This window comes from Vigna angularis, chromosome 2 (assembly GCF_016808095.1).
Source record: "Vigna angularis cultivar LongXiaoDou No.4 chromosome 2, ASM1680809v1, whole genome shotgun sequence".
Classification (NCBI taxonomy): Eukaryota; Viridiplantae; Streptophyta; class Magnoliopsida; order Fabales; family Fabaceae; genus Vigna; species Vigna angularis.
Genome location: NC_068971.1, coordinates 41,339,877 through 41,484,055, shown reverse-complemented (window position 1 = coordinate 41,484,055; position 144,179 = coordinate 41,339,877). Strand labels below are relative to the sequence as shown.

Sequence of the window (144,179 nt, the reverse complement as noted above, 5' to 3'; positions counted from 1 at the left end):
AAAGAAGGAAAAGTTAGTAGTTATTTTTCCATGTTGGTCATGTTTACTATTGTATCACATTTCAACTTGATTCCATTTTTTTTGCCTTTTCAAATCAATGACTTTTATCTGCCTGATTATAAAAATGGAATGGTGTTGGTAATGGTGATTATCGTTGTATGTTGTTCGTTACTTTTAGTACCGTATTAAGTTTACTACTGCAAAGAGATATGAATCTGAGAGCTATTCTTGACTGCCAAATGAATATTTTCTAAGATGTTTGTGTCAAGGTGGCTTTCATACCGTATATTACAGCCGGTGATCCTGACCTTTCAACCACAGCAGAAGCACTGAAAGTGCTTGATTCATGCGGGTCTGACATAATTGAGCTAGGTGTTCCATATTCTGATCCCTTGGCAGATGGTCCTGTTATCCAGGTTTGATGCTTTCCATTTTATTTTGTTCTTGTGATACTAATACCACGTGACTCTCAAACTGAAGCATCTCTTCAGGCTGCTGCTACAAGATCTCTTGCAAAGGGGACCAATTTCAATGCAATCATTTCTATGTTGAAGGAGGTAATTGTGCAACTCCTTGCCATTAATTAGCTATCACTGTCAACAGCTAATGATTTAGCAATTAATTTCATTCCTTCAGTTGACAAGTTAGTTAGCAGTACAAATAACCAATGTTGGTAGATTGTTGTGTAATTTGAACAAGTGAGGCCTATCCATCCTATATCCCTTTTCTTACTTTAAACCAGAGCAGAAGAATAAACTTGAATGACTTGTACTGATTCAATTCACTGAAGCAATACTTTATTGTACCTTGATATATAGATACTGGATGTAACAGGAAATAGGAAATAATATCCCTAAATCTAGGATATATGATACATATAGCTAATTTCCTATGATACACTAAAGTTCCAAAAATTTGAACCTTTGGAGAGAGATCTTTTTTGTCCATTGTTCCCTTGTTAAAACAATTATTCCTTTTTGTAAGGATTCAGAAACCATTTCTTATTGCTTTGTCATGTGTAGCTTCTCTTGGCTCCCTGAACTGATGGTTTTTAGCAATGATTGATTTGGCAGGTTGTTCCGGAATTGTCATGTCCAATTGCACTGTTCACATATTACAATCCAATACTGAAGCGTGGTACTGATAAATTTATGTCTATTGTAAGAGAAACTGGCGTACATGGTACGAGTCAACACAAGTAATGATTTTCCAAAGTTTTACATTATGCCATGCTTCACTTGGGTCTAATTTCTGTATTAGTTCTATGATAATTCAATATTGTAAAATGCATAGACAAAAAGAGGGAGCAGTTCCAGTTACATACACCATGTACTATTTAAAGTTAGATTTTTGGGTTTCGTTAATTTACATATTTATCATTAAGAAAATGTATCTTCACTCTCCCCACCTGCCTAGACCTTGTTAGTGCTATCAAAATGGGTTGTAACCTGCGAGCCAACCTGGCTCACCACGGGTTTGAGCCAGGTTGAATTTGAAAAAAATGTATTTCTTTTATGTTGGTTAGTTTTCAACCTGACTCACTTAGAACCCAGCTCATCTGGGTTGAACCCGTGGTGAGCCGGGTTGGCTCACTAACCCACCTGATTTAATTTAATTATTTATTATTTTGTGTTTCAATATTATTAGTTGGCATTTCTATTATTATATTGTAGATGGGGATAAAGAAAAGATGTTTCAAGAGAGAAAAAGATTATAGATTTATCGATCCAAGACTCTAATATTATAAATGGACAAATGATACAAAAATTATCAATATTAAAAACTTATTTGTTCGCCTTTTGTGTTTGTTTTTTTATTACGCTTGAATTGTATGATATTTTTTTTTAATTGTCTTTGGAGTTTAAGATCATTTTAGATTTTAACATCATTATTTAGTTAGATTTTAAAGTGAGCCAGTGAGCCTACTTGTTTAACCCACCAACCCATAGTGGGTTGGGCCGGGTTTGAATTCTTTTAGCTCACTAATAAATGAGTCGGGTTGGTTGGCTCACTAAATGACCAACCCGTGGTGGGCTGAGTCAGGTTACCCGTTTTGACAGGTCTACACTGGTTACGGCTTGTCAGCTTCTTCGTTCAAATTGTAAATTTTGAAACAAGATCTTATTTGTATTTTGTCTCTTCTTCCTGTGGTATGGTAGTTAGAATGATATTCTTTTCTTTGCCGTGTGAATGCTATGCAGGGCTCGTGGTCCCAGATGTCCCTCTGGAGGAGACGGAGACTTTAAGGGTGGAGGCTAAGAAAAATGGAATTGAACTGGTTTGCTTACCGTTAAATGATCTCTTGCATTATTTTGGATTTCAGATTAATATTCTTATACAATTGATCCCAATGATTGAAAACTAGTGCTGAATCCTTTTTGTACTATAAGTATGAAATCCAGTTGTTAGCCACACCAAAGGAGACATGGTGGTTATTGTGGAGATATGAACTTTTCTTGTGATTAACGGCATTCCATTCTATTATATATTTTGCAATATTATATTAATATGTTAGTATATATTGGTTAACATTTTATAGTGTATTTCCTTTTAAATTGTTTGGATAAATTAATCTGTGTGTGTTTATATATCTAATTGATTTGGTATATTTACTGCTAAGGTACTCCTCACAACACCCACCACTCCAAAAAACCGCATGAAGGCCATTGTTGATGCAGCAGAAGGATTTGTGTACCTTGTATGAACTTCTTTCAACCTTATTTATTAACTTCTGTTTTTGGGCTACACTTCTTAGTCTTTGTATAACTCAATTATCTGCGTATTTGTGTTCTATATATTTTTCCAAACATTTTATTCATAGACTGGATAAGAAGTTAGCCATTCACCAACTGGTTGCCTTCTTTAATATTAGAACGCAAATTTTGATCCTGCTTTAAGCCAGTGAAATCGGAATAAGTTTTAATTTTTCTTTTTATGTTGTTTGCATGCATTTGGCATATTCCAAAAACTCGTGAACTATTATTGTTTCCTCGTCTTCAAAGAAACCAGTGTCTAGTGCAAAGTGCCAATGGTTTTATTTATTCCTCTGTTTATTAACTTTCTCTTTGACCTTCTCTTTGCACTTCATGTAGACAAAACTATTGTTTGTAGTTGGTACAATTGCCTTTTGACCTTCTGTGTTTGAAGGTAGCTTTTTGAAGTATTTACTAGGCTGGATGGGGACATTCTTTTTACAGTAGCCGGCTGGAAATTGACAATGATTAATTTTTAACCTTATTTTACGAAAGTTTAGTGTTATCTTGTGTTCATGCTTGTTTTTTGTAATTAATTTTTGCTCATATTACTGCATGTTGACGATTCCAAACATTTGATTTTGATATATTTTGTGCCTAGGACTTGGTAAAGTCACCTTGATCCCAAAGTTTAGGAAATTGGATAGAAATATACTGTGATTGTGAAAACAGAAGATATCCTGCCTAAGTACCTCAGTTCATCATTTGCTGGCAAATGTCATTGACCATTTGTTGATTTAATTTAGGTGAGTGCGGTGGGGGTCACTGGAGCCCGATCATCCGTTAGTGGTAATGTTCAGTCTCTTCTGCAGGAAATTAAAGAGGTTTGTCTTTTTAATCTTTTTCTCAACTCTATTTACATGTTGTATGATGTGGTGGTTGTCTTCTGATCACTTCATAAAAGTTCAATTCTCTTTCCCTCCCTTTTTAACCCCACTCTGGTCCTGCCACTTTATCAGATCGATTATGATAAACACAATAGTCTACCATTCAACTTGGTCAATCTCAATATTTATACTTGTTTAATCCTTTTTTTTAATTGCAATTCAGGCAACAACTAAACCTGTGGCTGTTGGTTTTGGAATATCAAAGCCCGAGCATGTTAAACAGGTTATTTCTCAGTCCAAATGTATATATGTTTCTACCTCAGGCAATTTGGTTAATAATCAATTATATACTTTGATACAGGTAGCAGGATGGGGAGCTGATGGTGTGATTGTTGGCAGTGCTATGGTGAAGGTGCTTGGAGAAGCCAAATCTCCTCAAGAGGGATTGAAAGAGCTGGAAGCTTTTGCCCGCTCCTTAAAGGAGGCACTTCCTTAAAAATAAGCTTTAAGAGCTCAAAATTCTAGTAGTTATCGTCATTATATATATTGGATTTGAATAAAAATGTGGTTCAATTTTATTTTTTCTGATCATGATGTAGGGTATCAGCAAATTTTGTTCCTTTTCAATTATGATGAGATTTCGTAGTTACTGAAATAAATGTCCATATATAAATTTTGTCTCCTCGCTCTCTATTGTGCTGTGCCAAAACTTTCACTAGTAACTTGCGTCACACTTACTTAAAAGTTAAGGGACCGAGTTGATTATGAGCATTGCTTACCATCATGAAACTGCACTGAAATGTATTCAGTGTTGTGTCCATGACAAACCCTGTCTTTGGCTTCAATATGGGCTAAGTTTTAGTATAACATGGCTTATCAAACAATTGTTGATGTGACTCCTTTCCTGTTTGTTTATGGTCGCCAGGCTCCACCATTGCTGTGGGATTTCCTTCGTGATGCAACAATGTGACATTGTCTTATTCACACTAAAAGCCAATCTTAACTTAGCACAAGTTTGAATGAAGCAATTGGCTGATAGGAAACATGTTGGTGATGATGAGTTTCAAATTGTCAATATGCTCTTCAATAAACTTCAGTGCCTTCTTGACTCCTTGTTAAAAAGAGAATTCTAAGTTTAATCCAATTTTATAAAATTAGTTTGTATACTGAGATTTGAATCCACTTTTATATTTTAATTCAATATTATTTCTAGTTTAAGGAGAGTTTTCATAGATTCGTCACTCACAATATGGTACTTTGGCATCTTAAAGTGGAGGGTATTGATAGAAGAAGAGCATCATCGTCTATTTAAGCGCAAGAAGAGGATGGAACCAGCCACATGGCACAAGGACTATTGATGTGGTAACAAAACTTATGCGTAGCAAATGAAAGGGAAAAAGCATATAAGGAATAGGAAAATGTGATTGGATTGTTGTTGATTTTCGGCTTATTCCCTTTCCCATTGTTTTTGTGCTCTCTCCGTGATCAAACGTTATTCATTGGTTTTGGGATTGCTCCTCTCTTTATGTACCTTTTATGGAACTATATGATGTACTTGTTGAAAATTTTGTCATTTTTATTATTTTGATTCAGATGGAATAACTTTTACTAAGAAATATTTCTGATTGTTCTCTGTCAAAAAAAGTAATAATCTTAAACTTGTAATTGAATAAATTCATTTGAAAGTACTCTTCTACAGCTAAACAAAAATTAGCGTGTTTGGCAAGTGATTTGACGAAGAAAGCGGGAGAAATTAGAAACGAAAATATATTTAATGGTAATACTGATTTAAGTACACTTAAATTATATTCGGAACCCAGATGTCTTAACAAATGAAATTCATTTCTGATAGCAGAAAATGTGTAATTAAAACTCACCACTGCTCACTTTCTAGATATTTTTAATCTTTAAAAATGGTCAAATACGGACCATTTTTTTGCAATCGTGGCACTTAATCACCACAATTTTTATTTTTTAAATATAATCTATCATGCGCATTTTAAAAACATAAAGTAAAATTGATTTAGTCATTAAAAGTTGTCAGTTTTTTCCTTTCATATTTCATTTTAATTCTCCTAAACCGAAAGCTCATACTTTCACTTTATCTATCACTTATTTTTCTTTTCTTTTTTATAAATCAATTTCTTGTCCCCTTTTTCCTCTATCAAACCCACCATTTAACAAATAAATATAACTAGAAAAACAAACTTGCATCGTGTCAAATGTTGATGCATTGTAATAATACAAACATATTGCTATGAATTAAATAAAAATTTTAGATACTAAGAATATTTACATCAGAACATTCGGATCAGGTACCAGAATCTATTTTTCTAACAGTTACAACATTGGCTAGAATAACTATGAAACAACAAATTTGTTGGGACTGTGAGAAAAATTAACCTTAGTCATAAACAAAATACTTCGGATGGAGTTTATTGAAGAGCCCAACGGTCTCCATTGAAATGCCTACTGAATTTTTTAGCCAGACTGAAGACCCGCTTGTACTTTGCTTTGAAAGTGGGATTCTAACCTGCATTGAAAATCATAAATGTAAGAAACATCACAGGAAAAGGGTAAAGTAGGAGGTGGAAGTGCGAGCACATGCCTTGTAGCACATTTGTAATAAATGGTTTCTGGAGAATTATAGGTGCGCGCATTTGCAAACATTCTTCTGACATCGGCAACAAACATCTCAAATGTTACATAATATAGCTCTGACTCCACCCTTTTAGACATTGTCTTCAAATCTGCAATCAAAGAACGATTATATTAGACATAGACAATAAGACTTTCCAAGGTTGTGCATTCACATATTTTGAATTGGACCAAACTAGTTCTGAACTTACTGCAATGAAAAAAACTAAACTTTTTAACAAAATTAAACTGATCTGTTTAAAAAAATTAAACCAAAGTATTCTTCTACTTTAGCTTTTAAAATCTGAACTATCCTTAACTGAAGTGTAATTCGTGAGATTAACTAAGAATAATTCAAACAATTTCAATAGTTCAAACAGTTCAAAAACAATTCAAAATAGTTCAAAGCACTTCAGTTCACCTAAATTGTTACGTAGTTCAGTTTATTGAACAATATAGTTCAATTTAGTCAAACCTCTTTTACATGTAGAACACACACACATGTGCGGGCAGGCATGCCCGCGGAAAAGTGCCAAAGATAAAGCTAGCTCCAAATAAAAAATAGCTGATGAGAGGAAATCATAAGAATGTGATTAATAAAAGTAGCTGGCAGTCAATATGAAGTATTTAATATACTTACCCATTGGATCTTTGATGATGTCATAATAATCAGGAACATCCCGTGCATCAACAGGCTCCTTGAATGGCCATGCGTCGGCGTGTTCAAGCATAGACTGCTCAAAAAGATAAATCCAATTATAAGAATTAATTTCTCAATCATGTAAGGATCATGCATGTTTTTTATTTGAATAAGGATCTATTCATCAATGCTCTTGTGGAATTTTGCAGAGTTTCCAACGAAAATTAAATTATAACGAGTTAAATGAATGGAAATTAAAGCAAATGTAAAGAATATATAACCAGCTTGCCTTTAGAAGTGATCGCATAAAACCAGACAAATGCTTTTGATTAGTAGTATTGTCAGTAGAGACATTTAGACTTCTGAATCGAGAATGACCCCACTGATCAGGAGTCCATCCAGCCTCTCCTGTCATTGCATTCAGTGAAACATTATTCAGGAAATTATCAAAGTACACAAAAATAAATCATCTCACTCAAGCATATTATCGATCAATTTTTTCCCAACACCCCGCTAGACAAACTAATCTATTAAGCCATGTCTGGACATTTGATAAGGAGGCACAATAAGAACTCACTCAAACCGGGGATGTCATCAATAATTTTTTTAGGAATGCCCGCTTCTTTCTGCACATCACATCAACCACGAGCAACACTAGTTAATATTCCATCAATAAATGATTTTACAAATACAAGAGAAGAAAAATGTGTAACTTCAGCCAAGAAATGGACGATCCTCTCTATAACACAAAGTATAAAACGTGTTTGTACCTTCTGAAAATCAATTCCAGTATAGACTATGTGACAGTTTGACAGCTCTCTGATTTTTTCATCAATAGCCTACAATTATAACCAACAATGACTAAACACATCATGAATTGAGAACATAAAACTAAATGAGAAAAGAATAGGCAGACAGTCTCTACACAAGATAGAAACAAGGATAATGCATGCAATTACAAATAAGGTCTCATATCTCTCAGCTGTAATGTTTTTTGAAAGCCCCCTCCACACTTTTGGCAGTGGGTGTGTGTTCCGTACCTGAGTACGTAAACTAGCCAAATACGACCTCTGACAGACAATGAACAATGATAAATAGCTGAATAAACCTCTTTATTGAATTGAAATAACTGTGTCAAAGAAAATAAACAATAACTAGGAGCAGAATCTCCGTCAGTTATCTGAGAGCATAACCTCTCTTACAAAACTCAAATATTCAAAAACATGCCTTTTACCCTAGGCTTCCCCTTTATTTATACAAATTAATTCCCTCCCCAAAAAGTACTGAATATTAGAAAATAATCCTAGTTCCTATAATTATCTGATACGAATACCTATTTACTATAATTATCTGATACGAATACCTATTTACTATAATTATCTGATACGAATATATTTAGCCTTATTTACTCTATTTAACTTATACTGATTGATATACTAAGACATTGTTTTGTTACTCTAATTATCCTTTGTTGAATATCTTCTCAGAATATCTCTCTTATTACTCTAATTAATTTCCCACTCATCCTAACTGTTGTGGTAGTTAGTATGTTTCCTCGCTGCTTCCACTCTTCGACCTAGACGTTCCCCCTCGACTACCGCTTGTCCTGGTCGCTCCCCCTCAACTAGCGCTCGTCCCGGTAGCTCCCCCTCAACTACCGCTCGTCTTGGTCGCTCCCCCTCTTCTACCGCTCGTCCTGGTCGCTCCCCCTCAACTACCGCTCGTCCTGGTCGCTCCCCCTCTTCTACCGCTCGTCCTGGTCGCTCCCCCTCAACTACCGCTTGTCCTGGTCTCTCCCCCTCTTCTACCGCTCGTCTTGGTCACTCCCCCTCAACTACCGCTCGTCCTGGTCGCTCCCCCTCTTCTACCGCTCGTCCTGGTCACTCCCCCTCTCCTACCGCTCGTCTTGGTCGCTCCCCCTTATCTAGCGCTCGTCCTGGTAGCTCCCCCTCATCTACCGCTCGTCCTGGACGCTCTCCCTCGTTTGGTGCTCGGCCTACTCCTTCTCTCTCTCCTATACCTCCTTCTCTCGTATACTTGCCAGCCCCTAACAGTGTGCGAATGTGATAAAGAGAAAAAAGCCTATTACAAAAGCTGTAAAACAGAGGTCTGTTTTACCATAAAGAAAAACTAATTTCAAATGAAACAAGCACAAACTTGTACATTTAATTGAGAAATAATTAGAAGTTTTAATAAAAACTTCCACTAGTACATCTTATAACATAGCTCTCAGCTGTAACTTTTTCTGACAGCCCCTCCACTGCACATACTTTAGCAGTGAGTGTGTGAATGTAGTAGAGAAAAGTCTATAACAAAAGCTGTAAAACAGAGGTCTGTTTTACCAAAAAGAAAAACTAATTTCAAGTGAAACAAGCACAAAACGTACATTTAATTGAGAAATATTCAGAAGTTTTAACAAAAACTTACACTAGTATATCTTATAACATGCTAATCGGAAACAGCATCTCAAATAGTGTAACGAAAAACTAATAAAAGTAGCAAATAGAAATTATCTTACCTGCCTTTGACGACGGATCATAGTTGACAAATCAGTGTAAGGGAGCTTTGGATCTATCTTGCATTCCATCAGAATTCCTCCATCATAATCCTTTATATAACTGAAATGACAATTGCATAAAATGAATTATTATAGATAGTATACAGCATATAAAAATAATGAATGATGAAATCATTATCTAATGAGATATGAAAAAATAGAATGTAAATAAAATCTTAAAATGAATGACCTTTTCCACACAAGAATATCAAGTACAATCATACCCTTGCCATCGATCTTTCTCCAAGTGAATCTCTTTTGTAAATCCCTGAAAACAGAATCAAACATCCTCAAGATATCCAAAACAGAATCCAGTTAATTCAACACAGTCATTTAACAAACTTCCCCTCCTCATGCACAAAAATACCTTCAAGAGTATTAAAACATGAAACCCAAAAAACAAGATCCAGATTTCTATCACTGCTATAGAGCTACTACTACATTTGAGAATTTACTTCTATGTCTATCAGATTTTAGACAAACTTAACAAGAAATAAACATCATCATGAAAGTTTCTTGAAGGAAAACTGAACCCAATGACCTCCTATTTACGAAAAAACTCAGTTTACAGACTGGCTCAACAATCATTTTCTACATTTGGGAGAAATAATCTAAAACTCAGACAATTATAGATGCTAGGTTGGTGGGTTAGTAGTTCAACTAGTGGGTCACAGGTTAAAGAGCATGAATAGACAGGATGGATGCACACAAAGAATGATCCTTCGATTACAAAATGAACACTGATGTGTGAGGAGCTGTGCACATGTGCATGAGACTTGAAAACTGCTGCAGTAGTATGAAGGCACAAATTTGAACATCCTCAGTTCGCTCAGACTGGACTATACTGGCTCAATCCAATTTTACACCAGTTTATCATCAACAAGTCAGAGCCAGGTTTTAAAATGTTGCTTGGGAGGGGGAAAAGACTTCAAAAATGAATTTGTTGACCTAGTTGTATATGTTCTATCGTAAATGCGAGGTTGGCTTCACATGAAGGGAACTTATAAAATACAGTATAGTTCCAGCTGGTGATGTCTCGGATACATGATGTATGTTTTTCTTCCTTAACTAAACCAACTATGACTATCTATAAAATCTCCCTTGTCAGACAGTAAGATCTTTTAACCCAAATTAGGCATTTTTTAATTGATACAAATTCCCAAAATGTGCTCCCCTAGCCATGACAAACTTTTTTCTGTATTACAAATGGCTGCACAATCCCTATTGTGCACAATCCAAGTGGGATTCAGTGCACGGATGGCACAATCCACATTGCACCTACACATTAGAAATATGTATAGTACTTCATTTTAATATGACTTGAAATGATTTAGAAAGTAAAATATTTCTCAGATTCTTGCTATGGGCTATGACTTAATACATAAAAGGAATAAACATCAACCCAGATAGCAAGGATCGTAAATATAAATAATCAAACCTGTTTGATAAAATAGCCAACAGCATTGTTGTCAGCATATGTGAGAAAATGTGTCAGCCCGTCCACATCACGTGCATACTGTTTTAAGTGATTCATCAATCTGGTACCATAACCCTTTACTTGCTCATCAGCTGTAATTGCACAAAAGGCTATTTCACCAAACTTCTGGCTGTCAATCATAATGCACAATAGTATTAACAAATAAAACCATAGATTAGCTGGGCAAGGAAGAGCTCCAGAACGAGAAAGACTTGAATAGCAGATGGGAAAGAGAGCAAAATATAACAAGGCAAAACAATTAAATTATAATCATATCTATGAAAAGGAAAAATAGGAAAAATAACAGGAAATGTCATAACAATTAAACAGTTCTCAGACATTTAAACAGGAAAAATAACAAAATAATGTCATAATAATATGAAAAGGATTAACCTGAATGAAAGAAAAGATTATTATTGAATTGATTCTTCGACACAGTATATCAGCCTCTATAAATCAAGAACCCTAATCCTAAAGTAATGAATACAAAGAGATTTCTAGAATCTTCTAACAACGAACTTGTAATTAATTACAATGTCCTATTGTAGTTTATCACCTATATTTTCTCCGGAATCAACATAATATATAAATTTGAGACAAAAAATAGAGATTTGCATAAAGAAAAAGTAACGAAGAAAAATTGTTACCTAGCATATGGGCGATATGTAATGCCTCCAACAACGTGATTACGCCTTATGACCATTACAGACTTGTGGCTCCTACAAATTTATAATAAAGGATTTATGATTTTAAAGAAAAGAGGAAAGAAAAGTCAGTTAAGAAAAAACTGAACATATCTGCAATCTAAAAATGGACAATTTGTATAAGAAATATCACAATATATGCCAAACAATAGATTGATAACATTACCTGTCCATGACAAGTCGAACAATATACTCCTTGGGCATATTGGGAAGTTGTCTAGCAAATATATTCTTCAATCCAATCAACCTAAGGAACAAATAACAAAAGCAAGAATGGAACTCATTATCATTAATGATCAATTGATAATCTAGGTAAAATTAAAATTTGCCGAGGTTTTAATCCAAATAAAATTGCCAACTCAATCTCGTTAAGCCAGTTCCAATGGCAGGGTATAATGTATGTGCCGAGTAGATGTAACCGGAAGAGACTGGGGAGAGGTGTCAGGCATAATATGTTTTCAATTTTACATATTAAACATATGGCATAGGAGTTAATCTTATTCTTGAAAAAGCTAAAGTAATCTTTATATTATATATATGTTAATGATTATTTTGTCTACTAACTCCATAAACACAAATAAACAATTTTTATCGAAAGAAATACACCAAGGTCTATTTCCCCAACTTAGACGAGTTGCATTTTAATATACCTTAACTTTTACAGTAAACATTCATTTAGATTTTTTATCCTTAAGCGTGGTTATTTGGTTTTCCGTTTGAGATGGTTCCAAACATCAGTTCATACTTTCCCAAACACACAATGGAAAAGGAACAACACTGGTGGATTGAAAATAAATGTTGTTGCATTCAACTGAGCTGTAACCAAAGACGCTGTAAGATATAAACATGGAATCACATCTGTCTTCTATTTATTAATTAGAATAAAATTACCCCTCAATGTCAGCGAAGAATGTCAACGTAGTCCTTATATTTTACATTATTTTATTTTAAATTATTTGCCATCACAAAAATAAAAAATGTTAATTTTTTAGTTATATTTTTATTAAATAAAATTACATGCTTGATAGTATAATCGTACGAGTGGATAATATATGCTAATAATGATAGTAGAGACATAGTCACGGCGACAAAATGTTAAAGGGAAACGAAAAACGCATACCAAACCATATGCTCATCAACACCATCGTTTGAATGGCATACGAATTTAAGCCTTCCCGCTTCCTCCTGACAAATTTTCAATAAAGTTGGTCACAACCATGAATACCTATCATCTCAAATAATTTTTTTAACAATTTATTCATCAAGATATAAACCAACGAAAATGCCCCAAATGTAGAAGACCATCACATTACATTGAACGATATAATTATAACCATTGACAAGCGAGTAAATATTCATATACATCAGGCATAGGGGCCAAAGGAACCAAACGAATAATTGAACCTAAAAAATATTTAATCATTTTTTGGCTTAAATACACTTCTACTCCCTCATAATTTCATCAACGGACAACTTAGATCCCTACAAAAATTTAATAATACATTTGGTTATCCACTTTTCCAAAATTAAGCAATTTTTGTTCAACATTACTGTATCATCATCTAATTGCAAAAAAAAATCATGAGTTTTAAGAGACAACATAGGTTAAAAATTAGTTATTAAACATTGCTATTAATACGATACATGAATAATTAAAATTGCAAACGCACACTGACACCTCCAAATTTCTATATTTTCCGTCAGAAATTGGATATCATGGGAATTGCTTAATTTTGACAAACTAGAATCAAATGTACAGTTAATTTTGAAATGAACTGAAATTTTACATTAACAAAAAGTATAGAATCGAACTAGATTTAAGATGAACCAGACAAAGGGGTATACCTCTTTCTTGAGACTCTCTTCCCGAGCTGTATAAGCCCCACTCGTTTGCAAATTATCTGTAAAAATCTTAGTCGGGTCCTCCTTAACCACAATGCTAGGGACAGGTCCAATCTCCATGGCACCAGCTCCGGCATTTGCGGCGTCTTTTGCGCCGTCGGAGTTCTCAATTTTTACAGCTGAGTTATCAGTCTTGAGCTTGGTATTACGGGGAGCAGAGGGAGGGTTACCGAGTCTGGAGGCGGTGAAGGTGCGCATGGAGGAGTCGTTGTCGTAGTCCTCTTCGTCATCATCGACGACGGCGTCCTCGGAGTCGTCGTCTGAATCGGAGTCGGCACCACGGGCGGAAATGCTCTCCAGGTCGTCATTGGAGGTGAGGGCGCCGTCGCGAGTGTCAGCGGAGAAGGAGGAGGGCGGGAAGGGAGGCGCGTGGTCTTCGGATGCACGCTTGCGCTTGTGGATTGACGATGTGGCGGAGGCTGAGGCGGAGTGGGAAGGAGAAGGGGACTGGGAACTGCGGGAACGAAGGGGGCCTCCGCCGTGCGACTCCATGTTAGGGTTTGCTCTTTTGCTCGTTTGTATGAAGGGATCGATCAACTTCCTCTGCTCTGCAGTGCCAACGTTGCTACTTAGTTTCTGCCACGTGGGTTTTGTTGTCATTTATTTTATATGTATGATTTTTGTATTTATTTATAATAATATAAGATATACAGAATGGTTTCTGTTCCAGTTTTGTTAATGAAAGGAAAATTTATTTAAAATTTAAATTTAAATTTAAATATATTTATTTGAATAATTTAATAACTTGAACCTTAGTTTGACCAAACTAAATTCTCATGTCTCTTTTATCTACAAATCATTATCTACTGATCTCATCAATTTGTCAATTATTCAACAAATTTTTTAAGCATCTACTCGAAAATCTTTTTATTTCTGTCTCCCCTTTACTTTTTTACAGACTACTTCTATCTCTATCTCTTTATCTTTTGACATTTTTTATTTTAATTAAAACAAAATTCAAATGTTTATATTTCAATTTTAAATTAATACGAAAAATTGCTTAAAATAAGTATGGTAGAGTTACAAATTCAATTTTATTAAAAACGGGCTTTGTGTATTTATAGAATAAAGTTAACAATGGCATCTTTAATAGTAAAAACAAACAATTCCAACTATTGAGTACCAGTAAAAATACATGGGTTGTGTTGGTCTTTTTATACATAAAAAATGAAATAAAATTATAATTATAATTATAATAAAGAAATATAAATAATTTTTAAAAATTTATTTTAAATAATTATTTTAATTAAAAAATTATCAAATTTAAGAAAAGATAAAAATAAAAATATCAATTTTAAAAAACGATGACTTATAGATAAAATTGACAAAATAATTATTTTGATTTAAAAAAATAATTATTATTTAACATATAAAAATAAAAAATAGATGTGTACATCAAAATAAAAAATCTTCTTTCATATAATAATACAGATAAACGAATGTATTAATAATAAAATAATAGGCATCTTTTTGGAAAACAATTATTTATAGCTTGAAGGATACGTTGAATCTTATCACCTAAAATACTCAAGCAGTTTGCAGTATTTTACTGAACAGCCTAATAGTTTCAGAGCCATTTCTTCCTGCACCTTCATTTGTTTTCTTTGTGAACCTTCACATTTTCAATTTCCATTTCTATTCTTCTAAAATATTATTAAAAAATAATTAAATTTTTATTTTATTTTTCTCCTTCCTTCCGCAGAGTTGTCGTCCCTCAGCTCTGAACTTCATTTCTTATTCCTTTTTCTTTTTTCTCTTTGTTCTTTCCTCACTTCTAGAAGGAAAGTTACTTTATCCAATAATTTCTTCAAGTTGAGAAAAGGTATGTGTTTATTTTATGATTTTCGTAGTTATCCGGTTGTGCCGTCTCTGGTGGTTGCATCGATGTTTTAGTTTTTCAATTGAATTCCAGAATAGGTAATTCAGAATGAAAGCATCGGAGTATAGTTGTAACCATTCCGAAATAAATAATCCGATATACACTACCAAATTCGAAAATACATTTCAGAATCAATTCAGTAAACACTTTTGAATTTAGGAATGTCAATCTGGAATAGAGTACCGAATCCAGAGATGTATTCTGGGAACTCAGAGCCTCGTGTTATCTTCTTCCTCACTGATTAGTTGCATGGTAGTTGCTGTTGAGGGTTTTGCTCTGTTTAAATTCCAGATGAAGAAGATCATAAAAAGCTTGATGACAGAAGAATAACGAGAGAGAGAGTTTAACTGTCTTCTTATTTTTTCTAAATGCTAAACAATACAATATTTAAATATAAAGGAAACTTGACTAACACTCTCCACTAACCACGTCTAACAATCCTACGTTAGTGGTGTTAAAAAATAACTTAAAAACAGAAACTCAAAATTGCTCCTAACAACTAGCCGAAAAACCAGCAACAGTGACGAAGTCTTCCAACACAGTAAGCTAATTTTCTCTGATATTTATTCAGCTACTTACGTGCACATATGAGCTTGAATTATGTTGCAACACCTCCCCTTAATTCAAACTCATACATACCAATTTTCTCCATAAAGAACTGATGTTTGGCTTGAGCTAAAGCCTTGGTAAACAGATCTGCATTTTGGACGTTTGTGCTGCAGAATCTTAGAGCGATTGTTTCCTCTGACGTAAGCTTCCTTATGAAGTGATGTTGTACTTCAATATGCTTGGTTCTTGCGTGAAACGCTGGGTTTCTTGTCATAGCAATTGCAGACCTGTTATCACACCATATCTCAGTTGCTCCTTCCTGCTCACAACATAAATCTTTTAACAACTTTCTAAGCCAAACAGCTTGTCTTGCTGCTGCACCAGCAGCTACATATTCTGCTTCAGATGATGACAAAGCCACAGTATCCTGCTTCTTTGAGCTCCAAGTAATAGCTCCTGAGCCAAAACTGAAAACTGACCCAGATGTACTTTTCCTGTCATCCAAACTGCCTGCCCAGTCACTATCTGTGTAGCCAACTAACTTGAACTCACTGACATGTTCATACAAGATTCCATAACAAGTTGATCCTGCAACATACTTCAGAATCCTTTTTGTTGCACCTAATTGTTGCTTTGTTGGAGAATGCATGTATCTTGATACCACACTTACACTTTGAGCAATGTCAGGACGTGTGTGAGTGAGATAATTCAGACCTCCTACAAGACTTCTGAACAGCTTTTCATCGGCTTTTCCTGTGCCATCCTCCTTTTGCAGCTTCTCATTAGAATTCATAGGAGTTTTGACAGTTTCACATTTTTCCATTGAAAATTTCTTTAGCAAATCCTCTGCATACTTCCTCTGACATAGAAATATTCCATCTTCTCCTTGCTTTACTTCTAGTCCCAAGAAATACTGAAGCAGTCCCAAGTCTGTCATCTCAAATTGCTTCATCATTGATGCTTTAAACTCATTTAGCAGCTTCTGAGAGGAGCTAAAGTAGATGATGTCGTCCACATAAAGACAGACAACAATGAATCCATTCAAGCCTTCCTTTTTTACATAGAGAGTTGGCTCATTCTCACTTCTCTCAAACTGATTTTGACGAAAGAATGAGTCAATCTTGGTGTACCAGGCTCTTGGAGCCTGTTTCAGTCCATATATTGCCTTTTGCAGCTTGTAAACCTTGCCTTCTTCACCATCTTTGACAAAGCCGAGTGGTTGCTCAACAAAAACTTCTTCTTGTAAGTCTCCATTGAGAAATGCAGATTTTACATCCAGCTGAAACACATCCAATTTCCATTGGGCAGCCAAAGCTAATACCACTCTTATAGTTTCAAATCTTGCCACTGGTGAAAATGTCTCCTCAAAATCAATTCCTTCTTGTTGTGCATACCCTTTTGCCACCAACCTGGCTTTGTGCTTCTGAATACTCCCATCTGAATTTAACTTAGTTCTGAATACCCATTTAAGTCCAATAACATTCTTCTCTTCAGGAAGATCAACCAATTTCCAAGTCTCATTCTTTTGAATGGACTTGATTTCCTCCTTCATTGCATCTTGCCATTCAACATCATCTTTAGCTTCATCAAAACTGGTTGGATCTGCTGCCATCAGTGCAAAGTCGCAGTTTTCATACAAGTCAACAATAGTCTTGTATCGTCTTGGTGTAGAATTATTCGATGAACTTGATGATGAAGAACTTGAAGAAGATGATGAGCTGTGATTTGAAGATGATGGTGTTGTAGGAGGACTTGGAGACTGCTGATCATTTGTCGGCACAATTAAGTCCACCCCTGAACCATCAGTCCCTACTGTTTTCTGCTGAGTACTGTCACAACTTTCTCTTTGCTCCCAATTCCAGCCTGCATTCTCATTAAACACAACGTTCCTACTGACCATAACCTTACTAGTAAGAGGGTTATACAGTCTATATGCTTTGGATTGAGTAGAATAGCCAATGAATACACATTTTAGAGATTTATCATCTAGTTTAGATCTCAAATCAACCAAAGCATAAGCTGTACAACCGAAAACCTTTAAATGACTTACAAATGGTTTTTTTCCTCTCCATGCTTCAAATGGTGTCATATTCATGACTGCCTTTGTAGGAGAGATATTGAGGATGTACACTGCAGTAGCTACAGCTTCACACCACAAGTTGTTTGGTACACCTTTAGCTTTGAGCATGCTTCTTGCCATCTCTACTACTGTCCTGTTCTTTCTCTCAGCTACTCCATTTTGCTCTGGAGTATATGGTGCAGTCAATTCTCTTCTTATTCCTTGCTCCTCACAAAATGTGATGAATTCATTTGACAAAAATTCACCACCACGATCTGTTCTTAAGGCTTTCACACATAAACCAGATTGTTTCTCAACCATAGCCTTAAAAATTTTAAATTTTTCAAAGGCTTCAGACTTAGCCTTTAGAAAGTAGACCCAACTCATTCTACTGTAGTCATCAGTTATAAGCAAGAAATACTTACTTCCACCAAGAGAAACTGTCTGCATTGGTCCACAGAGATCAGCATGCAGTAGCTCCAAATTTTCACTTGCTCTCCAAGCTCTGCCACTAGGAAATGATCCTTTTGACTGCTTTCCATATAAGCATCCTTCACACAACTCAAGCTCACCAATTTTAGGCAGTCCTTGCACCATGTCTTTGGAACTCAGAAGCTTCAGTCCTTGCACATTCAAATGACCATACCTCAAATGCCACAGCTTGGCATCATTATCTTCTTTAACTGTCAATGCTTTGCTCACATTTCCAGATAAATCAAGAGGAAACATTCTATTTCTCCCCATAATAATTTTTACTACAACTTCTTTGGATTTCTTATCACAGATCAAACAGAAATCATTATCAAACAGTACTGAATGTCCAGAATTGAGTAATTGACCCACACTCAGCAAATTGTGAGCCAAATTTGGCACATACTGCACATCATATAAGAGCTTAGTGTTTCCTTGCTCAGTTTTGATTTCAATCGTGCCTTTTCCTTCCACTTCAAGTTGTTTTCCATCTCCAAGCCTCACCTTGCTCTTTAAAGATTCATTCAGCTCTCTGAACATAGACTTGGCACTTGACATATGGTTGGAGCACCCACTGTCAACATACCACACGCCACCTCCTGCATCATTTCCAGCTGCACTTTGTGCTAAGAACAACTTTTGCTCATTCTCCACAAAATTAGATTTTTGATCACCCTTTTGTTCCTTTTGTTCATCCTCCTCCTTCTTCCAACAGCTAGCTTCTTTGTGGCCTGGCTTCTTGCAATAGTAACATTTAAGTGGACCCTTATATGATTGCTCTTTTCCTTCCTTATTCTGTCCTCTTCCACGGCCCCTTCCTCTTGAGCCAACTCTTCCTCTACCTCTTCCACTGAATTGCCCTATTTTTTCCTTGTTTGAGGATTCTCCTTTCACATGGAATGCCTTCTCTTCCTTCTTCTCACCATTTCTATTGAGCCTCTCCTCATGAGCTTGCAAGGATCCCATGAGTTCATCAAAGGTGTAATCAGCCATGTCCTTTGACTCTTCAATAGCCGCTACAACATGATCATATTTGCTTGTAAGACTTCTTAGAACTTTTCCAACCACATGCTCATTGGTCATTGTTTCTCCATATGACCGCATTTTTTGTACCACAGTGGATACACGTGACAAGTATTCTTGGACAGATTCTTTGTCCGTCATTAGAGCTGTTTCAAACTCTCTCCTTAGTGATTGCAGCCTCACTGTAATCACCTTCTTATCACCTAGATATTCTTGCTTTAGAGTATCCCACGCCATCTTAGATGTGGTTGCTGAGGCAATTCTGGGAAAGATTTCATCATCCAAGGCCTGTTGTATCATAAACAATGCCTTGGAATCTTTCTTTCTCTTCTCTCTCAACTGCTGATCAGGTTCTGGAGGTTGAGCATCTTCAAATCCTTCTTCAACTAAACCCCACAGTTCTTGAGACTTGAATAATGTTTTCATTTTCAAGCTCCAAAACTGATAATTTATGCCTTTAAAAATAGGCAATTGTGAACTGGCGATTCCTGATCCGTTGTTCTGCATTATGAACAACCTTTTCACTCTCTAACCCGTGTTTACCCTTGAGTGCTCTCTCCTCTCACCCAACAATTCCCTGGATATGAACCCGGATATAGTAGCTCTGATACCAAATGTTTAAATTCCAGATGAAGAAGATCACAAAAAGCTTGATGACAGAATAATGAGAGAGAGAGAGTTTAACTGTCTTCTTATTTTTTCTAAATGCTAAACAATACAATATTTAAATATAAAGGAAACTTGACTAACACTCTCCACTAACCACGTCTAACAATCCTACGTTAGTGGTGTTAAAAAATAACTTAAAAACAGAAACTCAAAATTGCTCCTAACAACTAGCCGAAAAACCAGCAACAGTGACGAAGTCTTCCAACACAGTAAGCTAATTTTCTCTTATATTTATTCAGCTACTTACGTGCACATATGAGCTTGAATTATGTTGCAACATGCTCCCCACGACAAAGGTGCAAGTACCTCCCACAACCCAATGACACCTGAGATGCCATTTTCTGCTTCTCCGGCATCAATATCAAACGGAGAACTGAAGCGCAGCGCCACCTGCATCTTCTTGCAAGCGTCAGCGGTAGTTTTCTCGAACGCATCAAGGTATCTTTCTTGGTGGAGGGCTTGCTCGTCAGAGGGGTGCAAGGCGAGCCATATGGACGTTGTTGCACTGGCCATTGGATTAAATGTGTGTTCCCACACCACTCATCTCATATTCTGCTCCGGTCGAGTCCTCGCGGCAGCCTGCAGTGGAGTCCTCGACAACCTCCGGTATGTAGGGATTGTGGTCAGAGTGTACTGCATTATACTATAAAAATTTATAATTAATCATAAAATAGTTTTTCTCAATTAAACTGAATTAAAAAATAGTTCATAGAAATTGAACTGAATTATTTTTTAGTTTATTTATAGTATAGTTGAATGAATTTTTTTAGGGTAGTTTAATAAATTGGTTCAATTTCTTTCTAAAACCAAATTATTGTACCAAACTTCAAGATCAAACTTCTGTGAAAAAGATAGGCAGTACATAAAGAAAAAATACAACAAATCTAATGAATTGGTTTTATTAGGTGCAGAGAGATGATTAATGCATTACAAAGAGGTAATTATAAAGCATAAACAAAAATGTTGTCCTCTGCAATATAAATTCTTGATCTTGTTTCATAGGAAAAAAAATCAAGTCTTAGATTTTATACTTTTTATAACATATTCATTGCTTAATTAATATCAGAGATATAAGCATCAACACGAAATTAATATCAATGCTGTCAAAATGGATCGTAATTCGTAAGTCAATCCGGTTTATCACAGGTTTAAATCGGATTGGGTTTGAAAAAAATATAATTTTTTTATGCGGGTTTGTTTTTTATCCGGTTTACTTAGAACCCAGCTCACCGAGTTGAACATGTGGTGAGCCGGATCGGCTCACCAACCCACCTAATTTAATTTAATTATTTATTATTTTGTGTTTCAATATTATTAGTTAGCATTTTTTTATTATATCGTAGATGGTGATAAAGAAGAAGATGTTTCGAGAGAGAGAAATATTATAGATTTATCTATTCAATACTTTAATATTATAAATGGACAAGTGATACAAAAATTATAAATATTAAAAACTTATTTGTTCGTCTTTTGTACATGTTTTTTTATTATGCTTGAATTGTATGATACTTTTTTTTTATTTTGAGTTGTCTTTGAAGTTTAATATCATTTTAGTGTGACGTTTATTTAAATTTGAATTAAAAAAATTGTAATTTTTTTATCTAAAAATAAACCTTATAATTAAATGAGTCAGTGAGCCAACCTGTTTAACCCATCAACCCGTGGTAGGTCGGGTCGGGTTCAAATTTTTTCAGTTCGCTAATAAGTGAGCCGGGTTGGGTTAGCTCACTAAGTAACCAATACGTGGTGAACCGGACTGGGTCGAGCCAAGTTACCCGTTTTGACAACTCTAATATCAATAGCAGAAACCTTGTGCAAATAATGATATAATATCATAAATGTTTATAATATAAAACACCCTCAAATAAACAATATTTACACTATTTCATGTGACCCTATTATAGATTCTATCATTCAGAATTAGAACATCTGAACTCATTGAGTCAAAAAGCATACAAAATGCTTATGATCAAGAAATTGTAGATTTAAAAGACAAATTTAAGATAGAAAATTATAAAGTGTGATGCATTTTAAGAAAAAATAGATAAGTTTTCTTTAAAAGTGATTGAAAGAAATATAAAAAAAGAAATAGTTCATAAGTTAACTGGATTCAAACTATAAAAAGTTCAGTTTTTCTAAACTAAACTATAAAATAGTGTACTTAGTTTTTAGTAAAAAACAGTTTAGTTTTTTTAAGTGTAATATAGTATAGATAAGTTTAGTACAATTTGTTGTATTATGCCCAGCCCTACCGGTAGGTCGTCATCACCTAGGCTTGGGTAGAACCTCCCATCAGGCCCAATGGTTGCTTGTGTAATTTTTTTTTTGTTAGTTTGAGGATGCATGGGCTCACGAACATAACATCTTAAACTTCTGATGATACCAAGGTGGTCATTGATAATGAGGTGGTTCCGAAATTTGTCAAACTGTTTAGTTCGTCCCGTGATGATGTGCAGGACCAGCAATATTGAGCATCATTACGGGCAGGGGTTCCAAGAATTCCCGCGAGTCTTAGGGCAAAGGTTCATGACAATGTGGCTTGTAAGTGTGTGAGGATGAGAGGGTAGGTTTAACCGGATTACATGTTTTGATGCAGCGGTTATATGCATACCTTATCTATGCATCTAAAATATTTGACAAATATAGAAATCTTAAGCATTTATCGTCTCTTCATGAAGAGAGAGAGGGGTAAGTATTGAAACTCAGTGTATATACAGCTCATAAAGAAATAACATAGAATCGATTTTTTATTTGATAATGAAAAATGGCTTATATATAAACCTTACAATGAAACTAAAAATTTAAAGTGTGTATACTGGTTAGCAGAAAAATAGGAGTAGTAACCAACACTCCTAATAACTAGATATCAAAGACCATTCCACAGTAAAGTAGGAAACTTTTACTAACACGTAAAAACAGCAAAATTAAACTTAATACTAACATTCCCTCCCATAACCTATAGTAGTTATATTTAGCTTATTTTAATGACTTCTATGACCCTAGGCGTGTGTTGGATTCTTTCAAATTGATCTAGTTTTAATGTGTTAGTCATTATGTCTGCTACTTGCTTATCAGAGGAGCAATAGATCAAGTAAACTATGTGGTCATGTACTAAATCTTTAAGAAAGTGAAATCTCATTGCAATATGCTCACTTCTTCCATAAAAGACAAGATTCTTAGATAATTGAATGATGAAATTGTTGTCACATAGGATTTTTGTTGCTTATTTTTCTTCTGACCCAAGATGCTATTAAGATTCGTCGAATCTATATGCATTGACAAGTGTAAAATGTTGCACCAATGTATTCAGCCTCAGTGGTAGATAAACTTACCACATGGTGTTTTTTTATGCACATGAGACAACTCCATTTCCGATAAAAAAAATACTAAGCCAAAAGTACTTCTTTTATCATCTAAGTCTCTAGCATAGTTATTGTCACTATAAGTTGTCAGACCACTCTTCGTTCCTTTTTTTATAAAATATGCCATATTCAATAGTACCTTTGACATATCTTAGGAACCTTTTTACTCATCCCAATGTGACTCTTTTTGGTTTGCCATGTAACGATTGATTAAGCTTACTCCAAACATTAAGTCTGGTCAAGTAACTGTTATATACATGAGGCTTCCAATTGCTTATTCAAATTTTGTAGCATCCACTACAGTACCTTGATCATCTTTGAACAGTATTGTACCTGATACGATGGGTTTCGTAAAGGGTTACTTTTAGTCATGTTGAATCGTTCTAGCACATCACAAGCATATTGTCTTTGACAGATAAAAATTCTTGTATTATTTTGTATAACTTTAATGCCAGGAAAATATCTCATTTTACCCAAATCAGTCATATCAAACTCACTCTTCATTGTGCTTTTGAATTCATCACACAAACATTTATTATTTCCAGTGAAGATCAAATCGTCAACATAGAGACTAATAATGAGAATAGTACCTTTAATTCTTTTTGTGAAGATGGTGTGTTCACTAGAGCATCTTTAAATTTTCTCTTTTGCAAAATAAGTTTCAATCTTGCTATACCAAGTTCTTGGAGTCTGTTTGAGGTCATATAGTGCTTTTTTTAGTATGTAGATTTGATTTTCACTACCTTTTTGGATGAAACTTGCGGGTTGTTGGACAAAAACTTTTTCATGAAGTTCTCCATGGAAGAATGCACTTTTTACATCAAGATGAAACACATCACATGTATTTTGAGCAACCAAAGCTAGTAGTAATCTCATAGTGTCAAGTCTAGCAATTGGAGCAAATATTTCTGTATAATCAACTCCACACCTTTAAGCATAATCTTTAGCCACTAGTATGACCTTGTACTTCTTTACGTGACCATTTTCATTGAATTTGGTTTTGAAAATCCATTTAACACAAATAGGTGTGATCCTTCTGGAGAATCTACCAGTTTCCTAATATGATTCTTTTCAATTGCTTTCATTTCTACATTTATAATTTCCCTCCATTGTAAACTTGTACAAATCTCTTCATAAGATTGATGATCTTTATAGTCTGTAATCATCGTTGCTAGTAAATTTTTAAAATAAAATCTAAATAAAATTACAAAAAAAATATAATATAAATTAAAATTTATTTTTAATTAAATTTAACCCAATAAAATATAAATTAATTTTAATTTTAGTTAAATTTAACTTAATAAAATATAAATTAAATTTTAATTTTTTTTAATAATGAATACTTACGGATAAAGTTAGTATAATATTGTATTCAATTTGTTTATAAATAAATATTAAAATATCTCGTACTTGCAGATAATAAATTTTTGCAGATATCAACTATTCATCCTGAATTTTATTTATAAATACTTATATATAAATATTTTCGTCATCCAGAGGAAAGAAAAATTAAAATTGACTTTGAAGATTAAAATTTTGTGTAACTTAAGAGAAGGAGGCAAAAAAAAAAAAAAGAAATCATAATCTTCATAAGAGAGTGAAGAGAATAGTATCATTTTAGATGAAGATTGTATTCATATATTAAATTGGTTACCTATTTAGCTGTACATATTAAATGAATTCCATATACAATCAATTTAATATAATCAGTTTCTTTGATAAAAATCTAATTTTCTTTTTAAATATTTATTAAATTATAACCACATTTTAAATTAAATCAATTCCACTTCAATCGATCTTTTATCCTTTTTAATATCACCATTTTCGTGTACCCTTCATCATTCCCACTGATAATATAACTCAATATCACTTAATGGTAGAAAACGGAATGAAATATATATACACGATGATTAAAAAAGTAATGTTTTGTCGATAAAACTTTTTTTTTTCTACAAAGAGGATAAGTGCATTTAACGAAAGTGGAGAACCCTTATATTTTTATATTACAGACTATTGAACAGCAATGGGTCAAATTGGGCGCCCACCTTTTTGACCAAAATAAAATAATACTATAAAAATATTCTAATTAGCATAGTTTTTAATTAGTTAATAAATATATAATTCTTGTATTCTCGTAGCTTTTGTTAAAGACTCGAAATTCCAACTTTTACAAGTAATATTTCTCAATTGAGACTTCTCTTTTAATAACCATCATAATCTGTTGAGTTATTTATTCTGATTTGTAATGTCATTAAAACATGTATTCCATTTTTTATTGCGACTTCAATTTTTACAAACAAATATTGAATTCAAATAAACATACGCAATGCATCATCATCTGCAATGTGTTTTTAGAATCATTCTTTAATCAACTATGAACTTCTTCAAACAATTCTCTGCCATTAAAATATCTTACTAATATCTACAATATTATATATTGTATCTGATTAATTTTTCTTTACGTTTTTGCATTCAAACATACAAAAAGTCCACCATTCCACGCCCGAATTTCTAATGCATTCTTAATCTTAGAAGCTTATTAATCCAAATAATATATATATAAAAAGCAACATGTTTCCAAATTATTAAAATAAACTCCCTTACAAAACAATTCCTTTTTAAATAAATCTAAAATTATAATATTCGTCTTTTCCTTGCACACTTAACCAAAAAGTATATAATGTATATTTGGAAATTTTAAAAATACAAGTATGATTAAATATTTCTTAGAGGACTACTCTACTTTTTAGAGTCGATTATTGTCCTAAAAATTTAAGACGTTGAAGCTATTATTATTATTTTTACATATAACAATAGGAATCATAACACAATTTTGAATTTTCTAATGTATGCCTCTAAAGAATCTGCCAACACATTATTAAAAGGTTAATGAAGGAAATCTTTGTAGCTTGGCACATGCACAGATTATTAATTATATGGTTGGTTTAGTTAGATTTATTGAATTTTAAATTTATAAAGCTATTCCCCTACTCAATTTTAATTACATTCGATAAATAAAATTCAACATGAATATTAAGTCAACCCAAAAGAAAATATGATTTCTGTATAATCTAGATATTTAAGCCTCCTACTGGTAGTATTTGTTCAAAAAAATTCATTGACTTTGCGTATTTAAATTATGGTATTTTTTTTTTACGTTTTTATCCATTACGCTATTCATTAATGATAAATGGCAATAAAATAATTAAAGCAATAAATTACTGAAAGCTGAGTCCAATCCGTAGCACTAGGTGTATCTTCAGAACTAAGCAAGTGCCTCAAAACGACAAAGTAGGGTTGAATCAGCAAATACTTTGATTAAAAATGAAGAAACCAAGGGCATATTTGAAGGGGTGAAAATTTCGCCAATGCTTTGTTTGACTTGATGATAATGGAGAGAGAAAAAAAGGAAATAGAAAAGAAATTTTTTAAAAAAGATATATCTTCTCACGTATTTGAGAATGATGATACATTTACATTTAAAATCCTTTTAGGACTGTAATGTTTTAATTAAAAAGTTGGTATAAGAGTATCTCCTCATTTTTATAATTTATTATTATATACTTTTATTATTACAAAATTATCTCTCACTGTGTATAGTCGTACCATTTTTACACTTCACATCGAGCTTCTGCTCCTCAGCAACGTCATTCACGGTAAGTTATTGTGCAACTTCTATAAGAAGTTACAAATTTCAGAATTTAAATGGATTGACCAATTTAACCTATTCATTAATAATGAATGGATCCACCTTAACTCAGGGTTCTAATTATAAGACTGACTTTCCTATACTCTGTTAATTACCAAAAATAAAATATTACTGTACTCTTTGAATAATATATTATTTTAACAGCAACTGTAGTTATTTTAATAAAATAAATCCAATCATTTAGTCATCAAATAAATATTTATTATTTATATTTATCTATTCTAGGGAAATAAAAATTCAAAAATATATAATCCTATAACTAATATTATTTAATCGTTATATGTTATTTGTCCAGATAATAATAATAATAATAATTAATATTAATAGTAGTAATAAGTCCTAGTTTCCATGGCTAGTTGGAGGACTGAATATGGTGTTTTTACCAAAAGAAAAGAAAAAGGGTGCAGTGTTGGACAGAAGGGAGCTATAACTGGTTTCTAGATACCGACAACATTATCTGTAAAACCAAGTCACCCTACTGCACAATTCCCGGGGATAGAATGAATGGCATTTTCTGATATCATCCCCTCCCTCCAAGGTAACTCAATTGTTTACGAATATTTGCTATGTGAAAAAGAAATCCTGGCGTTTTTGCAGAAAGTGACGATGATGAATATGTGGAAGCATCCCGTCCCGTGTCACAGACTTACAAATTTTCTAAAAGTAAAACAGAAGAGACAGAGAGAGAGAAAGAGAGTATCTTCCAGGTATAACCCGTTTTCCACTCTTGCATTTTTTGGGGGGGGTGTACAGTTTTATGATTTTAAAGATTGCATTACAAAATACTTTTTGATCTTCACATATTCTAGTGTGTTTGAAGGCATCTACAGTGCCAGCAGATTTGTTTGTCAAGTCCATCACTTCCTCTTCAAGGAAAGAATCAGAATCAAGCTTCAAACAAAGGAGTAACTTACAAATGTTCTATCATTCATCTACACTCCAAATCCCTTCCTACACACCGAATCAAATTCAAAAAATTTGTGGGAATAGAAGATAATTCAAGCCAAGCAAACAAAAAAGAGAAAGCAATCCACTAAAATTATCAAATAAGTAAAGAATCATCTTCTCACAATCTCTCCAATAGCTGACAATATAATTTTTTAACCTTTACTTCTTATTCCTGTCACTAAAAATCCATCCCTTACAATAAAAAGCAGAAGGGCACAGAGTTATCATAGAAAAACTACTTACACAGCCTTTTAGAATCTCACTCTGAAAACTTTATATAAACAAAAAGCCAAAAAAGTAAACAAAAAAATTACGGCTTTTCATGGAACACAGCTGCCAAACCGGACTGTGAGCTCTTGGGTTTCATCTCCAGTGGCTTCTTAGACACCAACTTTGACTTTGATTTTTCATAATCTTCACGGGAAGTATCGCATTCAGCAGCAGCAGTTAACAACAACGCTTCCACAAGGTGCTTTTTCTCTTCGGTCTCCTCTTTGACTCCACGCGAGCACGTGTAGGGGGAGAACCATTTGGCTCTGACGTATTCTACTTTTCTCCACGGCGGAACATGCATGCACCTTTTCTTCAGACTCAGTTTCGCCGCCTCCGAAGCGATTGCCACGATGCTCTGCAACCGGTCGCACGTGCCAACGAACACGTAAGGAAGAGTATGGAGGATCGCTTTGTATGTCTTGGTGGGTCGAGCAATCTCGAACTCTGATCTAAAGTCAACGTCAACCACCACCCGCTCCTTTCCTATTATCACATCAATGTATTCATATTCACCTGCACAAATCAAATAATTTATCAACAAGACCCTAAATTAGGATTTCGTGTTTGTTTGAACAATTAATTCCGTAAGCCAGATTTTCCAAACAGAGACAGAGACAGAGAGAGAGTGTGTACCGGCAGGGCAGAAAGTTGATTTTTCCCAGCGAGATTTGCATACAGAAGCGTCGTATCCGACAGCCAACAACCCTTCAGTGATGATCTTTCTGCAACAATCGTCCTTGCGTTTGCACGTTGCCTTGTTCTTCTCAATGATCTTTGTAGTGTCCGCTAGCAAATTCCTCTCATAAACACTCGTACATGCCACCAAACCCTACCAAATAACACAAAAAACAACATAAGGAAAACGTATTGCGCAGTGGAACAATAAATTACAGAGCAATTCATTTAAAATACCTTGAGGATTTCCTGCGTTTCAGCAGAGGAAGAAAAACTCGAGTCGCTGAAACTACTAAACACTAGCGTTTCCGCGTCAGAGCTATCCTCGAAGCTACTGTAGCGGTTACGGGCGCCTTTTACGGCACCGGAATGCTTCTCGTGATTCCCCTCCATGAAACTCTGCACCATCTTCGCCAGACACACTGAACTCGGTTCGAGATCAGAAAAACCATCTTTGCCGGAACGCGGCAGCTCCTCGGCCACGATCTTCTCCGCCGCCGAATTGCGGAGGACACCAGAGAACTGGCGCTCCAAGAGTCGCTTCAGCCGCGACTTCATCATCGGCTTCACCGGCTCAACCCGAAGGGCCTCTTCATGACCGGGCGAATCAATTGGCTGAATCTTCATTGTGAAAGGCATGATGACGATATATGACCGTGTGTCGGAACACAACTAGTTTCTCTCAAGTTTCAATTCTCCCTCTGGTTCATTTCCGAAGCACGAGGCTTGATTTTAATTTGGGAGTCAGAACAGAGAAAAATACCAATCTATAATATATTTGAAAGCTAATTAAATCTTTGAAACTGAAACTCTGCAGAAACTGGACCGCTTTTTTGGATTTCAATGTGCACAAACAACTTTGCAGTAAGTTAAGTAGAAACTGCAGATTTAGCTAAATGAGAGATGCAACAATTATGATATGCAATAAATGCTTTTCTGGCAGAGCACTCTTCCTTTTAATTTGTTTGAGTTATTTCAAAAGGGATGATATAGAATAACTAATGAACTCTTGGCAAGTTAAATCGCTTTTGCTTAGGGTTTCTACCAGATAAGAAGATTGGGGCTCCCAAACAAGCGATGGCTGTTGTTCTTTAGGAAATCGAGATCAGCAGCCGGAGCATCCATAATCTCCGGTGAGTGGCTCAAAATTTCCGATGTTAGTGATGCCGGCCGGCGACAGCGGAGAGTGGAGAGAGAGTGTTGATTGAACTTTTGTTTTTTTGTTTGGCAGTGGAGCGGTGAGGAAGAACAGGATAAGGAGCGGATGAGAAGGGATGGGGGTACTTAAAGAAAACGAGGAGAGAAGGGTAAAGATGCCACGTGTACGACTTCCACGTGGCGGATTATGATTCTGAATTCCAGAAATACCCTTCTCGCTTCCGATTGGTTCGCGGTCACGACGGTGGCATGATACGAGACACAAACTGCGTATTGAAATCTTCATTCTTTCGGGGCTTTTTGGGTATGGGCGCTGAAGCGCGTGACTCTGATATGACAAGAATACCCTTACTATATTGCGAAAGGATAAGTTTATTTAGCATAGAATCAGGTCCAGGAGAAAAAGAAGTGAAAGGGTGATTTTGTCATGTGAATTATTCCTCTTCAAAGACCATGTCGTCACTAGTTTGGTTGGTTTAATGTCAATTTCAAGATTATGAATTTTTTTTTCAGTTATACAGAAAATGTCATAAAGAGTGTCTTGTCCCGAGGTCACTTACATGATAAAATAATTTAAAACAATATTCTCATTTATTATGAAATAAAATAAATATCAGCTAGTTGGTACAATAGTTTCGGTGATATTATTTAAATGTTACATCAAACAATAGAGAATTATTAGGTTAATCTTTAACTTGCTTAACCTGCATTATTTGTCTATTTACATCTAAATTAGTTCCTTCAAGACTAATCTAAATAAATTATTATTTTTGTCTCAATTCTTTTAACAGTAACAGCTAGCAATAGAAATGAATGTTTGAAATAAAAATAAATAAACGAGTTTATACAATTAAGTGTTTATTTTTCGGTGAGTTAATGCTATTTAAAAGTGAAAAATATATGAAAATTTAAAAAGTACTATTATGTCTTTTTATGATGATTAAATGCTTATTTGTCCGTGAGTTTCAACGTCATTAAAGAACGAAAGTATGTGCAAAAAATTGAAAAGAAAAATAAAGTATTCTTCTCCTTTATCATTTTACAAGATACATCAAATTGTATTCTTAAGGACTTAATTTATTCCTTGTTCGTATACAACACGTATCTTTAATGGTCGCATCACTAGTTTGAAAAACACTTCAGGTATCATTACAAAGTCTCAATAAGATATTCCATTTTTAAAGAAAAAATAATATAATAACAATACGTGGTAAATATGGTTTTTAGAATAAAAAACTGAATTAAAAACAATCAAATTTTCATTTTTGTGTGATTTTTTTTTTATAGAAATGAGTATGAAAGTAATTTCATACCTTTTTCTATGTTTTTTCAACATTTAATTTTCAATCAACCATTTGCATATTTCTCGCACTTTCTCTCCTTTGATGTCTCCATCTCTTTTCCTTTTTCTGATTTCTATTTGAGATTTACCAAACTCTATCATCAGTTCGAAGGTCTTCCTCTAAACTAACTCAACATTGTTTTATTTCTTTTTACCAGACTTTGCTTTATTTTGTCGGTGACATCTAAATCTCCAAGGATTTTACGACAGACTATTTTAATTTTAAATAGAAGTCTTACATAAAAAAACTTCATTACGAATTCTATTCAATACCTTTTATTTTTTAAATATGAAAATAACAATAAGAAGGTTTAAATATACTTTTTAATTCTTTGAATTTAATTTTTATGAAAGACGTTTTACTTTTATTTCTTTCAAAATTAAAAATGGTTATTTCCTTTTATCAAAATTATCTGACACTTGTTAAGAGCTGACGTGTCCTGAAAAAAATTCTAAGTTGATAATTTAATTTATATAAAAAATTTATCTTTTAGTTGAATAATTTTATTCATTAACAAATAATTTTTTTTATTTTTTGTTTACTAACCCAAATAACTCCACCGTTTTTCTTTATTCTTAGATAATTACATATTTTTTAAATAATGGTGCATAAATTTCTTAATATTATTTTAAAAAAATTATTTATTTAATAGAATATATAAATAATTTATTTTATTTTGGAATAATTAAATAATTTATCTTTTAAAAAGAGTGGTTGATTATTCTGTTAATACTATTTTTACAAATTATATATGTATTTTAAACTGTATTATATTTCTATTTTTAATTAAATATTCAAAAAATTAATAAAATTATATATTTTTAAGTAATAAAGTGTAATATAATGTCTGTATGTAGTATATTAAAAAACTGTTTAATTATATTTTTATTTATTTATCTTAATTTAGTTGTACTGTTAATAAAAGTATCAACTAAATTCCTAATTTGTATTGGTCGTAAATAGACACGTAATTGTGTTTTAAATAATTGAGGGACTTAATTCAATCTTAAAAGAAATTTACATTATTACATTTTTTTAAAATGAATGACTTGATTGAAATTTCTGTTAATAAAGGAACAAAAATGGATTAAAACAAGTAAATAATAGGGAAAAAAAGTAATCAAGTAAGATAAATAATTTTTATTAAATATATGTTATTATCTATTCTAAAACTGATGCCACAACTAAAATAAGTTATTTAAAATTTGGAAAACAAAAAACAAAAAAAAATTAATAGAGATCAAATTGAAATTCATATATTTTACAAGAACCAATAATAAAAAATTCAAACTTAATAAACAAATTATAGAAATAAAAATACTAACTCATTTTATAAATAATACAAATATATATATTTAAGTTAAAAACAATTATTGCTTAAAATAAAAAAAAGTTTGAAAAATATTTAACTCAAAATAAAAGATCAATAAGTGAGATAAATTTGATATAAAATATAATTCTACTAATCATATATACTAAACTAAAGTCAGACATTACTCTGTTCAAAGGGTTTAGTTTTAATCTATATAGGTTGAAGTCAATCGAATCAAAAGGTCTACATTAGAAAGAAAACTTATAAGACCTAAATAATAATACACGTCCCACATACTAGCAATTTTTGGTTTGATATGTGTTGTGGATATTGACAAGTATACCAAATCGTAGTAATCAAATGGATAAGTCGAGATATCATTTTTATACATAATTTAGTGTTGTTTAGAAAAAAATTATGCTTATTTACTAGTTTATGCAGTGAAAATAATTAATTTTTATGAGAATAATGTCAATATCTAGAATCCAATTAAATTTATGAAAATACTTATGAGTAAAGATTTCATTAGGATTAGATTTCATGCACCAAATCAATATAAAAATACTAAACAATACACCTCTAATTCCAATTCTAGCATTCATATTACTATTTAGCAAGTTCTAATGTTTTAGAGACAAATCTAAACTATTTAATAAAAACCATAATTTCTTATATATACTTTTTATCAAAAGTTCACATTAAGGATTAAGTTAAGATGTTTTGAATGACTAAGGATTAAGTTTTATGTCTAAATGCAAAATCAATTAGTTGTTCTCTCCTAATTTCAGTTCCAACATCATGTCCAATAAATAGATACTTATAAATATGCAATAAATGAATTCATGCAATTAAACATGAGAATAAACCACAAGATTAATGGAAAAGAAATATATTAAATTGAAGAGATCATAAAAAGTTAAGATATGTCCAACCCCACTAAACAAGACACTTAGTTACTCTTATGCATTCACAACACTAAAAAAAGAATAATGATGAATGTTCTAACCTCTAGAATAAGTCTCCACTCAAAAATGAATTTTAACTATGTAAAGTCTTCTATTTGTAGATTTTCATAAACGCATTCTCCTTAGATTGAACCTAAAATTTTTTATTTGATTTTTGTATTTAAGTAACCAATTATGTTAATAACTTATTATTTTTATATATATATTCTTTAATTTTCAGTGAATTCTACTGCAAAATTATAATCCAAATACTTATATTTTCTAATTTATTAAAATAAAAAATAATTATGTAATAAAAGATAAAATATAATAAAAGATAAAATATGTATCTTCTCTAAAAGCCTTAATTACTTATGTAGTCTTCACTCTCGGTGACAAATATAAGGTTGGTTTCCACTTTAAAAAAAATTAATTGCGTCGTAACTTTTGAAAAAGTGTTTCATTTAAATACTTTTTTGAAAAAAAATTACTAACAGCGTAACGACATACACATATCAATCCATGTTTTTTTTTTAAATTTTTTAAAACCTTTTACTAAAAATAAATTGTAATTTATTTTGTTACCATGTGTGAAGGTCTTATTGTGACACGTGCAATGTAAGTGCAACATGACAAAGTACTAATAGGTGTTAGTGTTAGCGCCAGTTATCATTATCTTTGTTCAAATGTAATTTTTATATATGTCTCTTTGATTCAATTTAGTTTTATTTTTTTTAATGAAACCATATTCTTTCTCTTCAAATTAAAACAAAAAAGTATTATTTGTATAAATATTATACTAATATTTTTATTAAAAATGATTTTTTAACATATTATATTATTGTATATTATTAACCATTTTTTTAATAACGACTTTAACCACTAAATTTTAATTAAGCCTAAATTTTATAACATTTATATAAATAATAAATTTGACACGGGTCCACAAAAAATAATATATTATAAATAATATATTAGTTTTAAATCCTTGTTTTTTTAAAACATTCATACTTAATTAGTTTTAATCTTATAAAAAACATGAATTAACACATGAATTAATAATATATAATAGTATAATAGGTTAAAAAATATTTTTAAATTGACTTAAACAGTGTTAAGCCCACCTTGACGTGACTATAAAATCTGACTTTTTTTTTTTCTCTCTCATATGTTCTGTGCAACTCTTTCTTCACTTTGCACCAACATCACACTAACCTCACTCACTCAAACTCTTCTTCACTACTCCACACTCTCTTTCTCTTCTTCCTCACATCAAATTCAACACCAGTTTCATTACTTTTTTTGTTACTTATCATTAATAAAATAATTATTTACTTGTCATTAATAAAATAATTATTTATTTTATTATTTGTTGGATATTTGTAAAATAATATTTGTAAATTTTTATTCGTTAGACATTCATAAATATCTACCTGATAAATATTCACAAGTATTATATATATATATATATATATATATATATATTATTTAAAACCAAATCTTTAAAATATAAATTCAAATAAAAAAGTTATTTTTCAACTAAATGCAAATAAAATTACATCTTAAAATATTAATGCAATTAAATGTGATATTTGTGAAAAAGAAATGTATAACGATTTACATCAAAATATAAGTTTAAAAAATAAGTTTTTAGGGAACTTTAATTTCATTTAATTAATAAAAACAAATATATAAAATCTAAACTTAAACAATAATATTTCTTTCATTAATAATAATTTATTTTTTAAATATTCATATATAATTTATTAATAATTAATAAGTAACCACAAGTTGGATAGCATGGTCCATTAATTAGAATACTCGTATGGCAGCTTCTTCATGCAGCTCCGTAAAGTTAAAAATTCCAAATTTATCTTATATTTTAGGATTTTCATTTGTAGTTTTGGATTGTTTAATTTGAAGATGTTTCATATTGCATTCTGAACTGTACAGTGCAATCCAGAATATTAAATAATGTTGACTATCGAGCTTAAACAAGCTTGGCCTTTTTGTCATTCTAATCTTTCCTGGTATAAGTTTTATGTACATAATGCGCGTAAAAGAAAAATAAATCTAATTACTGATATTAACAAAAAGGAATAGATCCAGGTTGTTTAACAAGATTAGGTAAAAATTAGGCGTACTTCTTTTTTCTTATGTATGAAAAACGCAGTGGTATGAAAGAAAGGAGAGAAAGATGGAGCAATACCCTTTCAATGGAAGACTTGGTGGCTCGAACGAACCTAACGAGGGGGTTGACGTTGGGGTTGGCGATGGCGTAGTTGAAGGTGGGGTCAAGGGGCCTAGACTCAACGAAAGAAGTGGAGGAAGAAGGAGCAGTGGCGGCGAAAGTTCCAAAAGAAGCATTGTGTTGTGCTTTAGATTAGTGAGAGGAAGAGCTTAAGGAAGCTTTGGCACACAAAAATTGACGAGGAAGATGTGAGGGACGATGCAGAAGAGATGGAGAGAAGAAGGAGTTACAGAAATGAATGATTGTAAATAGAATAAAGAGAAAAGGATGAAACATTGTAGTAAGAACAGATGAAAGAGAAGAAAAAAAGTCAGATTTTTAGGAGAAGTTAACTCCGTTTAAGCCAATTTAACAGAGGGGACTTCATTTATACAATTTTTACAACTTTGGAACTCAGTAGATACATTTTTAAAACTGGGTACTAAACAGAAATTCACCCCTTAACATGGAGACGAAATAAGTATTTAAGCCTTATTATAATAAGTATACAAATAATAAATTTTGCTTCAATTTGGAAGAGATAATATTGTTCCATTTAGAGAAACATTAGAAATAAATTAAATCAAAGAAACTTATATAGGGATCAAATTGAAATAAAGACAATGACACTAACACATAATAGTACCTTGCCATGTTACATTAACAATGTCACGTGTCACACTAAAGACTTGATGCATGACATCAAAATTTTTAACAAAAACAAGTTAATTTTTATTTAAATTAAAAAAAATCACATGTTGACATGTGACATGTCAAACCAGCTTCACACATGTTCACTAAAGTGGGAACCATTTCACTAATTAAATCTTTCTAAAATTATTTAATTAAATCTTAATTATCTAATAAAATCTTAATTGTGTAATAAAAGACAAAGTATTTATCTTTTCTAAAATTATCTAATAAAATCTTAATTATCTAATAAAAGATAAAATACTTATATTTTTTAAAATTATTTTGATAAACCCTTAACTATTTTAAAAGATAATAATAAAAAATACCAATAAAAAAATAAAAATAATGAAAAAGAAAAACATGGTAATGATAATTATGAATACTGCAAGTCGATTTTAGGTTGAGATATACAAAATTGGACTAAGACAAAGTTAAGTAGATCTTTCAAGTTAGGTCTTGTCAGATTACGTTTAGGTCAAGCCAATGATGATAAAGTTTGAGTCGAGTTAAATCCATCTCATGTCTAAGTTGAGTCGGCCTTGGCTGCAAGTTAGGACAAATAGTCTTGGGTTGAAGAATTGAGACGAGTCGAAGGTTGAGGCAAACTAAACTGAGCTAAAGGTGAAAGCAAGTTGGCCTGAACCTAAGATCGATGTAGGTCGAAGGGTAAAGTTTAGTGATCACAAATTAAAGGCTAGAACCAAAACGGCTTGACTTTCGAACCAAGCCAAGTCAACTTTTAATGTCATACCCCTTAACCATGACCAAACACTTTCAAGGAGAGTTGAAGTTATTTGTAAAAAATAGGTATAGACTCTCTCTCTCTTGGGTCATATTGAGTTATCATGAAGCTTCTAGAGTAGGAATAATTTGTAGGTCTTGTATTTTAGGTCGAATTTATTGGGCTTTGTATTATGGGTCAAGTACGTTTTATTTTGGGCTTTGTATTATGGATTATTTAATGTATGAGTTTTAGACGAGGGTTACTCCATATACCACCCTACATTCCTTCCTGCACCACCACATTTTTTCAAAATTCCTAAATTATCCTTTATATTTTAAAAAATCATACACCTCACTTATTTTCTTCAACAAATTTCAAAATTTATTGAGGTTTTCGAAAAATTCTTTTATGGATATCGAAATTCGTTGAAGAAATTTTCCTTCAACGGATGTCGAAATCCATTAAGGAATTTTTCGAAAACGGATTCCGAAATCTGTTTAAGAAATTTTCAAAATTTTTAACGAATTTCAAAATTTGTTTTCAAAATTTGTTGAAGAAAAATATTTTTTGTATGTGATGGTTCAAGGAAGAATGTAATGACATAGCGAGTAGACCATTTAAATCAACAAATGCCAAAGCTCAATTTCGTGTATAATAAATTTACACTATTATTTTTGTTATCCTTTATCGAACATGATTGTTTCTTGTTCACTTTATACCTCTCTTGGATGTGTATCAAATTTCAAAATATTTTATTCATAAAGCAGTTATCATGTATTAAAAAAATCGATTAGCACGTGTTGGTGGTGCGTGTGGTACATGTTTGCCTTTTCAAAATAAAAGTATGTATTCAAACTTTATGAATAAAAAACATATTAAAAATAAAAACCGATAACAGTTTTTATCAACAAAATGAAAAAATATTTTATATTAAATGACTTAAAAATATATGGACCTTTCTTTCATGAATTGACAGTCACTTTGATTTGTACTAATTTTCTTGCTTTAATAAATGATCTTGCTTTAGTCGTTGCCTTTGGCAAAATATAGAACATTTTTTTCCCTCTTTCCCTGTGGAGAGCAACAAAAGCAAAACTTTGGACCTGTATTTTTTTCTACTTTATTGACATTAGAGTCAATATATTTTCATCTTGAAATCATGCCAATGTTAGGAATTTAGTCTAATGGGATAATAATTCATGTGACCAACCCAAAAGCAATATCAAAAAAGCAATCAGAGATGGTGAAACTTTACTATGTTATCATTCTTGCTCGCTAAAATCTAAAATCAGTATGACATGATATAATGACAGAATAGAATTTGCATTTGAATTTGAAAAAGTTATGCTATTTTTATTTATCATGTAGGATAATTATATAATCAAAGAATTAAAAGGACATGGTATTTTTAATATCTTTTAATTACTGTTTGATCGATGTGATAGGTATATTAATTTTTATAAACAAAATTTGATGGCAACATAACAACTTTTACACCAACAGTGTATCTTATTAAAATTATAATTAAAATGTTTATGTTTTAGTTTAATTTTATATTCTTTTGCTTATTAAATTACTATAATATATGATAATTTATAATAAAGAAACACTTTTAGTATTTATATTTTCTTAATTAAACAAATTAATCTTTTAAGTCTTAATAATATTGGAGTTTAGTTTTTGTTTGCATGTTTAAAGTTTTTAATCGACGAATTTTGATTGTCGTAAAATTGAATGATAAATTAAATTCACTTTTTTTTTATGGATAAAAGACTAATTTCCTTTGAAAGTACGTGAAATAGAAGTTAAAATGCCATTCACTTTTTCATTTATAATTAAATATCAGCCTATATCTGCCAATACATCTGATCAAATTCTATTTCAGGCTTCATTTTTTTATACTATTTAGAAGAAAAATGATATTGTGAATTAGAAAAAAAAAGATTGTAATGTAAACAAAGAATAAGGACCTTTTAAATTCCTTTTAATTTTAAATTACTTTATTAATAAAATGTCCTTTGGAACACTCATCTAAATTTTTCATTTTTTATTTTTATACATTATAATATATTGTATGATATGTTGACAGAAAAAAAATCCTAATCGCTATCGTTTGGGTTGATTTTTTAATGTGCACTCTTGTTTTAAATTTGGGTTAAACCAAAATATACGCAAAATCATAAATTAGAAAACAATCAACCAATTAATCTCCATTAAGTAGTAGAAAATAAATTTATTCACAATTTAAAATTATCCATTATTGTAAAACTCAAACAACTATTATGAATCTGTTATAATTTGAAGTTAAATGATTTAGAGTTAAACAACTTTATACATGTACAAGTTCAATGTATAATAACTTTACATTAATATAATAATCATAAATAGTTCATTTACTAATGAATTGATAAGAAATATTAAATTATATAATCTCAACATTTTCTAATTCTAATTATGACATGTACAATAGTTTTCATCCACTATATAACAGTTATATTCTTAACTTTTAGTTAATTTATTATACTATAGTTCAATATTAATACAATTACTTAATATATAAAGCATTAACGTAATGCATGTTTAATGTAATTAAATTCCTCGAGGTGCATTTGTTTCAATTAAACAATATATATGACTCACACAGATTCCTTAAGTTGCATAAAATAATGTATATTTAATGTAATTAAGTATGCGCCCACGTTATTTTTTGTTATTTTTTTACCACTCTACTCTTTAATATATTACATCTCACGTATACACTAATGACAAAAAAACATTAATTAAAGTATAACTATATAAGGACATGGTCTTTCACAAATGCTAGGGTGTTGAATATGTCATGACAAAAAAGGTAAGCATAACAAGATTATGATAAAATCTACCTTAAAAAGGAAAGAATTTGTTTCGAAGAGAGAATGATAAATATGATAAAAATTAGTGAAACAATAAGAAAAAAACCATAACAATGTGACATTAATGACAGAATGAGAACCACATAAATGCGATAAAGTTGTAAGGAAATGAGAAAAATAATTAAGTGGTGCGAAGAAAAAGTGAAAAGAACAACACAATAAACAAAATTATAATGACCACTATAAAAATAACTGCCGTTTGAATTGAATACCATGACCATTTCTTATAAAACTATCATCCAAATATTTTAATTAGGAATGGTAAGGGATTGACACGAGTTTTGTTATTTTATATCTGAAAAAAAAAATATTTTCATCTTCATATCTAAATTTAGTATGAATTTTTTTGTCATATTTTCATTCCAATCCGTAACCGGTTATAGGTGTTCATAACCATACTTTTTTTTTTAATTTTATAATCAATTAATTAATATTTATAAAAATCCTTAAAAAAAATATAATATTATTAAATATTTTATATTAAAAGAACTTATTATTATTTCTTCAATATCACATATTTAGGATGAAGTTATAATTATAATTATTTCAAATTAGAGTATTAACTAAAATTTTATAAAAACTAAAATATTTAATACATTTACAAACAAATGAAACAAAGTCGATAAAATTTTAAAATATTACAAAAAGAAAATATTCAAATTTAAAAATATTTTAAATATCTTTTTAATCTCATTCTTTAAATTCTAATGAAATATATTTTTTATACATTAAAAAGTATAATGCACTACTTGAAATCATATGGAACAAAAATTAAATTAATAATAATTAAAATTGAACAACAAATTTTTCATCCTGAGACTTTTGAGAAAAAAACACTATAGATAAATAGCATAACATTATTTTCAACTTAAAATTAAAAGACTATATGTAACATCCCAAAATACAGTAATAACTATAATTCATAATTAATTACAATTAACAGTTAACCATGCAGTCTTACACTAAACAGGGTTCAAAGGTCGAACGATTTTAATATACAGAGCCAAGGTACGGAACGACAGAAAAAAAAAACATTAGAAGAGTCGAGGACGAACGGTTTTACAAAACCAAATAACCGATCGTTCACTATTCATAAGAACAAAACTAAACAAACGAGCGCGCTAGGGCTCGACCTTGACCTCCACATCTATGAGGCTCGCATCTTCTAAAACTTCTTCTTCCAGCAGCTCACTTCCATCTGCTCCCATCCACACGGATGATCATCGCATAGACAAGACGGACGTACAAAGACAATCGACAACGCAAAGAAAAGAACACAGGGTAAGCTTATGTAATTTAATTCATACAATAGCACATCAATTCAATTAAGTCAAACATACCAGAATAATTCAACATAAATAAGTATCCAACAACTATTTCTAGACGGACCGTCCGGACTGTATGAATCTGTGTAGCTACAGGCGTCCTTGCACCCGAGTGATGTAGTAACTGTATTATACTCGACAGCTGCCACTCGAGGTTAGTCCGTTTCTTACGTCGCCCATGTTAACTTATGGACTAAGGACCTCCTGCCATTCCCACACATGAACTACTCTCCTCTACATGAAGATGAGTATCACGGAATATCAGGATGGACCAAGCCAGCACTAGCATGCCCACAGTCATACCTTACAAAATTCCATATTCAACCATGAGTCGTTCCTCCCTGGAACGCTCGTCCAAAATTCACAATCGTAGTTCACCTCATATAATGTTCATCATTTAAAATCTTTCACTTTTATTTTCATTTTTGTCGTTCTGTCCAAGTACATAAAATCACGACCTCTTTATAACGAGAACGAATGTGAGGAATGAGACCGAAGAACTTGCCCCATTCCAAAATAAAGTAATACCGGCTTCAAGATAAATGGACGACCTATTTTACAAGGTGGCTCGACAAGGTCGGTCGACCCGGATGGACGACCTACATCAAGAAGGGTGCTCGACACAGATGGACAACATGTATTACGAAGGTTGCTCGACACAGTCGGTCTGCACAATTGAATGATCTGTATTAACAAGGGTACTCGACACTGTCGGTCGACACAGATGAATGATCTGTATTCTCAAGAGTACTCGACACTGTCGGTCGACACAGATGGATGACCTATATTAAGAAGGGTGCTCGACACTGTCGGTCGACACAGATGAATGATCTGTATTCTCAAGGGTACTCGACACTGTCGGTCGACACAGATGGATGACCTATATTAAGAAGGGTGCTCGACACTGTCGGTCGACACAGATGAATGATCTGTATTCTCAAGGGTGCTCGACACTGTCGGTCAACACAGATGGATGACCTATATTAAGAAGGGTGCTCGACACTGCTCATTATGAGCTCTAAGTAAAAGACATACATAGCTCATGCTCGACCAGAATCCTTCCCAATGAAAGTATTCCAATTCAAAGAAATTTACTGGAACACCAAACGGTCGAGAACCGTTTAATGTCGGACATACGTTATCATAGGGAAGTTGATATTCAAGTTTCACTTATGTTCACTGCTTCTAAGCATGTATATTTCATGTACACACATATCACCCATATCATACATTTCAACCAACATATATCATGTTCATGCAGTACAACAACGTTCGATCATGCATACTCAACCAATATACCCCTCATACTTATGATCGTATACCAACAATCAAATAACACAGTTCATACTTCATGCGACACACGTAAGGTTCATACAGTACAAGACAACATACAAATTAAATTTAATAAGCTTCCCTTACCTGGATCAGAAGTGAACGTCCTAACTCAGGGTGTTTGGTTCGTACGCTAACAGTTCTCTACTCTCACAGGATCACTTAACTCTTCCAACCCGATCTAACCATAAAAACCAAGAAATATTAAGAACTTAACCCTTCATGCAACCAGAACCTGGCTTTGCATGCGACAGAAAACGCTCGACAGGAAGAGAGACTTACCAGTATCAGAACGTTGAGGTGATCGGTTCAAAACGAAGCTCACGACACCAGGAATGGTTCTACGGTTTCTGAAACGTGAACGGAGAAGAGAAAGAAGAAGTTTCAGAGAGAGAAGGTAGAGGTTTCTAGAGAGAAGTTGGAGAAAACGAAAAGTTAAAATCTGAGGAAGAAGAAGAGTGCATGCAAAGAGTGATGCGGACTTCAGAAAAGTCATTTTTGTTTAAAATCAACGTCCGTTCTCTTGCTGCCACTTGTCTTCCACTATTGATTTAAGAACATTCCACCACGACACCTGGCAGGGAGGCAGTGAGTCCAGAAGTGTGTTTTTAATGCACACAGAAGGGGTTTTTTTTTTTAGAGCACTTAATAAGGATGGGACAGGGAATTAATGGTGCTCGTTTTTCTAGGGTCTTACACTATACAACATTATTTTGAATGGATTAAGTCATCAATAAAATAAATATAATTATGGTAATATCATGAATTTGTTTTTAAGAAAAGATATTATATAAATGTGAACAAATTTATATAATAGATCTAAGAGTTTTCTTACTTATATATTATTTATCATACTTTTAGGCCTCAAATAATCTTAAATTACTTAAAAGAAAGCATAAGTATGTATTTTACTGTGCTCGCTATCCTACTATAATTTACATATAAAGTGTATTCTCGCCCATTGGAAGATTTTTCTTTTATTGTACTTTATTTTTTATTTGCAACGAGGAACAATATTTGTGAGGAACAATATTTGTAAGTAACAGTTTAAAATTATAGATGTATTGTGAGCAAATGAAAAAACTGTCTGGTCTGTGACTGAAACAGCACTGACATTGTTTAAGTATATAGACTGCAAAGAAAGGCGTTCCTGGTTAAAAGTTGTACTAATGGTTACACCTTAACGACTGAATTAATTGTACAGAATGATATAGTGTGGCATTTTGAAGCAGTACAGCAGATTGGATTTAAACGAGAGTAATGGAAAGTGTTGAAGACGGAGGAAGTGGCGAACAAAGAAGTTTAAGGAAAATAGGGGGTGAAAGATGATTCACCCATCCCATCGTAAAGAGCATCAGTTTAAAGTGAGAGGCGTTTGAAATGTTAGTGAAATGCAGCATTACCGTTGCGTTAATTTTAACTCAACTTCAAAAAGTAATCAGTATATTTTGTTTGATAATAATTTGATAAAAAGTAAAATATTAATACTCAAAAAACAAAAAATATCATTACAATATATTTTAAGCTAATTCTAAAACTTTGTTAAAAAATAAATTTAAAAATAATTTAACTTTGTAAAATCAATTTATAAAATAAAATTTATATTTCATTTATATATTATAAATTATTTTTAATTGTAATTAGGAAGAGAACAAAATCGTTAGATACGTGCACCTACACTATTCCTTTCATTTTTATCAACCCACCCTCGTCAAAACCGCGTTCTCTCTTCCCGCTGTTTCCCTTTTATTTCTTTAAATCCATCATATCAACTTTAATATTCTTCATATGCTTTCTTTCAATCAAATCAATCAAACTCACTTTCTCCATTTTGTTTATGAAACTTCTCGTAGACGTTGCCTCACAAATTAACACTAGCTTTTTTAAAATACATTAATGTCGTCATTCATTGAATGACCCTCGGCTTCTACAGTACGCTGACATTTTCATTATGTATTTTGGATAGTTAATTAACGTGTGGGATAAGTTTGTAATTTTCTTCTTAAAAATTCATTTGTAAGATATGTGTTGACCACTTACCCATTTTTACGATCGACAAACTGCACTGTTTGTATTCTACTATAAACCAATTATAATTAACTATTAAATAGTTCAAAAAAATTGGATTGAACTAAAAAATAGTTCAAAAAAAATGAATTGAACTATTTTTTAGTTTAGTTAACTGTAATACAATTCAGTAAATTGTTTTATAATTCACAGTTTAGTTAACTATTTATTGTGTTGGGTATAATTAGCCTAATTGTACTAAATTATATCTATACTATAAAAACTAAACTATTTTTATTAAAAACTGAACTATACTCGTCATTCAATTTAAAAAAAAATTAGATTTTTCTATTGGCAGTTAACTATTTCATTTGGTAAACCATACAATAGTAACCAAAATAAACTGCAATTCGTATTGGCATTTTTTTATGTTAAAACTATTTCAGAATAAGTTTGAAAAATTTATTTAAATTCTTAACTTAAATAAAATTTAATTGCATTAATTACATTAGAAAAATTGATAAGAAAACCTTGGTCAAAATCTATCCATTTATAAATTTCAATAGTATAATAATTTTTAGTAAAAATAAAAATAATAATAAACGAATATGATATATAATTATGAAAATTAGGATATAAAAATATAAATTAATATAAATAACTAAGTTACATGTATGAGAAAAAAATAATTCATACCAAATTGTAAATAGTATTAAATATTTTTTTTTCTTAAAACTATTTCGGAACAAGTTTGAAAAGTTTATCTAAATTCTTAGAGTATTTTTTTTTTAAAACTAACACTTAAACTTTATTTTTTAGAGATTTAATTTAGGATATTTGTTTATTTAAAATCACTTTTCAATAAGTTATTTGATAAAAAAAATAAATAGTATGTTTTCATTATGTTTGGGTGAAGCAACAATTTGTTTTAATCAAGTTGTATTTTCTTACTGTTTTAAAACAGTTAACTGAGTTAACTGAACTACTAATAGGAAAATTCAGTTTTCTTAAATTGAACTATAAAATAGTATAATTCAGTTTTTAATAAAAGCAGTTCAGTTTTTATATTATAATATAGTATAGATAATTTATAATTTAGTACACTTAGTATAATCATGTCCAGCCCTATCCATTCCTAACAATTCAGGACAGATTGATTAGTTATATAGAAACAGATTAAGGAGATGATTATTTATTTTTCCTTCTAGTTATTTATCTCACAAAAAAACATCGTGTATAAATGATTTGGGCAAGTAAGATAACTACCACGTGTTTTAATTACCATGTAATATTATTATAATATTGTACCTCATTATATGTCTTTTTTAAATAAATTGGACCCAAGATTTTAATTTGGCAGATATATTTTAAGAAAAGTTAACATTTTATTTTATCCAAAATATACAAATTATATATTTTGATTTATTATTTATTTATGAAAACATCATTATTTATCTAAACTGTTTCTTATTATTCTCTTTGAATTTTTCTCTAAATTTTTATATTTGATTATTATTTTTTGTCCAATTACATACAATTATTGAAAAAGGGAAGGAGCCAAAGTGTTTTTTAATTTATCATAATTTCTAATACATTAAGTTTGTTATTATTTATAATCTATTTTCTAATTTTTTTCTAAGTTTAAATTAAAGTGTTGGAAAGAACATGTTTTATCAAAATCAAAATTTTATTTTTAGTTTTGGATGTTTTCTAGGTGATTGCTGTTTTTAGGAGTAATTTTACCTTTTTCTTTTTTAGCATCCTGTGACGTGGATAAATATTGGCAAGGTAAAGAACTGTAATTCAATTGTTGGTTTGAATATAATTATTGATGGAATTGTAACAATTGGAATTGATAACTTGTATTGGTTTAATTGAATTCGGTAATGTTAGTGCTATAATAAAATTTTGTCTATAAAATTGGGTTTAGAGTGAGAAAAAATTAAATAATATTATTTTCTTATGAAAATTAGGATTTATGTGTTATTTGTTCCAGACTTGTTGGAATGGGTGAATTAGATAATTAGGATTTGAAGTCCGTTTTGAAAGATTAAGCAAAAATAGATGACTTTGTATAATAAGTTCAATGGATCTCATAGAGTTATAATGTTTTCTTCATTTGCTAAGCAAATTTTAAAACCTTTAATGGACTTTTTAAACTCACTTAACGGAAGAGAATATTTATAACAATTTAGTAACTCCCAATAGTAATAATTATGATATTTTCTCTTAATTTAATTCACATGTCGAATTGAGTTTATGTAAATATTATATGTTTAATCTAATTGTATAAATTAAAGATGACTGAAAATATTTGTACACTAATGTGATTTTATCTTATATTTTTAAGGGTACTAAGTGTTATATTAATTTTTTTTTAAGAAGATTCTTATTAAACATAAAAATAACATAATTATGTAGATGTGATAAAATGAGACATAAGATAAAGAAAAATAACATAAAATAATGAACAAAAGATGAAGAGAAAGTGAGGTGAAAGAAGGAAGATAGGAAATGTTGCTTGAGGGATTCATCAATCCAAGATAAGTGACAGTATGAACCAATGTTAAAGATACAACTAAGAGAGAAGCACACTCTGAAAAGGATACCCACAAATACATATAAAGGTGTCAACACCTAATTTTGTCCGAGTAAATTAAATTCATCACAAAAATAAATATAAAAAAAAATAAAAACATAAAAAACCAAAATGAAAAAATACTATTTGTTTTTCTTTTTGCACTTCCAAATTTTCTTTCAAACACTTAATCCAATGACCCAAAATAATCTATTACTTTTTTACTTCCTCATCACCCATTTTCTCTTACCACACCTCACTCTCCACATAACCATCCACCTCACCCTCCATATCACATTCCACATCATCTACCTTTTTCATTTATTTTTTCCACCTCATTTCCTTATTAATTTTTATATACCAACTTTTTTAATTATTCCACTTACATTTTATTTCACCTACCTTCTCCACCAACTTTTTATATTATTTCTTTCACTTATTTTTCACATTAACTTTTACTATTTACTGTATTTTGTTTCATCTACCTTCTCCACCAACTTTTTATATTATTTCTTTCACTTAATTTTCACATTAACTTTTACTATTTACTGTATTTTGTTTCATCTACCTTCTCCACCAACTTTTTATATTATTTCTTTCACTTAATTTCCACATTAACTTTTACTATTTACTATATTTTATTTCACCTACTTTCTTCACCAACTTTTTATATTATTTCTTTCACTTATTTTCCACATTAACTTTTACTATTTACTATATTTTATATCACCTACCTTCTCCACCAACTTTTTATATTATTTCTTTCACTTATTTTCCACATTAACTTTTACTATTTACTATATTTTATTTCACCTACTTTCTCCACCAACTTTTTATATTATTTCTTTCACTTATTTTCCACATTAACTTTTTCTATTCATTTTTTTATTATATTTTATTTCAACTAAATTTTCCACCAACTTATTATATTATTTTTATTCATCAACTTTCTTCATCCTTAACTCTATAAATACCTACATTCTCTTCACTTCACACACACACAATTACATAATATCCATCTTTTCCCTCTCACACCAAACCTCTTCATTTCCATCCAAAAACTCTACTTCATTCTTCTCTCCCACACTACATATCTTTCCACACATTCCTTATCTCCCCTATTATCATTCTTCTACACACACACAAACACAAACACACACACCTCACATGAAATACTTCAACACACCTCTTCTCCTCCATATCAACATCTACATCGCTTGAAGCCTCTATTTTCACTCGCATCTTGATCGGACTATCATTGTCTTCTCATCCAGGTTCTTATCCCTTCACATTTTCTTTTTGTTTTGAATTATCTTATTAAATTTGGTTTTATTGTTCCATATTTGTTTTTACTCTTTTTTATTCTAAATTGTCATTTATAAACAATTTTGTTCTTTTTTATCTTTAAAAAATCACAAAAAAATATAAAATTACAAAAGTTATAAAAAAAAAGCTAAATATATTTTTAATGTGTTTTCTGTTTTGGACGTTGTTTTTCTCTATGTAAATATTATTATGATGTTATTGTTTTATTTTAAATCATTCAGGAGGTCCCTATTTTTCGAGGAGAATCTCAATTCCGTCTTGTTCTTTTTCGGTTTCTAAATTGGGTCCTAATTTTATGAAAATTGCAACAATTGGGTCCCTACCGTTAAATTGGACCCAACGGTGTTAATGTGTGGTTGACGTGGCACGCTGAGTCAGATCCCAAACCCTACGCCTACACCTGGTCCCCCTGAGAATCCTCCCCCGCTTTCACCAAATGCTTTGACACCTTCTTCACTTCCAGAGATTGCTACTTCTAGATCGACCTCCACGCCGGTCTGGTTGACTACGACCCCGTAATCTCCGATGACGGCTTCATCCCCCGCGGCGAGTTTCACCCCCTCGCCGTTGTCCACGGCCGTCCCAAATCAAGCAAGGCTTGCGTCGCCAACCTCACCAGCCTCATCTAGAGCGCCTACAATGTCTTCCTCGCTCCCTTCCTCTGGATACCTGTTCCGTTCGAGAATTCCCTCACCGTCTAGTTCATCCACATCCACAGCGATTTCGATAGCATGGCCTCGATTGGAAATTGATCGAGAAGAGCTTTAGGTTTGAGACTGATAACAACAATAATGGATTGCTGTTAGGAGATCAGAGGTTGAGTTTTAAGAATTATGGAATTAGGTTTTCAGAGTGTTCGATTTGCTCATTTGCTATTGAGAGGTCGATTAATTCGTATACCTCTAGGTTTTTGTTTGATAATTATACTTTGATTGTGAGTATTTAGATTCCAAACGGTTGCACCAAATTTTTTTAGGGTTGTGCCTGTGTGTGTTTTTGACTTGGATTACAGCATAACCAGTGCGATTGATGTTCTTCAGAGTGTCGAGACTCATGGTAGGGGAAAGAATCTGCTGAAGCAGAAGCAGCATGTGGATCGGAGATTGATTCGGAGATGCTCTGGAAATGGAGTTTGAGGTTTGGTGGATCGGAGGAAAGAGATTGGGATTGTTGGAGTTGGAACTCTATGGAGGTTTTTAGTTGGGAGAAGTGTGAGAGAACGGAGGAGGTAGATTCTGTTGAAGATTTGGGCTTTGTTGAACGACTTTGGGGGTACTTCGAAAGCCTTTCCACCATTGCTAAGTGCTTCTTCTGTTTCTCTGTTTCGTCTTCCATGGAAGATGATTGTTCCTGTTTCTGGGATTCCTCAAACTCAATTCATAGTACATTCATGGTATTCAGATTCAGGCTTATTTTTCAGAGAAGATCGGGCACGGAGGGTTTGTGACTCTGTTTCAGGGGGAGTTGAGTGATGCTTCGATTGTGGCTGTGAAGAGGTTGGATAGGCCATGGAATGGGGAAAAGGAGTTCAGGGCGGAGCTCTCCACGATTGGGAATATTCAACAAGTGAATCTTGTGCGGCTCAGGGGGAGTTTTACCAAGTTTTTAATTTTAAAACTACCTAAATACACATCATTCAGCCACGTTAATTAAAAACTCAGTTCAGCGTGCCACGTCAACCAGAGATTGACGCCGTTGGGCTCAATTTAACGGCATGGGCCGAATTATTGCAATTTTTACAAAAATAGCACCCAATTGAGACACCTAGAAAGAAAAGGACTAAATTGAGATTCTGTCCGAAAATAGGGACTTCCTGAGTGATTAAACCTTTTTTTTATTAAATCCTATGTAAATATATTTTAAAGGTTAAGCACATGTGTGATTGCTCGCATCGTCCTTATGCTGAAAACATTTTCTCTTTTTTTTTATTATAAAAAGTAACAAAAAATTATTTTAAAGGTTAAGTACATCTGTGATCGCTCGCATCGTCCTTGTGCTAAACACATTTTCTTTTTTTTATATATATAAAAAATACAAAAAATATGTTTTAAAGGTTAAGCACACGAGTGATCACTTGCATCGTCCTTGTGCTAAAAATCTTTTCTCTTTCTTTTATAAAAAATACCAAAAATATAAAATCTTCAAAAAACTAAAAACATCTACATTTTCAAACAACAAACAATTTCTCAGCCAGAACTACGTGATCCTTGATTCTCCATCGAAAGTGGGGATATGTAGGAGCAAGGCTAGTCCTTGTCAGGTTCACTTCCCCAAAATCCAAATTTATCCATAATCATTTTCCAAACAAATTTTCTAAACAATTTCTCAAACAAGCTTTCCAGTTTCTAAAAGAACTACGTAACCTTGATTTCTCATTTTAATGAGAATACGTAGGAGCAAGGTCAATCCTTGTCAGGCACAAAAAACTAAAAAATATATTTTGTTTCTTTAGAGTTTTATTTTAAGGGATAGTTAAACATTTTTAAAACCACTTCATATTCACGTATTTTGTTAAAGGTACTGCCTTAGGGCAGGCATTGTACGGTGCTAATACCTTCCCTACACGTAATCGACTCCCAAACTTAGAATCTCATTTTCGTAGACAATGCCTTATCATTTTATGATTTTTCCGTAGTTTTCCAGAATAAACTATGGTGGCGACTCCAAATCTCTTTTTTCAAATCGCGTTTTTTTTGGATCATCGTCCCATCGCGATTCCGGTTGCGATAAAAGGTATTTGAAATTCAATATAAATATTATTCTTTTACAAGCAAAATGAAGTTCTTATTAAATACGAAAAACCTTCGCAAATTGATTGCGACGACTTTGACTCTAACTGTGGAGGTTTGAAAAATATACGTAAATCGATTTGAGGAGAGTAAAAATCTCCATAAATTCAAAATAAAACCTCCACTAAACAATAGTTTTTTTGTAGTGAAAAGGACCGCGTAGCAAATATAAAAAGGTAAAGACTCCCTAACAATTACACAAAGTGTGATTCTAGAAAATAAATGTTCCTTGCCGTCCTCCTCTAATTTTAGTTCTTTATTACCTACACACAAACATATATTGTGTTTCACAAAATTAGTTATGGTAGCTATGTACTATATATAAGAATTTGTAACAATAATTGATAGCTAACTTAGAATTTTTGTTCAACTCAAACATTGTGTAAAGAGTGAGTTTTGCAAGAGTTCATTATAAGTGAAAAATTCAATGTTATAATATTTGTGATGATAAATTCTTTAGTAAACATAGATTAAAATTCGTTAACACTTCAATTGAACTATGTTACATATATGTGTTAATTTTTTTTTTCTTTTGTTTAGGCCTTCATCTACCTTTCATCAATCATTTGTGACTTATTTTATATTCTTGTATTTGTGTTTATACATATTTTATTGAAGTGTATTGATTTCATAATAAAATGGTATGGTGAACATGGAGTCCAATCATCATGACTTCTACAAAGTATGAAGTTGACAAATTCACCAATTTAAATGATTTTGGATCATGATATTGAGAATTTATGCACTTCTTATTCATTAAGACCTTATTAAAGTTTTAGAAGACAAATTCATAAATAATACAACCATGATGGAGACAATAAAATGTGGTCACATAAAGCTTCAAATACAGTTGTTTCGAGCTTTAATGAAAAACTGCTAAGACAAATTTTAAAGAAGAAAATCGCAATTGGATTATGGATGAAGCTGAAGGGTTTGTACATAACCAACAAATCCTTAATTAATTGTTTATATTTAAAGTAAGCATTGTACTCATATAATATTATTATTGAAAAGACAATTAGTACACAAGGTGAGTTAAATAAGTGAATCAAATAAAGGAAAACTAAAATTATATTTACAAACACTTATGAAGTTTTTTGTCAAACACAAATTATGTATCTAGGTAAGTTTTATTGAAAAAAATATTGATATTTGTAAGTTCTAATTTAAATGACAATTTTTATGCTTTTTGTAATTTCCTAAAATTTAAATGGACAAGTGTATTATCTTAAAATTTGAACTAATAAGTGGAATTTTAACCCTATCAAAGGATTTTTTTTTTTATAATGCTTATAACCATACAATATACAAATCTAAACTTCCTCAATATCAATACAAATATTTACAATAAATAAAAATAAAATAAAATAAAAAAAGTCTTTCGCTTCTCTCAAATTCTTTTTTCTTACATTAGTATCTATATCTAATCGTATACGTAATACAATCATTATAAATGGTAAACACATCTACAAAATATAAAGATAAACTATTGACATTAATCATAATATATATGAGATTATCATCAACTTAATTTAAACAATTGGATGGTATCAAAACGATATACAAAAATATTTTAGATAAATTTATTCATTTCACCTTATACTATCTTTATAAAAATTTAAATAAATTTTCTCATAGTGATAGGTTAGGATAAATGGGCTAATAGACTCATTTAAATCTCCAAGTTTTACACCTTCAACTATAATAAATCAAATTATGTATAAATCAAATTGTATTATATTTTGTAGTAGTGGCCAGTCAGAATAAATGATTTAATACTACTCATTTAAATTTCCAAGATTTACACACACACACACATATATATATATATATATATATTTACAATAATTATTAAATATTAAAACCAAACCATATAAATAAATAACTAAAGCATTAAACAAAATAAGGCTAGGATCATATCACTAAATTAATTAAATCAAAATAATATATAAAAATGAGATTATGAAGAACTTACTTAAATATATGAAAAGAAGATACAACATATATTACTAAAATAAATAATTAGAGTTACATCTATTAGATTTTGGTCTTCTCAAGTTTTGTTTGACATTAACATTGAGAGATTATTTTCTCATATTTTTTTCACCATTCACAGACAGACATCAAAGTCAAGCATTTCCAGAAGATTGACTTAACATCATCACAAACCATTCTTACTTGTATTGATTACACAATGACAATGGTGCTCCATATTCTACCATACTAATATCTGTATTCATACATAAAAGTTAATATTCACATTTAACACGGCAGTACGTGCATTTTCTTCATAACTTATAGAATAAAGAAATGCAAATCAGAATCCACCTCTATAAATATCCATCCTTCTTGTCTTGTTCCTCTGCTTCCTTGTTAGCAGCTTGAACAGATTTGAACCAAAGGAAAGCCTGACCATTAAGAGTTCATAAATAGGCAAGAAGCAACATTAAATTAATTAATTTTAATTAAAATTCTCAATCTGAACATTGAGAAGAGTAATTAATTCTTACCGAAGAGGGAATGCCAGTGAAGACAAAAAAACCAAGCAAGGGAGCATAAAACACGCTGTCCGAGGTTAATACTCCAAACACCGGTCTTTGGTTCACATATTCAAAGATGGAGCCAATCTGTGGCAGCAAAAGATACACTGTCAAGAAACAAATAAAAAGAAAACAATATTAATAATAATAATAATAGTGGTAAGAAGTTGGTTAATTACAGCAGCAATTGCTGTGATGGCAGAGGCAAGTAAATAGGCGAAGAATGGGATTTCAAATCCTTGCTCCGAAGTGTTTTTGTTGGCCTCATCCCTGGCCCATGGTGGTGGTTCATCGGAATCTGGTTTAGCCCAGGAAGGGATTTTTTCCTCTGATTTACTTGATTCGGCGGAGCCTTGGGTCACAGCTACCACAACTAACCTATGCAGTGTTTTCCTCTTCCTATGGTGGTAGTCGGGAGCTCCAAGAAATGTTGTAGGTTGTGATACATGTTGATTTTGGATAGCACCGGCACACCACAGTGTTAAGAAGCTGCCACCGCAACTGGCCGCCATGATATTTTTTCTAATTCACAAATTGGGAGTTGAGGTACTGCCAGTAGAACCTTATCCTAAGTTTGGGCCTTAGGTAGGTTGATAGGCTTTAATGGGTCTGAGGTAGGTTGATGGGCTTTAATAAGCCTACTTGAGCGAAAATATTGGGTGGACCCGGGAAATAAAAAAAAGTGAAATAATTTGAAAATCAAATTCCCACGCAAAAGTGACCGCGCCCCCGGCCCGCCTATTGTTTGAGAAATAGGAATTTAAAGTGTTTATTAGGATAGCTTTCGCATTCAACCACAGTCACTATTGCAGCATCCTTCTTTTGCTTTGGTTTTCTAGGTTTCTCTCTGTATCAATGGCGGGAAAAGGAGGGAAGGGGCTCGTGGCTGGGAAAACCACCGCTGCCAACAAGGACAAAGACAAGGATAAGAAAAGGCCTGTCTCTCGTTCATCCCGTGCTGGGATCCAGGTAAACTATTTTCCTTTTTCTTCAGATTTTGTTTTTCCGTTCCAGAATTGCCTTAGTTTTCAATTGAAAACATCATCTATGCAACTTATTTTGACTTGATTTCATTGGTCACACGTATGGTATATGTTAGATCTGATTTGTGTTCTCCTGACTGTTGTGGAAGTTTCTTTGCCCACATCCTGTTCTTAACCACAAAGCAAGCAACTTTTGTTGTTTTATTTTTAATTATCTATTGGTGAGGGAAATTCTTTCAGAACAGTGTCAGATGATGCAAATTAAGTTTTTTTTAGAGTAATAATTATTCCTTTTGCGTTCCTTTTGTTCATAGGAGACATATGTGTATAAGAAAGTCCCAAAATTGAGTCTTGAAAAAAGAATTTACTCTTTAAATTCCTGACTTGACTAGAATTATATCACGATCTAAAAGAAAGGTTGATTTTTTTGTTCTTTCTTTCTTCAAAATTATAGTTTTTGATAGCAATTGAAATGTTTGGGGATTGTTGGAAATTTTTTGTGTATAATGCCCACAGTTAAGTTTAAATCAAAGATCTGTGATAAAATCCTGGATTTTGTCGAGATGGTTTGATGTACGGTTTGAATTATTTTGATTTTGTTTTTGTGGCTGTAGTTTCCAGTGGGGCGTATCCACAGGCAGTTGAAGCAAAGGGTGCAAGCCAATGGACGTGTGGGGGCAACTGCTGCAGTATACTTGGCATCAATTCTGGAATATCTGACTGCTGAGGTTCTGGAGTTGGCTGGGAATGCAAGCAAGGATCTGAAGGTGAAGAGGATCACACCCAGACACTTGCAGCTGGCTATCAGGGGAGACGAGGAACTTGACACCCTCATCAAAGGGACCATTGCTGGTGGTGGTGTCATCCCTCACATCCACAAGTCCTTGATCAACAAGGCTGCCAAAGAATGAGACTCAATTTCCTCTTTACTTTTCCTTTAATCTGTCTCTTTATTTACCATCAGGTTGTGTGTTAGTTAGGTACTAGATTTTATTCTCTGTTTCTTAAGAACAAGATGTTAATGTTAGAGTGTAAATGATCATTCTATCTGTCTTTAACTTGGTTGATGTACTACTCCTGGAATTGTAATGCTGTTGGATTTAATGAGTTCTTTGTTTTAGCTTTAGCAAGTGATTTGTTTTTCTGACTACTCACTCAACTCTCTGGTTTTTTGCTTGTTATATTTTAATAGAGTCGTGCAATATTATTAACTATTACTACTAGCAATTTAGTGGACTCGGTTCATCAAAATATAAGGAGGAAGAATCTTGCCCAATAAGTGACAAGTTTTCTTGATTGTTAGATTTTCAGTGTCAGTGTAGAACTGTCCAGTTTTGTGACTAATTTTTGTTATGGATTATTTTGAATTTTAGAGTTGATTATGTTACATCCTTATTCTAGTATCACGATAATAAACTTGAAAATTACAACTTATGTTTATGTCGAAATTGACTCTGGAGCTTCTAGATCTATTTTAATTATTATTTGTACTTTTTTTTGTTTGACTGAACTATGTGAGGATTATACGTGGTCTATCTTTGCCGTTTCCATCTTAAACAAAAAAGAGAGAATTGTAAATATTTTTTAAAAAATGGTTCTTGTTATTAGGATGTATTTACTATGGTTCAATAGAAATTGGAAAAAGAGAAATTGAAGAAAAGTTATATTCATTATTTTGTCTAGCAGATAAACAGATAAAGCAAAGAAAATAATAGCAGAGAGGTGAACAATAGAAATCCTTTGGTGAGAAGGAGAAACGAAATTTTACATAAGTATAATTATAAGTTATAATTTTATTATTTCTCCTTCATATGTGAATAAATGCTCGTTTTTTTCTCTTATATTTTTTAATCCAAATACTTGAAAAATTTACCTACTTTTTGTATTTTATATTTTTCTATATTTCCTTTCTACCTGCTCTGTCTTCTTTATACAAAGAAGTTGCTAATGAGGTACTATTGCGGGTAATAACTAAGTTGATTTTTTAGAGTAATAAAATTCATGCTATTGAAAAATGCTAAAAGCTATATATTGTTTGAGTTACAGAGAATAAAATAAAGACAGATATTTTTTTATTGATGATTGTCGACGAAGAGTACAATATTAAACCTAGATTGCTGTGGATAAAAATAGTACAAGTGTCCTCATCGAGATCCGAGGAATTTGAAATAAAACTAAATAACAGGAAAATATCTAGAAAAAACTAAGTCTGTCCAGTGTTTTTTTCAGTAATTTTGAGTTTCAGAGCATTTTAAAAAAGTACTTTCTCCTCCGTTCATATTGTTTGCATATGGGTCAACAATTTTGTTTTAGAGAATAGAAAATAGTTTTATTTAACAACTCTACCCACACTACACTCACCTGCCTTTCTACCTCACTAACATTGACTCTATCACTTGTAGTACTTTTAGCGAATTCAATTGTTTGTGTTGTACTAATATGAATGTCATTTTACTATTTATTTCTTCATCTGAGAGATTTTTTAAACTTTATTATTTATTTATGGATTAAAAGTTTTTTTAAAAGTTAATACTTTTATAAATAATGTATTTAAAATGTTACAATAAAAATATAGTATAATTCAATTTTATTAAATTTGTTGTATTTTTCATAATTTTAGTATCAAAATTTACATTCATCCATTTACATTATAATTTTTGTTAGGAGAAAGGAAATTTGGAATTATTTAACGTGGACCAAATTGAATGAAATAAAGGTCCAATCATTTGCAGTCTAACCTTACTCTTTTAGGAAGCTTAAATTAGATAAATCTTTCACTATGAAGTCTAAGATGTATCTCAATATATACTTGATTGTTTTATTATTTAGATACAGATTGTTTATGGTTTTATGCATATTTAATAATAATATGAATGTAGAATAAGCAAAATACAAATTGCATTAGTTTTTGTTTGACACTTACCAATAAATATACCATTAGATATATCATTTGATCATTATTAATGATTATTATCCTTCAATAACTACTCATGAATATATCTACGCTAATTACTAATCATTTATATATGTCAATAATAACTACCAACAATCAAATTATTGACGGATATTTATTGTTGGTAATTCATCCGTTTATTACCAACTGATATCGGTTATTTTCAATATATTTTATCGTTCGATATTTTTTTTTCAATAATATATATACAATGCTAATAAAAATATATTCTACTTTGTTGAAAATTGACGGGTATCTTTTTTTTCTCCAACAATATGGAAAGATTCAAACGTAACATAAATCCAGTAAGTAAATATATTGTCGTGGCTGACGTAATTGAATAAACTTGTTTTTGACTAAAATATGGATGACAAGACAAGTTTGTTTTTTTTTTATGATTTCTTAGGCTGTGTTCACATCACTAAATCTAATGAAGATGGGAAAGTCACAGAGCCCAATCTATTTTATTCATAGCTTCTATATCGGCAAGTATTGGGTTGAATGAATCATCACATGGCAACACGTTCTCAAACTCTACATTCATTTTTATTATACATTAATATTTACTATATTAAAAAGATAATATCACCACAATCAGAATTAATAAACGGTTGTTGTTTCCAACATGACACCTTCAAATAATTTTTTTAAGCAACTCCTCCATAGCTAAAAATGCTATGCAAATTTCCTTCAATTTTAAGAAATACGTGGATGGACTTTTAAAATTAGTTTTTAGATAAAAAATTAATGTAAACATTTTTCATAATTAATATTATTTTTTTATTTTTATAATTAAATATAATATTAACAATTATTATTTTATATTAATTTAATAATTAAGGGTATTTTGATAATTTATAATTACTACTAAATAAACAATTTTCTTTATCTGTCATATCAATCAAATTTTATACTAATTTTCATAAATTTTACTTCTAAATTCACTCAAACAAACAATAAAAAATTTATTCACAAATCTCCTCAAATTTATTCAATCACTCTCCTCAATAATCTTCCCCCAATCACCCCTGAATGAGCACAACCTTAATCTGTTTTGTGTTATACAAAAACTAGACACAAGGCATAAAACATCAAAATTAATGGTTGAAATTTTGCTTATTTCCAAGTTCATGAAATAAAATATAAATCGGTTAGCTCAGTTGTGAATTCAATGAGAATGGTCTAGAAGTTTGACTAAATTGCGCGGAGGGTTTCTTTTAAAAGTTTGACTAAATTGGACTGTAAATAAAAAAGATAAACATGTTAGGAAGCTACTCGGAAATTGCCTCTATGGTCCTCTGGTACGAAATATTACCATACGTTTGTCATAAATAAGATAGCCAGCTTTGAGTCATAATCTAGTTCTTTCCTTCTATCTTTTTGGCCTAAGATCTTCTGCTGATTCCATGATCAACATAGCCAAAGAGAGATGGCGTTTTGCTTATACAGCAATTTATTCTAGGCGAGTCATGCTTGCCTTGGCCAAAGAAGTCATGTCTAAGAGAAATACAAACACCCATCATTACTCTGAGCTCTTCCAAGCCCGATCTTCAAATTACAGCAGTACTCTAGAAATAATCGAGCCCATGATTCCGCAACATGGAACCAATCGTTATTCTTTGGTTCCTGATGTTGACAAGGTCCGGATTACCAGTATGGTCAAGGACAAAAACTTGTCAGCCTTTACAGAGTTTGGAGGAGTTGAAGGTGTTACAAACATTCTTGGAACCATTCCAGCAAAGGGAATCACTGGCAGCCATGATGATGTTGCCAAACGTATTCAAGTATTCGGTTCCAACACTTACCAGAGGCCCCCGCCTAAGTCTTTAATGAGTTTTGTGCTGGAAGCTTTCAATGACACTACTATCATTATCCTTCTTGTTTGCGCCGGTCTTTCCCTTGGTTTTGGCATAAAAGAACATGGCCCGGGGGAAGGCTGGTATGAAGGAGGGAGTATATTTGTAGCAGTGTTTCTGGTGGTGGTTGTTACCGCACTCAGCAACATCAGACAAGAGAGACAGTTTGACAAATTGTCAAAGATAAGCAACGACATCAAAGTAGAAGTAGTGAGAAATGGAAGGCGACAACAGATATCCATCTTTGATGTTGTAGTGGGAGATATTGCATTCCTTATGATTGGTGATCAGATTCCAGCTGATGGATTGTTCTTGAGTGGCCATTCTTTGCTAGTGGATGAATCCAGTATGACAGGTGAGAGCGATCATGTAGAAATTGAGTCTTCAAGAAGCCCTTTCTTGTTGTCTGGTGCAAAAGTGGTCGATGGATATGCTCAGATGCTAGTGACATCTGTGGGAACCAACACAGCATGGGGTGAAATGATGAGCTCGATATCGCGAGACACCAACGAAAGGACACCATTACAGGCTCGCCTTGACAAGTTAGCCTCTTCTGTTGGAAGGGTAGGCCTCAGAGTCGCTTTTCTTGTTTTCAGAGTCTTGTTATTTCGTTATTTCACTGGAAACACACAAGATAATGAAGGGAATACAGAGTTCCAGGGGAGTAAAACTGATATAAACGACATTTTCAATGCGGTTGTGAGGATTATCGCTGCTGCAGTGACAATTGTGGTGGTGGTAATCCCAGTGGGTCTGCCGTTGGTCGTCACTCTCACTCTTGCTTACTCCATGAAAAGAATGATGGCAAACCATGCAATGGTGAGGAAACTTTCTGCTTGCGAAACCATGGGATCGGCTACAGTTATTTGCACGGATAAAACTGGTACCTTAACCTTGAATCAAATGAGAGTCACCAAGTTTTGGCTTGGCCTGCAAAATGTCGAGGAAAAGTTTTCCAATGCAATGGCCCCTAAAGTTCTTGAATTATTCCAGCAAGGAGTTGGCCTCAACACAACTGGAAGTATCTATAAATCTTCATCAATATCTGAACCTGAAATTTCTGGTAGCCCAACAGAGAAAGCTATACTCTTGTGGGCCGTGTCAGATTTAGGCATGGACATGGATGAACTGAAGCGCACACACGAAGTTCTCCATGTTGAAACGTTTAACTCTGAAAAGAAACGAAGTGGCGTCGCAATAAGGAAGGAGACTAACAACACAGTTCACGTTCACTGGAAAGGTGCTGCAGAGATTATACTTGCAATGTGTTCAAACTATATTGACAATAACGGCATAGAGAAGTCCCTTGATGAAGAGCGGAGCAAACTTGAAAATATAATTGAAGGCATGGCTGCTAGCAGCCTTAGATGTATTGCTTTTGCTCACAAGCAGATTTCAGAAGATATTGATTATAATGATAAGGAGAAAGCACACCAAATCCTTAGAAAAGATGGCTTGACCTTGCTAGGTATTGTTGGCCTCAAGGATCCATGCCGACCCGACGCCAAGGAGGCTGTCGAAATGTGTAAACATGGAGGAGTTAGTGTGAAGATGATCACAGGTGATAACATATTCACAGCAAAAGCAATAGCAACAGAATGCGGAATATTAGACTTTGATGGCCATGTGAGTGCGGGAGAAGTGGTGGAGGGTGTGGAATTCAGGAATTATTCTGAAGAAGAGAGAATGGAGAGAGTAGAGAAGATCCGCGTGATGGCAAGATCATCCCCTTTGGACAAACATTTGATGGTGCAGTGCTTGAAAAAGAAAGGTCATGTTGTTGCAGTCACAGGAGATGGCACAAATGACGCACCTGCTTTGAAAGAAGCTGACATTGGACTTTCTATGGGGATCCAAGGAACTGAAGTTGCCAAGGAGAATTCTGACATTGTCATCTTAGATGACAACTTCAGTTCTGTTGCCACTGTTTTAAGGTGGGAAAGATGCGTTTACAACAACATCCAAAAGTTCATACAGTTTCAACTAACAGTAAATGTCACAGCTCTGGTGATAAATTTTTTTGCAGCCGTTACTTCGAGAGATGTTCCCCTGACAACAGGTCAACTTTTATGGGTAAATCTGATTTTGAGTACGCTAGGAGCGTTGGCACTGGCAACAGAAAGACCTACAAAGGAGTTAATGGAGAAAAAGCCAGTGGGTAGGACTGAGCCTCTTATTACTAATATTATGTGGAGAAACCTTTTAGCTCAAGCTTTATATCAGATTGTTGTCATCCTGGTTTTACAATTCAACGGAGAGTCAATCTTTAATGTTAGAGAGGAGGTAAAGGGTAGTCTAATTTTTAATAGTTTTGTTCTCTGCCAAGTATTCAACGAGTTCAACTCTAGAAATATGGAGAAACTAAATGTATTCCGAGGCCTTCACAGAAACCATTTGTTTCTTGGAATTGTGGGGATTACCCTTGTTCTTCAAGTTGTGATGGTGGAACTTTTAAGGAAGTTTGCTGATACAGAGAGATTAACATGGGAGCAATGGGGAATTTGTATTGGAATTGCAGCTGTGTCATGGCCAATTGCTTGGATTACAAAGCTCATACCAGTTTCAGATAAACCCTTCAACCACGTTAAGTGTGTAAAATTATTGGTCTCCTAGTCACTCGCTTGAGGAACCAAAATTCACAACTCTGATGTATTAAAGATTTGTTTGGATCAAACTGTTTCATTTTTGGTCTGTGCTCTGAGGTATTAAAGATTGATTTTCCAGATCTGATTTCCGTAAATTTATGTATGATTTTAAAAAGTGGAACATTAAAAATTCCAATCTAAATTGGCAGGGGTTCTCAACTTTGCTTTCAAGTGTTTTTTTTTTGGAACGAATGGGTACAGCTCGAATGTGATTAAAAAAGTTTGTTGTCTGGATCCGATTGGACTGGGAGTGCTTTTTCATGCACCTCTACACATTTCTCTCTATATCCGTTGAAGCAAAAAAGGTGAAGTATAAGATTTTTTTGAAATGCACAGGATATTTTTGGAATTTTAGAAAGATGTGGAGGTAAAGAAAGAAATAGAAATGTGGAGAGGTGTAAGAAGAAACACTTGTTTTAGTTTGAAAGAACAACAATTTGGGAGCTTTGTTTGAAATTGGAATGACCAAATTTTAAAACGGAAGGTACGTGACACTGATATATATATAAAATCTGGATTTAAAACTGAATTAAGTACCTGGATTTGGATTTATAAAATCTGAATTAGTTTTGTGGATGAGGTGGATTTAGATTCACACATCTGATCCAAATATTATATTTGAACTGAATTTGGATTGAATTTATGACCACTCAATAAAGGTTATTTCATTCAAATCTTGCAATTGTGATAATTCTAAGTTTAAAGTGTGTAAGTCTACTAAATTAGTTGTTAGATTTTCCGTGTCCGGGTAGACCTGTGTGGTTTTGTGACTAAGTTTTTTGTTTTTGATTCTTTTTGAATTTTAGAGTTGATTGTGTTACATCTTATAATAAACTTGAAAATTGCAACTTTTATTTATGTGGAAATTGACTCTGGAGCTTCTAGATCTATGTTGTTAAATAAATTACTTTTATTTACCGACTTAAACAATGAAAAAAAAATTTAAGAAAAAATATATTCATCATTTTGTCTAGCAGATAAACAGATAAATCAAAGAAAATAATAGTGGAGAGATGCACAATAAAAATTCCTGTGGTGAGAAGGAGAAAAGACATTACGTCCTTTTATGTAAGTATAATTAAAAGTTCTAATTCTATTATTTCTTCTTCATTTTATGTAAGTATAATTTTTCTTTTATTTTCAAGTACTTTAAAATTTACCAGTTTTATATATATATATATATATATATATATATATATATATATATATATATATATATATATATATATTTCCTTTCTACCCGCTCTGTCTTCTTTATACAAAGAAGTTGCTAATGAGATACATATGCTTGTCTAATGCGATTAGTTGATTGCGGGTAATGACTTTAAGTCGATTTTTTGGAGTACTAAAATTCATGCTATTGAAAAATTCTAAAATCTATATATTGCTTGTGAGTTACAGAGAATAAAGTAAAGACAGATATTTTTTATTGATGATTGTTGACGAAGAGTACAATATTAAACCTAAATTGCTGTGGATAACAATATTACAAGTGTCCTCATCTAGATCCGAGAAATTTGAAATAAAACTAAATTACACAACAGGAATATCTGGAAAAAACTAAGTCTGTTCAGTATCGTTTTTAGTTACTTTGAGTTTCAGAGCATTTTTAAGCCTCTCCATGCCCACAGTAATTTTAGGGATTTTTCTTGTATGTTCTATTTACGACTTTTCAAATTTTTATGACGTGAAATTTTTTAGTGTTTATATAAACATGGAATAAGTCTTGACACTTAGGCCGTGTAATAAAATAAAAGTATGTTTTATGTGAATTATATGTAATCCGAAGCCGACAGAAGAAAGCATCTAATATAGTAAGGAAATGCCAAGACCGGAATCTATAGCAGGAACTGTGTGAGAACGTGCTATTCACACACTCTTTCTTCTTATATCTGCCTCTCATTTCTTCCTCTGTTGACATTCTTAAACAACAACCACCATTCCTTATTTTTCTCTCACTCCAAACTCATAACATTCAGAAATGGTTGCAAATTGCTTTAGGCTGAACAAGAGTTCAGCACTGTGTTCAACTCATTGGAACCACACCAAACGTAAACCAGAACACCCTTGTGCCGTTGCAATGCTCAGAAGACCTTCAGAGAGTATTACAGAAGAACCAAGAAAAACTAATGCCTACAACGATAACTTGTTTGATCGTTTAGCAATAAACCATCTTTCAAAAAGCGTTCAAGAAACCACAGGTGCATACCCTTTTGCCACTCTGCTGTAGTTTCTTTGAAGGAGAGAGTTTCCTACAGCTTTTGATTTTTGCAGGACTCAGCAACAACAAGAGTGGGTATGAGAGCTTGGTCGAAGCAGCTACTGTGGCTAAACACAAATTTGACCCTATTGGGCAGCAAGAGGTTATCATCCAAGCTTTGGACAGAGCCTTCCCCAGGCCAATACTTTCATTCGTGAGTTCGTTACTCGCTATTCATTGTATTGGAATTTTGACTTGAAACATTTGATCTTCTTGTCTTGTGTATGACACCACAACTTTAGTGAATCTGACAATAAAAGCACAGTTTGCATTGAGGAACTGAATGAAAAGGTAGCATAATGTAAGCTTGGGTTGCAAGATTCTGGAGCCTTGCTCTTGTGTTTTCCTTCTTCTATTTTAAGTTTAAACAAGGAAATAAGCCATTTGTGGAGTTTGTCTATGTGAAGGAAATTTTGGGAATTATTCGTTGCTCTGTAGAAGCTGCCTTTGTTTTTAGCTTATTAGATTTAGGCTATTTTGTGACAAATGGATCATTGGGGAATTAAATAAATTTTATATTGAATAGAAATAAAAAAATAGAATAATATATAAAAATGAAAGATCTATTATTCGATAAAAAGTGGTGTGGATCCTTATGTTTGTTTGTAGCATGGTTTTAATTTGAATTGTTGAGCATTGTGATTTTCAAGGATGAATATTTTGTTTTTGTTGTATACGAGGAATGGTAGATAAAGACAGTGCTACCACCAGCATCTAAACTCTCACGGGAATATTTTGCCGTTTTCACCACTTTGTTCTTTGCCTGGTTAGTCGGGCCTTGCAAGGTAAACAATTCAGACTATTTATTATTTTTTTTCTCGTTTAACAATTGACATTTTAGTTTGTACTTTTCTGTGGTTTTATCTCACTCGTTTCTCAATGGGAACATAATATTTAAAAAGCCTAGGAGAAGGAAGGACCTTAATTCAAAGAAAAGACATAAATACAAACAGGTGTAGAGCAAGTATTGAAGAATAAGGGGAAAAATACCTATTTTTCTACATTTACACCTAAACTTTTAGGAAAAATTTTATTTGACATAAAAAAAAATAATTGTTTGACAATTCATTATAAAAATAAAATAATTAAAATTTTCTATTTATAAAAAAATAATATCAAATAAAATTAAAAGCGAATTCAAAAGATCATTATCCAAAGGATTACCGTATAAGAAAGAAAAAGCGCAAGTAGTCCCTCTTATTTTCTATCATAAAATGATTGGTTTAGAGTATTAAAGTTTTTTATTTTTTTTATCATACTGTTAATTTTATTTTCCTTATTTTATATCTCTACTTGTTATAAAATATATGTCATGAATATGAAATATGATTACTTTTATTGAAAAGTTATTCCCTTACATAGTTTGAAACACTGTCAAACTATTCTTTATATATATATAAAGAATATTTTTCATTTGAAATTTATCATAATAATTTCAATATGGCTCAAAAGATCTCCCCTTCACATTAAGGAGATTAAATTCAACTCAATCTTTACTTTACTCTCATCTAAAATCGTTTCAATTCATCCTTCACTAAAGTTTCAACTTATATGTGTCTTTAATGCAATTTCAATCAAAGTATTTTTAACTTGATCTTCACCAAATTATCTTGAATTCAACATGGATCAAAGTAAGTTTTTTTAATTTAGTTATCATAACTTCAATTTTAGGTTGATCTTATTTAATTGTTTTATACTCAACCTCAACTCTAATATTTTTCATTCGACCATATTTAGAGTGATTTCAAACTGACTTCAACCATAATATCTTCAACTCAACCACAATTAAAATAATTTTTGCTTCATCACAACTAAAATATTTTCACCTTGCCTATTTAGAATATCTTAACATTAATGTCTTATTTTGTGTGTTTATTTTTTAAGATGGATCAGAGGGAAAAGGAAGACAAATATAAGATTGTTTTAATTAAGGGAAAGATTGTGAGAAATGAAAAAAAAATTGTAAAAATTTATGAACATGTGATTGTGTAATAGATTAAAAAATATTTTAATTGATAAAATTATAAAATTATAATTTTATTCTAGTATTTAAAATTTAATTTAAAATAAAATATTGTTATTGTAAATTATGTTAAAATGAAATATGAGTTATTATTTAAAATAAATAAAAAAATAATTGATGAAATTATATTAAAATAAAATGGAATGATATTATTATTACTAAATCAATACATTTTATTTATTAAATTTTTTAATTGTTTATTTTATATAATAATAAAATATATTTACAAATATTTAATTATTATATCTTACATTTTAATTTAACAATATATAATAAAAATAATTTAAAATTTTAGTAATTATATTTTAATTTTTTTGAATAGTGTTTTTCCTTCAAATCTTTTCAACAATAAAGAAAGTTCAAAGGACGAATAAATTATGGTTTTTAGTGTTTTAATATTATTTTATTTCTTGAAATTCATACTTTAAATGCATTTGTTTTCTCGCAAACTTTCCGCGTCTGGAAACAAACACACCATTTACTTAAACTCAATCAAGATATTTCAACTCAATAATCAAATTCACCTTAATCTAAGCTATCCTTAACTTAATATTGATTATATTATTCTTCATTTCAATCTTGATTAGAATATTTTCAATATGACCTAAACTAAAACATCGTTAGCTTGATCTCAATTAAAATTTTAAATTTCTTTATGATTTTAGTCACTAAAATTTGAGCTAAATTGTGTTTTGGTCCTCCAAATTTAAAAAGGTTAAGTCTCTTTAATTAAAATGTGATTTTATTTCTTTAAAATTAAATCTGGAGGACTAAAAATAGTTTTAAGAAAATATTTTTCTTTCCAAATTTCGTTGTTTTATTTTAATTGAGTACAATACTTTTTTAAAAAATTTATGATATCAAAACTATATCTGTCCTAAATTTTAAATACAGTAATTAAACTAAATTTTAAATTTTAGGCAGACGGACTAATCCAAACTCACAATAACCAGTCGTATTTTCGTCCTATGAGCTTTTCAAGATGGATTATGGGTAAGTCGGATTATTTTAACAATATCCATTTATAATATTTCAGTCTAAATATAATATATGTAAACATATATCATTCTAAATAAATATTTGTAAACATATATCATAATAAAAAGTTACGATAAAATGTATCTTAAATATATAAATCATACTTTATATTTATAGCTAACAATTTAAATTAATAATTTTGTTTTTACTATTAGCATTTAAATTATTGAAATTTAGTTTAGATCCAAGGAAAAAAGAGATAGGGAGAAAAAAGGGTAGATGATTTAAGATAACTTTTCTTTGTAATTTCATGAAGAGTAAATGAAATGCATCTTAAGAAAGAAGAAAATAAAACATTGTTGAATTGTGAAATTTAAGAATAGTTTCTATTTAAAGTGTTTCTCGTTCTATCTGTTATCAGTATTTTAATGGTTTAATTAACTTTTAAATATCTTATAAATTTTAATTAATTTTTTATTAGTAAAATTTATTCATGCTTAATATATATTTTATTTTTACTTAAATATTTCACTATTTAATTTCACTATTGACAGAATGATTTATTTATTATTTTTGTTCTTTTATTTTCAATTCGTTGATCAACTCACATCTTTAATCTCCAACTTATTGGTCAATATACTATATTGGAGAAGGAAATAAACAACAAGTTGAAAAATATTAAAGAAGGAATAAACGGATTTATAACTGAGTTACAGATGAGAAAACAATCAACCAACATGATACTTAAACAAAAGTAAAATATATTTTAAACACTCAATAAATCTATTTTTTAATAAAAATATTAATTAAAAACACTCAAATTTATAAATTACTTAAATTTAATTTAATTAAGTTTATTTTAATTTATAATATGCAAACACATTAACCCTAACATTTATAGAACATTTATTGTATATTAATTTATCACTCCCTTCTATTATTGTTTACCGATTACTCACATTATAGATGTTTAGTTTATCACTCTCTTCTATTATTGTTCATCAGTTGGTTGAAAAAAGATATACTAATACATTGTGATATAAATGTTAAATCGAGAAGGAATATATATAAAAGAATCTATATTACTTGTTAAGTAAGCTTTTTCATTTCTTATATTCCCACACATCAATATAATAAAAGTTTGAGTATTTCATATTATAAAGTTATGTAACAGTTATTTATTTTCACTATAAAATACTTTTTATATTTTTTAGACGTAAATTTATCATACTAATCATTTTTATTTAAAAAGTTGACATTTCTTTATTACGTGGTTGATAAATACATTTTTGTCGAAATTTGATAATATGTGATATAAAACTAAAATTAATGTATAGATGATAAATAAGCTACTTGACCTATATGGACATCCTTTTACTTTCCGACAACGATTTAACAATAATTTTTAAGGATTAAAACTCATTAATCTCACCATTCATAGGTGAGGGAATCGAAAGTCAACGGCAGAAGTGAAAAAAATGTAGTCTACATCCCAAAATGCAGGTTAGGTTCTTTTTTTTAATATAAAAAAGGTTGTTTTTCTTTTTGTTTTTGTGTTTTTATTTTCATTTTCATATGATGTTCATCTTTAACAAAAAAAAAAATGGTCCCCCAATTCACCCACCTTGAGCACATTTTGGCGACGCACAATCTGCTAATTATGATTCACCTTCTCTCCATTCTATTCTCTATTCCCATCATCATTATCATCGTCACCATCCATTTTTTTTTTCAATACCAAAATCATTATTATTACATGGAGAATACTGACCAGTGCTAACTTTCAAATTAGATTCTTCTTTTAAAATTTTTCAAATATTAATTTCTGTTGCATTTTTAGTTTAATTCGTTTATACTTTTAGGATGAGGACTTTTATATTATTTATCAATAAAAAATATATCTTAAATACAAATTTTAAAATAATTTGCAAAAGTTGATATTTCTTATTAAATGAAAATTTATATAAAAAAAATATTAATCTTTATTTTTTTTACACGTGGAAATGTAAAATATTAACTCATTTTCAATCTTATTCATGATTAAAATATAATTATATCTTCAATTTATTAAGTATTTTATCTTTATTAAATAGTAGTTAATTTAATTTTGATTCATAAAAATATTATAAATTATTTAAAACTTTATTTTCATATATTTATTTATAACTTATACATGATTTTTATGACCGGATGAGTTGATATATTATATATTTTTATTTCTTTTAATATATTATTATATGCTAACAAATAATTGATGAATTTTTAACTATTATCATAAATGAGAAGTCAAAATTCATAATCATATCAATAGTATTCTGTAGAATTTAAGAAGAAAAAAACACTCACTTATTCCTTGAAATAGGTATGTCCTTAAAGCATTTAAGTCTCAAGATATTTGTAAAGAATAATATGAATATTTTATTATTAATTAAAAAAGAACTAGTATAGAAGAAGTCTATAAAACCTGACAATATTGTCCATTCCAATTAAATTCAATAATTTGCAGCATAAAGTTTTATTTATGAATTTCTAATTAGTATTTAAAGAACACGGTATATAAATATATATCATTTTATGATTGTTTCAGCCAAAACATTCTACTTTTCTTTACTTTCCCAAAGACAAAATTTATGTAGGTTTTTAGAGGAGACAAGTTGTGTAGGCATGTGTATCAATCTCTGCAAAATGCCATCTCAAACTTTTATAAAGGACTCTCTGGGAATGTCAGTCAACATGGTACCCAGTAAGTAGGTTTTCCAGACACAATATATCTTTATTATTATTACTATTATTATTCGACTTTTAATCAGTTTACTGCAGTTATTATTTAATTTTGTTTGACTTATACTCATTTTGAAAAGGATTATAATGTGATTGAAGCTACCAAAGTACAGTTATAGTCAATCCTTACATAATACTTAATTGAGTTCTATCTTATAACATTTTTCTTTTAAAAATGATTATCATGTGTTCCTGATCTTTGCAAGATGTAAGAAATGAAGAAATGAACAGGAGCATAGTGTATATATATAAAAGATTATCTCTTTTTGGTAAGTTCCGCAGAAAGATATGAAGAAAAGAAAGAAAGAAATTTCATAAGCAACTAAGAATCATGGTCTCTATAAGTCCACTAGTATTAGGGTCAGAATCATGATTTCAATATAGGACCCATGCACACACCACTAAGATACAAAATTGCAAATAAATCCATCCAAACTCAGTTGAGAATATACAAAACCAATATGATATATAGAATCCAAATGTAAACTTAAATTTTATATTGAATAGGAATAAAAAAGTTGAGTATTTATAAAGAAAAAGCTATGAACATATTGTTTTAGAGGTTTAGATTAAATAAAACACTAAAAAAACTTATGAATGAATTTATAATAATGTGTTGTGGGAAAACAGTTTCACATCTGCATAGTGTATTAGTTCCATACCTCAGTTGTATCTAAAACCATATAATAACAGTAAGTAATGAGTGTAGTGTTCATTGATAGTGTTATATTCCATAAATAAGATATTGATTCTCATACCAAAATCATTGAAATTGTATAATGATGGTCGACTCAACAATAAATTAATGACAGTCATTTCTGTGTATGTGAATTTGAGTTGGTGAAACGAACAGGACCTCGTATTGGAGAAGGGGAATTCCTGTAATAAAATGATAAAATAAATCCCACTAAGACATCTGCTAATAATAATGGATTAGATTGTTTTATTTATGTTTTGATATGCAGATTTTGATGACATGAGTTGTGAGATGATATTTGGAGAGGATCCTCCTGGATCAAGTGATGATCCAGCACTGAAGCAACCATGCTATAAACTATGTAATTATTTCATTGCAAGATTCACCACATTCGTTTTGGTCTTCCAAAAGTCAAATCTACATTACAAAAAGTAGAATTAACTAATTAACATTGTATTTTCGTATATCATGCAGGCAAGGCATATAAAAGTCATGGAACCGACTGCCTCAGTTGATGCTCAAGGTATGGAAGATAGGACAAGGATATAATATTTTAAATCACAACTTCATTCTTTTTCTTTTATATAATTTCTAGTTTGTATCTTGAAGAAATATTGTTGGTATGTGATGAGTGATGAAAGAGGATTGGATTAGGAAAGTGAGGTGATGAATGAATATTGTATGTGTTTGAATTGAAAGGAAAATGAAAATAGTTTCCTTTTATGGGAAGTAGTGGTTTGACTGAAGATTTGTTGTGGGGATTCAGGTGAACATGGATGGAACAAGAGTGTCTCCCACATTGACATGCCAAAGCTCATACTCATCAGCCATAGTTTCTCTCATTAAGAAAACAACCAAGTGCTCCACCGCACTTCCAACCAATCATTTGCAAGTACATTTCCATCATTCTTCTTTCTTCTGCGTTTCCAATATGTAAACAAAACCACCATATGATGTTTTTCTCCTTTCCCTATGTAGTATTCCAACAAAATTTTCGTGTGATCAAAGTTTTTTTAATTTAAATAAAGTATAATTTGAAATAATAATAATAATAATAATAATAGAATTGCATGCTTTAGTTTAGAGAGAAAATATGATTCATTAAAATTTTGAAAACCATGTGTGACTGTTGTGAGAAACCGCTCTATTTTTCTTGCTGGAAAATTCCTTTACCACCAAAAAAAGAGAGGCTAAAATACAATCAAGAGAGGATGAATTAACTAAAAAGTGGTGTTCTAAAAAAATTCAAAGAAAATTTTAATTAAAATTATTGATAAAAAAATTTAATGAAGTGATTTATGAAAACAGAATATCAAAATTAAGATAAAAAAAATAAAAAACATATAGGAAATTTTATATTGGTTTAATTCTTATGGAATCTACATTCGGTTTATCCAAACAATCTAAACTAAATCTTTTACTAAAATTCTTAAACACCTAACTAAGAAATATTGATGTAAACTAGAACAGGGCAAAAACAATCAATTCTTGAAATTTTTAATTGATACACTTAATTACCTAATGTATACACCAAACATTGGCGCAAAGTTTTTCAATTTCAAATTGCAAGAAAAATAGAGAAATATATCACTTCATGTGTGATAGATTATGCAATGAAAATCATCCTCCTTTGATGATTCTTGAACAATATTTCAAATCTCGAGGAATTTTATAAATTTAGGAAACTTTCTTCCTCAGAATAATGCCCTCTAAATTTAAAATATATAAAAACTATATTTTTGAAAGCAATAGAACCTTTTTTAAACAATAATTTAATAAGATAAGCTATTATTAACAAAAATAATCAATGAGTTTGTTTGTTCATCGACCATAAAATAGTTCAAGACAGTTTTAATCAATTATAACTTGACTTAATCAATTGTTTTGAAAGGTTGCATTTTTTTAAGCACTTGTTATAATTGATTGCATTTCTACATAGTCAATTATATTCAAAACATATCAAAATCAATTTTACAAAATACATTTGATTATTTTTTTATTATATTTTTGAAAAAATTTCTCTGAACAGAGATAAACAATTTTTTTATCAATCGTTTATTTTAAAGAATTATTTAAATATAATAATTTAATTTCATATAAAGGATTATACACTTAACCTTATAATCAACATAGAGAAAAAAGGTTAAACATGTGAAATTTGGAGATTGTTAAAAACTACATATGGTTTTAAGTTGGCAAAAAAATTAATATTAGATTTTGAAGTTAGAAGATTTAAGAAGATATAGAGAAGTAATAAAATATGAGATGCGTGTTTGGTGTAGGAAAGTGAATTTAGTGGAGTTGATGATGAGAATTTGAGTAGAGAATGTATAGTAGCCTGAATAGTGTATATGAATGGGTTGCATCAGAATGATGTAATTGGGAGTATGGGAAATTAGACATGTTGCAGAGTTTAAGTGGAGGTATCTGCTTACAGTGCAAGCAGAAGACTGTCTAATAATACAATAATACTACATTGCCTCCAATTTCTTCTTCGCAATGCTTATGTTGAAATTAGCAATCATCAACAAATCCATGCAGTCAACAAAAGTGAAACTAACATCATAAAATGCATATTTTTTATTCACTTTTTTTCTATAATGGTGGATTAATAGCAGTCATAATTAAAAATAATAGTCCAAGTGGTACTTTAAAATACAACACGTGACCATACTATCAATGGTGGTATGGAGATTAGAGAGATTTTAACAAAAATTAAACACCAAATTTACTAGGACCACTCACTAATATATCTATTTTCTAGTCTGTAGATTATAGAAATTAGTCACACAATTAATTAAACCATAAATTATTTCAATAATTTTTTTATCACAGAAAATATATATATATATATCAAAATTGATATTTTAGAAGTTCTTTCTTTTAATTGCTTTAATTGATATGATATATTATTTATTTTAAGCCTTGAAAAAGGTCTATTCGTTTTACTTTGATAATCTTGTGTTTATCCAAAAGTGTAACCAAATATAATAAATTTAGTCATTCTCTAAAATTCATGGAAATTAGAAAAAATGACGTCATAACACATATATATATATATATATATATATATATATATATATATATATATATATATATATATATGTTTGATCCACTCGTTTTTATTTTTGGTAATTGACTCAAGCATCATAATATGCACGAAGATCGGACCTTTGCCATACCAGTCCTTTCTATTCCTCCTCCAAGTCGACCACCTAACACAAACATCAACATCAACTATTCCTGAAAAATAAAAACCACCCAAACCCACTAATTTTACCTTCATCATTTACCCCATATCTCTCATCCAAAAACTCCATGAACTACCAAATCCATCTTTGAGAGAACTTGCCATGACGAAAGCGTAGATTCGTACATCTTTGAGTGATTGCCATCTAACTGATCTAAGCTTGCACTGACCATACAGTTCCTAACCCCGTCTCAACCTACAGAAAAAAAACCCCTGACTCACATTTGCATCAACCCCATGACCCACATTTGCAACGCAACAATTTGCACTTCAAACTAACATACATTATTATACTTGAAAATTAAACTATAAAAAGGACTTATTCATCCTCTCATAATTTTCTATTTATAAAAATAAATTAATACAAAAATACATGATAAATAAAATAATCTAGACACAATATAATAATAATAAAAGATAACCCTTAACACAATATAATCATAATAATTAAGACAACTCTTAACACGATACAATGATGAAAAAATAAAATAAATATCCTAACAATTATGAAGTATTAACAAGGTTACGATGACAGATTTGGACAAAAGTTGAAAAGAATTACTAGAATTTTGATAGTTGTTTAAGGGAATTTGATGGTTTAATTTAATGAAAAAAATGGTCATTTCGATCTACAAAAACTAAGGTATATATATACTATACCTGTACTTAGCAGGTAATGAATTTCTATATGATTTATTACTTAATATATTTTTTAATGAAATGTATGATTAATTCATATGAACATTGCTTCGGAATAAAATATATGTATTGGTTTAAAAAATAAATGAAAAATAGCCATTTCTTTATTTCGGGTAGGATGAAATTCAGAAAAAAATTTGACGTTAACAAAAAAATATTATGAACACAATGATTCAAGGAGCATCATTCAAGTTTTGGCACCGATAACCTTTGTTGAACTAACATATGCTCGTTTTTAAGGTAATGCACAATACTAAGTCCTTGAATTCAGGATCAATATCAGAACTTCAGTGAGGACATGGGAAATAAGCTGCCATAAAATGCCCAACATAACTCATTCGGGGACCGGTAATAGAATCAAAGTACAGCAATTTAAGGTCGCCCCTGCTGCTAAGACTTGAGAGTTGGGATTAAGTCAGCATAATACTCACCTTACTCCAGAATCAGGACTAGCATCTCCATAAGAAACTAAACCCTTCTGACCGGAAGAAGAGCTGGACTTAGACCTGCTACGAGATAGGGAAGTCCTTTTATCATATCGTTTTGGTGGTGTAGCATCAGGGGATCTGGACCGAGATGAGCCACTGCTCCTAGAATTGGACTTTGACCTCCCCCTTCTGTCTGCCAATCGTTCATCGCTTCTTGGACCAAGTCGGGATTTTAATCTGTCACTTATTGGAGGTCGCCTGTCTTCAGGACTAACACTACGTCTTGGGCTCCGACTCCGGTCACGGTCTCTAAAACGCCCACGCACTGGACTGCGAGAGATGCTCCTACTGAGACTTCTCCTGCTTTGGTATCTAAAACCATAGATAAGAAATTAAGCTCATGTATGCATTTTCCTTGCGTATTTTGTCCTATTCTTTGAGAGAGAAAAAAAAAATGTGATATGCATATGATTTGGCCTCAATATCCATAATTTAAGTCTCATTTGCTTAAGCTCTTTTTAAAGAAAAAGATTTAAGTGATCAAATTTCATAGTAATTATGTTTGTCTTTCCATAAAGGGAAAACCTAAAAAAAGTTACTATTGCGGTATTATTCTAATATTAAAAATAGTAGCTTACAAAAAATATATCAACAAAGTCTGCATTGGAAAGAATTTACTTTTTAAATAAAAATTCCAAACAAATGGACCCTTATTTGTATTTGAACATTACAAAATAAGCATGCACAGAGAAATGCATTTTAATTCAGAGAACATTTATACTACATGTTAAACCTTTATAGTAATATATAATTAAGAAAATGCTAAAATTATGCAACGAACGGGAAGCATCATGGTCTAACTACATAGCAAAGTCAAATAAAATCTAGTGAGGAAGAACCTTGGACGATTTCTGCCACCAGGTGGGCTTCGATAACGTCGTGGTGGAGAGCGCTCAGAATAACTTCTGTAGCTTGTGTTTCTTCAAGCAAACATATACCAATTAAGAACAATGTCCAACATTATAAATAATCCGGTTTAATAAAATAGTGTAGACAATTAGACATACCTATCAAAGTTCCTTCTTATATTTCTATCACCATACCTATATGCATGAGGTGACCGCTCAGGAGATGGAGTACGATATCTGCGGGCAAAGGCATAACGCTCAGTAAACCCACGTCCTTTTTTAATACGCTTAGGTGTGCCATTTGGTGAAGGGCTTTTTGAAAACCTTTGACCATGTTTAGGGGCTGCATGTTCAGATGCTTTTTGACCAGAACTAGCCAGCAACAAAGCACGTCCCTGGTTTAGCTCACCAGAATCCTTGGTAGGACTTCGCCCAGTTCTTGCACTTCTGGATATAAAAGATGTCAGGCAAACTTCTCAGGATGGAGTTGAAATTTGTTGAAGCAAAATTTACATGACATGAATAATTATTAGCTGCTAAGAAAGCAAGAGGCAAAACCTATTCTCCTTTGAATCATCTGAATTAGCATGTTGCTTAGCAGGTTCACTAAATTCAGCTTTAGTATCATGCCCGTTATTCACAAATGCCCCATTTTCTGGAGACAATTCACCTTCTTCATGTGATTGCTTGTCCACAGTTCTTCTAACCTCAGTATCCGTTGTTTGCTCCGGAATAATTTGATCTTGCCGAGGAAGACTAGAAGGTTGTTTTTCTGTGTCTGCAACAAGGGCAGCTATAAGCTTAGACCACAACATAGAGAATTTGTTGAGGGGAAAAGGGAGAGAAGAGGGCACAGGACATATCATAAGAATTAAATAAATAGCATACGTAGATTTCTTTGTGCTTTGTTGTCAACATGTCTTTGCCGAATTGAGGTGCGACGATCAGTTTTCTCATCGCCAGAACTACTACTGCTACCACTAGAGCTATCACTTGAATCATCATAGCTGCTGCAAAAAGGGAGGTAAAATCACTTAAAGCTTACTGGAGGATTACAAGAGATAAAAGTGGGGGAGCATGTCAAAGGAAACTATAATCAGACCGCCTAGACTTGTGCTTTGATCTTCTGCTTCGACTGTGCCTGCTTTTCTTGCTCTGCTTTCGTCCAAATTTCCTCTTCTTCCCATGCCTGCGCTTATTTCTCCTCTTCTGGTGTTTCCCATAACTAGAGGAACTAGAATCAGAATCAGATGAATCCGATTCAGAATCAGAAGCTGAATCTGACTCAGAATCTGAGGAATAACTATCACTATCAGATGTTGAGTATCTTCTCCTCTTTTTCCTTGTGTCTTTGGAAGATTTTTTTCTTTTCCCCCTTGACTTTTTGTCAGTAGAGTCGGAACTATCATCAGAAGGAAGGGGTTTTCCTGTTTTTCTCATTTTCCCTAAAACAAGAAGCAGTGTATGTATTACAAGCAATATCATTTAGCAAGATATTGAAGCAACAAGTTTATAGTATATATTCATCAATATCTATTTCCTATCTCAAGTACCTTTTTCCTTCTCAGCAGTATGCTGAGTTTTTGTTTCAGAAACTTCACCGCAATCAACAATTTTAACTATCTGGGTAGGTTTCCCATCAGATGTTCCTGCCAGCTCAATTTTCTTCAGAACATCCAATCCATTGACAACTTTTCCAAAAACAACATGTTTCCTGCATTAACAAGTGAAAGACTAGTAAAAAACCTCACCAATACCTTAACAAAGCATAGATTACGAGAGCAAGAAATGCAGATTGTAATCCAGTGGTGAGAAAAACAATTGAAGCACGTCAAATTAGTACTATGAAAACATTCAAAGATGTATACCCATCAAGATGTGGTTGGCGCTTGAATGTAATAAAAAACTGAGATCCATTTGTATTAGGGCCACTATTAGCCATAGAAAGAAAGCCAGGTCCATCATGTCTTAGTTTGAAATTTTCATCTGCAAGGCAGGAGTAGTTGGTGGTATAAATGATTAATAACGAAAAAAAGTGAATTTTTTATTCTTTTATCCTTGAATGTAGAATAAATAAAACCCTCCTATTCCAAAAAGGTAAACTTACCCGCAAATTTTCCACCATATATACTTTCCCCGCCAGTGCCTGCAATGCAGTCAAGGGTTGTTCCTTAAAACTCCTTGTACAAGATATGAGGTCAAAATGGGAAAAAACATATCATATTAGGTAAATAACAGAACAAAAAACATACCATTACCCCTTGAAAAATCACCACCCTGTTGAGACACAATAAATGAAGTTGGTAATTATCACGTTTTCAAACAAATGAACTTAAAAAAAGTTTGGATAAATAAGGAACAAAGAAATGGCAAACTTCAAAACATTCTTTTGGTACCCTCACCTCACCTCTTCAAAACTTTACTAACAGAGTTTGCATTTCCAATGTTCAATTGGCTAACTTTCCATTTAGACATAGATAGAATCCACATGCAACATAAAAAAGCATCTATATAGTTATCAGTTAGCTCATGTCAATCATGAATATAGATGGTGAGTCTTCGGGAAACAGTAAGGCAGCTACAGCCTTGTGACCTGGAGACTGTGAGTTCAAATTCTAGAAGCAACCTCTCCACTTATGGAGAATAGAGTGGTAAGGCTATGTACACCTATCATCCCCAAATCCCACTAGGAGGGAGCCTCGTATGCTGGGTCCCCCTTTGTGACAAGACAATCGTGAATAAAGTAAACATGAAGCCAACTTACTTGAGCCATGAAACCTCTAATTATACGATGAAAGCTTGTTCCCTTATAATGCAAAGGTTTCCCAGTTGATTCTCCAATGCCCTTCTCACCTACAAACAAAAGCAGAGTTACAGCAAAAGACGAGTGCAAATTTTAAAGCACCAATTAGTATGAAAAACATACTATCATTAGAGTCAAATTATAATATTCCAGTGGCTTTCTAAGAAAAAGGTTTAGCACCATCTTGCCTATAGATTAAGCATCATTTCACAGTAGTAGGCTAGAATATATTTGTATCAACAGCAAGTTACATGTACCACCATAAAATTACAAGTGAAAGGTATCTCACCCACATAGACTATAAAATTTTATATCCAACTAGACAAGTTGGCAAAGAAGCACAAAAAAAGGTTCTACAAAGATATCATAAAAATTTTGACATAGCTTTGGTCTTTTGCCTCGAGTTTTTTTTACGGATAAAGCTTATGTTGAAATGTAATGTTTCTTTATCATTATTATTTATGTATAGGAACCCAACTATTAGGTTAGGGTTTAAGTAAGTGGCTTGATCTTTTGTATTACGCTCCTTTGTACTCTATAAAGACAGTAATAAAATTGCAACAGTGTAATAAGAAAATACATTTTTTTACTTCAGACAAGTTCTTCAAGTTGGTATCAAGAGTCAGACCATTCCATCCTCACTATCTATCATTGGGGCCGTTGTCCTCCTCTGTTTTCGTGTTTGCTGCCACTGTCGCCCTTACATCTTCTCCAGCAAAGTCAAGGTTAGGTGCGCCTTGAGAAGCGCAACTGATCCCTAGTGGTTGCTGCCTCAGAAACCCCCACATGCGTCATCACACGCCGTCTTTTTCTGGCCAGCTTCGGGCGCGTGTTTGTCAAGTTGCCTTCCTAGTGTCGGAATTGCACTGCACCATTGTCGTTGGTCTCGCCAGAGCCTCCTGAACATGTTGATATCTTTGTCCTTCTATTTCATTGGTCGTAGCTTTCACCTAGGGCTTTTCCCTCAAAGCTAGGTTTGTTTTAGAATCCTAGGATTTTCCTCTCAAAGTTGTTTTTTTTTTAATGGTTTCTCCTATTGGAATGACTTCCTCTCTATCTTCTACTCCTATTATTACCACTGCAAAGCTCAACTGGAAAAAATTACTTATCTTGGTCTGCTTCTGTGGAGTTATGGTTTCTTAGTCAAGGACACCATAATCATCTTGAACAAGATGTCTCTACTGTTCCAGATGAAGAAAAACCTCAGTGGTGGAACCTGGATTTTCAATTATGTGTTGTTTTATGGCAATATGTTCAGCAAGAAGTCTTAGAAGTTGTGAGAGGTAGAGAGGTATATTGTTAGGGTATGGGTGATTGTATTTTATGGTTTAGTTTCTACAGTTCCTGTAGCTTTTGAGTTGAGTGGGTTTTGTTGAGGGATGCTTATGGTTTACTTGGTGTGTAGGAAACATAGAAGGGTTGGAAGTTAGGCATGTGTTTATGAGTTGGGAAGGTTTAAAATGATTTTTTTGGGGTTTATTGCATGATAATGGTGGATGTGATTTAGGAACAGAGGAAGTATAGTGAATGTTTAAATTGAGGGTTACATGGGAGTAGATGAGAGTAACTAAGATTTAAAACCTTGAGCGTTGTGGGGGGCCGTGTGCATTGGTTGGGAAAGTCAAGTTCTGCATAACCCACTTGGTAGAATAAGTTGTATTTAAGTTTTAGAAAGTTTAACTTGGGTGAGTGGGGCCCACGTTATTTATCTTGGAAAGAGAAAAGTCACTTTTGTTAATTTCATGGGTCACTTTAATGCTTAAATGTGTGTGTGTGGAACATTGCATGCAAAGTGGGTGTTTACGTGAATTGGTAAGGGGAGCTGACTCTACTTTGTTTGTTTGGTGTGTGTAACGTGTGATACTCGTGAGGGACTGTATGAGTACGTAGTGTTGTGATCATGTCTTTCAGATGTTTTGGTGGTTTCTCAGTGGAACTTTCCTTACTTTTTTGGCAAGGTATAAAATGTGGGTGTTATGTCTTGAGACCTTTGTGGGTTATGATGGGATTGCCTTAAGGTTTTGGATAAAGAATGGTGTCATTTCCTTATGTGATTGGGCTCATATCTCATTGGAATTTGTATCTCCCCATTGAAAGCAATAGATCATCTCAAAGCTCATCTAGTAGCTAAGGGATACACTCAAGTTTATGGCCTTGACTATTGTGATACTTTTTCAAGCTACTTTCCAAGGATCTTATTACTGAGTTTATCAACTCTAATGAACAACTTGCAGACATTCTAACTAAATCTCGAAGGGGGTCTAGAATTCAATTTATATGTTCCAAGCTTGGTGCATATAAATGCTTCAGCTTGAGGGGGAGTGTTGAAATGTAATGTTTATTATTATTTATGTATGGGAACCCAACTATTAGGTTAGGGTTTAAGGAAGTGTCTTGACCTTTTGTATTCTACTCTTTTGTACTCTATAAATACAATAGTAAAATTGTACTAGTGTAATGAGAAAATAAGCTTCAAGTTCTTCAAGTGCTTAAAATGAGTAGGCACTATTCGTTGAATATTTATGTGCAACTGTGAACCAAGGAAAAGAATAAAGAAATAAAACAAGCCTATCGTCTGTTTTTTACTCGTAATCAAACATTACCTTTATACCTAATACAGTATACACCATTCATACAAATTAACATTATTTGCTTAATGTGAGTTAACCAACAGAACAGCTATAAATTTAAGTCAGGGTCGGGTGATAAGAATTTAACTGACACTTCCATTTCATATTCACACTGATATTTTCAAGTTCAGGGCTCCTCTCACGGCCCCAGACATGCAAGGGGCAGGAGCAGGGATCTATAGGTAAAATAGAATCTTGCTCATAGTTGAGAAGCATAATAATGGTAGGTATTGATTCTGGATGCATATAACTTCCTGACCCCCAATCAAACTAGTGTATATATCACTACTGAAACCAACACTTTTCTTGGTCAACAAGAAGCTCCACAGTCTCACATTACCCAATACATTTACAAAATGCATGCTCCACAAGCACAGCCAAACTATTAAGAAAATTAGAATGATGGAAAAACATAGAAAGACACCTATTTGAATTTAAAGATACCTGTACAAAGCGCCCGAAAATTCTCGGCTGTCTTTGGGACAATACTATCAAAAAGCTGCACGCATTTCAAAAAGAGTTTATTCATACGAAACTAAGATGTTGAGGCAAATGTAAGATATACTTACAAACAAGAAAAATATATACGAAAAATCTTAATTTAAAAAGGAGTGTATTCATACGAACCTAAGATGTTGAGGCAAACGTAAGATATACTTAAAAACAAAAACAAAAAAACTATATACGAAAAATCTTAATTTTCTTATTACCTGAATAACAATTCTTTCCACGGGGTCCGCATCAATTGAGACATCAAGAAATACACAAATATTCTTTTCCAGACCCATCACCTGGCTCAGAAGATGCTTCAGACGTAAAGTAGAGGTATAAAACAATCAGAAATCAGCAGAAATGTTCCAGGCGCGAGTCATAAACAGCATTCTATGCCAGCGATCCCCTTAAACAGAGAGCAAACGTTGTACATTTAAACACACTGAATTTCCAAGGTGCTGTGTGAAAACAAGTTTCAAAATGAAAGCCTATAGTCTCACTAACCAGTTGTTTATAGTCATAGCTACATGTCCATTAAAAACCAACACAGTTTATATACTAAGAACTTATGCTTCGAAATATCAATTTACATCCGTGCAATGCAACAAAACCCTAAACCCTAAGTATACATTTCAACGCGTAACTGGACTCAAGTTCCTGGAAGTGCAATTTAGAAAAAATTATATCGGAACATTCGTAGGAAATGCCATTTTACATCTAGAGAGAAGGAAATGAGTATCTAATCAGAGAGTAGAAAAATCATAAATGGAAAGGCAAAAGTGGAAGAGACTAAAAACTTTTGAGAGTTAAGAATTTTACACTTGTTCCAACTGTTCTTCCTTACGCGGACACAGAAGACACGGAAGAGAGACAGAAGAATGGACTCACCTTGAAGGCATGAATGAATGGAGGCGATGGTTCTGTCTAGCTGACTATAATCAAGAAAGGTTCTTCCTCAGCTTCAGACATTGTGCGAGCAAGCTCATTCTTATTGGGCTATGTCGAACAATATTTGGGCTGTCCATATTAACTCAAGGCTGTTCTTTCCGTACCTCCATAACTTTCTTCCTGTGCCACCCATACAAAAAAAAAGTTCCATGTTGCATTTTCGCCCTTTTTGAATTCTACAACCTAAAAGTTTAAAATAATTTTCAAAATATACAGTGTAAAAAACATTTTTTCGCCTAAAAAGGACTTCCGAATCATACACTTTAGAGATATTACATTAAAAGAATATATGTAACGCTACTGCATGCAAACACTTATTTATTTAACAGAGAGTGATGGAATAACTTTTACAGGGATAACTTTTACAAGTATAGGTTTTAAAACAAATCATTAAATATGTGTAAATATTGTGTTTTCATATAAAATTTCATAAATTTCAAATATATTGAATTTAAATTGATTTGATTTTCAACTATTTTATTTTTTAAAATGTTTTATCTAATAAGACAAGTAAATTATTTATTTATTTATTTATATAAAGTATTTTAATTATCAAAAAATCTAAAAAACAATTTAAATATTAAATAATTGTTAAAACATAAAAAATATGTTTAATTATTCTTTTAGTCCCATTTTTGTAAAACAAAAACTCAAATTGGTTTTCAAATTTTTATTTTTCTCGTTTAGGCTCCTACCTTTTTAAAATGTGATTTAATTTGATCATTTTCATTAGTAATATACTAATAAAGTTAAACGGTGTAGGTCTTGTCACTCAGTGATCAATTAATGTTGGTTGGATTGGGGACCGACTTCCTTTAACGTTTGTTTTTCGATTCGACATTAAAATGACGTATTTGAGAACCATGTCGGAGTTTGGATTCACGTCAAAGATCGAAAATAACAGACGTTAAAACTCGTTTTTGCAATAGTGTGAGCAATGTAGGGATGGGTCCACCCTTATCTAAGTGGGGGTTGACTCACTGATGAATGAATATTTATGTTCTCGTTAAGCCTTTATTATTGGATTTTTAATTGAATTTTGTGCTTTAAAATATTGTTTTAATTAAGATTCATGGTTTATTGAGCATGGGATATAAAAACATGTAAAAAATAATTTTTTAGTTATATAAATATTCTTTGGATGTGTTAGTGCAATTGCATTTAAGTTCAGGTTATGTTTATGTAGAAATCAATTATATTAATTGGTTTATTGATGAATTTAGGAATGTAAAATTGACAACTCTGAGTTGATGAATTGTTACATAACTTTGGTTTGGAGTAAATTAGAAGAAGCGTGAGTTTTGGACATAAAAAAAGGGTTTTGACAGGTACAATTACAAAATTATGGTTTTGGGGAAAGTCAACAAGTTTGGGAATTGTCTTTGGACCATTTAGGACTTAGTTGACCTTTTATTATACTAAAAATTTGGTGGTAAGCATATGGTAGATCGTCTGGTAAGGAGTCATCTAGTCAGAAGTCATCTGGTAAGGAGTTGTCTGGTGGTACGAGTTGTCTGGTAGGAACTAAGTTGTTGGAAATCTTAAGTTTGGGGTAAGCATCGATTTTGGACATTCTTTAGATCCTTTTAGAGCTGTTGGTGAAGGTTTCCAAGTTATTTTTCTTGCCTAATGTGTGTATCGAGTTACTATGAAGAAAATTGTGTTATTATGTGGTTGTTGTTTCCATAATATTATAAATGATTTTATACTTTAAATACTTTAAGTATGTGATGATAATGATGATTGTTATGAGATGATTAATTGAGATATGTATGTGTATATTTATGGCGTAATTCCATACTCTTTGGTGGATTCTACAGTGACAGTTTTAATAGTGTAAATATTGATGTAAAGATTGAGTGAGATGTTATTTTGACACTCTAATAACCACTCATACTCAAGTAGAGATAAGTGAATTATGTCTTGAAAGTAGCAGAAGGTCTTAGTATTGAGGTTTGGTGACCTGAGGCGTTGAAGGATTAACCTTGTGGTGATAATATAAAAGCAAGTTGGTAACGACTCTATAGAGGATTTAAGATCACCACAAGTGCACAACTTACCAAGATCTAATATCAATACTATATCTGAATGATCGAGTCTAGAAATAGGTTATATGTATTACTTGAGAATTAAACTGTAAAATAATTCTTGAGGGCTTGATTAATCCCTCTCATAATCTTCTATTTATAAAAATAAATTGATACAAGAATACATGATAAATAGGGTAACTCTAGACACAATATAATCATAATAAATAGGGTAACTCTAGACACAATATAATCATGATAAATAGGGTAACTCTAGACACAATATAATCATGATAATTAGGGTAAATATTCTAACACTCCCCCTCAAGCTGGAGCATACAAAATGTATGTACCAAGCTTGGAATAAATAAACTCACTCCAACAAAATGAACTTGTCTCGAATGTTGAGACAATAGACATGGTAACTTTGGTTTCGAACAAGATGCACATATGCTTTATACCATCGAGAGAGAATGTTTATAAACCAAATTGAACTCATAAACCAGTGTAACCAAAGAGACTCCTCATAAACTTATGGTGAATAATATTGGACAGCCACGAAACTTCAACTAGCACCATGAACCTTCAAGTAGAATGACTTTGACAAAGTTGATTTCCATCAAAAGTGGATGACGAGCGGTAGACAGTGACAAATTGCAGAGACTGGATTTCCATCAAGTATGGATGGGGCTTGCAGTAGCTAAAAGCGACAAACTACAAGGACTAAATTGCCATCACGTATTGATGGGGCCTGTAGTGGCTGAAACAAACTGCAGTGACAAAACTTCCATCACTGATTGATGGGGTCTACAATGGCTGAATTATACTGCAGGGACTCAACTGCCATCATTGACTGATGAGGGCCTGCAGTGGTTGAAAACGACAAACTACAGGGACTAAATTGCCATCATTGATTGATGGGGCATGTAGTGATTGAAACATACACCCCCTCACGGTGAACGACGGAAATGATGACAAATCATGAAGGTGGAAGATCATAATGGTCTCCATAATTCATCAAAGCATCCAAAAACAAATTTGACAAGGGGTTGGTGAAATTGTTTGACTAAGATTCTTAATCTTGCCAGAAATAAACTTCCCCTCATTACATGAGCAACCTTCAACCCATGACTTTAGTGTTGAAATTCCTTGGTATTAACCGTTGATAACATCGACTCTCCTTAGATACTTGTAAATAAATGGCAAAAGTCATCAAGAACATCACAACTGCTATAATATGCAAAACTAAACAAATATTATGAAAGGAAGCCAAGAAAGAATGCTGAAACAAAGGTATAATGCTAAAATAGAGAGTTTTCTTTTATTTGATCGAACAAGACAAACAAAAGTGGCATGGTGTGATTCCGACACCGGGAAGGTGGTGTGTGATAAACACGCGCCAGAAGCTTATCAGAGAGAAGTCGTGCGTGACAGCGCATGTGAATGATAATGAAGCAACAAATAGGGATGGATCGCGCTCCTCAAGGCTCACAAAACCTCTAACTTCGCTAGAGAAAATGTGACGACGACGGAGGCGGACGTCGGACAAATGTGGCGCGTGTGGCTGCCCTGGATGAGAACTAGCCCTCTCGCTCAAGGAGACGATCTAGATCCACTAGTTATCGGACTAAACTGTGGCGGCAAATGGCAACAGAAGACAGTAGACGGTGGTCGGCAGCAGACAACGACAGATAGTGGTCAGCAGCGAACAGCGGCAGACGGTAGGAAACAACGGACAGTGGCAGACAACGACAGATAGTTGGAAACAACAAACAGTGACGGACGGTGTCGGGAATAGAGGTTGATGGTGACAAACTTTCTCCTCATAGTGGAAAACAATGCTAGGTGGACAACGACAAATGGCACCAGACAACGACAAACGACGTCGAACAACTGCAAACAACGCCTAGACAGCGGCAAACGGCGCCGGGACAACGACAAACGACGCCTGGACAGCGGCAAACGGTGCCTGGACAGCGGCAAACGGTGCCTGGACAGCGACAGATGGCGCCTGGACAGTTGTAAACGACGCCTAGACAGCGACAAACGGCGCCTGGACAACAACAAACAGTGCTTTACAGTTGCGAACAACAACTAAGGTTTGGAGACTAGACAAAAATCAGAACGAGACTACTCATTGAAGTATTTTAGAAAAGATGAAAATTTTAAGACCGCTGGTGGCCAATGCCACCACCGGCGGCAACAAACACAAAGTAGGAAGAGACTCAGCCAACCTGCTCTGATACCAACTTGAGATTGAAAAGAAATAATTCTGGAGGACTTGATTGATCCCTTTGATAATCTTCTATTTATAAAAATAAATTGATACAAGAATACATGATAAATAGGGTAACTCTAGACACAATATAATCATAATAAATAAGGTAACTCTAGACACAATATAATAATGATAAATAGGGTAACTCTAGACACAATATAATAATGATAAATAGGATAACTCTAGACACAATATAATCATGATAATTAGGGTAAATATTCTAACAGTATTATATGAATATAACCAATTATGTATGATGATTGTTTAATTGATTTAATAACTGATTTATTTTGATATATTAACTTATTCTTGTTTTTGTGTTGTCTGTTTGTGTGTTTTGTCTCCTCTTTTTGCAATGATCACTTTAATGGTGTGAACTTAGAAGATATCAGGAATGAGTAAGTGTTAGTGAACAGGGGAACAAAGACGTATAATAGGAAGTGTGATTTTTTTACCATTTTCTTATTTATGTAAAGTAAATTGTTAAGTTTAATTTTTTTTTAAAAAAAATTAGGATGTTACAATGTCAGCTTCATGAAATATATGATTACAACTATATGTTCAATTTTCTACTAAAAAAATTAAAAATATATACATATTGAGAACAATAGAGTTAAAATATACTATCAAACAAATATCTAAGTATACAAGATATATAAAATTGTTAATATTTTATTGAACTCAAAACCAACTAACAAAAACATAATGAATTAATCGATTTGTTAGAAAAGAATAATTGATCCATGTATGTGTCATGTTGGAAGTCCCACATCGACTAGAGATAAGGCCGATTCATAGTTTATAAGTGGGTGCAAACCTCACCCTAAAAGTTGGTTTTGTGGGGTTGAGTTAGGCTTAAAAACCCACTTTCTAATATGTTATCAGAGCCATAGTTAGAGCATATCCTAGCGAGTTCTAAGTGGGCATTTCTATTTTCACGCACGAGATGATAAACCTCACTTTACAAGCCGATTTTGTAGGGTTGAGTTAGGCTTAAAAACTCACTTACTAATATGTCAAGCAACATTACATGTGTCCGTGGATAGAAATTGTGTGTTTTTTTTTATCACATATCTTTTAAAAACAACTTTAGAGTATATTTAATCGAAATTTCAAATATATTTTAATGGAATTTTTATTTTATATAAAAAAGTGTTGTGATATTTAACAACATTCTTAAATATTAAAGAACAATTAAAACTTTTGTAGAGAACAATATGGTACATTTATATGAGTTTAAAATACTAAAGCAACATTATTATTCAAAATCATACGAATTTAATAGTTTATTTATCTATTACATTTTCGTAAGTTTAATTTGACTTGTTTTCTTACATTGGATCTATATGGCCACAGTAGATTATTTCTTCAAATTTCAAATATCTATTTTTACTTGGGATAGTTGTTTGTCGTCCGTTATTATTCCAAGGTATTACGCTCAATATCTAATTATATTATTACACGAGACATAACATATCCTATATTAAAAAATCATAAATATATTAAATGTTGATATCTTCATCAATGACCTTAAACTCACCCATGAAAGTAGGTAAAGATTAAGAAACTAAAATGATTTTTTTTTCATTAAAATCACATGAAAACACGTTATAGGAATTATAACAATTTGTTTAATAAAATACGATAACTTGCTTACTAATAAATTACAACCATTATCGACATGAAATAACCATTTTTAAATATTTATATATATAATTTTAAAAACGGTATATTGTTGCTGTAAATTTTACAGTATCATTTAATAAATTATTGAAACCCATTTGTTTTAGTTTTTTCATGATGTAAATTAGTTATTTTATTTTTTTGTCATACATAAATTAATATTCAATAAGAGGGACTTGGGAGGTTGAACTATTCTAGACCACACAAAAACACAACAAACGAGTAGCATTATTCTTCTGGAAATCACGGAGCCGAGTCAAAGATAATAGAACATTCAACACTGAGTTGATTTTAATGAATATAAAGTTTAACAAATGCGCAGTTCCATGGCTAGACAAAACTATTACTTTTTCATAAATTGTAGGCTAATGCCTAACCGGGGGAAGAACTTTGAAGTCGCATTTTCATTGACTTTGTGAATGAATAATTGAGATCAAACACCAAGTCTGATTTGAAAATTTCCATGCTGAAGAAAAGTAGCCTCTGAGTTTGAATTGCAAGTTCTACTTTGATCTTTGACTATTTGAAAAAAATGGCCACATCACATGGCCCATCTATATATATATGTAAGAATGATTATGCAGGTTCAACTAAATCAAAGATAACGGTTCAACAACACATTGGTCATTCAGATTTTTTGTTGCTTTCCCAACTCAGATAGTTGATACTGCATAAGAAGCAATGGCAGGTGCAATGACAGATGATCAGATAGCTGAATTCCGAGAAGCCTTCTGCCTCATTGACAAGGATTGTGATGGTGTGTTCTTTTTGCATCTTGATGATTTCATTGTTTGTTTTTCCATTTTGATGTGAAAAGGGGTTTTGGATTTTGACTTGTTGGACCCTTATAGGATTCATTAGCGTGGACGAATTGACAGCCGTTTTCCGATCAATAGTAGGGAACCCAACAAAAGAAGAAATCGAAGACATGATCAGTGAAGTGGACCTTGATGGGAATGGAAGTATAGATTTTGAGGAGTTCTTGAATATCATGAGTAGAAAGCTGAAGGTAAGATAGATAAACATATATTAGATAACAGTGATTAAATTTAGCTCTTTGAGGCTAACGATGAGAATACCGTTGTATAAATTTGTAGGAAACTTTATCTGAAGAGCTGAAAGAAGCCTTCAAAGTGTTTGATAGAGATCAAGACGGATACATATCCGCCATTGAGGTAAAGAAAAGGTTTTCTTATTCATGGTTTTGATTCGTGCTCATTCATTCAATCTTTGATTTGTTAATTTGGTTTGTGATGTTTTTCAGCTAAGGCATGTGATGATGAATATGGGAGAGAGGCTGACAGACGAAGAGGCAGAACAAATGATTAGAGAGGCAGATTTGGATGGGGATGGGCAAGTTAACTTTGATGAATTTGCAAGGATTATGATGCTCAAATGATTTAATTTGTAAAAACTTATTTATTTATTTCTTTGTACAATGGGAAATGTTGTAAAAGAATTATGTTTTATACAGTTTTACATTAATTTAAAAGAGGTACAAAGGTTCACTATTCTTTATATTAAGACTTCACAGACAACTGAATACCATGCAAATAGTTTTATCTCACTTTAAAAATGCTCAAAATGTTTTTTGTTGGAAAATGATTTCTAAATATGCTCCCATTTAATCAAATACGTTCGCTTATACAGAGAGAACATTATGATTGAAATTTGTAATATATATATTGTAGATAGATTTTATTTATATTACAATCCATAATGCTATCTTTAATTATTTATATACGAATTCAATTTTAAAATAAAATAAAAATTAAAGAGGCAAAGAGTGTAGTATTTTTTAAAGAAAATCCTAAAAAAAAATCATTAAAAATATTTCTAAAAAGGTTCCACTACAAATATTTATTATATTTTGATATAAGGATTTAAAAAGAATAACGAGTATTTACTGAAATTAAATATATAATTTAAGCAATGATATATAAACTTTACTTATAAGTAATCAAAAAAATTTCTATACTTACTTGCATGTATAACTCATATCGTATAAGTTTAACATTTTCTAATGAGAAATAACTAGTGACTAATAAGGAAATGATAATATAGTCTTTTTAAGAAGAGTTATGATATTTAGTCACTGAATATAAAGAGAATATGTTCCAATTCATAAAATTGAATATAAAAGAATGTTCGAATTCATAAAATTTAACGGTAAGTTTGGTTATTAAATTTATAATTTAGGTATGTTTGGTAAAGGAGAAAATTATGTGTTGATTTTTTTTAAAGGTGTGGATTTGAGAGGAATGGATGAATTTGAGAGATTTAAGAATAAGTTATGTGTTATTTTTCTTAAAAGATTTGAAAGTGATAATAATAAATTTAAAATTAAAGTTTGTGTAAAATTTTATTCATGTGATAAATAAATAAAATATTTTAATTAATAGAAATTAAAGATTATAAAATAATTTTAGTGATAAAAGTAATATAAAATAATATTTATTAATAACTATTGATAAAAAATATTATAAGTAGAAAAAATTAAAATTTACTAAAAAAATAAAATAAAATTATATTTAACTTAATTACGTGGGGAGTATGACCAACTGGAATCAGTTACTCCTCTTACTCGTCTATCTCCTTGATCTGCAAGGTCTTCATGTTCAATCTCACCGTGGCTTCTTCGACTTCATTAACGGTGCTTCTTCAACCTCGTTCACAGTGGCCATGCATTAACCCACGAAGCTCTGACAGCAGGGGACTGGTTTCGTCTGTAACGGCTGCTTCATCTTCATCTCCAACCTCATGTTTAAACCTTACCTGAAACAAACATAATACCACAATGACCAATTAAACATGACCACTCACCTAAAACAGTGCTCAACAAGACTTCCTCCACCACAACAAAAATCCTAGCTTTTTATTCAATGCACTGAACACTCTGAAAACTCTAAGAGGAACTCGAAGACCACACCTTTTACACCCGAGAACTAAGCTTATACCTGTGAAAGGAAGTTATTATATCACCAACCAATTAACTATATTTAATGGTTGCATATTAACTATATTTAATGGTTGCATAGTGCTCTTTGTGAAGGGTTCAAAAATTTCAAAATGAAATAATATGATTAAGAATCTCATGTTGACCTGTTTATGATGTATTTTATGAGCTCATGAATCTCTCAAGCATGCGAAGAAAGTAACTAAAGTTACTTGTGACAAAATCGTATCTTTATTTTCATTTATAATATTTATTAATTAATATTATTGTTTCCACGGGATTGGGACTACGATGAATTTACTCATTTTTCTTATTTGGACGAACTTTATTCATTTCATTGTTTTGGACGACCGATTAGTTTGAAGAGGAGTGACTTACAGAAGATATTCCGACACTCAAATTAAATATTTTTTTTCTAAAGATCTAAAGTAATCAAATTATCAAGTATCAGAATGTCTTTTACCTCTTCAAACTTATCAGTCGTCCAAAATAATTAGAGAAGCAAACGTTCGTTAAAAGAAAAAATGAATATGATCCATCTCATCCAAATCAAGTGGAAATATTTATTAAAAAAAATAATATAAAATTGATGACATTTTCTTAAAAGTTATCCGTATAAATGCATGAAAATAGAAAAAGATATTTATTCAGCAAATCTTCGTTTTTCATAGCTTATAACCAAGTAAAAATGAACATGAAAGTTCACACAAATCCATCCCCACTAATTTATCTTAAGAGTAAATTATAACAAATCAACCCATTCTAAATGTAAAACAAACATTTGGCTATGAATGAAGATTCAAATTTCAAATTTTGAATCTAAACTTACCAACTTTTACAGTAAAAGGTTTACCGACAGCTGAGAAACTTATGTGAAAAAAAAAACTGTAAAAATGATTTAGACAGAAAGAGTGAAACAAAGGATCTTGGAAAGGAAACAGTCCAAAACTTGCTTTAATCGGCTTGATAGAAAGCAAAACCAATAAATTTTTAGAGAGAAAAAGAGGAGAACTAGAGTAACATTATAAACATTCCGTGTAAGAAATATATGAAAACATGTTTTCCAAATGTAGTGGGACGTGATAGAAGGTTATATTTAGAAATGTCAAATTCTAGAATGTATGAAGTTTTGTGACGTGTAAGAAAAATACGCGGCCAAATATCCAATTTTTAAGTGTGTTTTGATTTTCACTTTTAGTTAATTTTGTGTTATTTTGAAGATTGTGTTTGGTTGACTTTAATTTTGTTTTATTATGGTTTAAAGTGTATATCTTATAAATTAGAAACATAATATGTCATTGTTTACTCTTGGCAAGATGCCGTTATTTTATACCCTTGTACGCGACTATGATTACGAAAATTTTGAGATGTAAGATCGGCTATCGAGGGCAGCGGCGTGGCGGCGGAAGGCACTGTGTTGCGGCCTTTTCTCCGTCGAGAATTTGCTCAGAGAACTTTCTAATCGACCTTTGAATTTTCGTCTGGATTTACTTTCACTTCTCAATTCCGCTTCTCTGCTAAGCACTCATTTGATTTTCGAGTTTTTCAAGCGATTAATCCTAAGCCTCTAAAACCCTAACTAGCAATAATGGATGCATCGCCCCCCGACAATGCCGTCGACTACTCACCTTCTTCAACCGTTATCGAATTCGACCGCCCCGTTCCTTTACTTCGGGGACCATTACTGGCGGGTCCCTCCGTCGAGCCGTCGGCTGGACCGTACGTGCTCGCCTTTAGGGATTCGCGCGCGTGGGCGTCTTCGTTCGTTGCCTGTGAGCGCAAAATTGTTGAGCAGTGCGAGGAGGGGGCGAGGATCGGATGCGCCGTGAGCGCTTCCAGGAACTGTAAGCCTACGTGGTGGAAGGCTCTGGCGGGCCTCACACTTCACGATCTGAAGGAACGGGAGGAGTGCGAAGTGCGGGAGATGGCGGATTGTTTCGCCGTGGCTAAGGAGAAATGTGCTGGCTTCGCCAGGGAGAAGTGTTTGGTTCCCTTTAGGGATGCGAGGATTAGGGTTGCGAAAGGGGTTTTGAGTCCCAAGGGTGTTGGCAAGTTGATTGGTTGGGGATCGATGCCTGTGAGTGGGAGGAGCACGTGGTTGATGAATCAAATGGGTCTGATTAGTGGTGATTTGGGAATAACGAATTGCAAGGCTAGCGAGTTGCTGGGATTTGATGATTATGTGCAATGCATTTTGGGTGAACGAGAACAAGGCACCGAAAACTAATTTTGTCCTCTGATACCGGAGGTAGAGTTTTGAAACCCAAATACTTGTGTTTATACTTCTGGGTTCTGGACTAGACAGTTGGTCTGTCAGGTAGACTAAAGTAGTTCCTATGCAAAGTTTATTGGTTAAAGAGGGCAGTAGAGGACGAATTTTATTTATAGTTCCCTGGTTTCTTTTAGTGTTATACTCCAATTAGAATTGGAATATTTCATGCGTATTTCATGGCTAGTTTATGTTGGCTTTAATACAAACCTTTAATAAATGGATTACAGAGGTGAAATTTCACTTGATTAGAGAACACTACGAAGAAAACCTGAACTACATCTAAGTTTAATCCTTCAAGAAATCTCTCCTTTGAACTGGGTGGACGTGTTGTGCATAGCTATGTTTGGTCTAGTATACGAGATACGATGGAATTTTGTATTCATACGTTTAGGCTGTCAGTCTCAAGGAAAATTGGAAACATAAGAATCTAGGGTCTCCATACTTGGGTGTTCTTTGTTGAATCTTATACTTTGATGTGAAAATTTTGTATGGACCATCATTGTTTGTACTAGGGAAAGGAGGAACGTTCTGCCTATATGCATTTTTTAAAAATAAGAAAATTTAGATAATTGAAGTGGATGGTTTTCAGAATGTGCATAAAGATATGACTGGTGTATAGAAACTGTATTAACAGACGATGCTATCCACCATTTTTTAGCATTGGTATGTTATGCCTGCTTGAAAATTTCAGCTGTGTTGGTGGAGACTGGAGTGTTTTGATGCTGCACACAATAAATATATAATAACATAACGTTGATTGTGCATAACTTTAAATATCTGTTGTCTCGAAGAATAATTTTGAAAAGCCGGTGGCATAACAGTAACTTATTCCTTCTTTGTTGGTGCAGAGGTTATAAAAAATGTCATCTCATAGAGCTTAACGAATCAAGTATCCAGGTTTTACTTGACTCTAACTTTTGAATTATGTTCTGATTGTCATTTTTATTAGTAAGTTACAACATTTTTATTAGTAGGTTAGAAAGGGTTCAGACTTGTGTAGTTGCATGGCATGATAACATAAAAAATAACTGCAGTTACTGCAGTCCGATGTATATGAACGTATCATAAGGTAAAATGATTTGAGGGGTTGTGCTGGAGTCTAATTGAATTGAATCTGAAAATTATATCCATTAAGTATTATATGTTGTTGCTTTTTTTTGTTTGGCGTACTTTTTTCCCTTGTTCTACAGAAGCCAGAGACTTCCATGTGCTACTTACTTTTCTAATATGTATTTATTTGCCTTCTATTGCATGGCTGGTTGGTTGCTAGTGTTCAAGGGTTATAAAGGTAATATTTACAATTTATTCAATTTGAGGTCTACTAAACAGACCAGGCGGATTAAAGGTTATAATCGAGTCTTCATATTTAGATCATGTTTGATTGAGTTTGGGATCAAGTTTCTTTGTAAGTTTAGTACATGTTCTTTCTTTATTAGCTTTACTAGTGTCATTGGTTGAGAGTTCAGACATTATGAGAAGTGTGATACATTACATTTCAGATTTCTTAATTATTGACGCACCAGTACTTACTGTGGTTTTCCATTCTCCGTGCATCTGTATGGTAATTTTAATTCAGAAGTTAAACAAATTGTGTTTCCTTTTAGCCAATAAAGAATAGCTCAAGTAACAGGGGAGAAATGGGTTTGGGTTAGAAGTCATTGGTATATTCTTGGATGTAAACCAATGATGCTTCCTGTTATGGGAAGGGAGCTAGTGATAAGAACTTGGGCATGGTGGAGTATCTAAGTGTTTGATTCTTCCCCTTAATATTTAGCTTTTGAGGGTGGGTTCCCCTAATGCTTGGGTACTTGTCATTTGGTGTCAGTGCTGATTGTTGATGTCTTAGAAATGGCTACCCATGAAGGGTTCTAACCAACGAGGGAGTTGAGTGAAGTGTTGTAGAGTGAAACCTGTAGAGGTTGACTCTTATGACGGTGCTAGGATAGAAACTTTGCATTATAGGATGCCCAAGTCCTACATTGAGTAATGTGAAATGCTCAAACGAGTATTTAGGTGTTTGGTTCTCACTCCTTAATAGCTAGCTTTTTACGTGATGGGTTCACTTGGATAGAAGTCTTGATGTCTTCTTTTACCTTGGATTTTATGGGCCAAACTTCTTTTGCCTGTTTGGCATGCTACTGTAGAAGGCAAGAATAAAGTGTTGTAGAGTGAAGGTGTTTAACTCTTAGAATGGTGCTATGATAGGAACTCGGGTACCCACATTAAATATGAGATGCTTGATGTATTTAAGTGTTTGGTTCTCCCTCTCAGTAGTTAGGTTTTGAGTGAGTTCCCCAATTACTTGGGTACTTTTCAGCTGGTGATAGATGTCTCGAAGTCTTCTTTTAACCTGGAGTTTATGGGCCAAATTTCTTTTTCCTGTCTTTGCACACTACTGTAGAAGGCAAGAATAAAGTTTAAAGGTTTAGCAATTGCACTTGCCAAACGTGAATGTTGGAAATTTGGATATGCTTAGGGGCTTTGGGACCTATTTCTCTCGACTGTTCTCCATAAGCGCATCTCAACTCTCTTGTTGCAATTTAAAAATGGGGCATTTCAAATTGTTATTTTCCAATATCCTTGACATTATGGAGCCTTTGGTTTGTGAAATGTTTTATCATATTAGGGAATTCATATGTGAGAATGTTTTATTCACATTTTCGGTAGAATAAGATAGATTTGCTTGTAAAAATTGTCTGAGAATGATTTATTAAATTACGTACGGACTATATTGGAATTTTCATATTGTAACTTATCCCTTCCCTTTATCTTAGCTATCAAACTAGAGGACATACGAGAGTTCCCCTCTTTTATCCACTCAAGCATCCAAACAATAGAAAGTAACTCTTACCCCAAAAACTTTCAAACATAAATATCTTGATATTTTGTATATTTTTTTTCCTAGGCATCAAATTAAGATTTTGTCAAGTTTTGCTTATTGATGTAATGATTGTTGAGATTATGCACAGTTGTTTGTTGAGGCAACCAAAGAGGCCATTAAGCAAATTATTTTCGGATTTTCCTCTTGGATTGGTCCTTAAGATTGTAGTTTTAGCATTAGATAAGAATTGCCTAAAGGTACTGTTGCCATATCTGCGATGGTGAAATTACACCTCCCCGCTTTCCAATGAACAAATCCGGTGCCTCATAATAGGTTTTCTTTTTGTTTTCTCCCCTTCTTCCTTCCCTTTCTTTCTTTTGCTCTGCTTACCCTTCGTTTCTACGGATGTGCCTCATCTCTTTTTTCTCTTCTTATTGTCAGTGAGGCTATTATTGTTCTTCTTATTGCTCTATTTTTTCAAAATTTCAGAATTTAGTTCTGTTTTTCTGAACGTTCGATACAGAGTTTCAGAACCATGTTATTTTATGTTCTTTTATTAAACCACCTACAACGTTGTACCTCATTCTTTTCACTCATAGGACAATGTCAAGCACAAAAAATCAAATTATTTTGAGTTGAGATATCTTGGATTTCAGTCTATGATTTTTGTTTTTTTTAATATATTTTCTCTTTCTTTTTTTCAATTATTTTAGATATATATTGTTATTTTTATCTGCTATGACTTCTATTGGGCATCCGCCACATGTGTATGACAATGCTTTGGTTCTTGTCCCTGGGCGGTCTAATAATACTATTGATATAATAACGTAAGGTAAAGGTATAACTCAGTACACCTTGCTACCTTTATACTCTGTTTTTTTGTGCTATCTTTGAAACAGAGGGAAGAGCGGAAAAGGAAAAAACGAAAGAGAAAGAAAATAGGGGCTTCTCCTTTATCTCCAAGCCTTTTCCGTGTACATTCAAACCAGATATTGAAATCCGGTAATTTTCTAAACTAGATTTTTGAAATCCAGTGAGTTTTTTTAACTGAATTTTGAAATCCAGTGCATCCAAAGCATAATAAAAATAAATGTATCAAAAGAAACAAATATAAAATTTCATGTAAAAAGCTTATACTTGGAAGATGAGATGAAATGAAGAAGATGAAAGTGAACAAATAGGTTTTGTTTTCATAATGAAAGCAAGAGCCCACAACAAGCACCGCCACACATATATGAGAGCGAAGGAAGAATAATGATTAAGTGTGAAGAGTGACGACTTGGAGATGCATGGCAATATAGTTCGCAGTAAATATGATTCCGTAAACAATAATTATTAATTACCTAAATTTATATTATATATATATATATATATATATATATATATATATATATATATATATATTTACTGAAGGGCACAAATGTTAACTTGGAAGTGTAGGGAGAAGGCTTGGAGGTGTCGGGAGAAGTCCTCAAGAAAGTATAATGAGTTTGTTTGGGTTTTGAGAGAAAAAGAGTAAAAGAAATTAATAAAAAAATTGTAGGTGTAAATGATGGGATACGAAAAAAATTAAAATTAGTTGTGTAATATAATTAGTTATGAAAATGTCCGTTGTTGTATAGTTGAGAAATATGGAATGGTACAGTATTGAAAAATTCAGCCCAGAACGTAACCATGTCTCCAATATGTATTCAAATAATGCATTTATTTGTTTGCAAATCGAAACCAATACTCACAAAATTAAGAGAATGTTGCCTAGATAAATTTCTAGAATTCACATGCACTCCATCTTCCAACAAAAATGCCACAGTCTAACGCAACTCTAATAGAGAATAATAAAAAAATAAAATGTGAAAACAAAATTCAATAAATAAAGAAGGGAATTTAGGTCATGAATTGTTGAATACATCGTAGAGAAGGGTTGCCGTTTGAAAACATCTTCACCTCCACCAAGTGGCCATCTTTCGGTGTCGAAACCAGTCTCTCACCGGAGGCCAAACATCCCATCGAATTTCCTTTCTCTGAACCAACATGTTTCACTATGCTGATGTCGTAGGTTGAACCAACTAGTGTTGTCTTGTGGTCGCTGTCGTACAAAGTCGTTTTAAAACACTGATCTATTTTTTTTTTAAACCAGCGGAGCAACTTCATTCGAGTGCAATTAAAATTTTCTTTAAAAGTCGTAAACCTTCAATAAATATCATGATTCTGTCTAAAGGACGGGAAAAGCCGTAAAACACAAACATGCCACTTAGCATTCCATTCTCTTCATCACACTTACGAGGGGCAATTCTCCTTCAACCCCTCATCTTTCCCCAGTTGCATTTCTGCGTGAATTTGTTGAAACAACCAACAACAGTCTGCTTTTTTATGCGCAAACAATACATCAATGGATCAAAGCAGTGTTGGCTAACATGCCATCCATCAGGTATTGCATTTTTTTATTTCTAATATTATTTAACGGTCATTCATATAAAAGCTTTTTGGTACGAGGAATTGGTCCTACGGTCAAGGTAATAAAGTGCAAATAAAAAACATTAAGTATCTTTGGTCGGAATATAATAGGATGAATTCTAGCTATAATCATTCGTTTGGTGCACCAATACAATATGATTTCTCTATCTCAATGTTTATTCAATGTTGTTAGAGTAGTATATTTCTTATCCCGAATAGAGTTGGGTTAGAAGTCAATATATTTCTTATATCGATGAGAGTTAGGTTAGAAGGCAATTGGATGAAAGAATTCATTTTCTTTCTATTTTTATACCACTCGCCTCCATTAGAAATACTATCACCACATTTGTCACCGTTGTTCTTGCGCTCAACACTAACACTCTCATCACTACCCACGTTATAACAATCATGAATTCACTATATTTGTTGTCACCACCATCTTTACGTACAGCATTTCTATTATCTATTATTATTGTTGGAGATCTCACCTAGGTTATTATATAAGGGAGTGCAAAATTCATAAGGCAGTTTTTTTTGTCTTGACTAGGGATGAAATGGTTGTAATTTTGTAAATAATGTCGAAGAAAAATAAATTTTGTCTCACCCAAATTTTCTAAATAATTAACGACACTGTTGCAAAGCCTTAATGTGACATTGATTTGTAGTTTGTACATAATGTCGAGAAAAAATAAATATTCTGTTTTAATAAAATGTATATTTATTTACTCAATCTATATTCTTTTTGTATAGGATAAAGAATATTAATTATTTTTATCAATAATCGTGGTGAGTATTGCCTGAATATTATTCATAACATGATATACATTAGTCGTTTCAAGATGATAAATAATTAGTTTTTTTTATTAAGTTTTAATCATCAATATTAATTGTGATGGTTTATCAGATTGAATGTCTGAATTTGGACTTATTGGCCGCCCTTTCCATTGTTGGAAATAGTTGCCAATGGAAGAAGTTGCTTGGCATAAAAGCAACCCTATGATGGGGATGATTTGACTAATAGCTTTTAGAAAGTATATAATAGTTGATTAAGAATGACGTTGGAAGATGCTAGGAAGTTGTATAGGGAAGAATTTGTTTGTTGATTGCGTTTCAGATTCCACTATTTGTTCACTTCAGTATGATAAAATTCTAAATATCATTTTCCAAGAAATTTCCTGGTAGTTTCCGCCTCCAGTCGGTGATTTAATATAGAGGGGAAAAGTCCACACATTTTCGGTGGCCAAGTTACTAGGTATTTTCGATTTGTCAACCATCACCAATTACTATCTCTTAGCCGTACTCTCTTTAATATTCTTCTTTAAATAATAACTCTACAGTTACTTAAAATATATTCAAAATTATTAGATTAGAAAACTCATTAAAATACTTGATATCTTTAATAAAATTTAGTTAGCAACATAGAGTGTTTAAAAAATAATGCGTTGCTTTGGGTAAGAGTACTCTTTTTTTCTGAAGCATGCATTAAAGTGTTGGAGTTATTAGTCAAGTCTTTTTCTTCCCATCTTTGTGCAGTTTGGCACCTTTGGAAAGAAGGACAACATGTTCTTTGCTTTTAGTTAATAATGCATTACCTAACTAGTACAAATACAATTTATTAAAAGTCTGTGTTTTCAGGAGAAGATTTTCAGAGGATAGTTCATTTTTCCAAAGAATTTCAAAAGAAATTAACATTATAGAAATTTATATGAATAATTTATTTAATGAACAATTGTAAATTTAACTTAAAAGTAATAATTTAAAAAGAAAATTCATACTCTATCTTCTTTCCAATCCATGTTTATTCCATTCATATTTTTTTAGCTCAACTTGGAACGAGATATCTTAATGTTATTGACTCAATTCTTTTTCTTTTTCTTTTACTTGTCTCAACAATGATTTATTTTAAAATTAAAAGTAAATTGTGATTTTTGTTATCGTTATGATCAAGGAACTTTTTTATATTAATCGTGCTTTTCTAGGTGACGTTAAACATGCCTTTTTGTTGTTGTTAACATCACCGTGCATTTATAGTTGATGACATTTGTATTATTTTTTCTATCACTGTTCATTAGGATTTTTTAATTTTTTTTTCATTAACATTATTGAGATTATTTATTGGTCGATGTAGATTCAAGTTTCCAAAGCTGATCAATGTATCTTTGGATGGATACCACAAGATTTTTTCAATTGAGGTATGTAATAGTCTTTTTCTTTTGTTGATAATTGCAAGATTGAAATAGTATATATATATATATATATATATATATATATATATATATATATATATATATATATATATATATATATATATATATATATTTTACATTTGATGATAATTGAATGCTCTATACAAGTATTTTTTTTAACGAATTTGAATTACTTCATCCAACAAAATATTAGAAAAATGAAATAATATGAAAAAAGACTATTTAAATTTAATATATTTGAATTTCTTAGAAATTATAAAATTCTATATTCAAGATGAGATTAATATATATTTTTAATCCCAATAATAAAGTATTTGGGAAGCTTTTGAATTTCTTTATTTTGGTTTATTTATGTTTGGTTCAAAAAAATTAATGGAATATCAATTGAAATTGAAATTTTTTGGATTTTCTTTTTCCAGAACCAAAATGTACTCTTTGACACTTCAAAACTGACCTAACGTGAACTGAAATTAATTATTTTAATATTATTCTTTCACTCATTTATAAGGGACGTGTGAGATGAAAACAATCTAATGTGTCTAATGTGGTTGTGCTTGACACGATAAGAAATTTATGGAACAATATAAAAGAGACTCATTTATGTTTTGGATTTTACGCAATACTATCCATGCGTACGTAAAAGGTTTGTGAAACTTTTGAGAGATAGATTCTGGAGATTATTTCATATTTATGTCACAATCTATACAAATAACATATCTTTGTTTATCTTTTGTTGTAAAAACATAGAACCCCTTTATTTTAATTCCTCTATTGATAAAAAAAAAGGAAAGAAAGTTACCAATATCTATAAATAAATTGTCTAATAATATACCCATATTAGAGAACAAATATCTAATAATAGTTATAGTGGTAGAATATTAGATTATTGTGTAAAAATAGATAAAGATAAATACATGTAAGAATAAATTATAATAAATAAAATGGCAAATTGATACAAACCAAACGTGAAAAGTTGGTTATGTTTTTATATTCAAATTAAATCGAATTGTATATAATTTTTATTTGGATTTTTTTATAATCAAATTTAATTGAATTGTATATGTTTGGTTCCAACTTGTTTTTAACCAAAAGTTGAAATATTGTTGAAAGTCCTAATTTTTAATAACTTGATTTCAATCCTTTCATTTAATTCAAGTGATTTTAGAGTGAAGCACACGTAAACTTTGTAAATAACAAATTTTAATTAATAATATTTATTCTTATTTTAAATTACAAATATCCGTATGCTTAAGCATTGCTTAGATACATTTAAAATAAAAAATATTTAAATTGAATCATTAATTGCGGAAAAAAGAATACTAATTTAAATCGTGATGATTAATATTTTTGCTTGTGTAATGCAAAAGAATTATCTGAATAATTAGGCCATTTAATTTTATTCATGCTTTGGTACAAAATTATAAAGTGATATGATATTTGATATATGTATGTCATTATTTAATATAAAGTTTTAGTAATTCAAATTTAAAACCAATATTCTGAAGCGTCGGATCTGAAGTTAATATAAAGATGAAAATCGAACAATTTAACAGATATGTATTACTGTATTATACTGCATAGTACAGCAGTGTCGTGGCTGAAACGGGCAATTGCAGTTTTTTTTTATTTTTTATTTCAGAATATTAAGCAAGTCTATAAAATAGATAGATTTGTGGGTAAGGTAGATGAATTGCAGAGTCTGCTGCTGATATGCTTATTATTAGATCACGATATTTTAATATTTTTTGATAATAGATTATGTATTACTATTTTATTAATTTGTATTTTTGAAAGGAACGAATCATAAATTATTATATAAGTTATTGTAAAAAAATTGTTAAAAAATATTTTTTTATTATTAAACCTCAAATGAGGTAGGTAATTGGGTTCACGCAACGTGCAGACTTATCACATAAACTGACATAACTAGACTTTGGATTCATCCACTAGTAATGAGTCAATTCACTTCATTCCCACAAAACTACTCACTTTACAATGCTTCCTCAATCATAAATATTTTTAGTCAGTTTCATAGATTTTTTCTTTTCTATTGATATATCACTTATCAGATGCTAATTTATGTACTAGTATTGTATTTGTTCACATTTAACAACATTTGTCAAGATATGATATCTTTAGTTTTTTTTTTGTCTTAAAGCGTGAAATTTCACTTTGAAATAATCTAATTAATAGTGAAAGACTCAGACGTAGCATAAATCCGAAAACAACGGAGCATAAATACATTTGATAGGAGAATGCATTTTACGAAGAAATAAAGATGTAATTGAAATAGCTGGTTTTTGATTAAAATAATTAGATTGATAAATTTAGTAAAAAATTAAAATTATAATTGTCCATTGTAAATAGATTTATCCATAATAAATAAATAAACTTGTTGTATAAAATAATGTATAAATGTCTATCCATGTTATTTTCTTTTTATCAACCAATTTTCGAAATAATTTAATTAAATACTTATAATTGAATAAATTAGTTTGGTGAAGTTAAACTTGATTCTATGTCTAACATATATATGGTTTATGAAATGATGAAAATTTTAAAAAGTGTAACGTTGATGATTTATAGTTAAAAATAATTTGACACGGTTATTTAAAAAAAGAAAACACTGAAGTCGTAGTTGTCAAAATTAAATTTCCGACAAGCCGCCGCCCAGCACCTGGGTTTCACACACCAGTTAGGAAGTAATAGCATTTTGAATTTGCATTTGGTCCATTGGGAGTGTGAAACCAGCCGCATATTTTGATGATCTTCATTCTCCATGTACTCACCAATTCAACACTTCTTCCTTTATTGTCAAATAATATATAAAAGTTTACTTGAAGTTTAGTTCTTAATATCATAAATAAAATTTATCCCAGTGAGATTAATAATTATGAGACATATTATTCATTTTGTTGTTAAATTATTATTGAATTATTCATTAATATTTTAATATTTAGTCTGGTGAAATTTATATTTATTGGATATATTATTTATTTTTTATCGGATTGTTATTGGATATTTTTTAATATTTAATCTCACATAGTGTAAGAAAAATATATTAAAAGTTTTATATTGATTAAAAATAAAATTAATCTAGAGAATATATATGTATTTGAATGTAAATTTTATTTTATAAATTAATTTTGTAAAACTAAATTAGATTTAAAGTTCAGTTATTAATTTCTTTTTTCATAGGTACTTTTATTTGTTTGAATCTCTGCTCTCTTCAATAAACTTGGAATCTTAATTAACTGGATTGTGTTGTGAGTGGATGTTTGTAAATCTTAATTGTTTGATTGTTATGAACTTATTCATCATTTTTAAGTGTGCTATGCTATCTAGTTTACATTTCCAAGACTGAATAATCATAGATATTTGACTATAAAATAGTACGCCATAGCCTTGTAGCAAACGGAAAAACAGAATAGAAACATTTTGTAAGGAAGAAGAATATAATGCCAAAAATTAGTCTGCAATTTTGTAGTTGTGGGCACGCATATTCCACGCAAAATCCATGCCCGCCCAGGACGGCATGGTTTTACCCGGAGTTTTTTAGAAACATAGGCTTTACGAAAAAGACAATTATATCATCGTACATCACATTCTCTCAGACCCAGTCAACAAGCACTTGTTGCACGGTACGTTTTTAATTCAATTTCTTTTAGTTTCTTCAAGTTGGTTGGTAGCTTTAATTAGGCCATTAACTTCCACGCGAAGCTTGTTCTACCTCCACTCAAATAACTGCATATTTTTCTATTTCTCTTCTACTTCATCCTTTTTTATGAAACCACTGTATTTCTGGATCCTTCAACTATTTAAGAGTTTTTTTTAACAGGTTTTCTTGAAAAATAAGACAACTATAAATGATGTTACTATCTGGCTATATATTTAATATGTTTAAATGATTTATACAACAACTGTAGTAAGTGTTCCCACTATTCTGGGATCTGAATTGAATAGCAATAGAGATTATGGTTACCCACTACTCGTCTCTATTTCGGCTTCAAGAAAATGTATAAAATTATTATAACAAAAGTCTTTTACACCCGCCAGCGGAGCAGTTTTTATTGTAAATTTTTAGTTCCGTTGAGTTTAATGCATATGCAACAGTTTCACACGCTTAACTAATAATAAGAGTCATATGATTTTTAAAATAACATAAATTTTTTTATTGTACTGTTTCGTATTCTGTTTTCTGTTATACAAAACTAGACACGTTTACATTAAATTAATTAGATGGTTCAAGTTTTGCATATTTTCAAGCTTATGAAATGAAATATAAATTGGTTTGGTTAGCTCACCCGTGAAAGCAATAAGAGTGGTCTTCAAATGTGAATTGGTATTTCTTAGCAAAGTAATTACTGTATTCTCAGATATCACTTTCACTTATTCGGCAAGCATGTTGTATTCACGGAGCGTGTCCTTGAAAAGTTTGACTAAATTGGACTATAAAATAAAAAGACAGTTGTTTGTTTTACAACTTTGCCTCTAGGAGGAAGCTACTCGGAAGTTGCCTCTATGTACCCTCTGGCACGAAATTTTAGCATATTATGTCTTATATATAGGAGATAAGCAGCATTGAGTTTTCAGAATGAAGTTCTTTCCTAGTATCTTTTTGGATTAAGTAATTATTGAACTTCTGCTGTTCTCTCAAAATCCACCATGAGCAACCAAAGTCTTAAATATGATGGCACCTCATTCCTCGTTGACATAACCTCCACTGTTAATTACACCATCAACATAGCCAAAAAGAGATGGCGTTTTGCTTACACAGCAATTTATTCTAGGCGAGTCATGCTTGCCTTGGCTAAAGAAGTCATATCTAAGAGAAATACCAAAACCAGTCATTACTCTAACCTCTTCCAAACCCAATCTTCAAATTGCAGCAGTACTCTTGATATCATTGAGTCCTTGATTCCGCAACATGGGACCAATCATTATCCTTTGGTTCCTGATGTTGACAAGGTCAGGATTACCAGTATGGTCAAGGACAAAAACTTGTCAGCCTTTACGGAGTTTGGAGGAGTTGAAGGTGTTGCAAACATTCTTGGAACCATTCCAGCAAAGGGAATCACTGGCAGCCATGATGATGTTGCCAAACGTATTCAAGTATTCGGTTCCAACACTTACCAGAGGCCACCGCCTAAGTTTTTCCTGAGTTTTGTAGTGGAAGCTTTCAATGACACTACTATTCTGATTCTTCTTGTTTGCGCCGGTCTTTCCCTTGGTTTTGGCATAAAAGAACATGGCCCGGGGGAAGGCTGGTATGAAGGAGGGAGTATATTTGTAGCAGTGTTTCTGGTGGTGGTTGTTACCGCACTCAGCAACATCAGACAAGAGAGACAGTTTGACAAATTGTCAAAGATAAGCAACGACATCAAAGTAGAAGTAGTGAGAAATGGAAGGCCACAACAGATATCCATCTTTGATGTTGTAGTGGGAGATATTGCATCCCTTAAGATTGGTGATCAGATTCCAGCTGATGGATTGTTCTTGAGTGGCCATTCTTTGCTAGTGGATGAATCCAGTATGACAGGTGAGAGCGATCATGTAGAAATTGAGTCTTCAAGAAGCCCGTTTTTGTTGTCTGGTGCAAAAGTGGTCGATGGATATGCTCAGATGCTAGTGACATCTGTGGGAACCAACACAGCATGGGGTGAAATGATGAGCTCGATATCGCGAGACACCAACGAAAGGACACCATTACAGGCTCGCCTTGACAAGTTAACCTCTTCTATTGGAAAGGTAGGCCTCACAGTCGCTTTTCTTGTTCTTGTAGTCTTGTTAACTCGTTATTTCACTGGAAACACACAAGATAAAAAAGGGAACACAGAGTTCCAGGGGAGTAAAACTGATGTAAACGACATTTTCAATGCGGTTGTGAGGATTGTCGCTGCTGCAGTGACGATTGTGGTGGTGGCAATCCCAGAGGGTCTTCCACTGGCCGTCACTCTCACTCTTGCTTACTCCATGAAAAGAATGATGGCAGACCATGCAATGGTGAGGAAACTTTCTGCTTGCGAAACCATGGGATCGGCTACAGTTATTTGCACGGATAAAACTGGTACCTTAACCTTGAATCAAATGAGAGTCACCAAGTTTTGGCTTGGACTGCAAAATGTCGCGGACAAATTTTCCAATGCAATGGCCCCTAAAGTTCTTGAATTATTCCAACAAGGAGTTGGCCTCAACACAACTGGAAGTATCTATAAATCTTCATCAATATCTGAACCTGAAATTTCTGGCAGCCCAACAGAGAAAGCTATACTCTTGTGGGCCGTGTCAGATTTAGGCATGGACATGGATGAACTGAAGCGCACACACGAAGTTCTCCATGTTGAAACGTTTAACTCTGAAAAGAAACGAAGTGGCGTCGCAATAAGGAAGGAGACTAACAACACAGTTCACGTTCACTGGAAAGGTGCTGCAGAGATTATACTTGCAATGTGTTCAAATTATATTGACAATAACGGCATAGAGAAGTCCCTTGATGAAGAACGGAGTAAACTTGAAAACATAATTGAAGGCATGGCTGCTAGCAGCCTTAGATGTATTGCTTTTGCTTACATGCAGATTTCAGAAGATATTGATTATAACGATAAGGAGAAAGCACACCAAATCCTTAGAAAAGATGGCTTGACCTTGCTAGGTATTGTTGGCCTCAAGGATCCATGCCGACCCGATGTCAAGAAGGCTGTGGAAACCTGTAAACATGCAGGAGTTAGTATCAAGATGATCACAGGTGATAACATATTCACTGCAAGAGCAATAGCAACAGAATGCGGAATATTAGACTTTGATGGCCATGTGAGTGCGGGAGAAGTGGTGGAGGGTGTGGAATTCAGGAATTATTCTGAAGAAGAGAGAATGGAGAGAGTAGAGAAGATCCGCGTGATGGCAAGATCATCCCCTTTGGACAAACATTTGATGGTGCAGTGCTTGAAAAAGAAAGGTCATGTTGTTGCAGTCACAGGAGATGGCACAAATGATGCACCTGCTTTGAAAGAAGCTGACATTGGACTTTCTATGGGGATCCAAGGAACTGAAGTTGCCAAGGAGAGTTCTGACATTGTCATCTTAGATGACAACTTCAGTTCTGTTGCCACTGTTTTAAGGTGGGGAAGATGTGTTTACAACAACATCCAAAAATTCATCCAGTTTCAACTAACAGTGAATGTTGCAGCTCTAGTGATCAATTTTATTGCAGCAGTTTCTTCGGGAGATGTTCCCCTGACAACAGTTCAACTTTTATGGGTAAATCTGATTATGGATACGCTAGGAGCATTGGCACTGGCAACAGAAAGACCTACAAAGGAGTTAATGGAGAAAAGGCCAGTGGGTAGGACTGAGCCTCTTATTACTAGTATTATGTGGAGAAACCTTTTAGCTCAAGCTTTATATCAGATTTCTGTTCTCTTGGTTTTACAATTCAACGGAAAGTCAATCTTCAATGTTACAGAGGAGGTAAAGGATACTCTAATTTTTAATACTTTTGTTCTCTGCCAAGTATTCAACGAGTTCAACTCTAGAAGTATGGAGAAACTAAATGTATTCCGAGGCCTCCACAGAAACCATTTGTTTCTTGGAATTGTGGGGATTACCCTTGTTCTTCAAGTTGTGATGGTGGAACTTTTAAGGAAGTTTGCTGATACAGAGAGATTAACATGGGAGCAATGGGTAATTTGTATTGGAATTGCAGCTGTGTCATGGCCAATTGCTTGGATTACAAAGCTCATACCAGTTTCAGATAAACCCCTTTTAAGCCACGTTAAGTGGGTAAAATTATCGGTCTTGAAGATTAAGCATTATTTATAATTTTACCTCGTCACTCGCTTAAGGAACCAAAAATTCGAAGCATCTTCAACACTGGAATGTGAAATATTCGTGTATACCATGTATGGAAATTCAAGACCCTTTATGGTTAAAACATACAGGATCTTGAATTTCTATGTATCTTATACCTAAATATCACATATTTAATAGTGTGCAAGATGCTTGGAATTTTGTGGAATTTATGCTTGATTCAGTCTAGAAATTATTTAATGGTGAATTGGGGTGGGTTGGAATTAGGATATAATCAATTTCTCTGTTGTACCAAAAAGTATATAAAAAATATTTGGGGTTGTGGGAACTTAAAATTGATATCCCTCAAGGCTCTGAATAAAGACCACTATTTCATTTGTACCTTAGGTTGTTATTGATATGTTATATTATGACTCTTGGTTAAATTGACTTTGGTATGTTGAGTTTCATGCTAAACTAAAATTCCAGGCGAACAACAGAATGAAGGAGAACCTAGAAGAAAGAAGAAAAAGGATTTCTTATGAAGCACTATTGAAGGCCTCCTCTAATCAAATTTCATGTGCTTAATAAATATGTATGTTTGACATTATCTTCAAATATTGTTGCTAAATAAGCTATTCGAATTTTTTAGCTGTTATTTTATTATATAATCTTGGATTTGATATTGCTTTGCATCTATAGGAAGATTTTGACTGCTTAAATACCGGTACCGAGAGCTTATTCTATTCAAATACATAGTTTGATTGTTAATCAGGTTTTAAAAAATAAATCATTATTGAAAATGTAATTTGGTTAACATAATTAAAAAATTAATTGAAAATTTACAATAACTAATTTGAAAATTTAAAATATTAATTAATTAAATAATAATATTTAGATAATCAATAATGAATTCTATTATAAAAAAACACTTAAATTAACTTATTTTCTCTATTAATGTTTCTATCTCTAATATCTTTTTATAATTTTATTTTTTTATTTCTTTATTATTTAATTTTTTATTTTATTTTTATCTTGCATTATTTTAATTGTATTAACTAACCATTTTAGTATATAAATTTTATAAGAATTAATTTGTTAGGAATAATTTATTAAGAATTACTATAGACATATTATATATATATATATATATATATATATATATATATATATATATATATATATATATATATGCTATAAAAAAGTATAAATTGAACAAAATTATAATCAATAGTTTATAGTTTATTGCTTATAAGAACACACAATAAAAATAAAAAATGTAAGTATTTAAATTTTATTTTATTCTCTTGTAATTTGGTAGGTTTTTTATTTATTTCCTATTTCTTTTATACCATTTAAGTGTTTATAAATCATTACATTTTTTCAAAGAACTATTTCTATAAAAAGTGCTTATAAATAAAAATTTTAACATTACTTATATTTCGATAGATGATAAAAAAAAAGAAATAAAAAGAGAAATACAAAAAATGATATTTTGAATAAAATAAAATTATATATATTTTTTATTATAATTTTATTTTATTTAATTTTACAATTTGTATTTCACAATTTTTATTATGCAAAAGATAAAGATTTAAAAGAATATGCAACCACTTACTTGTAAGGTTTTAATGTCATACTATTTTTGGAAAAGAATTATAGGTCCACTATTTTGACATTTTTATGACATGCATTAATACAGAAAAGAAATTTAACATCAAATATTTTTAGGGTTATAAAACTTAAGTATATCAATGTGAGGTAAAAAAATTTAGACTCATGTTCTTAACCAAAATATAATGCAAAATTGGGAAAACAATGAAATGGACAATAAACAATGCCTGAATAATGGAAATAGAAGGCGTGAGCAATGGACTAAGGTGTCAACAATTAATGAAGTAAGGTGTGATCTTGACAAACTCACGACAAAGACAAAAACGTATTTCTTCTTATTGCGAATAAACATTAAACGAACTAAAACAAATGTGAGAAAGAGAAAAAAGAATCTCCAAACAACAAGCAATAATTCGTACCAAGAATGGAACTGAAGGAGAGAGAAGAACAAAATGCTTCATGAGAAGAGAAGAGACAACACAAGATGCTTCACAACAACCAACAATGGCAATGAAGGGCTTCACATGACTAATAATGAACTATTCAATTGCAATGGAGAAGAAAGAATGTGAGTTTTCGTAGTTTCAATGAAGAAGGTTATACGATAACACAATGTTGTGACAGGAAAGTAACTATTCTAAAAATTTAACCATAACCATAAAAATAAGTTTAGGTTCTTTGTAAAATTACAACATGTACTATTATAGGCTTCAAATATTTTAGAATTAAAGTCTATAATCATGTAAATAATTTAAAAAATGTCACTTTATTTTGGAAGACATTATTTTTCTTTTAAATTGAAACCTATATATTATGCTATTTCAATGCATTTCTACACCAGTGACGTGTTTCATTTTTGAAATAGCCATATAGTTGCACTTCGACCAAAAAATAATATTAATATGGATATTTTATAGTTAACTAACAAAAAATATTTTACTATTAATTGGTAAAAACATATATATTTATATATATATATATATATATATATATATATATATATATATATATAAAAGTTAAACTCATAACAAATTTTGATAATTATTTTGAAAAGAATAAGACACATTATTTTTTTTATGTATATTAAAAAGTAAAATGTTTATAATTCTTTTAAAAGGATAAATATAGTTTTAGTCCTTTAACTTTCAAAGTTATAGTTGTCTTTGTCTCAAACTTTAGATTATTTTTATTTTCAAAATTTATTAATAAATGGATAGAACTCACCACAAAATAACCTTTATTTAAATATATTATCGATAAAGAATTTATATGTTCACTAGCTTAATCGAATTTATCTTTTGTTGAAAGAGTTTAACAAAACTTATTTTTGTGAATATAAGTTTATCTAATAATATTTAACCATTCATCTTTCAGTTCTATTATTTGTCAAAACATGTAAAAAAAGGAGTAGAATGTACCAACAAAGCAAACGATAAGAACTATGAACTTTTTAACAAGTTGTCAAAACTTTATCAAACTTTCCAGGAGTAATTGATAAGATTTTTACTAAATGCACTCATGTATTGAAATCTATGAAGAACAAACATGTTTTGTTGAATTAGATCAATATACTTAGAATGATATCAACAAAAATCCATCAAAGCTCAAAAGTCAAATATCTTATTAAAATTTTCCAAAATGATATTTTTTTTACAAAGAAAAAGAATTTATAAATGTGAATATAGTTGAGATACATCAACCCATACAGAAGAAAAAAAATAGTATACAAAAGTAGTTGAAAGAGCCCACATACTACAAAAGATAGAGATGATATTTCATCCAAAATATCCCAACAAAATACCATTTTCAGCAAACCACATTATCTTTGTCTCTTCAATTGCTCTCTATTGGTCCTTCTTATCTTCTCATTTTCTTGAGTGTTCTTCAAAATTAAAAGACCAACAGCGACAACTACTCTTTCACTATGAATTATATATACAAGAACTAGACTAAATTGACTTAAAATTTTGTTCATAATACGTTTACGATATCTTCGTCTTTAACAATGTAATTGAACTTTAGAAATTAAGAAGTGGACAAAAGCATGTGATTATATATGAAATGTCATAAAAAAAACAGTAGAGCGATTTCTAACAAAAATAGTTTATATTACTTCTGTCCAAGGTCATGACAGTAAACTAATCAAATCCTTTACTTTTATATGCTTATACTGCATCTCATTGAAAAAAAATATTCAATTAATATATGCAAATTTATACTTGGATTCAAGCTTTAATTTCTCAAAAGCTCCAACGGTACGTAAACGCGGGAGATCTTGTCACTCAAAACCCTAACACTCATATTATATTATGCGCTCAAGATTCTCCATCACATATAATTAGACACACACAAAATGTTATAAAACAAAACAGAGAGGCAAATTCAAATTTGGAGAGTTTAAATAGCAATAAATTAACATTGTACAAGTAGATTTGAATAAATCGGATTGCAGAAGCAGGTTTTATTTTTCTTATCATCAAGGAATACTCAACATGACTTTAAAAACTTAATATAAATACACATTTTTTTTTCTTTTCTTGTGCAAATCATAAAAAAGTTTAATTTATGTAGATTAGTTTCAACACTTATTAATTAAGATTATTTTGTTTTTGTTTTGAAACATATTTACATCTTTAAAAAATGAGATTAAGAACAATTTAAATATATATATATATATATATATATATATATATATATTCTTAAGTTTTTAAAACGTTTATTAAAAATAAAATCATAAAAGAATTGTAATAAATAGAGACAATAAGTTTAGAATGAGGATATGAATGAATGGAGTGAGAATAATAGTAATTAAGGGTTTTGTATTGATTTAAAATTGATGGTTGAGGAACCCGAAAAGGCAATGATATTAATAATAAATGAATGAATGGTTGTCTTAAGAAAATAAAATAATATAATGTTGTTATCATAAGTAGGACAGATGGCCGTGGTCCAAAGTAGGAGAATTTGAAATATTATCATCCATCAAAGTCTTTGAGTAGTTCTAAGTCATCTTCTCTTAGAGTTTACATCAACCAAAGTTAAAGTGACAACCACTCAGTTTATAGGGGGACCATGTCAATGGCTTCCTACAAATCAAACACAAAAGATATGTAGTATCTCAACATAACACAGCCATGTTGGAAAGAGGAAAAAAAAAACAAACAAACAAAAAAAAAAGTCATGTGAGTACTTTTTTCTCTCACACCCATCATTGCACTAAACTGGTCTTAAGATTCATTTTCACTTACATTGTTGAACAAGTGTTCATTGTTATAATAAGAAATTTTAATTGGAGAAGGGAAAAAGTTTTCCTTGTCACAAAACAGCGTTTGGGGAGAAAAGGAAATTTATATTAAAGAAAATAATCACTTCCTGGTCGCGATGGCACATAAAAATTTAAAAATAGGCATTGGGAGTCATGTCTAATCTCCCAAACAAACGGGGTGGAACAACTTTTAACAAAGGGAGAAGGTATGAGCCTGATTGGGAAACGAAACATGTTAAGATGTATTGATTTTCATAAAGTTTTTTGTGATTTGGACATCCTGTATTGTTCATTTTTGGTTCCATTTCTTTCGTAGGTTAGGACCAGAGGGACTGGAAAACACAACTTTTTCTCAACGGGCTTTTCCTTTTCTTCTTTTTCAAATTTCTTTTCATACGATTTTATGTAATAAAATACTAAAATATAATTTATTTATTAATCTAAAATAGTTTGTGTCTAGAATACCCAGTTGCTCAATTATTTATTCTGTATGGTTAATTCTCTTGTAATTTCTGGTGAATAATTGACATCATCCACAATCGTGCTGCTGGCTGTGCACTACTACGACTAGGATAAATTGAAAATCCTAATGTATATTCATCAGAAACTTGTCAAAGAACTTTAAGTCGTCATAATTAAAGTTGCATGGAGGGTGCAATTTGATGGAGCTTACTACTTAGTTTCACCCATTAATCAAGCTTTTTAACCTCAAACCTATCATCGTGTTCATGAATTCCCTGCACGTTCTACCTACTACCATCAAAATTACTGCAATACATTTCAAACCTTTATTTTCTTTTTCTTTTGGATAAACAAAAGATTTTGTTTGTAGAAAGTATGTTGACTGAGTGAACAAGGTGTGCCTAGACAAATATGACAAGAAATGCAAGAATAAGACAAAAAGTTACAGGCCACCCATTCTCATCTATCCTAAATGTTCACGTGACTCGACTTACCACCTTAACTCTGGAAAATTCACATTATTCCATCATGCCCTAGAAAATACCTTGTGAGCAACACCGTGCCGTCATCTTGTAAAACCCCACCACCACCACCGTGGCCCTAATATCTTCCCGAGTCATCGTATTTTACTGAAAACAGCTTCCCCAGTTGTCCTATAGACTTAACTCATCACCCAAGAACTTTCGTAAATATAGATCCAAATTCTTTTGTTTTCGTCTTACTAAAACTTTAACAACTTTGGTGAATCTTCTAATTTTTTTTTCTCTCAAAAGGGATGATGTTTATTCTTTTCCATCCGCTAAACATCTTCCACCGATCATCCTGCCCGGTGGACCAAAGGGCATTTTATCCATTTTCAAATCAGTTTCGTCAGAAAACGATTGGTTGTTTAACAAATTAGTTCATATTGGACACTGTCTCACCACATGTACCTATTAAAAGAACAATGGTCAGAGTACAATCATTTAGTTGTAGAACAAGAAATATACAAGAAAAAAAAATTATACTTTCTCAAATTTTAAGAATATAATTTCTGTTGAAATATTCAAGAGACGTAGTTATGATATAATGCTTCCATTCAATAAGTACTCTCATATACATATCATTTGATTATTAAGACCGCCTAAATTCATATCTAAAGAATACTATTAACCGAGAAGCAACAAAACGCTGATGGGTTCTTCCGGAATGTGTATTATCCAATTCGAGATATTAAAAAAATTAGGATTTCCGATAAAAAGAGGATGATATAAAAGTACTACATTAGAAATGAATAAAAATTTTCCTAATTCAAAACTGCTCTGATTCAGACCAATGTCACAAAAATGACCAAAATTATACATGACAGACTCAAGTACTTCCTTTGATACTTCTATAGTTTATATCGTGTATGCAAATTTCACAGCACAAAACCGTGAAAGACAAAAATAGAAGAGGTAAAATAGCATACACACAAAAAATACATTCATACTTTTCGTTGCGCCAACAGTAGGGCATACTCTAGTCCCCTACTTATCTCTATCGCAATGTCTTCAAGATACGGCTTCTTTTAGAGTCTGGATTAACGGCTCAATGCTAGAATTAACCTTAATCCAGATTTGAAACACTATGTTTTACATAGACATGGGTAGCAGTAAAAGATAACAAATGAAGAATCCCACCTTATAGAAACAAATCGAGCACAACAAATGTAGTAACCAAATCCTGAGAACCTGCTTTAAAAAATTCTAGTTAACATCAGTCAAATAAGCAGCTAAACAATGCTTGGATGTAAATACAGAATCAAACCTGAGAAAAAGAGGTTCATCTGGATCAGCATCACTGCTTCGGGACTGAAGCGCATCTTAGAGAGAATATTTCAGCATTTTATGCAGTTAAATGAATAAGAACTTAAACCAACAAAGCATTACGGATATACAAGTCTTATATATATACATATATGCTGCATAAACTATGACTCTACAGCACAACATAGCACTCATAGAGACCAACTTTAAGATCAAAATAACCAGTAACTAGGGTTTTGAAATTCAAGCCATTGTAAAGAAATTCCCAATCAATAAAATGGAGACTTAAATGACACAAGCAATATCGATCCTCGGGTTCTAGAAACCCTAATTAAGTAAAGATAAGGAGCAATCTGCGGCCTTGAGATTAAAAGCTAGGTCCACAGGACACAGTGAAACAGTTGCGTGAAAGAAGTAATGGCAAGAGGAGAAAAAAAAGAAAAAGACAAAGCAAGAAAAAGGGAAAAATTAATAACGCACGCCTGCCAGAACAGAAACTCAGAAAAAGGAATATACGATGCTAACAGTGATTTTCTCATGGTGAGTCTGTCTATCTACTAACTCACCTTTTGCTTTTAATCCTTGTGTGTCTTTCAGACGTTGAAGAATCTACTGGGTCCCCAAACAGGAAGAAGTGAGGCTGTCACAGCATGACCTAGTCAGGGTTAACACTCGTCTGCTCTCTAACCAAAGCTAGATCATGCTGGCAGCTTCACTTTTTCCTTTGCGAACTTCTAATCCCAACTGTGTAGTATGTAACGGCTCAACTCCACTCTCTGCGGGTGCATATAATATGTGAGGAACGCTTAAAAGAAGAAAAGAAACATCACAACACTCTTCTGGAACCACGAAAAGATATACAGACAACCACCTAAAAGGAGCGATCACACACTTGCACATACAAAAGCAAGTGGACACAACAAAAAATGGCAAGTGTTTAGATGAATGAGAACAGGTTAACTCGAAGCACAACCTATAACTCGATGACAAAATATATAGGGTAGGAGGAAAGAGGAGGAAAAGGGCTGGGAAACCTAGATTTAGATAGAAAGAAAAGGGAAGAAGATGCATGTATGTGGATACCATTTAAACACTTGTAAGCAGGAAGGAAGGATTGAAAGTGGGGACTGGAGGGTGAAGAGAGAAAGGAAAACAAGAGTAGAATATATAGAGTGAGTGAGAGACAGATAGATGGATTGAAAATGAAAAGAGAAGAGGGTTAATAAGTATCATAAAGACATATCCCACCTTGTGTAACAGTGAATTAAAGGAAGCTTACATGCACAGTAGAGTCAAGGAAGAGGGAATTCAAAGGCACACAGCTAAGAAGGCTAAAAAGGAAGAAGGAGCAGACGCATGATGATTGATGAGGAGTTGTCTTAGCTAGCTATATAGGGTCAGAGATGAGAGAGTAGCTACCTAGGCCAAATGGCAGGGGATCCTTTCTCTACTTTCACACTTTCAATTTATGTATCCATGTGATATAACAACCATTTCTTTTTTCAACATAAATTATATACACAAACACCTCAAATCATAAATCAAATTCAGTAATAAAAATTTATTATAAGACATTACTTATATACTTAAAATAATCATTATTTATTGAGAAAATGTAAGATTTATAAATTAAAAAAAAAAGGGTTGAATAAACTAAATTTGAAAGTTGAAGATTTAGAGAGTGTGTGGTGAAGAGAAGAGAAGGAGAGGGAGAGAGAGAGAAGAGGAAGAGCAAGAGGGACAAAAAGTGACAGGGCCTACAATTATTGGGTTTGGGAGCAAAAGAAAAAGAAGGAGGGCTTCTTTACAATTTCCATGCGTATGTTTGTATTTCTTTTCTCTCTCTTTCTCTGAGTGGTGTGTTCATTCCATTGCACAATCCTCTCTTGTCAATTCAATGTTACTTCCCAGTTCCCAGCCATCGAGAAAAAAACACCAACACACACAACAAACGCACTTTCTTTTCTTTCCCTTTTCCTTTTCTACCCTCCCACGGGTCAACCACCCTTCCTTTTTCTTCCTTTCATTATAAATCACATAACACATACCATCAACGTAAATAAATTACCCAAAAATACACTACCAACCTATTCATAAATTCCTTTCTCTTTAAAAATACATACTTAATGTCCTTTCACCCATGCATTCTTTTTCACATTCACCAAACACAAACATATTCTACATAAAAATTTTAGTACATCAAAGTTCATATATTTACATAAGTTGTGCAATATCTCTCTAGTTTCTCCAAGTGATTTAAATTAAAGAATGAAACTGAAAAAAGATATTTAACATAAGAAAATGGTTATGACAGGAAAAATAAAATTATACAGAAATGGGGTATATAAAAAACAGATATGAAAAAGTAGTATTGTCTGTATTACATATAATATTTGGAGAGATTATGTTTCAAGAGGAGAAAAGATGCATTGATGTAACAAGATATGGATGGTTGAATATTTATCGGTAATTGGTTAGAGTGTATTCCTCTGATGATTCTGAGTGAGGCTTTGCATGCGTTGTAAAAGGTTAGTGATTTTTTGTGACAGCTAAGTTCTGTAGTGTCTGATTCAGGCTAAGTTGTTAGTGTAGCCTGCCTCCTAGCCCTGTAACATATGGACAATCCAATTAATTTTAGGACATCTTTTTTTTTTAATACTCATTTTATCAACTTTCAATAAATTATTAACTTATAAAATCTCACACATCATCACGGGCTATATAATAATTTCTTTTTTTATTTCTCCTTACAGAAAGATTCCAACCATCTTTAATCCCACAAGCACGTTTCCAGTAATAAAGCAGAAGCACGTTGCATCGATGCTCTCAGTAATAATGAGTAATATAATTCTCAGAAGAACCACAAAATTTTAATAATAGCTTGTGACTTAAATCCACCATGTTACTTACATTACAACTTTTACCTGAATTTCATCGAAATTTAAAAGATGTTATGACTATTTATGCCCTTTGGTTTCTTACAAACTTGTTATAAAATGGAAAAAGAGTAGCTCAAATAAATACTAACACTATTTTTTTTTAAATAGAACTTAATTTTTTTTCTTAATTATTAAAATTAGATACGCCAATTGTAATGTAAATTAAGAAACGATATTTTCTTAATGAAACCTTCGTTATAATTTTACTGGAAAAGTTGTGTGTTATGACGGTGGCCTTAATTATGTCAGGAGTATTTTAGGGGTCATACAACATAATAACATCATGATACTTTCAACCTTTGTATTTACTAAACTTTATCAAATGCAAGTGTAGTTTATAAAAAAAAAATTATATGAAGTTAACTTAATAAGAGTATTATAGAAAAAGGGTATGTAAATTTATTAAAAAAATGAAGTATCCTATTTGACAGTATGGAAATTGTAGATAACTTGATAATAACATTACGATCTCAATTGTACATTATAGAAGAATTACAAGATAATTGAATAGAATGGAAAAAAAAATTCAGAATTCTATTGAGAGTCATTATATATAAACCTATACTCGGTTGTAAGCAAATGATTTGCTGAAGAGACGTCGAATGTATATCACTTGTAATAAGCTGGTTGCAGCGAACAAAATATACTCCAAGATTGTGTAGAAAACCACACGTTTTCTGGTGCTTTCATTTGCTGCAATTACAAAATTAATGCAACAAATTAGTCCAATAAATTACAATCACCAACTTGCATCCATCAAATTAATAATCGCGAGATTAACTTACTGTGTCGATGTCTAGTATCACGTGCTTTCAAGTACTTCTGCTCTATTATAATAGACTCCAGTGCTTCTCGCAACTCAGCAATCTTCACATTAATGGGATCCAAATGTTCTGAACCCAAAACCAAAACTCAGTAAACAAATTCAATCAAAAATATACATATTCATGTTAGTAATAACACTTATTCAAACATGTTAGTAAAATGCTTGTTCATATTTGAATCAGTTGAACCTTCTTATTATTACAACATGACATGAAAAGTTATTTGAGTCTTGAAACTTGTTGGTACTGACCATCTTTGGCTAAGTCGTGTTCATTTGGGATGTGACCGACGTGAATGTAGAAAGACACTGTTTCTGGTGTTGAAGCAGGGTTTTGAAAGCAAAACTTATATATTCCATGTATTGCGGCTTTGAATTGAAATTTGTCTCCTGATGTTCCCTTCATAGAGTACACCAAACTCCCTGTCGAAGATGTAACCTGCATATTGTGATACATTTTAAGAGAAACCACAACAAATATGCATCATCGTATACACGTCTTCGAGAGACACGATTTAAGAAATGGATTCAGAGGCACTTAATTTGTTGGCACATCGTTGAAACTATGAAATAGGGAAGCGTGTGACTAGCTTACACTGAAATCGATTCCTGGATGGTCTGAGCTCCAAAAAATATCGTAGTCAATGACTACGAAATTCCCAGAAACAGTGTCACCATCGTGTAGAACTTGTTCAGATACGCATTCCTTGTCATATAAACTGATTGAGAGAGCCAAGCCGTGACAGATTATGAAACCAACGAAAGAGATCGCAACAGTGTAAATCTTTGAAAACCAACCCATTTTTCACTGTTCTTTGAGTGAATTATGCATCGCGTTATGTTTCTTCATGCCCTTAATTTTGGTTAAGTAGTTTAACGGGTCATTACTTCTATCTATAGAGTCGCGTTACTCATTTATATATATATCTATTTATAAAATGAGCTTTATGAAAGTAAGGTTAACCACACATTTAAATCACGAAATACAATAGGGGAAGTCCATTTTTAGATATCTTATCAAATATATTTATGTGATTTAATTACTCTTTGTATTTTGTGAATTTTTCTGCTTAATTTTTTTTTGGTGTGTATATGTAGTTTCCTAAAGATATGTGACTGGCATATATACTCTAAAATAACGTTTAAAAACTATATAAAGTTGTTCTTACCATATGTTTCAATACGATTTATAAAAATTACCGTGAAACTTAACTCATTAACTGGTTAAAAAGTTGTGATGTAGAGAGAGAAAAAAAATGCACACATATTTCTTATTAATAATTAAAAAAAATGTAATATGTTAAAATCAAACAACCAATAAATTCATACCTTCCAATAGTGTAAATTTAATTACAATTTAATTTTTCAGTATTAAATTAATAATATTGTATAAAATTGTTTTGTACTTTCTTTTCCTTTGTACATTATAGTATGTGAAGCCGAGTATTATTATTGACGTAATAAATTCTATTCTGTATTTATGTAGAAAAATCACTAAACATAAGTATGTTATATAATCAACTTTAATAATATTCTCAATTTACTTCTAATGTTATTTGTATATATACATATATATATATATATATATATATTATATATATATATATATATATATATATATATATATATATGCAAAAATTGAATAAAAGTGTTCTAGAGGATGCAAATAAGTTATAATTATTATGATTGTTTTTAGTTAAATAGGGAAAAGCTTTGTTTTATTTTTAAATGTATTATTAAAACATTTTTTCAAGAATATCTTGCATATAAATAAAGAATTATGATCTCGAGCAAATATAGGAAAATGTTCGTATGATGATATTTCTACCATTGTCTTGATTCTTTAATAGGTTGTGGAATAACTGAATAATGTTGTGGTTGAAGGTGAACAAGTTCTTCATTATAAACATTAATTCTATCACGTCTATGTATTTATGTTTGACCACCATGGATATCAAATGTAAAAAAAAGTGATTGATGATATATTTATAGATTAAGAATCATACTATAACATAATAATTTGTGTTAAATTCTAAATTTTTCAATTTTTATTTTTTTACTGTTTTGGATTCTTATCTTTTTTAATATATATTTATTTCTTTTTAACTTGAATCCACTATTTTTTTTCAATTTTGCAATTCAACCCACAGATATAGAAAACTAAACAAATTACTTTTCAAACACAAAAACTCATTCAAGATTAAGGTAAATAGTTAATTGGAACTACAATTAATAGAAAAACAAAAAACACATAATTTTCACAAATCAAATGTAGAAATACGCGTATTAAAAGAAAAACACAAAAAATACGAAAAATTAAAAACTTAACAAAACCGGATAAAATATTTTTTTTAATATGACAGAAAAATAAGACAAAAGAGGATATTCAAACAAAGACATTACTCTAGATACTAGATGATATGATCCTGTATAGAAAAGAATATGATTTTTTTTATGAATTTAAATCTTAAAGAAAATAAATCAAAGAAGAATGTGGAATAAGATAAAGATGAGGATGTCACAATCTAGTAAATTGGTAAATCAATTGAAGATTCACCACAAATGTTAATCTTTAGTAAGAATTAGATTTCTAACCCAAAAACTAGGAGAATTCTCTCTAAAAAATGCAAATGTATATATTATGACTAAAAAATCTCTACATTAGCTTTTGATACCTTTGTATATAGGTACATAAGTTTAAAAAAACGTAAAATAGCCCAAAGCCCAAAACACAGAAAATAAAAATTACATATATATATATATATATATATATATATATATATATATATATATATATATATATATATATATATATATATATATATTTCATGGGATGGTCTTCTATCACTACACTTGTACTAACTTCTACAAACCCATTCAATGGTGCTAACATTTTCCCAATAAGACTCATTGGAATCCTTAAAAAATTTAACCTTTGTCATCATGAAACTTATCCCTTTTATCCATAACCTAATCAGGACACAAATTGCCCAAAACCTAAATAAGAATAAATCATAAAACCCTAATTTTAGAATTTAACTTGTCTTAAAAAATTTCTTCACTTAACTTGTTTTGGACAATCCTTGTAACCTTTTATGAGTTTCAAGTCTCCATCATAAGTTGTTGAAGAGACAACTCTTTAGATTGTGCAAGAAAAGATGTACACTAATTAAGGCTCACATTGATGGACTCAATTCAATTTTGATGAAGGTGTAGGGATGAATTTATTATCCTCTCACCATCTTATGAAAACTTGGTAAGTTTGTTCAATGTAAAAAAGATTGTATTATGGGGTCAAGTTTAGCATCTATATAAACTTTATTAAATGTTGATGGTTGAAAGTAATTTTTGAAAAAGATATTTATAAGTCCAGTACAAAAATTTTCATAATTATTGATAATTTTATTAATGAAAATAAATTCATTGGTAAAATCAAATTTACAAACAAATTTTATTAGTGATTTAGAATTTTAATAATCGACAAAAATATTTGTCGATAATGAATCGACGGGTAACCTTTGTCAATAAATTAAAATTGTATTACCAAGAAATATTTCCATCGATAATGTATTTATTGATAAATTTTATCGATAATTTAAAATTCTTATTAGCGGTAGATTTGTTCATTAGTAAATTTTAGCAAAAAAAGCACCACTTCTCACTTTTGGGATCGACAAATTTATGTAAAATTTGTTAATAATTATATGTCTTAAAAATTTATTGGTAAAATTTATCAGTAATATATAATTTTTATTATTGACAAATTTTTATGTCGATAAATTCTTCTATAAAAAGAGTGTCAAATTTCCTATCAAGTCTGATATTATATTTTTATAAATTAAGTGGAGATGAGTGAGAAAAAAAAAGAAGAGAATAAGAATGAACAGGAGGAAGAAGAAGAAAAGGAAGATGAGAAACCAAAGTTGATGGCTATGGAAGTGTAATGGCTATGAAAGTGTTGACGACATTGTAAGCCATGACAACCAAATTGACTAGTGTGGAAGAGGAGGAAAAGGAAGAAGAGGAGAGGATGAGGAAAAGGAGAAGGAGGAGGAAGAAACAAGAGAAGAATGAGGAGGAGAGGATGAAGGGTCAGAGGTGACGATGATGATGATGGCAGTGGAGGAGGGAAAGTGGAGAGGAGGAGAGAAAGAAGAAGAAGAAAGAAACACAAAGAGGAGGAGATTAAAGAAAAATATTAAATCTTAATATTTATTGATGATCAAAATTTTTGTTGGTGTATCAACGAATTTTGACTTAGATAATTATTGATTGATTTTTGTGATCAATAATTACTACTAACTTTAAAAAATTCCATCAATAAATTTCATCGATATTAATCATTGATAATTTATCAATAAATTTAAATAACGAGCGAATTTTAATTATTATTAATGTAAATAATTAATTGTTGAATGTAAAATTTTGTAAGCATTAATTAATGTGTTAATGTGTTGATATCGTTATAAATTTGCAATAAATAAATATCATATATAAAAATGTTTTTCTCATGATTCAACGTCTAATCATGCAGTGAAGTAATAATCATTTATTTATATTTATTTAGTTGAAAATATTTCGTTCGTGTAACTAATGTATTAATGAAGTATATAATATAAATTTGTTTATTAGCACATAAAAATGTAAATAATAATACTTTTTGCTTGACACAATACGAGATTATTCATTCATTTCAAACACTGTAATCTTCTTTATACTTCAATTTTTTTTTAACTTCGTGTAATGTTATTTAATTTTCAATTTTTAGTTTGTATGATTTACTTTCAATTATTTTACTATTGTGATATATTTATTTATACAACAATTTAGTATAATGAAATTTAAATTGTTAGGTGAGAATCAAATTACTTTTCCATTTCTTGTTCCGTTTTAATATAAACCTATTATTATTATTTTATTTATTTATTTTGAATTCTAATTATCTCTCGTTTCTTCTTTCTACGTTTTCCTCCTATTTTTATTTATTTAATTATTTTAACTACTTTGCTGGAGCAAACCCAAAATAGCTACATTTTTTTTTCTGTCTATGAGAACTAATAATTTGACCTTTATTTGTTTTGGTTCATACCACTCATGAGGGTTTCATTATACAGTCCATATTTTCCTTTTACATCCTATAAATATTAAAATTCTCAACTTTGTCATTAAAAGATAACTCACAGATTGTGGAATCTGGAAACCATATTTTTGATATAACAACATATTTTCTGATTATACAATTCTCAAGGTTTTTTGTTTTCATGAAAAGAATTTCTGAACTACATAAAAGTATTTTTTTTAAATCCAAATTATCTAATCTAAAAGCTTTTTTGACATTTGGAATTTTCTTTTTATGGAAAAAAATTTAGATTTCATAATTTAGAAGCTATTTTCTTATAAGAAAAAAAAATCAATTTGAGTATTCTAGGAGTATTTTTCCATTTGCATAATCCGGAAGCCATACTTTTTAATTTATGATTTGTGTGATTAAAAAATTTCTTTCAAATTATATACAATTAAAAGTTATTTTTTTTATGATCTATGATATAACACATAGATAAGGATAGTGGTAAGGCATTAGATTGTATTTTTCATTTTGAATTTCGAATTTCGAAATGTATATTTTGAAATATAAAAGTTAATGGGTCTATAAGTTGATATTGTGGGGGTACAGAAAGTAGGTGAACCTTTCGTTTAGGAACTCCTTATGTTGTTCTCGAGGCCCAATTAAAACTGCACCGTTGCCATTCAGCTTCATGGACTTCATGAAGAACAATGATTGTGTTGTTTGACATAATGTAATTTTAGTAAGTGAAAATCGTATCGAAATTAATACGATTTGATTTTCTGATTTTAAAATTTTTTCTATAATTTTAAAAACAAATTTTACTATTTTAGTGTTTTGCTTTTCGATTCACTCTTTATGGATGTTCTCCTTGTTATAAGGAATTTTCTTAGTAATCTAACAATTTTCTTAAGCATTATAAACTGTTTATGTTTTAACCAAGAATTATAGACCATGCATGCAGTAATGTGAATGGAGATTGGTAACTTTCCTTTTGCCCCTTTCTTCTTTGAAAATTTTAATATGGCTTCAAAAATAATATCCACAGGCTAACCCTTTCTATATAATATTTATGTTTCTTACAATGGTACTGTTTCTAAGATACTTCTAAGTCATTAAATATTTATTTATTTATTTGGTTTCAGCAATATTGAATTGTATACTTTCTTTTTTCAACAAAACTTCCCACGTATTACTTTAATAAGATTGATTGTTTGAACTTGAATTAGACATTCACAAAAACAAGATTCAAATCAACTTAATCTATTACAGTAATATATTAATTATAACTCTATGTATAATTAATGTATAATATAAAAAAATCTTTTGGTGTGTTTCAGTCTTGTTGCTAATAAAACAAATTTAACAGGAGTCACAAACCTTTACACCTTTTTAAGTGGTACACCGAAGAATCTAATATATTATTCACAAAAAATAAAAAAAAAATTAGAAGTGTCCACTGATTGGGTTAAGTATGAGTTCAATCACTAAAAATATCAAACTCGATTATGTTTAATTTTTTTTAGTTATTATATTAAACTCAATACAATCCAACTACTAAAAAGCAAGTTAGATGGATTTGGTCAATTTAGTATCAAGATGTTGAATCTTTATTTCCTTATGGTGTAATTTTCAAATATCAATCTAATTAATAAAATTACACAATTTTTATAATAATTAATTTTAGATTTTAAATAAACTAATAAGTGAAGACACACTTTGTTTATAATACAAATATAAGCATGGATTTCATATTATTCATATTAAATTCATTACAGTATAAATTGGACTGAATCAAGTTCATCACGGATTAACTCATTCCAATAAACATCATTATATAATAATGTAGGTTATATGAACCTTCTGCAATATAAACATAAAAAAACCGTAACATAGATGTATCAAGAATCATGAAATTTGTGAACAAAAATGTCAAAAAAATATCATTAATACACACATTATCTAAGAAAATAAAAGTTATTATGATCCATAAACTTTAATACAATAAAAATGATGTTAAAAATAAATAAGATTACATTAAATCACTAACCCCCTTTACGGTTGACTTAATAACATATTAGAGACATTAAAAGTTAAGATAGTTTTCGACCCAGAAACTTTAGACTAAACGTTGGTCGTATTCTCAATCGATATTAACCGTGAAAATATTCTATGTCAATTAAGTAATAATTTATATGAAATTTAATGTTTTGGTATCTAAATTGTAAGATATATAACAACATTTTTATGTGGATGGTAACAATAACCCATACAAAATGAGTATTTTTTTTTGTTAGTTATTACAATAATTGACGTAAAATGCGTAGTTTTATTTAAAATACTAGCTGTTTTGATGTAATTTTCAACTTGAAAATGAAGAAAAGTTTACGTAGACATAATATATTTTATAACATTCATAAATAAACATAAAAAGATAAATACCAATAATTATTCAAACCATATAAACACCAAAATTTATATCCAGCTATATAGAAAGTTTATCTATTCTTAACTATTATGAATTTAGTTAGTCATTCATTCTTAGAAGTCATTTTCATTAGAAAGTGAATTTAAGCCTAACTCAACTCCACAAAACCAGCTTGTAAAATGAAGTTTGTATCCGTTCGATCTCGGCCAGCTTCTCATCCGTTTGGTCTCGACCAGTTGCTCAGCCGTTCGGTCTCGACAATTATTAAGCAGATGTAACGTACAATGAATGTTATAACGATTGTCGTTAAACAATTAAGATTTGCATTAATGGCCATTAAGAGGTAAATTAATGTGTCAGATTCCTTTAAACTCTATAAATAAGAGTTTAGGTTTAAGGTAAAGACAGATTCAACTCATACTACAATATGCCCTATTTACGTCCTATTAAGACTTCAATATTTAACTGTAACAAACAGTTCATAAAACCGCTCCTAACTTGAGCGTCGGAGTGCCTTTTGCAGGTACCTCTCCTCTTTTACAAAGAGGGTGACTGAGCGGTCAAGACGGAAGTTCACCGAGCGGCCAGTATTGAAGGTGACCGATCGATCCAAATGGGAAGCGTACAAGTGGAGCACACAAGTTGAAGAGAACCGACCGACCCTCAGACAAATCCTTACCGAAACACATTGATTTTAAGAGAAATAACTACAGGAAATATTAATATAATGATTATATAATTTAAATTATAGTATAAATAATAATTAAAATACAATAAGTCTTGGCTAGATTTTCTAGAGGTTGCACTTGAAGATCAATCTTCTGCAAATAATTCAATCCTGAAAAAAGAGGAAGAAGCCACTCAAAAAAATAATACGTAGAAATTTTGTGTATTTATCTGTATTATTGGGTTGGGAGATGAGTGTTGGTTCCTTTGGTGAAGTATTTATTTCCCTTATTAGAAATTTGGTTAAAAAGGAAGTGAAATATTTGTAATGTTTGAGGAAGTTGTGTGGTTCTTTTGTCCACATAGTTGGTATAATGTGTACTACGGTGAAAACAAAAAGTTTCATTACTGTTCCTTTGTTCTTTTTGTCCTTATTTGGTAAAACGCTGCTCCCTTTGTTTTTTCATCACTATATGTCAGTCTGAAAATAATGCTTTTGTGATCAATTTTTTTTGTAATGTTTCTCATCGTAATTAGCTACATAATCAGGGTATTAAAAAATTACAAAATATATAAGTGTCACAGAGTGAGTATATATGTAAATCCTACTTTAAGATTTGTGAGGAAGGATACGAATCTTTATAACAAAATTGATACACAAAAGTTCACTTTTTCAAAGTGGATTTTTCTAAATCTGTCAATAAATTTCTTAGAAACTGAAATTTTAAAATTTATGTCAATTTCCTTATCTAATTTCACTAGATATTATTATAATTTAAATAAAGACAAAGAAGATGAAGAAAAAAGAAAGAAAAAAAAGCAAAAGAAAAAATTGAAGAAAATAATATAAATAAAATTAAATTACGATATTTGTCAATAATTTTTTTATCAACAATTATTAATAAGTATTTAGGACAAATAATTATCAATAAATTTAGGTGATAAAAAAATTACTGATAAATAATTATTGATATATTTTTTACTGTCAGTAATTATTAAAAAATATTAAAAAATTAATTTTTAACGGTTAATAAACTGTCCATAATTTTGTTTTATCAACAAACTTTCGTGATTATCAACAAAATTTACCTGTTTCTTGTGATGAAATGTTAAAATATCTTACTCAGCGTAACAATGTCAACAATAATTTATAATTATTTTCTTTCTTAATTCACTTATTCATCTTTTTAGAATTTATGTGTGACAATCATGAAATAAAAAGAATAAAGTTTTGAACTCAAGGACCCTGCAACATAATTACATTTGTGGTCGAAATGTTTACACTTAAAATTAGTTTAGGTTACTTTTGTCCACTTAATCTCAATTAAAGGGATTTTTCTTTTATACACAAAAGGATTTAATTCTATTTAAAACTGATAAAAAATAATTTATAAATATATCCTCTTTCTTACCCACCAGCATATCCTTTTTATTTTAAACCAAAATATTACGATGGAATGACCAAGACAATACTTTAAATATATCATGCATATAGTTAACCAAAATTATGAAACTACTAATTGAATGGCAAACTACAACCAAACTTAAGAGAAAAAACTGACATTAAACCTTACAAAATAACGCTGACAAAAAAACAGCTTTATTAAATGATAGGTAAAAAATCTCAATTTTTAACATAAAATGACACAAAGTTGAGAGACTGCTTAATATGAATGTCTGTGTTGTATGATGTAATAAAACATGATCCAAAAAGTGCAAATTTTTTATTCTAGTGCAAAAACTATGTTTGTTATTACTTTTAGTCTGATCAAGGTTTGAACTTTCGTGACAAATGAGAAGTGCAATAACCAAATGTCTACATCTTTTCTGAAATCAGTGTTTTGATAGGACGCAAAATGAATTCAGATGGTTCACCATGTGAAATCAAACACACAACTACTACGAGTTCAAAGAAGCTAAGTTCATTCCAGTTCTTATTTCAACTTATCTAACCATAAAGCAGAATTAGTAAGGACAGAGGCAAATAGAATGCTTCTCATATATGCCACATCTGCATAGAAAGATTGTGTTATTTAAGTCTTAATATACACGTCATCTCATATTCTGTTCATTTTAGCTTCTCTTCTGGCATTTTGTCCTTCATTATGTTTCCTTTTGAACACCTAACCTACCATTTATGACATTCTCCGTATACATGTCCTTTTCAATTTGCATTCAAATTCTGGCTGTTTTTCTGACCAAGCAAGCTGTTTATGCTTTCTTGTATCAGCTGATTTAGACAATTTTGAACCGTGTTGAGAGGGACAAATTACCTCAATGCATACTTTGACAATGGCATATTTCCTTTTTCAGTTTTCTCTATCATGTCATCATTTCAGGGCATGAATCTTTGCATTGGTTGCTCTGCATGTGCATTGAGACTTTAGTTGCTCTTTCGTACACCAGAGAGAATATGCAGTATTGCATAGTAAGATTTTGGCACAATTACATATAAGTTGGATAAACCAAACTAATCAAATTGGAAAAAGAAGAAAAGCCAATCAAAGTTGATTACATTAGATATTCAATTCCCTGAGTGGTTACATTACATGCACGACTTTAGAAGTGTTTGGTGAAAAAAAAAATGTATTTAAATTGGTATCGTCCTTAACTCTTAAACGATATGGAATTATCAGAGTAATCGAACATATTTCGTATGCAAAGAAATGTGCAAAGCTGAAAGTTCAGGTAAAATACATGATGCTTAGTAGAGTGAACTTTATGGATGGATTGGCCCACCAGGTATCTCTGAAGAGCAAATTGATGCATATTTGAAATTGGAAGCTTTTCTTTGTCTGCCCCGTACTTTTCTGTTTCACTGTTAACAGTTCAGTAATATCACTAACGCATACAATGTTGTAAAAAGTAAATCAATTGTATACACGATATCCGATTAATGCATTGAATTCAATGTAACTAAAACAAATTGAAATTTTACTATGTTGCTTCTTATACCAAGATTCACTTGTTAAGACAAAATTGTATGTTCAGACTTCGCTAAAGTAGTTTATTGTGCCAAACTGATTGACCCTCGATGCAAATGGAGCTTTTTTCGTTGAAATTGTTGATGTTTAACCACAAACGAGGTAGACCAAGGAAAACAAATGTAATGGACAAATATAAGTAAGCGTTGTAGAAAGTTTGTCTGATTTCATGTGAGGGACATAATACTTGTAGTAAAATAGGTTAATTATGAAGAATCTGCATCGTTGGCTATCTATCTTTTTGTTGTTTCGACACGTAGTTGAGTAATGTTTAAAGTCCACTGAGAGACTAATTAGAGTACTTTTTACAAACATAATTTCTTAGAAGTCTTTCCAAATTACATTCTCGGCTCTCTACGTAATAACAAAATCAATCAAAAGGAGAGGTGAGATCCAACAAGATTGGTGATTTCACAAAACAATGAAGTAGAAATTGTTGCACACATTCCTCTGGTTATCTACAAGAGTTGTATGAAGTTTAATAACAATTATTTTCTGTAACTAATACATATGATACGACCTCAAGAAATGACTGTTCTACTAAGTGAATTGAATAAAAAAGAAGTTTTGGATCTATTTTGAAGATTAGTTTGTAAAGGTGCAGGACAAAAATATCAGCATCGGAGATACTACTAATAGTGGCATTGCATGACAACTTGTGTTTCTGTCATATCTGTGGAGTAGATGGGATATGCATTGGAAGGAAGAAGCACAGCGAAGATAAAGTATGGCATTGGTAATTATTAGGATTAGAAAAGAAAAGGGACAGTTGAATGAGATTTGGTAGTGGAAGATGACATGCAAGAAGAAGAAGAGAGAAGAAAAAGAGGAGGCTTTTGGTTTGTCTCTTTGTGGCGCAGAGGGATATGAAAAGAGGCAGTTTTTTTAGTAGGCAAATGGGATGTATTGTACCTTAACCCTGCAACTTATAACTATCCTTTCTAAAAGCTTGGATAGATAGATGGATATATATATATATATATATATACCATAAAACCTTCTGCTTTCGTTAATCCCCAGGCTCTTTTTCCCTACCTCTCTTCCACTGAACATACTGAATTCTAATCACTACAAACTTTTTCCATTCTTTTTGTTACTCTAGGTTAATTCATCTAGCGTGGAACCGTTACTTTAAAGCCTTTTTTCAACAATCTTTTGAGTTTTAGTAGTTATGTCCAACTTTCGCTTCATTTGCAAAATAGAACTCCATTTTGAGGATATTTCCAGAGATAAGGTAGGCAAAGCTAGACATCCAACTAAGTGCCATCGACAAGGTGGTTATCCTTTGGGAAATTATAAAAAGCAAATTTTGATAGTTTTAGGTTAAGTTGATAACTCAGTTGTTCATGGAAAACACAACAAATTATTGCATTATGTTGAAGTGCATTTGCATAGAGTTGCTGATCAAAGGCTGCGATGTGGGGATGTGCACAGAAAATGATAAAGGGCACACAAGAAAGATAGCTGGGAATTGTGATTCAGAACTTTCAATTCAAAAGCTCCATTGAGCAACCGTTGACATTAATCTTTCCCTTTATTTATTTATTTTCCTCTTCCTTTTCCTTTATTTTCCTTTTAATTGAGTACCCCCTATGCGCCATGGACCACCTTCACACTCTGCACAGATACACATAGATACATAGACATTCACGCTTGGAAATTAATGCAGGTTTTATTTCGATCCTCTTTACAAAAGGCTCCAATTCTTCGAAACTCTCCATTTTTTCCCTAAAGAAAAAGCAACCAGGAAAAGAATTCTTGGAGTTTGACTAATGCTTTGGCCTATAATTAATATGTGCCAACTATTTTCCAATTTAGCTATATCGTAGTTTGTTAAGGATTTTCTGAATTTTTCTTTTTTAAAATTAAACTTAATCATACAAAACTCATTTGTAATGGAAGATTTTCAACTATCTTTTTTCATTTGCAATGAAATTCGAACTCGAACTCAAAACTCTAATTAAACTCAAATAATTATGTTGATTGGTTAGATGATACTTCATCCTTTTTTATAGGCTAAAAAACTCACGGGCTAGGATTTGAATTTTGCACTGATAGCACAGCATAACATACATGAGTTGTTCTGCTCCTTATAATGATTCGGAAAAGTAACTTTGTGAACTTTAAATCATAATGGGCAGCATGTTTTCTTAGATGGCTAAGACAGAGACAAAAGATGTGGATACCAACCTCTGGCATCCAAAACAGCATCACTTTTTTAACATAAGCTGGACAATCTTCATTATTTGATTCCAGCGGACAGAGATTACCCCTAAATTATTAACAAATAATGTTTCAAAACCATAATCACAAGCGCCTGTAGGAGAGTATACTGCTGCTGCGAATTCTGCTCCAAACATTTAGATGAAAAAAATCCTACCAAATCACAATCATTACTGGGTTGAAATTCCACTCCGACAGCCTAAGAAAGTGAAAAATGCGATCGAAATATGAATATAAATAAGATTGAGAAAAAAAAAAGTAGATAGATGGCATTTTCCAACAAAATCGAATTTAAAGAAAGAGGATCCGTCTGGTGCCATATCCTCCTGTAATTGTCTTTCACATAATTACATTCAAACTCGAAAATTTTCAAGCAGCAGTGGGCCACCTTTTCGGCTTTTATTTCTCCCATTAGACTCCTTGAAGTATTATTTCCCTCATTAGACCTGAATACTGTGTGCATGGAGAGAAATCAGAATTTTTCCCAGTATAAGACTTGTTGAAGATATAATTTAGATTTAAATTATTGTTGCACTTAATTAGGAATAAGTTTTAAATATTTAAAGTTGTTTTCTGTTTTAAGTTGTTTTCTGTTTTTATATTATTTCCTATTTAAATATAAGCATTTAATATTGCTTATAAAGTATGTACATCTGAGAAGAAAAAAGATGAATGAAAGGATTATATTTTATTCCCAGTGAATTGTTTAACATGGTATCAGATGTTTTTTAATTTCGGGAATATCTATCTTCATCTCCACTCTGTTTCCAATTCCTAAATTCCCAATTTCGTCATGGCCAACCCATCCTCCAATATTATCATTCAACAAGATAATTCTTCTTTTCCCATCACTGTTATTCTTGATGACTCAAACTACCCCCTTTGGTCTCAGTTAATGGACATGCGTATTGGTGCTCGAAACAAATCGGGGTATCTCACTGGGGCAACTGCAAAACCCTCCATTGATGACCCAACCTATGATAATTGGATTACTGAGAATAAACGGGTGAAAAGTTGGCTTATTGATTCCATGAGCCCCCCGTTGATGCAGCGGTTTATCCGCCTTGAATCTGCCCATCAAATTTGGGATGCAGCTCTCCGCACATTCTACGATGGATCCGATGAAACTTGCCTCTTCGAACTGAACCAACGATCTTTCTCCACCAAACAACATGGTCGTCCCCTCTCTACTTATTATAACGAACTACTCTCCATATTTCAAGAAATTGATCATCGTATGTCTTCTTCTGAAACCACCGTGAATGGCGTAGTCCAGATGCATTCTTCCATGGCTCGTCTGCGCGTCCACATCTTTCTTAGCGGCTTGGATTCTGATTTTGACCAAGTTCGTGGAGAGATTCTTCGTAAAGACCCAAAATTGGATCTTGAAAGCACATATGCCTATGTCCGTCGTGAACATCAACAACGTATCACTATGGGTCGTCCTGCTCCTACCTCGGATTCCTCAGCTCTACTATCTCAAGCTCCTCATTCTTCCCCTGCCAATTATCCTCCTAAACACCGCAAGGATAGTTCCTCTACGAAACCCTTGTTATGTTCTCATTGTGGTGATTCTGGTCACTCCAAGAATCGTTGCTACGAAATCATCGGCTATCCAACGTGGTGGGACTTCACCAAACGTCCTCGCAGAAAAATCTCCTCCAAAGCCCTCAATTCTTCTTCTGATGGTGACTCATCTCCCTCTCCTCAAGCTAATGTTGTGTATGAAGGTATTCTAGGTAAAACTCTTGCTTTCTCTGCTCACTCTAGGAATTCTACTTGGATAATTGATACTGGCGCATCAGATCATATGATTCATGATGCTTCTATGTTACAACATTGTTTCCCATGCAGTAAGTCCACCATAACCACTGCTAATGGTGGTTCTGCCTCCATTACTGGTCAGGGTACCCTTACTCTATCAAAAACTCTCACTCTTCATTCAGTTCTTGTCGTTCCTTCTCTTGATTTCAATCTTTTATCTGTTAGTCAACTTACATCACAACTTAACTGCAGTGTGATTTTTTGGCCCACATTTTGTGTTTTTCAGGACGTCCAGACCAAGGTGATTCTTGGCTATGGTGTTAGACGTGGTAATCTTTACTTCTTAGATGTCTCTGAGGGTGGTACTGACTTGCATTGCAGAGCATCTGCTACTAACACTTCAGATTCTTCTCATTCTGCTGCTTGGCTTTGGCATAAAAGACTCGGACACCTTTCCTTTGGTTATCTTCAAAAATTATTTCCCCATTTATTTTCAAATTGTCATTCCTCTAAATTTCAATGTTCTACTTGTGAAATGGCTAAAAGCCATCGCATTCCCTTTTACCCCACTATGAATAAAAGTTGTATTCCCTTTCAAGTCATTCATTCTGACATTTGGGGCCCTGCTAAAGTCCCTTCGTTTTCTCATTCTTATTATTATGTCTCCTTTATTGATGAGTGTACTGGAATGATGTGGGTCTCTTTGCTTAAACATAAAAATGACGTCTTCCATGTTTTTCAGAAATTTCACTGTATGGTTCAAACACAATTTAATACTTCCATACAAATTTTTCAATCTGATAATGGCCTCGAATATAAGAATGGATCCTTTTCTGAATTCTTCACCTCTAATGGAATAAAACATCAAACTTCTTGTACATATACACCTCAACAAAATGGACTTGCTGAGAGAAAAAACAGACAATTGTTGGAGGTTGTACGGGCTTCATTATTTGGCATGAATGTCCCTTCCCATTATTGGGGTGAGGCTGTCCTCTCTGCGGCCTATCTTATAAATCGAACTCCTTCTAGTGTTTTAGGTTTTCTCACCCCTCAAAAGAAGCTTGAAACTTTCTTTTCTATTCCACATGTCATGAATCTTGAACCTCGAGTTTTTGGTTGCACTGTTTATGTTCATGTTCCAAAAAAATTACGTGGTAAACTTGATCCTTGTGCTAAAAAATGTATCTTTGTCGGTTATTCTGACGTCCAAAAAGGATATCGTTGCTTTAACCCTCAAACTCACAAAATGCATGTAACACTTGAAGTATCCTTTAGGGAGTCTGAACCTTTCTATTCAGGGGGAGTCACCTCTTCTTCTTCTCAGGGGGAGATTCGTCATATTGGAGAAGAAGAATTATGCTTACCTTTACCTGTGACTCCTACTCCAACATCTTCTCTTATTATGGACAGTCCACCAAATCAAAATCCTTCTCCTGAAGTCTCCACCGGTTTTCCAGGTACAGATCTTCTCAATGCAAGTCATTCTTCACAAAATGAGGCACTAAGTCTACCTTACATACCAGAATCACCTGATGTGGACAGTTCTGAAACACATCCTGAACCTACTACTGAGGTAACTTCTGTCCCTATTGAAAACTCTTCCATCCCAACTTCTTCTAACACTCACAATACACAAACCAGAAGATCAGAACAACAAAATAAAGGTATACCAAAATCAGTTTATGAACCAGATCCGAGAGTGAAAGTAAAATACCCTATTAGCAGTTATGTATCATCTCATAGATTATCTGAATCATATGCTCTAACGGTTGATCAATTATCCACTGTATCTATTCCTAACAGTGTGCAGGAAGCATTAGAAGATCCTAGATGGAAGCAAGCAATGAACATAGAGATGGAAGCACTTCAGAAAAATGAAACTTGGAAACTAACTTCTTTACCAAGTGGAAAAAAGACAATTGGGTGCAAATGGGTATACACTGTGAAGTTAAAAGCAGATGGAAGTATTGATAAATACAAGGCAAGACTCGTGGCAAAGGGATACACACAAAAATATGGGGTAGACTATCAAGATACGTTTGCTCCAATGGCTAAACTCAACACAATCCGAATTCTAATTTCCATAACAGCTAATAGAGATTGGCCCCTGAAACAATTTGATGTAAAAAATGCCTTCTTGAATGGTGATTTGGAAGAGGAGGTCTGCATGGAGGTTCCACCGGGAGTACAACTACCCCCTTCAAAAGAAAGTGTAGTCTGCAAATTAAAAAAGGCTTTATATGGCCTTAAACAATCACCCAGGGCATGGTTTGGAAGACTCACGTTAGCAATGAAGAAGTTTGGGTATAAACAAAGTAATTCAGACCATACCTTGTTTATAAAGCATAACAAAGGAAAAGTGGCCATACTTATTGTCTATGTAGATGATATGGTGTTAACAGGAAATGATGTGGAAGAAATGAAATTACTTGAGAAGAAATTGGCTGCTGAATTTGAAATGAAGGATCTTGGACAACTAAAATACTTTCTTGGCATAGAAATTGCAAGATCTGAAAAAGGTATTTTTCTATCTCAAAGAAAATATATTTTAGACCTTCTATCTGAGACTGGAATGTTGGCTTGCAAGCCAGTCGATACTCCAATTGAAATGAATCATTCTCTTGCTGTATATTCAGACCAAATTGAGACGGATAAGCATAGATACCAGAGGTTAGTAGGAAAGTTAATTTATTTGTCTCACACTAGACCTGACATTGCGTATTCTGTGAGCATTGTAAGTAGGTTCATGCATTCTCCTAGTGAAGAACATATGACAGCAGTATATCGTATCCTTAGATACCTCAAAGGTTCACCAGGGAAAGGTTTATTATTTTCAAAAAATGATAGCGCCTGCATAGAAGGATATACAGATTCAGACTGGGCTGGAGATAAAACTACAAGGCAATCAACTTCAGGGTATTTTACCTTTGTAGAAGGCAACTTAGTCACATGGAGAAGCAAGAAGCAAAAGGTAGTTGCAAGGTCTAGTGCTGAAGCTGAATTTAGAGGTATGGCATATGGAATTTGTGAATTACTATGGATTAGAAGCATACTAGCTGATTTGGGAATCAAGTATGAAACACCGATGAATCTTTTCTGTGACAATAAGGCTGCGGTAGAGATTGCACATAACCCGGTTCAACATGATAGAACCAAACATGTTGAAGTGGATAGACATTTTATTAAGGAAAAGCTAGATAATCAAGTAATTCAAACTCCACATGTTCGGTCTGAAGATCAACTTGCTGATATATTAACAAAGGCTGTTTCAGGAAAAGTGTTTGAAGAAGTCATTAACAAGTTGGGCATGATTGATATTCATGCACCAACTTGAGGGGGAGTGTTGAAGATATAATTTAGATTTAAATTATTGTTGCACTTAATTAGGAATAAGTTTTAAATATTTAAAGTTGTTTTCTGTTTTAAGTTGTTTTCTGTTTTTATATTATTTCCTATTTAAATATAAGCATTTAATATTGCTTATAAAGTATGTACATCTGAGAAGAAAAAAGATGAATGAAAGGATTATATTTTATTCCCAGTGAATTGTTTAACAAGACTACTTTTTTTTTTATCTCCCTCTCTCAAATTTTATTTATCCAACTAAACTTAAACATTGTTACATATAGAAACTGTTTGCCGGGCAAACGAAAATGGAGTATGATTAACTTTTCCTGTCAGTTTCTAGAGCGATGAAACGGATTCAAACTCTCTCCGATCCATCACGGATTGATGAGTTAAACAGGTTCACTAACTCATTTAATTATAAGTTTTTTTTAAAATAAAAGAATTATAATTTTTTTAATTCAAATCTAAATAAACGTCATACTAAAATGATTATAAGACAATTAAAAAAAAACGTATATCATACATCCAAGTGTAATCCAAAATCATCTACAAAAGACCAACAAATAAGTTTCTAATATTGATAATTTTTATATCTCTTCCATCTATAATATTAGAGTATTGATTAAATAAATCTATAATATTTTTTTCTCTTAAAACATCTTTTTCTTTATCACCATCTATAATATAATAATAAAATATATGCTAATTAATAATATTGAAACACAAGATAATAAATAATTAAATTAAATTAGGTGGGTTGGTCTCATAGGTTTAATCCGATGAGTCGAGTTCTAAGTGAACCGGGTTGAAAACTAGTCCACATAAAAAAAATTACATTTTTTTCAAACCCAACCTGGCTCAAACATGCTGGGTTGGCTTGCGGGTTACAATCCATTTTGACAGTATTATCAGTTCCGAAAATCGACTTCTAGGCAGATTTTCATGTTTTTTTTAATTGTTTGATTTTTTTTTATTTCTTTTAAAAGCAGTGGTGGGAAAAATTTAGGAAAATAATATAAACTAGGTATACATAATGGAAATTGTGACTAGGATATTAAAAAAATTTGTTTGCTTTTTTTTGTGAAATAATTTTTTTGAAATCTATGGTAAATTAAGAATGAAAAATAAGATAATTTAAGGGACTTAATTATCAAAGTGATGAGACTTTCCAATGTGCTTTGTTCTTATGGGTTAGGCTACCGAAAATATATAAGTAGCCAAATCAATCCTTTTAAGGGGTGTCACATGCTCACCAGCTTCCGTCTGGTTCGTCCTCGAACCACACCGTACTGGAGAGGCTAGGCTCTAATACCACTTGTAACGTCCCAACAACTTCCCAGAAGGTCACCTATCCCTAAATTACTCCAGGCTAAGCACGCTTAATCATGGAGTTCTTATGGGTTAGACTACCGAAAAACAAATGCATTTGGTGATATAAGTAGCCAAATCAATCGCTTTAAGCTATCCTTCAGCTGTATAGTTCCATACCTACATAGTCTCTAGATCCCTCTCATTCTGGTGTATGTTCCATTCATCTATGTGTCCCTTGCCAAGAGTCGCTCCTTGTCTGTGCCCCTTGCACCACATGGCTTTTGCACCGACGATCACTCCCCGCCCTCGTCCCCGGTGTCACAACTAGTAATTGTAATTTTTTAAATCAAATATTTGAAAGGAATTTTACTATTTTTATTGTATTTAAATATAAATAGATGTTTTTCAGTATTTAATTTATTTCTATTTAAATTTTAATGATAGTTTAGGTGATAATTTGTGGATTGACATGTTGCAGTTCAACCCTGACCGTGGAATTCTAAGAAGGTATACGTGTTTTAAAAATAAATAGAAATTTTATTTGGAAGAATATAAAAATATAAAATATAGAAATTTTTAAAATGTAACAAATATATATTTTTTAATTGTTATTATAATAGGTAGAATTTCTTTTTTTTGAATAGATTTTAAAACATGGGCACGTATATAAGATTTACAAAATACAATTTAAATTTTAAATAACTTAGTTAATTGATTAAATTTTAAATTAATTAAAATAATGAAATATAAATAAAATTTTGAATGTAAGAACAACATTAAAAAATAAGAATAGAATTAAAAAAATAATTAAAACTGAAAAGATTACATATTTTTTTTTGTTTGAACAGAAAAATTAATTTACAAATTAAGTAATAACTATAATTTTTTTTTAAACTGAACACAAAACAAGATTGATAGTCATATGTATTGTTACATGCAAAAGTTCACTTTGTCTCTTGAGATAAACCTTTATATTTTTTGGGATTGTCCTCTCAAATTATGTTATGATATACACATTATTATGTCATTTCATATGTAATTATTTGTTGGAATTTTAGTTAGTAAAACAATTTAATTTAAAGAAACTACAAATTATAAATGAATTGTGTAAGAAAACTTGAGAAGACAATTTCATGGATGCTTTGTCCAATTATTCAGTACTCTTACTTATTGTGATCTTGTGAGTTTATGGAAAACAAATCATTAGGTAGATAGACTGACTTAAGATATATGTCAATAATTGAATGTGCATTTTATTACAAAAATAAAAACTTGTCAATTTTATTGGATAAACGTATCACACAAAGATTGAATTGGATAAGAATTGATATTTACCTGTTAAATGGATAAGAAGATAGATTTAAAACACATAATAATAATTGGAGATACGACTTATTAACTTTATTTGATAAACATATCACACAAAATATTAGATTATATAAATCTTGACTTTGACGTGTATTAAATGCATAAGATGTGTTAAGATTCAACGTCAAACACAATATTATTTATCTTTCATTTTTAGTTTGTAAATCTCAAATAACATATTTATATTAAAGATTCAAATATAAAATCCAAATCTCACATTAAATAATAATAAAAAAAAGTAAATCTATTATCTTAAAATTTGTATTAAATGTTAATGTCTTGTATAATTAAACTCAAATTTCATTAATGTTATATCTCTTCCATAAATCATCTCTTTTAAGAGACCTCACAACTTCAACCATTAACTTCAAATTGATGTTAGTAATAATAAGTCTGCTAACAATCTTCCTTTCTCTGATTGTCATCTCTTTCCCTTTTGTTAGACACCCTGTTATAAAAAATTAAAAACCCTACCTAAAATTTAACTCCGAAAGAGACAAATTGCAGTGGAAAAAATGGAGCCGGCGGCAACCAACAAGCAAATTCAGCTCCGGTGGCCTATTTCGCTCCATGCACAGTATTTCTAGTGTAGAAAATTATTCTTGAATAAGTCTAATGAAGTAAATAAAAGCCGAAAGTGGTCCACTGCTACACAAATCTCTTCAAACTCATTCTATATCCAACTTCCGACTTCAAAACAAAAGATGTAACGTCCCTTCTGCAATTTCAATGCAGAGTACTTACCCGTGATACCATGCCAGCACTGCAAATAGTTACGTGTCACTCAATTATCTTTTCCGCTCAAAATTAAATTCATATTTAAAATCACATACAACAATTTTATCAAGTATTACAAAATTGTTTTTACTTACTAATAATATATGTTCGTTAACCTATATCGATGTATTTTTTAAATATATTTTAAGAAAATTATATATATAAGTTACCAAAATATTCGTTCTAAAATAATGGATATGTGGTTTGACCTTATTGCCAAAAACTAAATGAAAGTTTTGCCGTACAATCAATTGTTTCCTAAATTAATAACTCGTCATTTTCAATATTTACTTTATAATCCTTGGAATTAAAATTCCACAATGACAGCATCTTTTTAATTCAATTTTTTTAAGCTGAGATAAATCATATTTAAAAAATCTTAAATACTTAACATCTTTCAAATCTGCTTCAACTTGATATTTTAAACCATAGTTGGGTAGTAATATACAAGATATTTTAAGTAAGCTCATCATGATTGTTCGCATTAAAAAACTAAACTTGTTATAATTACGATATAAAAAAAGTATTCAATTGAGGGTCACCAGGATCAACAACCTGATAGACCAAACCAATTTGAAGAAAAAGACAAATTGATTCAAATCATTGTTTGACTACAAATCCGGTCAATATGGTTTAGGTTTTGAAATTTTAAAAATATCAGTGGGTCATGAGCAATGTTGATTTAATAGTGCAAGTTATACATATGCTTCACCAGAAGTTAAGCATCAATTCCTATGTTGTTTTTCTTTTATTATTTCAACTATAAATCTAATCCATTAAAGCGAAAACCAAAAAGAAAAATCTAATGAACTAAAAATACAATTCAGATGAAAATCAATATCTTCCAACCAAGATGTTGTAGCATTGTATTTGTGAAGAAGGTGAAAAGAGAAAAAGGTACAGAACTAAGAGCTAACTCGTGAGCTTGAAGGACTACTTAGCGGCCTATAGCTACCACCATCGTAGTCAACAAAGCATGCGCACAGGATTTCACATAGAGTGTTAATTCGCATAACAAATGCAGGGTTTTCACTGTTAATCTCAAAGTCAATAACAGAAAACATATATTTCATTATTGTCTGCTTTTGTTGAACCTCGACAAACAAATTTGCTTCCCAATAATCCTAACGAATCTTAATCTGTGCTCTGTATTGGTCATTCCATGATCTTCCACTTTCAGTCACTGAAATTCTTGAGATTATGTATTC

General features: G+C 31.6%; 12 protein-coding genes and 1 long non-coding RNA gene across 28 annotated transcripts in view; 7 read left to right on the top strand and 6 right to left on the bottom strand.

The window, feature by feature from the left end:
- Positions 1-4,261, top strand: part of LOC108348001 (tryptophan synthase alpha chain) — a 5,028-nt gene extending 767 nt beyond the window's left edge. For 3 of the 4 annotated variants that reach the window (XM_052873220.1, XM_052873222.1, XM_052873221.1), the window contains 10 exons: positions 1-12; positions 270-416; positions 492-557; positions 1,074-1,198; positions 2,061-2,101; positions 2,202-2,278; positions 2,621-2,698; positions 3,500-3,577; positions 3,804-3,863; positions 3,942-4,261. The exon at positions 1-12 is cut by the window's left edge. In XM_052873220.1, the coding sequence (XP_052729180.1) occupies positions 1-12; positions 270-416; positions 492-557; positions 1,074-1,198; positions 2,061-2,101; positions 2,202-2,278; positions 2,621-2,698; positions 3,500-3,577; positions 3,804-3,863; positions 3,942-4,076 (819 nt within the window). In that variant the 3' untranslated portion in view covers positions 4,077-4,261. The remainder of the gene's footprint in view (positions 13-269; positions 417-491; positions 558-1,073; positions 1,199-2,060; positions 2,102-2,201; positions 2,279-2,620; positions 2,699-3,499; positions 3,578-3,803; positions 3,864-3,941) is intronic. The other variant, XM_017587497.2, reaches the window with a different exon arrangement.
- Positions 4,262-5,819: 1,558 nt separating this feature from the next.
- On the bottom strand, positions 5,820-14,081 carry LOC108347988 (histone acetyltransferase GCN5). 2 transcript variants are annotated; one of them, XM_052873169.1, is made up of 14 exons: positions 13,441-14,081; positions 12,716-12,780; positions 11,762-11,842; positions 11,539-11,610; positions 10,853-11,021; positions 9,639-9,682; positions 9,376-9,475; positions 7,817-7,927; positions 7,628-7,696; positions 7,435-7,483; positions 7,147-7,265; positions 6,858-6,951; positions 6,189-6,330; positions 5,820-6,113 (listed from the first exon to the last, which is right to left on the bottom strand). In XM_052873169.1, the coding sequence occupies exons 1-14, from the start codon at positions 13,987-13,989 to the stop codon at positions 6,062-6,064; spliced, it is 1,716 nt and encodes a 571-aa protein (XP_052729129.1). In that variant the 5' UTR covers positions 13,990-14,081; the 3' UTR covers positions 5,820-6,061. The 2 variants fall into 2 exon arrangements, with proteins under 2 accessions (XP_052729129.1, XP_017442966.1); XM_017587477.2 differs by lacking the exon at positions 7,817-7,927 and having other exon boundaries at positions 13,441-14,080.
- Positions 14,082-28,311: 14,230 nt separating this feature from the next.
- LOC108347995 (uncharacterized) lies at positions 28,312-30,518 on the bottom strand. 2 transcript variants are annotated; one of them, XM_017587484.2, is made up of 4 exons: positions 30,160-30,518; positions 29,352-29,815; positions 29,073-29,268; positions 28,312-28,952 (listed from the first exon to the last, which is right to left on the bottom strand). In XM_017587484.2, the coding sequence occupies exons 2-4, from the start codon at positions 29,751-29,753 to the stop codon at positions 28,477-28,479; spliced, it is 1,074 nt and encodes a 357-aa protein (XP_017442973.1). In that variant the 5' UTR covers positions 29,754-29,815; positions 30,160-30,518; the 3' UTR covers positions 28,312-28,476. The 2 variants fall into 2 exon arrangements, with proteins under 2 accessions (XP_017442973.1, XP_017442972.1); XM_017587483.2 differs by having other exon boundaries at positions 29,352-29,839; positions 30,160-30,378.
- Positions 30,519-53,780: 23,262 nt separating this feature from the next.
- On the bottom strand, positions 53,781-54,910 carry LOC108347954 (uncharacterized). The gene is made up of 3 exons (XM_017587420.2): positions 54,507-54,910; positions 54,298-54,414; positions 53,781-54,195 (listed from the first exon to the last, which is right to left on the bottom strand). Exons 1-3 carry the CDS (start codon positions 54,837-54,839, stop codon positions 54,118-54,120), a joined length of 528 nt encoding a protein of 175 aa, XP_017442909.1. The 5' UTR covers positions 54,840-54,910; the 3' UTR covers positions 53,781-54,117.
- Positions 54,911-55,106: 196 nt separating this feature from the next.
- LOC108347940 (histone H2A variant 1) lies at positions 55,107-56,436 on the top strand. The gene is made up of 2 exons (XM_017587403.2): positions 55,107-55,296; positions 55,925-56,436. Exons 1-2 carry the CDS (start codon positions 55,183-55,185, stop codon positions 56,219-56,221), a joined length of 411 nt encoding a protein of 136 aa, XP_017442892.1. The 5' UTR covers positions 55,107-55,182; the 3' UTR covers positions 56,222-56,436.
- A 3,107-nt stretch (positions 56,437-59,543) lies between these two features.
- Positions 59,544-62,842, top strand: LOC108347904 (calcium-transporting ATPase 12, plasma membrane-type). Its single transcript, XM_017587365.2, has one exon. It carries the CDS (start codon positions 59,670-59,672, stop codon positions 62,730-62,732), a length of 3,063 nt encoding a protein of 1,020 aa, XP_017442854.1. The 5' UTR covers positions 59,544-59,669; the 3' UTR covers positions 62,733-62,842.
- A 1,651-nt stretch (positions 62,843-64,493) lies between these two features.
- Positions 64,494-72,538, top strand: LOC108347959 (beta-carotene isomerase D27, chloroplastic). Of its 2 annotated transcripts, XM_017587425.2 has the most exons (8): positions 64,503-64,965; positions 65,039-65,178; positions 65,714-65,809; positions 69,467-69,528; positions 70,662-70,768; positions 71,772-71,864; positions 71,978-72,026; positions 72,270-72,538. In XM_017587425.2, exons 1-7 carry the CDS (start codon positions 64,746-64,748, stop codon positions 72,016-72,018), a joined length of 759 nt encoding a protein of 252 aa, XP_017442914.1. In that variant the 5' UTR covers positions 64,503-64,745; the 3' UTR covers positions 72,019-72,026; positions 72,270-72,538. The 2 variants fall into 2 exon arrangements, 1 of the variants encoding a protein (XP_017442914.1); XR_008247010.1 differs by lacking the exon at positions 72,270-72,538 and having other exon boundaries at positions 64,494-64,965; positions 70,662-70,772; positions 71,978-72,016.
- A 2,120-nt stretch (positions 72,539-74,658) lies between these two features.
- LOC108347973 (peptidyl-prolyl cis-trans isomerase CYP63) lies at positions 74,659-83,744 on the bottom strand. 6 transcript variants are annotated; one of them, XR_008247009.1, is made up of 16 exons: positions 83,602-83,744; positions 82,932-83,119; positions 82,666-82,720; positions 79,553-79,641; positions 79,041-79,065; positions 78,896-78,934; positions 78,657-78,774; positions 78,342-78,502; positions 77,891-78,233; positions 77,677-77,798; positions 77,347-77,566; positions 76,948-77,235; positions 76,780-76,860; positions 75,884-76,252; positions 74,784-74,949; positions 74,659-74,718 (listed from the first exon to the last, which is right to left on the bottom strand). XR_008247009.1 is itself a non-coding variant. In XM_017587444.2 (15 exons), the coding sequence occupies exons 2-15, from the start codon at positions 83,007-83,009 to the stop codon at positions 74,934-74,936; spliced, it is 2,004 nt and encodes a 667-aa protein (XP_017442933.2). In that variant the 5' UTR covers positions 83,010-83,119; positions 83,602-83,744; the 3' UTR covers positions 74,659-74,933. The 6 variants fall into 6 exon arrangements, 5 of the variants coding, with proteins under 5 accessions (XP_017442933.2, XP_017442936.2, XP_017442935.2 ...); XM_017587444.2 differs by having other exon boundaries at positions 74,659-74,949; XM_017587447.2 differs by having other exon boundaries at positions 74,659-74,949; positions 76,984-77,235.
- Positions 83,745-90,237: 6,493 nt separating this feature from the next.
- LOC108347957 (calmodulin-3) lies at positions 90,238-91,151 on the top strand. The gene is made up of 4 exons (XM_017587423.2): positions 90,238-90,406; positions 90,501-90,658; positions 90,747-90,824; positions 90,914-91,151. Exons 1-4 carry the CDS (start codon positions 90,331-90,333, stop codon positions 91,046-91,048), a joined length of 447 nt encoding a protein of 148 aa, XP_017442912.1. The 5' UTR covers positions 90,238-90,330; the 3' UTR covers positions 91,049-91,151.
- Positions 91,152-93,905: 2,754 nt separating this feature from the next.
- LOC128193311 (uncharacterized) lies at positions 93,906-96,017 on the top strand. Its single transcript, XM_017587443.2, has 2 exons — positions 93,906-94,853; positions 95,726-96,017. The coding sequence occupies exon 1, from the start codon at positions 94,194-94,196 to the stop codon at positions 94,830-94,832; it is 639 nt and encodes a 212-aa protein (XP_017442932.1). The 5' UTR covers positions 93,906-94,193; the 3' UTR covers positions 94,833-94,853; positions 95,726-96,017.
- LOC108347972 (calcium-transporting ATPase 12, plasma membrane-type) lies at positions 94,838-110,827 on the top strand. 3 transcript variants are annotated; one of them, XM_052873079.1, is made up of 5 exons: positions 94,838-94,853; positions 95,726-95,774; positions 102,281-102,344; positions 105,847-106,000; positions 106,736-110,827. In XM_052873079.1, exon 5 carries the CDS (start codon positions 107,025-107,027, stop codon positions 110,175-110,177), a length of 3,153 nt encoding a protein of 1,050 aa, XP_052729039.1. In that variant the 5' UTR covers positions 94,838-94,853; positions 95,726-95,774; positions 102,281-102,344; positions 105,847-106,000; positions 106,736-107,024; the 3' UTR covers positions 110,178-110,827. The 3 variants fall into 3 exon arrangements, with proteins under 3 accessions (XP_052729039.1, XP_052729041.1, XP_052729040.1); XM_052873081.1 differs by lacking the exon at positions 94,838-94,853 and having other exon boundaries at positions 105,832-106,000; XM_052873080.1 differs by lacking the exons at positions 94,838-94,853; positions 95,726-95,774 and adding an exon at positions 98,601-98,700.
- A 5,282-nt stretch (positions 110,828-116,109) lies between these two features.
- LOC108347921 (uncharacterized) lies at positions 116,110-118,737 on the bottom strand. Of its 3 annotated transcripts, none has more exons than XR_001833929.2 (3): positions 117,274-118,737; positions 116,957-117,197; positions 116,110-116,417 (listed from the first exon to the last, which is right to left on the bottom strand). It is a non-coding gene; the product is annotated as an uncharacterized LOC108347921 (long non-coding RNA). The 3 variants fall into 3 exon arrangements; XR_008247283.1 differs by lacking the exon at positions 116,110-116,417 and having other exon boundaries at positions 116,756-117,197; positions 117,274-118,048; positions 118,552-118,737; XR_001833928.2 differs by lacking the exon at positions 116,110-116,417 and having other exon boundaries at positions 116,756-117,197.
- A 2,033-nt stretch (positions 118,738-120,770) lies between these two features.
- On the bottom strand, positions 120,771-121,871 carry LOC108347927 (transmembrane emp24 domain-containing protein p24beta3). The gene is made up of 4 exons (XM_017587388.2): positions 121,630-121,871; positions 121,287-121,473; positions 120,997-121,104; positions 120,771-120,904 (listed from the first exon to the last, which is right to left on the bottom strand). Exons 1-4 carry the CDS (start codon positions 121,834-121,836, stop codon positions 120,771-120,773), a joined length of 636 nt encoding a protein of 211 aa, XP_017442877.1. The 5' UTR covers positions 121,837-121,871.
- Between the last annotated feature and the right edge of the window lie 22,308 nt (positions 121,872-144,179).

Excerpts from the sequence above, each read along its gene's own strand:
- LOC108347995 (XM_017587484.2), bottom strand. The coding sequence starts at position 29,753 with ATGCCTTTCACAATGAAGATTCAGCCAATTGATTCGCCCGGTCATGAA. Across the intron at positions 29,269-29,351 it reads AAACGCAGGAAATCCTCAAG|GGTTTGGTGGCATGTACGAG; the intron begins GTATTTTAAATG and ends GTTATTTGGTAG. Across the intron at positions 28,953-29,072 it reads ATCAACTTTCTGCCCTGCCG|GTGAATATGAATACATTGAT; the intron begins GTACACACTCTC and ends TGATTTGTGCAG.
- LOC108347954 (XM_017587420.2), bottom strand. The coding sequence starts at position 54,839 with ATGGCGGCCAGTTGCGGTGGCAGCTTCTTAACACTGTGGTGTGCCGGT. Across the intron at positions 54,415-54,506 it reads CCATCACAGCAATTGCTGCT|ATTGGCTCCATCTTTGAATA; the intron begins GTAATTAACCAA and ends TTGCTGCCACAG. Across the intron at positions 54,196-54,297 it reads TCACTGGCATTCCCTCTTCG|GCTTTCCTTTGGTTCAAATC; the intron begins GTAAGAATTAAT and ends CTTAATGGTCAG.
- LOC108347959 (XM_017587425.2), top strand. The coding sequence starts at position 64,746 with ATGGTTGCAAATTGCTTTAGGCTGAACAAGAGTTCAGCACTGTGTTCA. Across the intron at positions 65,810-69,466 it reads GGTTAGTCGGGCCTTGCAAG|GTGAGGGAATCGAAAGTCAA; the intron begins GTAAACAATTCA and ends CACCATTCATAG. Across the intron at positions 71,865-71,977 it reads GCAACCATGCTATAAACTAT|GCAAGGCATATAAAAGTCAT; the intron begins GTAATTATTTCA and ends TATATCATGCAG.
- LOC108347927 (XM_017587388.2), bottom strand. The coding sequence starts at position 121,836 with ATGGGTTGGTTTTCAAAGATTTACACTGTTGCGATCTCTTTCGTTGGT. Across the intron at positions 121,474-121,629 it reads ATCCAGGAATCGATTTCAGT|GTTACATCTTCGACAGGGAG; the intron begins GTAAGCTAGTCA and ends CACAATATGCAG. Across the intron at positions 121,105-121,286 it reads ACACGACTTAGCCAAAGATG|AACATTTGGATCCCATTAAT; the intron begins GTCAGTACCAAC and ends TTTTGGGTTCAG.
- LOC108347972 (XM_052873079.1), top strand. The coding sequence starts at position 107,025 with ATGAGCAACCAAAGTCTTAAATATGATGGCACCTCATTCCTCGTTGAC.
- LOC108347904 (XM_017587365.2), top strand. The coding sequence starts at position 59,670 with ATGATCAACATAGCCAAAGAGAGATGGCGTTTTGCTTATACAGCAATT.
- LOC108347973 (XM_017587444.2), bottom strand. The coding sequence starts at position 83,009 with ATGGGTCTGGAAAAGAATATTTGTGTATTTCTTGATGTCTCAATTGAT. Across the intron at positions 82,721-82,931 it reads TGGAAAGAATTGTTATTCAG|CTTTTTGATAGTATTGTCCC; the intron begins GTAATAAGAAAA and ends AAATGCGTGCAG. Across the intron at positions 78,234-78,341 it reads TACTGCTGAGAAGGAAAAAG|GGAAAATGAGAAAAACAGGA; the intron begins GTACTTGAGATA and ends TTCTTGTTTTAG.
- LOC108347957 (XM_017587423.2), top strand. The coding sequence starts at position 90,331 with ATGGCAGGTGCAATGACAGATGATCAGATAGCTGAATTCCGAGAAGCC. Across the intron at positions 90,659-90,746 it reads TCATGAGTAGAAAGCTGAAG|GAAACTTTATCTGAAGAGCT; the intron begins GTAAGATAGATA and ends ATAAATTTGTAG. Across the intron at positions 90,825-90,913 it reads GATACATATCCGCCATTGAG|CTAAGGCATGTGATGATGAA; the intron begins GTAAAGAAAAGG and ends GATGTTTTTCAG.
- LOC108347988 (XM_052873169.1), bottom strand. The coding sequence starts at position 13,989 with ATGGAGTCGCACGGCGGAGGCCCCCTTCGTTCCCGCAGTTCCCAGTCC. Across the intron at positions 7,928-9,375 it reads TGATCCGTCGTCAAAGGCAG|AGGTCGTATTTGGCTAGTTT; the intron begins GTAAGATAATTT and ends ATTGTCTGTCAG. Across the intron at positions 6,114-6,188 it reads TATTACAAATGTGCTACAAG|GTTAGAATCCCACTTTCAAA; the intron begins GCATGTGCTCGC and ends TTTTCAATGCAG.
- LOC108347940 (XM_017587403.2), top strand. The coding sequence starts at position 55,183 with ATGGCGGGAAAAGGAGGGAAGGGGCTCGTGGCTGGGAAAACCACCGCT. Across the intron at positions 55,297-55,924 it reads CATCCCGTGCTGGGATCCAG|TTTCCAGTGGGGCGTATCCA; the intron begins GTAAACTATTTT and ends TTGTGGCTGTAG.
- LOC128193311 (XM_017587443.2), top strand. The coding sequence starts at position 94,194 with ATGGATGCATCGCCCCCCGACAATGCCGTCGACTACTCACCTTCTTCA.